Below are 133,766 nucleotides of genomic sequence, written 5' to 3'. Positions count from 1 at the left end.
AGGCCCTGAGATGAAGAGCTGAGGATGAGGAGTGGAGATGAAGGGGGGATCTTGACTATTAGTGTCACCTGGAGTAGGAGGAAGGTGGCCTCCCCCGCAGCTGGTCAATCTCCATCTGCATTCGCTCCATCTCAGCCAAGAGCTGCTCCTGTGGAGAGGGACAGAGCTCTCGGGTGAGACTGGGTGGCTCTGAGGCCACGCAATAGTTCCTCATCAATTTCTAGGCTCCCACCTTGTTCAGCAGCAGCTCATCTTGAAGCTTCTTCATGTTAGCGATCTCCTCGCTCAGCGAGTTCTGTGGGGACAGGGGTGAAATGGAAGGGCGAGACCAGGCTCGAGGGGGTGTGGCCTAGTAAAATCCTGCTCTTGGAATGTTCGAGCAAAACGGTGCCTTCAGTCTGTCACAGAGCAAAGTTTGTGGGTAGGGAGGTCTCAGCTGACAGATCTGAGGGAAATGGATGGGCCCCAGGATGGCATCTAGAGACATCCCTGGTTGCTAAAGTCCTGGGCCAGGGGTTGGGGGCGCACCTTCTCCTCCAGTGCCCCCATGCGTTCCTTGAGGTGAAGCTGTAACCGCTCGTTGGATTCGCTCAGCAGCTTGTCCACCGTCTCTGACAGTCGCTTATTGTGGTCATCGTTCATTTTCTCCCTCTGCCGGGCCTGAGCGAGGGGACACAGGGCAGAGGCTGACGGTGGGCCCTTCCCCTATCATTGCCCTTGCTCTGACACGCCCTTCACCGATGCCCTCCTCCTCTCGACTCCCACCTAGCCGGGCCCCATCTAAGGCCACCCCAACCCACCCTCACCCCAACCAAACCTGACTGACTCTTCATCTCAGCCCCGCCCACCATCCTGCACCTCCTTAGGCCTCACCCTTCATTTAAGTCTCACCCGGCCGTGGCCCCCATCTAAGTCCTCCCCAGAGGTACCAACCCCTGGAGCCCCATCTAAGCCCCATTTACCAACGCCAGCTCCTTCATCTAAGCTCCTGTCCTCATTCTCAGGCTCTCTCTCTCTCTCTCTCTCTCTCTCTCTCTCTCTCTCTCTCTCTCTCTCTCTCTCTCTCCCCTAAGCTCTGCTCTCATATAAGTCCCACCTAACCCAATCCCTCAGCTAAGTCCCACCCAGTCCCACCCCTCATGTAAGCCTCTACACTCTACCTAGCAGCATCTTGTAAGCTCCAGAAGCTCTGCCCTTCATCTAAGTCCTGCTATTCATGTAAGTCCCAACTAGCTCACCACCTCAGCTAAGCCTTGTCCCAGGCTCTGGCCCCTCTACCACACACACACACACACACACACACACACACACACACACACACACACACACACACACACACACACACACACGCTCCTCATGCAAACCCTCCCCTGATATAAGCCCTGGATTTCACCTAAGCCATATCCCTCAGGTAAGTCCTACCAGGCTGCACCCTCAGCTAAGCCCCGCCCCCACCTCACACCTTGCCCCGTTGGCTTCCTTAGCCCCCTCACCCGCTGAAGCTCCTGGTTCTTCTCCTCCAGCTGTGCCTCCAGCTGCCGAAGCCGCTCTTCAAAGTTCCCATGGCGCTCCTCAGCCTAGTGGACAGGACCGGTGGAGTCTGACTTGACTCCTACAAGATCCCTGGGAGTTCACCCTGGCCCCGCCCCCGCCCCGCCCCCGCACCCTGGCCCCGCCCCTGCACCCTGGCCCCGCCCCTGCACCCTGGCCCCGCCCCCTGCCAGGCTGTTACCTTGTTGAGGGCAGCCACTCGCTGTGCCAGCTGAGCCTCTATCTCAGGCAAGGTCTCAGCCTTCTGCAGGGTCTGCTGGAGCTTCTGCTTGGCGTCATCCAGCCACTCGGCCAGCTGACGGCTCTTCTCTTCACTCTGAGAGAGAAACAGGCAGAAGAGCCGAGGGGCTCAGTCCCCCCGCCACACTATCCTCCCATGGTCTCTTGCTAGGTGGGCTCCCACCTGTCGGTACAGCGACTCTTTGCTGGCCAGCTCGTTCTCCAGCTTGTCGTTGGCATCATGTAGAGACGTGGCCTCACGCTGGGCGCTCAGGTAGCGCTTCTCCAGCGTGGTGATGCGTTCTTCCATATCCTCCCGCTGAGCCAGGGCCTAAAGAGAGTGTAAGGAGCTGCGTGAGGCTGAGGACCCCTCCCCCCAGACAAGGCACCCCAACACTCCAAGGGTTTATGGAAAATAAGCCCCTGGCCCCATTGCGCACCACAGCTTTTAAAACAGTTCTGGCTTACACCTTCCCATAAAGATGATGGAAGGCTCAGGGCACGGTAGTGTCACCTGTGTGTAATCCCAGCAATTAGGAGGCAAGAGGACTTCGAGTTGGAGGCCAGCCAAGTTCAAGGCCTGCCTGGGATACATAGGGAGACCCTACCTGATAAATAAAAGACCAAAGACCTATGGGATGGGGTCTCCTCTCAAGCCACACTTCAGTGTGACACCGTCTTAGAATCATAGAGTACTTGCTAGTATCTCTCTGGACAAGCTTAGAAGCCCAGAAGAGATATACTAAGATCAGGTGGGAGATAGGCCTGCCTGGGGGCTTTGTGGGAAGACTTATGGCAGGGCAAACAGCCCCTACCACCTGCCAGGCTAATGAGAAATAAAAAAAAATTCATTTTCTCATCCACTGTCTTCATGTATCCAGACCAGCAGAGGCTAGTGCGCAGGACTCTGGGACAGAAGCCTATGATTCCACAGCCAAACTGGGCAAGTCACCCTGTCTCACAATAAAAAACAAAGCGGCTAAAGGGATTCAGCTTGGTTGCAGAGCCCCTGCCTAGAATCCCCCAGTGAGGGCTGGGGTGTGGCTCAGTGGTAGAGCCCCTGCCTAGAATCCCCCAGTGAGGGGCTGGGGTGTGGCTCAGTGGTAGAGCCCCTGCCTAGAATCCCCCAGTGAGGGGCTGGGGGTGTGGCTCAGTGGTAGAGCCCCTGCCTAGAATCCCCCAGTGAGGGGCTGGGGTGTGGCTCAGTGGTAGAGCCCCTGCCTAGAATCCCCCAGTGAGGGGCTGGGGGTGTGGCTCAGTGGTGGAGCCCCTGCCTAGAATCCCCCAGTGAGGGGCTGGGGTGTGGCTCAGTGGTAGAGCCCCTGCCTAGAATCCTTCAGTGAGGGGCTGGGGTGTGGGTCAGAAGTGAAGTGCCTGCCAATAAGAAGCTAGGACCATGACTGAGAAGTAGATAGACCATGTCCCAGGGTATGTGAGATCCTGGGTTCTATCACCATGGTAACAGAGTAAAAGGTGCTAAGGGCCATGCTGCCACGCAGAAACACTCAGAGCAGTCCCAAGTGAGGAAACTGAGAAATCCACAGATCTTAGAGACCGAGTCCGGGTCCTGCCATTCTTGGACTCAGCTACTCCTGAAGGGCTGGGGGAAGGCTGGGCTATGGGGGACAGAGAGCAGCTCTCCAGGGGCTCCCCCTCACCTCCTTGAGGTCTCGCTGCAGCTTGGAGTTCGCTTCCTCGGCCTTCCCCAGCTCGCGGTGAGCAGTGCCCAGCTCCTCCTCCAGCTGGCTCATTTGACGGCACAGCACCGCCAGGCGCTCCCGCAGCTGGCACACCTCTGCACGCTGCCGTTCCAGGGCCTCCTCCAGCTCTGCTGTGCGCCGGTTGGGTTCTCCAACAGGACCCAGGCCATTGGCAAGGGTCTGGAGAGAGAGAAGAAGGAACAGACCCCAAAGTGGGTTGATCAGCCACCCCAGGGGCAGGGTACAACGAGGGGAAACAAAAGCCCAAAGGTCTATCACTGAGGGTCACAGAAGTTATCTTAGGGGTCCAGAGGTCAGTGGGTCGAACATTAGGAAAGGAGAGAACAGCTCCTGAAGTTGTCCTATGACCTCCACATGAACACAGGCAACACCTCCCACGTTATCACAGATAAATGTAAGAAGCACTTTTAAAAATAGTAAAATTCTCATTACAAAGTCATGGTCATAGTGGTGTAGGCTTGTACTTTCAATGACTTGGGAGGCTGAGGTAGAAGGATCTTGAGCTGGAGGTCAACATGAGCTATAGAGCGAGACCCAGACTCACAAAAGGTAAGAAGTGGGCTAAGGATGTGGTTCAGAAGTAAAGCCCCTGCCTAGAATCCCGTAGTGATGGGCTGGGAACATTGCTCAGTCGGAGAGACCCTACCAGAATCCTCCAGTAAGGGGTCAGGGTGTGCTCAGTGGTAGAACACTTGCCCCTCAATATGAGGCCCTAGATTCCATCCTCAGCAAATCAATCAATCAATCAATCAATCAATCAGTCAATGTTGAGTGGAGGTCACAGGGAGGGGACTTAAACCTCTCACCTGTCCATCCCCGTCCTTGCCTGGCTCCTCCAGCCCTGACCGCCTTCTAGATAGCTGATCTCGAAGGTTCAGAGTCTAGAAGAGTCAAAACACCAGAGCACACTGAGTTCCTCCTTAGGGACTATGTGGCTTTCTTTCTGTGACCCAATCCCATTGGCTCTCTTCCATTGGAACACAACCAATCAGCTCCTGAGCCCTCCACCGAGACCCGGCCCTCCCCTTCTCGGCCACGCCCCCTACCTCCTGGTTGCTGAGCTCCAGCTCTTCCTCCAGCACTGCCACTCTCTCCAGCGCCATCCGCAGTCTCTCCCGGACCTGCGGACGGGTGTGAGATATGATACGGACCTGTATACAGGGCCTGGTGCTGCAGGTCTGCCGCCCCAGCTATTCTGGAGGCTGAGGCAGAAGGAACCCGAGTGCACGGGATACCTAGGCTACAGAGATAAGACCCGGCGTGGGTCTGGTGAACCTGTCCCTTAACACCACGCCGAAGGTCTGAAGCCAAGATAATGAGTGGGGAGTTCCAGCCAGGTATCAGGCAGGCTAGCCCCTGGTATCAACTACTGCAGTTTAATTTTTATTTTTTAGACAATATAGCCTTGTATGGCCTGGAACTCTCTGTGTAGTGCAGGAAAGCTTCAAATTCACGGAGATCTACCCGCCTCTGCCTTCTGAATGCTGGTATTAAATGGTTCATATTTCTTTTTAATCAAATCATGTTCCGATCCATGACAGTAACGTTTTCTCAAATGTGAACATCTCCAACTAATAATAGCCAGCTTTTCTCTTTCCCATTGAGTTCAGTTGAAGTCAACCACATGTTCTCTTCATTCTCTGATTCTCCTACCTTCTCATCCAGGGCCTTGTGGTGCTCAAAGAGGGATTTTAGAGCCTTGAGCACCTCCACCTCAGAGGAGACCCCTCCAGGGGACTGGGCCTGGCGTTTCACCACAGTCATTCTCAGAGAACGCTCGTGCCGGGACACCAGGCACTCAAGGTGTTCCAAAAGGAGCTGGAAGGAGAGGACACCGAGTCAAGGAAAATAAGCAAGGGAGAAAGGCAGGGTCAAGAAAAGGGGCGACCTGTTGGGGGTACACAAGGAAGAAGACATAGGACCACGCAGAGGTGAGGGAAAAAGAGGGACAACAGAGGCAGAGCTGACGAAGGCATGATGCAAGGGAGATCAGAGAAAAAAGGATGGGACCGCAGGAAGGAAACGATCCAGGAGACTGGGGGCAAGACAGAAAACTAGATGTTGGAAAAAGGTATGCTGGTTGGCACCACACTGCGCCCCATCCAGCTTAGACCCCATAGCCAACAGCCCTCACCCGGGTGTTGTTACGCTCCGCCTTCAGCTCTGCGATCTCTTCTTCTCTCTCCAGAAGCTGCTCCCGACATAAGTTAAGCTCCTTTGTCAGAGCCGCAAACTCCTGTCCAGGAGTGGGTAGAATCAGATGGCTGACTCAATTATTTCCTTATTTCTCTCTTGTGAGAATGTGAAGGCTCCGTCAGCCGCTCAAGATTGGCCCTTGCTAAGTCCTGCTCCCCTAGCAGCTTTTGAGTTGGCCCCTCTGGAGCGAACTCTCCTCCCTTTCGTTGCTCTGGATCTATTAGGTCCCACCTCTTGCTGCTCAGGTCTCTCCTCTCCTGCTAAGCCTCAACCTTCTTGCTTCTTAGACCCCGCCCTTCCATCTAAGCCACGCCCACCTCGATGATAAGGCCCGCCCACCAATGGTAAGCCAATTCTAACTCCTCCCTGCCAGAGATGTCTGGCGCCACCCCTCCTAGGCCACCCCCTTTTCCAAGATAAACCTTCGACAGGCCCTGTTTTCTTGGAAACCCTACTCTTCTTACTTCCCAGGCCCTGCCTCCTACTAAGCCCCACCGTTCTTGCCACCCATGCCCCGCCTCCTCAGCTGGCCTCGAGCCTCCAACCTCTCAGGCCCCGCCCCTCCGTTAACAGTCTCCGCCTCTCCCCAGCTACCTCTCCTTCAGGCTCCGCCTCTCTCGAGCTCTGCCCTCCCACCAAGCCATTTTGCCACTAAGGGCCTCAGCAAATCCTACTTCTCGGGCCCCGCCCTTTCCATATAAGCCCTGCCCATCTCGCCGCTAAGACCCGCCTATCAAGGGCAAGCCAATCCCATACTCCCTTCCTCGTGGCCCCGCCCACACAGGACAGCCCTTAGGCTCCGCCCCCTCAGGCCCCGCCCAACCTGAGGCAGAGCGATGCTGAGCTGCCGCTGCAGCGAGTCCTTCTCGTGGCCGAGCTCACGCAGCCGCAGCTGCGCCGTCGCCAGCCCGTCCTGCGCCTCTCGCAGCGTCTCCAGCAGGCGCTCGCGCTCCGTGAGCATCGTGACCATGAGGCGCTCCAGCTCGCCGCCCGCCTCGTCCGGGCCCAGCGCCGAGCCCCGCCGGCCATCCTCGCTGATGGTGGGCATCACCTCGCACATCATGGCGGCGGTGCCGGCCTGCGGGTGCACAGAAGGGGCAAACTAGCCTTGCCAGGGCTCAGGCAGAGAACCGAGGCGCAGCTAGTGTAGCACTTCCCGGGGCCCCAGTCCACGCATTGCACAGGGGGCAACTGAGGTCAGCCAAGCTGATCATGACACGGGGAAACTAAGGTACAGCCACATGGTGGAGAGGCAGGGGAACTAAGTGCTGGCCGCCAAGAGCGGGAAACCTGAGGCCTGTCCTTTGTAATCATGACGTAGATAAACTGGGAGTCCATTGCTCTTAGATACACAACGGGGGCCTCTTAGGTAAAAGCGGGACTCTTAAGGCCTAGCTCCGCCAGACTCTGGTAGCAAACCAAAGCCTGGCCACTCAGGAACTGAGTAAAGCTGGAGGACCAGTCACTGGCTGAGTGGGTTAAAACCAGCCACTATTGTGGCTCCGCTTGAATCCCCAGCCCACTCCATAGATGAGGAAACGGGGGCCCAAACGAGAACTACGCCTTGGAAAAGTCATGGGGCTTCGGGTACTGAGTTGGGTCGCTAGGCTGTGATTTGCCCATCTCTCTCTGTGATCTAAAGACCAACACTCCACTTGAAAGAATAAGAATAAAAAACCAGCAAGAGAGCTGGAGGTGTAGCTCAGTGGTAAAGCATATGCTTGGCACAATGTGAAGCTCTGGGTTGGATCCCCCAGAAAATAAAGTACCCATTTATTAAGCTAGGCAAGGTGGTGTATGCCTGTAATCCCAGTACTTGGGAAGTGGAATCAAAAGGATCAGGAGTTCAAAGTCATCCTCAGTTATTTTAGGGAATTCTGGCTCGGCCCGGGGTTACATTAGACCCTTTCTCAAAAAACAAAAACAAAACAAAAATGCATAACGGCAAGCAGGGCTGAGTCATCTCCCTCAAGTCACAGGTGTCTAGGGTCTCCACAGCCTGTCGCCCCCTACATCTAAGGGTCTGAGCCTCCAACAATGTCTTCGCGGACTCCTCTTTACTTATAGTGGCTCTAGATGGCCTGCAAGACCCATAAATCTAAGCCATTGGACCCTTCTGCCCGCCCACTCGGCATCTAGACATTTTAGGATGCTTCTCCAGCCCCGCCCTCATGAGGCGTTAACCAAGAGTATGGGAGAAGAAAGGGGCGGGGTTTATAGGGCCGGAAGGCGGGACTTGGCCCCCGCTGGCCAGGGGCGGGGCGGAGATGTAGAGAAGGCTAGGGAACCTCTCCCTGGGGCTCTTCAGGTCCAACAGGTCCATCTGGCCTGGCCGAAAGCAGGAGGGACTTTCATTCCCCCACACACACCCCAATCCATGCGGCGGCCTAACCGGTTTGAAATTGGATATTTCCCAACTCCACCCAAATGAGAACTGTGACCAAAGCCTAGAACTAGGTCCTTGGATTCCTGTGAGAAGAGGATGCAGGGCTCTGGAATACAGGAAAGAATGCAACTGGGTCCCTAGATCTCCTTTGTCTTTAAATTATAGGTCTGAAACTCTACACCTCCCAGAAACCGAGTTCAGGAAAACGTTTATGAGAGAGAAGGCCAGCTTTAGGCTGGACCCCAATATGGAAGCTCAACCCCACACTCGAGTCAGAACACACAGCCTAGGATGATTTAGGTCGCTGTAGACCTCGGATTCACTGAGAAGAAAGTGGGTTGTCGGGCTGGAGAAATGGCTCAGTGGTTGAGCCCTGTCTGCTCTTCCAGAGGACACACAAGGCAGCTCACCCCTGTCTGTAACTCCAGTTCCAGGGCTTCTGACGCCCTCACACAGACATACATGCAGGTAAAACACCAATGAATATAAAATATAAATAAATCATTAAAGGAAAGAAAGAAAGTGGACATTCAGTGTCACCAAGATGCTACGTAATGCAGAACAGACAAGAACTTCCACACTGAGCATGTGACTGAGGGCAAGAGCTGCTTGCTATGCTACAACTGAGGTCTGGAAGGTAAAGCCAACGCAAAGCAACCTGGTAATATAAACAGATGTCTGTGTCACCCAAGAGCCCAAAACACAGAGGTGAGCAAAATGACACCGAGGAACATCCCTAATGCAGAACATAGATCTGGTCAAAAGACAGAGTCTAGAACTCAGAGCTCGCTCAGCGTGAATGCATGGACACAAAATATAAGCCAAGCCCACAGCTGATCCCAGGTGAGGCAGGAGGATTGCAAGTTTAAAACTAGCCTTAGGAAATCCTCTTCCAAACACACACACACACACACACACACACACACACACACACACCAGGATCAGCAGGATGGCTCAGTGGGCAGAGGCACTTGTTACCAAAACTGGAGACCTGAGTTTGCGTCTCCGGGACCCATATGGTGTAAGTAGAGAACCTACTCCTGTGAGTTGTCGTTTGACCTGCACACACACACTGTGGCGTGTGTGCACATATACAAAAACAACAAAAGTGTAGTAAACACAGAGAGATACAAAGAGATTCTCTAATTGGGGTGCAGGGTGTCAGGAAACAAGAACGTTTTGAGGCTGAAGACTCTATAGAAGGAGTCAGCCTAGAACAGACTTAGAACGCCAAAACAGCAGATGGAGATTAAAGCCTATGTCCCCCGAGGGACAAGTCTGACACCAAAGCTAAGGCCACAGTAAGGAAAAGAAAGGAGTCGGGAATTGAGAAAACAGGAACCTAGAACCTGAGGCTTGAAAAGATAAGAAGGCTGCTCTGGAATCTTCCAGGTTTAATATTGTGCAAGCTACAGAGATTGGAGAGGTGGCTCAGCAGTTAACAGCACTGGCTGCTCTTCCAGAGGACCTGGGTTCAATTCCCAGCACCCACATAGAAGCTCACAACTGCTGTAACTCCAGTTCCAGGGGATCTGGCACTCTCACACAGACATACATGCAGAAAAAAAAAAAAAAAAAAAAAAAAGCCAGCAGTGGTGGCGCACACCTTTAATCCCAGCACTCGGGAGGCAGAGCCAGGCGGATCTCCATGAGTTCAAGACCAGCCTGTTCTACAGAGTGATTTCCAGGAAAGGTGCAAAGCTACACAGGGAAACTCTGTCTCAAAAAAAAAAAAAAAAAAAACAAAACAAAACAAACAAAAAAACCAATGCAAATAAAATAAATCATTTTTAAAAGATTGTGAAAATTAGAGTTGATAGCAAAAGTCCAAGGAATGTTAGACTATTTAATTGAAAACAACATATTCTGCAAGTTAGAATACCCATGGAATGAGAAGGAAGTCTGAAACAATGGCATACATGGCCAGAACATAAAACACATCCAAAATGAGAACTCAGGATAGATTACACAGAGATTATTCAAAGGGATGGGTGGGCCATATCTTTTTGTTATTGGTCTAGTGCTAGGAATCTTGTGCATGTGAGGCAATCGCTCTATCATGGAGCTATACACCCGGTCCCAGTATAGGACATGTCTGAGAGGAAGACTGAGAGCAGAAATTGGCATAGGGGTGTTATCTAGGTATTTGAAAAGACCAGAAGAGAAGGAGGGGGAGGAGGATGGGAGAGGAGGGGAAGGGGGAAGAGGAGGAGGAGGAGGGGGAAGAGGAGGAGGAGGAGGGGGAAGAGGAGGAGGAGGAGGGGGAAGAGGAGGAGGAGGGGGAAGAGGAGGAGGAGGGGGAAGAGGAGGAGGAGGGGGAAGAGGAGGAGGAGGGGAAAGAGGAGGAGGAGGGGAAGAGGAGGAGGAGAAGATGATGATGATGATGATGATGATGAAGAAGAAGAAGAAGAAGAAGAAGAAGAAGAAGAAGAAGAAGAAGAAGAAGAAATGTGCACAACATAGTGAGTTCTAAGCCAGTTTGGGCTACATGGCAAAACCCTGCATGTTGGGGATGGGGAGGAAGCAAGTGGAAAAAGACACGCCTAGAATTTTGCACGTGGTATAGAATGTAGATCACGCCTTGGTGGGGATGGAACAGATGTATCATCTGGAAATGTTCTGCATCTTGGAATCTTAAACATAACACAAGGAAAGGACTCATTAGAACGAGAAATGCAGGAAGATGGCTGGTAGGTTCCAGATCACCTCATGAACCCTGACCACAGAGCACACTTGGAGGATGGCTGTTTGGTACTTGGAGTATGAGATTTCAGACATCACCATATGGGTCTCTAGAGGCATTGAAATGCCAGAAATACATCAACCACTCAGCTTTAGTGGGAGAGGAGACGCTGGAAGTCTAGCACCTGAGATGACAGGCAGATGAGTTCAAGGCCATGGAAGATGTGAAGTTGACAGAATGGTGAAGCCACAAAGACCTAAAGATGGGAGTGCAATGGACAGCCAGGGGTCCAGACCTTTGCATCCACGTGGAGGTGTTAGAAACTTAGAGCCTGAATGTTTGATGGGAGTGTAGGGCTGGGCAGGTGGTCTGATGGACAGGACAGTTGCCGCAGTCTGAGACTCTGGGTCTCTGAGATGTGCTTGTTTGGATGGGGGTTACAAGATGGGGCGAGACACCTAGATCTCCAAGGAGGAAAGAGGACAGAAGCAGAGGAATTGCATTCCAGATTTCTGAAGGGAACTCATGGCGCCTGAGTCCCTAAGACAGCCAGCAGGTGCTGGTGAACCAGGAGGCTGGGCACATTTGTCTGACAAGGGGGTTGGGGGGCTGTTAAACTAGGTGCTAAGTGGAGGGGGGTGGGGGAAAGCTAGGAAACCCGATTCTCCAGGTGCTGAATAGGGTGATGGCGATTACTCAGGGCCAGCAGATGTATGGGCACCAACAGCCTTTCAGAACCAGGTAGGAGCTGGAGGCTGCATGCTAAGGTCTCTAAAGTGGTCTGGGCAGGGACATTCAAAAGCCCTGACTATAAGTGAAGCAGCTCGAGTCCCGGAAAGCTAGGGTGCCTAAACATGGGCCTGAGAACCCTGCGGCCCAGCTGGGAGGGGGGCGCCGGGATTCCCAGGTCAAAGGCGCGGCTGTGGGGGGATCCCCACGCCGCCTGCACCCCCTCCTTGGCGGCGGTGGCAGGAGATGGGGGAGGCGAGGCTGCCGAGAGAGCTGACCATGGACAGCTCCGGCGCGGGCCTGTTTCCAGGGCGAGCCAGCCCGGATCGAGGAACGTCGCCGGCTGTTCCAGCCAGAAGGTGGGGGGCGCGAATGGGGGAACGATTCGGACGCAAGAGAGGTAGCCCCACAGCGGTAGCCAGTGTCTGGAGCTCCCAGGACTGGGCCCGGAGGAGGGATCTAGACTGAGGGGTCCCCTGTGCTGAGCTGAGGGATTCAGGCTTCTGGGCCCTAAAGGAGGCAACCCTCCTGAGATAGACACCAGGGTTCGGCTGGGGACTCTGGGCTCCGGGAAGGGACACGCCTGGCTCTCCTGGGTTGGCTTGTGAAATCTGGACTCTGGGTTCCCTCGGGATGTAGATGGGAATGCAGGATTTCGGGCAAGCGAGTGGGGGAGGCTAGCCCAGGGGTCCCCGGGGTGGGCGCTGCCAGGCAGGCTGGGCCGGGCTCTTACCTACCTGGTCCGCGGCGACTGCGGGAGGAGCTGGGCTGCAGTAGGGATGCGGGGTGGGGTAGGGGCACCGGGCGGGGCCCCTGGCGGCGACCGGGGCCCGGATCTGGAGCTCTGGAGCCCTGTCTACGCCGCTAGCGCGGGCTCAGCGTCTCTTGCTCCGGCTCCGGCGCTGGGGACCCCCCTCCCCCTCACGGTCTCACAGCCTTATTCCCTAAAATAGCCCCCTGCCCTTGTCACCGTACAGCCTCCCCCCGCGAGGCCGCAGTCGCCAGATCCAGGGGTGCCCACCAGCGCCCCCCCCAAAATCCCACCTTCTCCCCCCCAAAAATTTCTCCTCCCTCCCCCTCCCCCCCACAGATCCCAGGCGGTCGTGGCCCCTTTAACAGAAGACTGACGGACGGCGCTGAGTGGCCAATGAGAATTAGCGTCCGTGCCGGCCGGCGACAAGGCCCCGCCTTCACATCAAGAGGGAGGGGCCGCGCGGGCGGAGAGCTGAGGGCGGGACTCATGGCACAGCAACCAATAAGCGTGCGGCGTGCGGCGGCCTGGATGGAGGCGGAGCCCGGCAGAGGATGATGTCACCTGAATCTAGTAGCGCGCGGCGTGGAAAGCGAGTCACGACCCCGCGTTCCCGCGGCAGTGCGCGTCTAACGGGACAGGAGGGCTGGGTGGCGGGATGGGAACTCAACACTCGAGGTGGGAATTATTTTTCTTTTTTTTTTTAAGGCAAGGGCGGCTCCCGGAAGGATGTGCTCGGTTGGAAGGTGAGGCTAGTAGCCGATGGGTAGCGAGTGCCTGGTACTCCGCACCCCTGCGCCCGCCTGGGGAACTGCACGCGGCCCGCCACCCCCGACTCCCACGCAGACGGTGGCACGGCCCACAGGGCTCCCCCAGCGAATGGTTCGCTCCGCCACGCCTACAGAGGCAGCGCTCAGGCTCCGGCTCCCGCGTCCGACCCGCGGCGGAAGACCCTGCCAGACCCTCTCCTTCCGAACCTCTTAAGTGTTGGGGACAGTGGTCTTCAGTGCTGCGCCCTGGCACTCACTTAGACGCAGCCTTGGGCCGGGCTAGTCTCTGGGAAGCCGGCCAGCCTCAGCCCTCGGAGCTGCTTCCCATACTGGAAAGAGCTTGGTTTTAACCTCAGCTTCACCCTCCTCCTCCACAGACACTATTCCAGGATGCGCGACAGACACACAAGACACTCGGTGAGGGTTAAAGATCTTTAAATAAGGTGCCAGCGACAATAAATAATACTGTACAGGGGAGGAGGATCCTGCTCTGTGATTTCAGCCTCGAGACTCCAAAGACCTGCAAGGATGTGGAGAGGGGAGGTTCAGGCACAGAGGAGGTTCAGTGGGGCACGGGATGTTTAAGGATGGGGTTCTGGAGACAACGGTTCAGAAAAGCAGGCACAGGAATTCTGATCTTGGGGAGCCAGAAGGTCCCAGGGCCTTGGCTACCATGGTACAGGTCAAGAGTCAGGAAGTCCCTGGGAGGAGCCCGGGATAAGGGATGAAGGCCGCTGGGCTCACTGGCCTGTTTGGGAGTCTGAGGCTGGGGAAGGCGGCAGGGGAGGGTGGTCACTGAAGGCTCACGAGTAGCTGTGGTGCTGCTGGCGCCGACGGGCTGACCGCATCTTCTCAAAGCGGGCTTCCATCTCCTCCAGCACCCGAGGGGTGTAGCGCACCACCAGTTTCACTGAGCCCTGGGCGGCCTTCAGGAGTTCCACCGCTTTTTCATGGTGTTCGCCCTCCACACTCTGCAGGGCAGGCCTCGCACAGACTGCCGGCCCAAACCGCTGCCCTTACCACCCTACCCAGGACATGGGACCAGTGGATAGTGAGATGGCTGCCAGGGTCGAGTCTCCAAGGCCTCATACCCCCACCCCGCGTGGATCACCAACTTTAGACTCAGCACCCACACCCTAAAACCTGCCATGGCAGTGCAGCTTAGTCCTTAGTGAATGAAGCAGGTCCCTGACCCTGTCCTTGTCCTCCCAGAGTCCGGAGAGGTCTCTACACCTCCGAAGCCCATTGCTCTCCTGTCCTCACAGCCCAGGAACAAAAGCCCAGCTTCTCTGGCCAGGCTACCTCCTCGGTGGTGCTTCCTTGGATTCTAACCACTGGGGTTTCAGGATGTCGGGTGGCCCAGACTTCTATTAGAGCTAACCTTTCTCCTCATGTCAGGGAGTGCAGTTACAGACCCTATCTGTTCTCAGCCAGAACCACCCTCCACCTCTTAGTCCGGAGAATTACCCATCCTTCAACATCCACCACCCCTGATGTTCCTCCTGCAAAAACTTCCCTCCCCTACACTGGACTAGAATCCCAGCTAGGCTCTCTGAAATCCTTGAGGGCCAGCAGTGCTCCCCACAGGGTGTCTACAGAGGCTACGCTCCACCCAGTGCTTCCATACAGACACTGCGCTACCGCACTCACCACACCATTCACAGACAGCAGCTGGTCTCCCCTCTTGAGGCCACCATGGCGATCAGCCACCCCTCCGGGGATTACTCGAGAGATGTAGATGGGTGAGTTCTGTTCTTTGCCGCCCATGATGTTGAAGCCCAGACCCTCATCCGTCTTGGGCAGTTCCACGACCCTGGGATGTGCATGACCCTCACTGGCTGTGAAGGCAGCCACTGTGGCCTGGAAGAGAGGAGGTGCCTTGCTGTGAGAGACCCTCCTTGAGGGAAGGGCACTGCAGCCAGGGAACAAAGGTCAAGTAGGGGAGTCCTGCCACAGCGCAACGGTAGGCCACCTTGTGGTGACCAGCACCTGTGAGACCACTTACATTCTTCCACAAGCCAGGTCTGTCCTCAGTACTCAGCACCTGCCAATCTTGCTTTCAGACAAATGGAAACTAGCCCCCACCCCAGGGCTGAGGTGGGTGAGTTGGGGACAGGACCGAGTCTGCAGGCAGTAACAAGAGTGTGGCACTGCAGTTTGGATAGGTGTCCCTGTTCACGACATCCAACTGGATTGTCGTTTAGGGTCATCTTCATGGCAGGCGAGTGAGGCCAGTTTCCACGCCTGTTGCTAAAGAGAATCTCATGTGCATTCAAGTTAAAAATGTGCAGTTATTTAAAGGGTATTATAAATAAATCTTCATAGGGTGGAAGAGACGAGCAAATGAGGAGGAAGGCATAGGGATAGCCAGCTTTGGGAGGGCACTGTGCCTGTGGTCACCCAGAGCTGCGGGGGCAGGCGCCTACCTTGGCTGTGGCGTGAGCCCGCACCTCGGCGCTGCCAGTGATGTCCAGCGTGTCATAGAGCTGCTCATACACCTGAGGGTGTGGGGGAGGCGGCAGCTTTAGGGAGATGCCAGTCCACAGCCCTGGACATGACTACCTGAGTCTGCTTGCCCGTCGCCGCCCCCGCCGCGCAGCGCAAGGAAACTACAACTCACATAGTACCAGGGTGCTCACCTCGCGGATGGCAGAACAGAAGCGACTCTGCAGGACCCGCTGCAGGGCCTGCAGCTTCTGCGGGGGCAGCTCTCCGCTGCGTTGCAGCCGCTCCAGCAGCTCCACGGCCCGGGACACGTCTGCAGAGCGCGGTGGGGACCGCGAATGCACGCGAGGGCAGCAGGAAGGGCGACCGAGGTCAGGCTGGAAGCGGTCGACGCGTCCCGCGGGTCCCCTGGACCCCAACCCCAGGCAGGGTGTTCTTGGGGCGCTCCGCCCCAGACCCTCCCACGCCCACAGACCGCAGGCCGCGCCCCGCCCACCCCGACTACGCCCGCCCCCGGCATTTGCCTGGCTGGCGCGGCCCACTGAGCCTAGAGGCCGGACCGGATCCCCCGGAGCGCTTACCCCGCTCCAGCCCCAGCGGCTCCACCAGCGCAGCCATGTCGCGGCCAACACTAACCACCCGCCCAGGCGCCAGCGAGGAGGGGGAGGTGCAGCGCGAGGCCCCGCCCACAAGTGCCGGCAAGGAGGTGGTGCAGCGTGAGACCCGGCCCACACGGCTACCCACAGTTCGAGGCCCTGCCCTCACCACGGACGGCAAGGCGGTGCTACGCAGGGGCCCCGCCCACTCCGGAACTCTGGCGAAACCCTAGTCCTGTGCGTGCCGCGTCCCGGTGCCACTACATCACTACCAGGTGCACGCGTTTGTTCTGCTTGCGATCTTCCTGTTGCACCTTCGGCGTGCTGCTTTGCTCCTTACAGCATGGCTGTGCCCTTCGGCACTTTCCCCTCATTTCCACACTCACAAGTCCAGAGGGGCGTGGTTTCACAGCACTCCAGGGGCCTAGCAAAGAGATCGCTGCGACTTGGAAGCCTGGGATACAGACCTAGAGCCTGTCTCCAGAAACCAGAAAAATGAAATCTGAAGCTGCAGATGTAACCCAGTCAGTAGAGTGCTAGCCTAGCATGCTCAAGACTCTGGGTCCCATCCCCAGCAGAGCATAAATCACAGGGTAGTGCTTGCCTGTAATCCCAACACTCAGAAGCTGGAGCAGGAAGATCAGAACTCTGTTCAAGGTCACCTTTGGTTACACACACACACACACACACACACACACAGAGAGAGAGAGAGAGAGAGAGAGAGAGAGAGAGAGAGAGAGAGAGAGAGAGAGAGAGCGAGCGCCTGGTGGCACACACCTTTAATCTCTACATAATCTCTACACTCCAGAGGCAGAGGCAGACAGATCTCTGAGTTTAAGGCCAGCATGATCTACATCCAGGCCAGCCAGGGCTACATAGTGAGACCCTGTCTAGAGACAGACAGAGACACAGAGACAGACCTGAGCAGGGACCTTCACAGTTCAGAGACTTTTGGAAGATAAAGTCAACGATCCATAAAGCCTAGGTCACCCAGAGTGCCCAAGAGGCTGGGCAGTCACGATGGCACGAGTGGACCTGTATTTTCATGTAAATCTCTAAGAGTGACATAGGATGGTCTAATGGGTATCTGAAGCTCTCCGGGGGTACCCTGGGAGTCTGGATTGCAGAAGAGGCAGGAAGGAGGATGTCCCATCAAGCTGAGGCCTAGGGGACTGGCAGACTAATGTGGAACTGCTTGAACAGTATCTATCTCGCTGGTACTTGTCTAGTAAGAAGGCCCTGGGTTCAGTCTCCAGCATTGCAAAACCCCATTGTGATGGTCACTATGGAGGCAGGAAGACCATCAGCTGGTGGTCAGCTTAGACGACAGATGCTTAAGCCCTGAACACTTGAGCCTGTGATGTCTGAACTGGAGGTCAGAAGATGCTGCTGACTGTTAAGCCCAGGGGACAGGAGTGCAGGAACAAGGGGGCTAGGAGGAAAGCGAGGTGGGGAGGCCCAAGAGGAGTGGTCGGTGACAGGGAATGCTGTTGATGGTTGTTGGGTTACAGGATTCTGGTTTAGCTGGGTGGGGATGTGGGGTCAGAAAAGGCTGTGTTCAGGGCAGAGGGGGAGCAGGCTTCTCTGGCTCTCCGCCCCAGTCCTCTCAACAGTAGCAGTGTCAATGATAAAACATCACTGTGGCAGGCGGCAGTGGCGCACACCTTTAATCCCAGCACCCGGGAGGCAGAGCCAGGCGGATCTCTGTGAGTTCAAGGCCAGCCTGGGCTACAGAGCGAGATCCAGGACAGGCACCAAAACTACACAGAGAAACCATCTCTCCAAAACAAAACAAACAAAAAACCCAACAACAACAAAACATCATTGTGCCTGTGCCTTTCCTAACGACCCATTTCATCAGATAGCCTAAGATGGCCTTGACCTCGGCCTCCTACCTCGGCCTTCCAAGAGCAGGGATTTAAGGCTTTCCCCCACCATGCCTGGCTTCAAAAGCAGCAACCTGAACCAAACAACCAGGGACCTGCTTCAGCTTTTATGGAGCTTAGTTTCTGCCTTCCTGTCTTTAGCTAAGGTACAGAGTATTGTCCTTAACCTTTAGAGCCACCTTGAGTGCCAGGGACAAGTAAAACCAAACTAAACAGACCACCCTTCAGCTAGGGAAATGATCCCTGATGGCAGGTTCCACTCTCAACCATGGAATGAACACATTATCAGGACACTTTGAAGGGCAGACTGGGGCCAAGACATTGAGTTTAGTATGAACTAGAATACACCTTGGCCAGGACTGCTTAACCACACATCTCTTAACAATAAACCTCATATCAGCACTACAAAAGACTGTTCCTCTTTCCAGTGAGCTGTGAAGAAATCCCTCTGCTCTTTACAAGGGGGTGGTGCCTAGCCTGTTGGGGCTGACAGTGCTGGGGCTTTTGCCTTAAAATCTCTGGTAACAGGGATGGAGGTTGACTACAGTGTTCTGCTCTTGCTATGAAACCTAGTTGGGTTCACATCAGGCGACTCACAATCACCTCTAACTCCAGATCTGGGGGATCTGACATCTCTGATCTCTCAGGGCACCTGCACTCATGTACACAGGAAAGAACACACATAATTAAAACTCTGACCAATGGAGCTAGGGATGTAGCTCAGTTGGTAGAGAGCCTGCCAAGAATGCACAAAGCCGTGGGTTCCAAAATCCCAAGCACCCCATGAACTGTGTCTGGTAGCACACATCTGTAATCTCAGAACTAGGGAGGTAGAGGCCAACCTGGACTATATATTAAGTTCCAAACCAAGCCGAAGTATACAATGAGACCCTATCTCAAAAAAGGTGGTCTGGGTATAAACAACACCCCTTTGGCTCCTCTGGAAGCAAGCCCCGATACTGCAAGTTGGTCCTGTATCAAACACTGCTTCTGTTTATTGGCCTAGATATTGGTATTACACATATTTGTTTACTACCTTCCCTCTTGTGAACTTAGATATACTTGCCTTTGTGTATGTGGCACAACACAGCACATATGGAGATCAATGCCCTCTTGGTAACAGCTTCTGTTTCATCTATGTGTTTATCTGATGTCTGCCTGTGACATCCTTACTGTGGGACTCAAGCTGGGTTTTGAGATGCTATTTCAGGTCCCTGCTTTGTTGGTTTTTACAAACTTCCATTCTTTCCCCTATATTCTCAACTTCTCTCCAAGTCTCAAATACAACAGCAATTGTATTGACTTTTACCCCCCAAGGCAGGACTTGCTTGTCCCAGCTGGCTTTGAACTCCTCATACAACTAGCTTTAATTTTTTAAAAAAGATTTATTATGTCTAGTGTTCTGCTTGCATGCATGCCTTCACACCAGAAGAGGGCGCCAGGCCTCATTACAGATGGTTGTGAGCCACCACGCGGTTGCTGGGAACTGAACTCAGGAAGGGCAGCCAGTGCTCTCACCCACTGTGCCATCTCTCCAGCCCCTAACTTTCTTTTTATAATTCCCAAAGTTGGAAATTTCAGTTTTCTTGCCAGTCTGGACCTACTGCTCTAGAAACTGCCATCCTGGGATGCCCCTCTACTTCCATTTGAACTGATTTTTTTAAACTCTTCACCAGTCAATTCCTAAGCCAAGAGGAATTTTCACTAAGTTTGTCCATCCTTCCTAGCATTGTGAGTGTTCATGACAAAAATTTGGGTGTTTTGGTATCTAAACTAATCCTAACCCATCTACTAAATTACCACTTCCCACCCCCAACAGGGTTTTTCTGTGTAGCCCTGGCTCTTAGACCTCACTGTAGAGCAGAGTGGCATCTAACTCAGAGATCTGCCTGCAGACCTCAGGGTTGAGGGTGGAGGCACCTGACTGTTTAGCTGGGAACTTCCACTTCCTCCCTCTCCAGGTTCCACCCTCAGAAAGCCAGCCAAGTAGTGGATCCTCCCCTGGAGCTGCTCAAAGATCGCACATACAGGGGTATTTAAGGCCCCCTCCTTGGGAACAGTGACACGACTTCCTCTTCCCACCCCTACACCCCCAGATCACCCAGGACTGCTTTGGTCGGATTAAACCTGGTCTTATTAAATTGGCTTACTGCATCGGCAGAGACCCACAACCAGGGATTCAAAATTTTTATCAATGACTTTAATTCCAGCACTCAGGTGGTAGAAGCCGAGGCAGGTAGATCTCTGTGAGGCCAGCCTGGTCTACATAATGAGTTCCACGACAGCAAGGGCTACAGAGCCTGCCATAAAAACAAAAACAAGCCGGGCAGTGGTGGCGCACGCCTTTAGTCCCAGCACTCGGGAGGCAGAGCCAGGCGGATCTCTGGGAGTTCCAGGCCAGCCTGGAATCCAAAGCGAGTTCCAGGAACGGCGCAAAACTGCACAGAGAAACCCTGTCTCGAAAAAACAAAAACAAAAACAATTTAAATTGTCAACCTCAGATTTGTTAATCTCTACTTTCCCTCGTCTGCTTTAGCTTCATCTCAATGGCCCTCATCTTCTACCTACTATCCTCCTTGGTATCCCCTAAGTCCTCTTTCTAGCAAGCCTAGGAAATTTCAAGTAGCTGTTGAATACTGATGGCCTAAATCCTTGATTTTGTATTTCTAGCCTGGTCTTTCCTCTAGTGGCCACCAGTCATGGGGTGAGGTAGGAGGCACTCCCATCAGAACAGCATGGTTGCTAAAATCTCACGCTTCAACATGATGAGATTCCAGGGGCTCGCATTACCATACTGAGCAGCTCAGGGGTGGACACAGGTTTCCTGGGCAAGTTACAGAAGCCTAACAGCCACTGCTGTGGATGTAGTGGCTGTGTCCCACCAGTAAGAATGATGATAAGCACCCATTTTGAAGGCAAACAACATGATGACCCACAAACACAATACAGTGATAGCTAGGAGGGAAGGGACACTCTTGACATCCCCCAAACAGGGATGTCACCACACCCCCAACCGAGAGTCAACAACTGCACAAAATCTTTGGGAAGGGCTTCTCACACGCCTCTAAGAAATCCCAATAAATCTATCACCAAGCAGAAACCCAGTTGCAGTTCTCATCTCCCCAGAAGGAAAAAATTTATATATTTTCCTAGCATTTGGCATAATCAACGTGAGGATGGACTCACGCTCCTCATTTACCATTTCAGTGGTCTAATCACTTGTTTCCACACACTTGGAAGAGCCACAGGCAGGTGTTCTCATCTCATGAAGACCAGGAAGCAGAGCACAACACCCCCCCCAAAGCCTATCCCCACTGATTTATTTCCTCTAACTGGGTCCTACCTCTGAAAACCCACAAAATCTCCCAAATCACACCAGCAGTTGGAGATAAATGAACCATGTGACATGAGCCTGTGAAGGCCATATTATACTCAAGCCTTATCAATTCCTTAAGAAAGGTGGCTCTGTCTCCCCTGGTCATCCTCCAGTGCCTTTCTCAAGTTTTCGCTGCCCTAAGCATTCTACAATGAGGCACTCTTAGCCAAACTTAAGCTTACCTACAACATGGGCAAAGTCCACAGGAATGTGAGTCAAGTTTCCTTTCAGGACAGCTATCTGGAGTCCTGTCAATCAGGTCTAAATGGGACTGCCTTCAGCCTTTCTTCAGGACTGTGCCAGGCCAGCCACTGCTTCCTCGGGGCTCACCAGACTCAAAGCTCGCCCACTTAGTCTTCCATCTAACTGCTGATGGTTATTTCCTTAGTCAACTGTCTGAGCAGGCATCTTCCTGACCACAGGTCTCTCCTCCTGCCTCTTGGCCTACTGCTCCCTCACTTGTTCAGAGGGCAGGGCTTCCCTCTCTTCCCTGCTGAGCAGCCCTGGCGGCCGGAGCACAGCCTTTACTTCAGGTCATAACATGTGCACCATCATCAGCACACCAAGTGGGGCTGGACAATATAAAGTGACAACCTTTTGGGAAGGGAACAAGTGCAGTAAGACACCAGGGGCCCACCATCAACAGGAAATTAATTTTATTTTTAAATCCAAGGGACCAGAACAAAAAAACAAAACAAAACAAAACCAACCCTCTACCCTCGGAGGACAAGCCATGGTGGAAAGGCTAAGAAGGCAGACAGCAAAGTAGGAGCATGTCCACAACACAGGAGGCCTCTTCATTCGGGAGCTGCCTCCATCAGATATCCATTCTCTGGGGCCATGTACCCATCACCACCCTCTGCCTCCATGTACATGTCTCGACCATCACTACCTAGACCTTCCAGCCCATTGTCCTGACCACTGCCACCCCCACCCCGAGCCTCATCCCTGCCCCGCTCACTGCCCCGCTCCCCCCGTTTGTGCTCTCGATCCCGATCCCGGTCTCGATCCCTTCGACGTTCCCTCTCACTCCGGTGGCTCCTACGGCGCTCCCGGTCTCGATCCCGGCCCTTCTCCTCTGGGCCATCAGGGCCATCAGGGCCAAGCTCTCCAGGAGGCCCATCATCAGGAACTGCATCACCAGCTTCAGAGGGTTCAGCCATGTCGCCGCCACCGCCACCACCACCGCCACCACCACCGCCACCTCCACCACCTCGAAGCTCCTCTTTTCGTTCCCGCTCCCGGCGTGCTCGCTCCCGGCTGCGACTGCTCCGTCGCTTTCGGTCTCGGTCCTTGTCTTTGCTTCTCTCTCTGGAACGACGCCGCTCGTCCTTGTCTCGACTCCGGGAGCGTCTCCTCCGGTCCCGAGAGCGGGAGCGTCTCCGTTCTCTCTCCTTGTCTCTCTCTCGGCTTCTTTCTCTGCGCTCCCGCTCGCGGTCCCGGTCCCGGTCCCTGTGTGGAAGTGGGGAGGGGCCCGGCCTACATGAGATTAGCAGCGTGTGGCAGGACCCCATGACCGCCTTGTCCCAAGAAACCAGGAGCCCAACCTTACCTCTCATCATATCGGGAAGTGTCATCACGGCCTGAATGCCTGATGTTCACATCTGCCCCACCTCTTCTGGTCCCACCAAGGCCACCTCCTATGGGTCAAGCAAAGGCACACAGGGTCAGTGGGAACGCTGACAAAAAACAAATCCCTCTACTGGCCGCTATGGTGCACAATCCCATGCCAATCACCCCCATGTTCCCTTGTCACGGAAGAGCCTGTTTTTCATGCAAGGCTTTAACAAGGTGCTAGAGTCAGGGACACCCTAAGAAGAAACTTCACGTTTCCCAAGCTAGCCAACCTCATCTGAGACCTGAGACTCTAGGCTAGCACACCAGCAACTTGTATTTTTGCGCACAAAGTCCAAAGTGTAAACCCACAGAAAAGCTGAAAGATGCTAGGCATGGTGTTACATCCCTTTAATCCCATACTTGGGAAGGAAGACAGGGGCAGGTAGAGCTCATGATTGTGAGGCCACTCTGGTCTATGCAATGAACTTGAGGCCAGCCAAAGCTATACACTGGGACCTTGTTCTCAGAATAGAAAAGCTAGAACACCTGACACGCCCAGCTTCCCAGGGGACCCTTTATTTCCAGCCTTTCAACTACCCCCTTACTTCCCATAACAGCCATGCACTTTACATGTATCCTCCTGGAGTAAGCCTGCTTTCCTTATCTCTGTACCTTCTGCTTCCCTGTCAGCCTCAAATCACCAACTCAGAACCTGCCCTGCTCAACACACAACGCCACTCCCCTGAATTGTCAGAGGCTCCCAGTACCTATTAGGCAGGTTTCAAGCTCACTAACTGTGCAAGGAAACCATGACTATACCCCTTCAGATCCTGGTATGCAACAAAAAGAGGGACTCTGCTGAACCTGCAGATTTAACACCAGGTCTAGAAAGGTGGTGTGTACCTGACCAATAGCACTAAGGAGCAGGTGGCAATCTTATTTTTCTTTTTCTTTTTTAAAGATTTATTTATTTGCTTATTTATTATGTATACAGTATTCTGCTTGCATGTGTCACTACTACAGGCCAGAAGACGGCACCAGATCTCATTACAGATGGTTGTGAGCCACCATGTAGTTGCTGGGAATTGAACTCAGGTCATCTGGAAGAGCAGTTGGTGCTCTTAACCTCTGAGCCATCTCTCCAGCCCCGGAAATCTTATTTTTCAAATGGGGACCCACTAATGAGCCACTTGCTCCCAATGACTTGGCAAGGAAGACTCATGGCTGGGAATCCCATGTGCCTGTGGTTTCCTGCACCACCCATCTAAAGAGGGTCCCGAGAAGTGAGGTTGAGATTCACACTGAGGACAAGACAAAGTAGAAGCCAGTCACACGCTAGGCTGAGTCTAGGCATAGGTAACAGGCTGGACTACTACAACACAGGACACAGACTCCCAGCTGCTGGGTCACAACTTAACAACGGGCTATGCCATCAACACAAGAAATACACTTGCTCCCTGCGCACACGAGGTAAATAAACAGCACTCTTCATATGTGACTCGCCACAAGTCCAAAAGCAACAGAGATAGTTAGACCATGTACTGAAACCTCAGAAACTGCGTTCAACAAATATCCCATTCTTAAAAAAAAAAAAAAGCTGGGCGGTGGTGGCGCAAGCCTTTAATCCCAGCACTCGGGAGGCAGAGCCAGGCGGAACTCTGTGAGTTCGAGGCCAGCCTGGGCTACCAAGTGAGTTCCAGGAAAGGCGCAAAGCTACACAGAGAAACCCTGTCTCAAAAAACCAATAAATAAATAAATAAATAAATAAATAAATAAATAAATAAATAAATAAATAAATAAATAAAAAAGCTAGGTGGGGCTGGAGAGATGGCTCAGAGGTTAAGAGCACTGGCTGCTCTTCCAGAGGTCCTGAGTTCAATTCCCATCAACAACATGATGGCTCACAACCATCTATAATGAGATCTGGTGCCCTCTTCTGGCCTGCAGGCACACATGCAGACAGAACATACATAATAAATAAATAATAAAAATAAAAAGCCAGGTATGTAATTTCAACACTCAAAAGATTGAGACAGGAGGATCACATGAGCCTGAGGCCACCCTGAGCTTCACTGTTGAGACCCTGTCTCAGAACTACATCCGAGTTAAAAAAAAACACTTCTATGTACTGCATGTGGAAACCAGCTGTACAAACTCGTGTGTGTGTGAAGAACCCACACTATCACATCAGCAGCACATCTGCACACCAGGACAAATGGCTTGTTTCTGAGATTTCAGGAGTCTCCCAGCACAGAAAGAACTCCTGGGGGTTGGGGTGCTAGGTCAACTCAGCACTGATGCTCAGGTGAAGGCAAAGCCAGGTAATGCTGCTGCCCGAGACAGAGTGACACCTGGCACACAAGACCTGCAATCAAGGTGGAGCCTAATACTGAGCCATTAGATGGACAAACAGCAGGGACTGACACTTGTCCACAGAGACAGCAGCACAATCTCTCAAGATCCTCTTGGTGAGAATCCATTGATATCACAGGCCTGGGACTGAGACAAGAGACCTGCATCCGTTGGCCCCTCCTTTCCTGCATACACGCAGGCAGGACAGACACTCTATACATCCAGCAAAGACCAGGGTCTGCTTGGGCACCAGCAGGTGTAGGTGTCTGTGTGCACCAGTGTCTAAAGCCATGAAGATGAGAGAAGACAGCTGGAAATGGAGGGGAACAAGCAGTATGCGGGCTGGGGAGACTGAAGGCAGAATCATCGACACACAGACCAGCACCTAGAGGGCAGAATGGACTCACCTAGACGCCGGGGCCTCCATCCCTTCACAGTCCGGCCCCTCTCCACATCCACAAGGACCCTCCTGCCATCAATCTTCTTGCCATCTGCGTGCTTGTAAGCGGCTGCAACAGATGTGGGGGAGGGGGGTCCCCAGAAGATGCTCTAGTCAGACAAGGATCCATGCCACAGCATCCCTGCCCCTCAAACCCCATCTGCACACATACACTCACACTCCCCCCAGTCAGCCAGGCAACCAACAGCCAGACAGCCCTCTTCCCACCCTGAAGGGCCTGCTCCATCCAATCCCTGATTCCTTTTTGGCACCCCCAATTATCATTGGGGGGCAAAACATTCACCCTGGCCACCCCCAGCTCCCACATGATGGAGCAGCCCCCTCCTGCCAGGGCGGCCAAAGTTGCTGCAAAGAAACTGGAGGTTAGCTGAATGCTGGCCTCTGCTGTGGGGAGGGCCCCTCCACACCCAGGCATGCACCCTAGACACCATGCTGGGCAGGAGGCCGGCTAGGCCCCTCCACACCCAGGCATGCACCCTAGACACCATGCTGGGCAGGAGGCCGGCTAGGCCCCTCCACACCCAGGCATGCACCCTAGACACCATGCTGGGCAGGAGGCCGGCTAGGCCCCTCCACACCCAGGCCACACCAGTTTTTTTTTTTTTTTTTTTCCGTTTTTTTTTTTTTTCTGTGTTTTCATAGGGAGGTCAGTGCGAGGTAAGACATCAGAACAGAAATGAACAGGAGTGGAGACCTTAAGGAACTGGCAGGGATAGAGGTGGGTGCTGAGCTCCCCAGGGGCCTCCAAGGACCCTGGCTGGGCCCAGAGGTACATGTGCTGTGCTACTCAAAGTCCCTGCCTTACCTGAGCAGACTGACCCTGCCACCACCTAGCCTGGCCAGCTCTGTCCTCCAGGCCAAGCTCAATGACCAGTAGGGCATGCAGCCCAGCCTGAGCTCAGGGAAGCTGAGGAGCATAGGACAGAGTGGGGAGGCCCCAGAGCCCAGGCCTCTGATCAGGCAGGGCTGTTAAGAAGGCCAACAAGTCCCTGTCCAGGTCCCAGCCCTGGCCTAAGGGACTATGCTCACCAACCACAATACCCTGCCCAACCCCTGCCCGCTCCCCCCCAATAACAACCAGAGGAAGAGAAAAAGGTGCCATTTACCGATGCCGGCCTTGCGGGTGTCCAAACCGAGCGGGATGGGGGGGGCTCGGCAACTCCTGGGGGCCTGGCGAGGAGGCGGGCTTCCCGGGGGTGGGGTGGGGTTGGGACATGGGACTGCTTACCTGGAGACCCCAAGCTTACCTGAGCACTCACACAGACCCCACACCCACCACCATTGGGGTAACTAAAGCTACAGGAAGGTAGCCCTGAGAGAGAGACTACATTTCCTACATCACCTAGAGACAGGGGATGAAGGAAGTCAAGGGGCATCAGAGCCTCACAGAGGAACGACTTGAGCCTGGGCTGGAAGCCCTTGGTCTATCCTGTTTCATCTTAAACATCAGGCCTCAAGGCCTCCAAGCGCCTACCACCTCACCACTCCCTGAAACAGTCACGCTCCACTAGGCACAGGCCCAACTCTCAGTACTGGGACCAGGCTCTTCCCCTCCAATTCCACATGCCCTCCCGTCTAGTGGCAGCAGCTGAGGCTGGCACACAGGGTAACACCTGGGATCTGGGAAACAGGATGCTTCTCATGCTCCAGGAGGGGCCAATTGGCCCCTAACCCCAGAGCAGAGTGAGAGGGGAGGGAACTTGAGAACTGAGGTCAGTCAAGTACAGGAACCCGGCTCAGGTTCCCCATCCCAAACCCCAGGAGAGGCCCAACCCACAGAACAGCAAGAAGACCATGTAATTGTGTCAGTCTAGGCTTCTCTCTCTTTCCCTCTCTTCCGCCTCAGTACAGGTTTAGTAAAAACTACCACACCTTCAGTTGTTTGAAACCTGTTCCAGCCCTCCCATACTCTGAACCCCAACCCATGCATTTTGGGGAGCTCAGGCACTGGGCATTACAGTTGCCTTCTCAGGAGGCTCCCACCATGCCAAGGAAGATAGAAGGGATAGAGAACCCCAAACTAGAAACCAGAGTCTCCAAGACCACTATGGTGACAACCCCACAGAAGTCATAGGGTAGGGAGGGTCAGGCTAAAGGGCTCCACACAGAGCCCTGGCCCCAGAACACCCAACTTTAGGACTGCCAACTTGGCCCCAGGTGTCAGGGGCTGGGTGGAGCCCGACTATGGACGGAGGTCAGTGCCTCTCCCACCGAGGTCCACCCTTCCCCTTGGGATCAGTGAGATTACCAGAGAGCATGTGGGTGGGAGCAAGAGGGGTAGAGGGCACCCAAATGAGGAAAGGGCTGTGGGTGAAGGGAGACTGAAGGGTAACTAGGGTGGGAAGGGAAGCCTCACTGTTCCTAAGCTGCCTGGCTAAGCTGGGCTGGTGTGCGGTGCTGTGATCTTACCCATGATACAAACCCTTATACCAACCATACACTGAGGTGTTGTAAGGGGAGCGTAAGCATCAGCTGCAAGCCAGCTGCGTGGTGGCTGCAGTGACAATAAGAACAGTCAATTAATACGGCGGCCCCTGGACACGCCGCAGCCCTGCCCACCCCCACCCACCCAGCCCTGCCCAAGTGGACGCCGCGCAGCCTCAATGGGGCTTTGTAGCTGTGTGGGTGGGTGCTAAACATGCCCACCAGAGCACTGCTTGATGAGAACTAGGTGGGGGCTGGGGTTGGGGAGGTGGAGGGTCGGGTGGCCCAGCACAGTTCTACTGGGGGAGAGGACTGGTTCAAAGGCCAGCTCTCACTGCAACCTGGCAGCCCCCAACTCCAGTGGGGGCCTAATGGGGAGAAGCTCCCCAAATCCGACACCTCCCCCCACCTCCAGGTGGCCCCATACCTCACCCAGTGCCCTCCTGGCCCGAGGTTCAACGTGTGACACTTACCTCCCTGGGCTCACACACACGTTGTGGGGGATTTGGTTTTTGATTTTTAAAAAACACGTGTATATATATAAAAAAAAAAGATATATCAGAAACAGAGGGAGAAGAGACAATGCTAAAGTCAGGTATGGTAGGGGAGGGAGCAGACGACGGGGAGAGGCCGGGAAGCAGAGGTGAGAGGGTCAGAAGGCAAGGCAAAGGCACAGGTACTCACAGTGCATGTCTCGTTCATGTTCATACTCAATGAAGGCATAACCACGGGGTTTTCCAGAGCGCTTACTGTATACCATGTGGATCTGCAGGGCAGGCAGAAGGCAGTGAGCTCCACAAGTTACGGGGCCTCCCCACCCACCCACAACACAACTTATTCCACAGGCTTTGGGCTGGGGAACACACCAGGAACAGATTTGTCCTTCAAGCGTCCCAAGGGACTCTCACTCCAGTGAGAGCCCGAGTAAAGCGGAAACCAAAGGGCACAGAAGCAGCATGTGTGAGGCAGAGGGTCCCACAAAGCAGGCTGGAGAAAGCGGTGGCTACAGCTCTATGGAAACTGGACATTCTGATGGTGATCCTCAGATGAGGCCAAAGGCAAACGGGCATTGAGCCAAGTGTGAGAAATAAACAATGTGCTGAGCATAAAAAAGGGTCACCGTGGATAACCCATGTAGAAGTGGATTATCTGGAGGAGTCTGCCTGCAACCATGGCAAGAGGCTTATGCAGACAGAGCCGAACATATGGGAAGGTGAGGAGGCTAGAGGATCCAGAGCACTTAAGAGGCCTCTGCAGGACAGAACAGGGATAAGGGAGCACATGGCCACACTGTGAAGGCCATGAAAAGTCAGGCAAAGCTTATGGGCTCTCTCTCCACATGCCAGTGACACAGGAGGCTTGAGTACAGAGAACCAGCATCCAGATAAGAATGCTTGGAGATATGGGGGTGGGGCAAAACAGGTAAGACTTCTGGGAAATAACAGGATTTGAGCAGGTTCCCAGGGATGACTGGTCCTCCATTCACATTACTACCTGCCCACACATGGATGGATACGGTCCTAAGCTTGCTCAGGAATACTAAAACTTTAACTCTACAACCTGCAATCTTCAAAAGTCAACTGAGATTCCAAGCTGACATGGTTCCATCAGGCCTCAAGGGGGGTAGGGCTGAGGGAGAGAACCAGTTCCTGAGACCCAGGAATCAGGGACAGGCCACAGGGCCCATCCTGGGCTAAGCAGCTTGTGTCCATCATGAGCGCCAGGTCTTACTTTGTCTCCCAGCAGAAGAAAATAAGGCACAAAGCAGTTAAGTGAGTTTTGGTATAAAAACTTAGCACAGCACCCATCTTTCTTGTTTTTTAGTACAGACCTCACTCTGTAGCCCAGGCTAATCTTAACCTTAAGACAACTTTACTGACTCAGTCTCCCTAGGGCTGGGATTACAGTTATGAGCCACCATACATGTTTCCTTTCTTTTTCTTCTGTCCAATACTTTTCTATTTACATAATTTTTTGAGACTGATCCCCTTATGACTGTGAGCCACCATGTGTTTTCCGGGAACTGAGCACAGGCCCTCTGAAGGGTAGTCAGTATTCTTAACCACTGAGCCATTTCTCTAGCCCTTACGGCCTATTGTTAATTGCGGACACATATATAGATTTGTTTGTGTATCTCTAAATATAACCTGCTCAGTCCATATATACCTGCATGTATGTTTTCAGGGCTGACCAATTGGTACTAGATAAGCAATTAGTTCCCTTCTGACTATGTCTCCTGCATGCATGCTCTCTTTTTTGAAGACAGGCTTCACTAACCTTGGCTAGCCTGAACTTGGTAGGTAGATCAAGCTGTCCTAGAACTCAAGACACACATCAGCGGAGATGTGCACACACACACACCCAAGTGCTGGAATTAAAGGTGTGTGACACTACATCTGGCAGCATATTTCCAGAAAAGGGTCAGGCAGCAGACACCCCAGATTGAGGGCCATGTAACACAACCTGTAATAAGTACCTAACTGCCTTGTAGCAGTAACATCTGCAAACTATATGGAAATTAACAAGTCTCCCTTAGCTACACAGCAAGTTCAAGGCCAGTTTAGACAATATAGCAAGACATTTCAAAATAAAACAGAAGCTGGGACGGGCTGGATAAATGGCTCCTCAGTGGTTTAGAGCATTTGCTGTTCTTGCTGAAACCCAGGTTTCATTCCCAGTACTCACAGAACAACTAACAATAATTTCTAACTCCAATTCCAGAGCAAAGGTACTGTGTACACTTAATATACACATATGTAGGCAAAATACGTATAAGTAAATCTAAAAACTAGTAATGATAAGGCCTGTTTGTGATAGAAAGAGACCCTGTCTTTCCTGTTTGTTTTTGAGACAGGGTTTCTCTGTATAACAGAGCCCTGGCTGTCCTTGAAGTCAGAGATCCACCTGCCTCTGCCTAACCCACTGCTGGGATTAGAAGCATGTGCCACCATATCCAGTGAGACACTAAACAACTAAATAAACAAATCTGAAGGGTCTGGTGATGCAGCTTAGTTGGTAGACTACGATGCATGAAACATTGTGTTCAATCCCTAGCATGGCCAAAAAAAAAAAAAAAAAAAAAAAAGTGGCGGTACACACCTGTAATACCAGTACTTTGGAGGCAGACAGGAGAACCAAAATTTAAAGTCATTCTCTATCTGCATAATGAACTCATCAGTGCCAAGCCTGGACTATGTGGGACAATCTTAAACATTAAGAGCCAGTAAGTGAGCTGGCTGAGTTTGATCTCCAGGAGAAAATGGATCTTATAAGTTGTTCTTTGATCTCCACACATACCAGCCCTTTCTCCACTAGGTAATAATGTAATGCCGAGGACCCAAGTTCAGTTCCTAACCATTACACGGCAGCTCACAGCCATGAAACTCCAAATCCAGGAGATCCAATGTCCTTCTGGCCTCCAAGGGCACTGCACTCATGTGAATATACGTGGTGGCGGTGGTGGTGCACACCTTTACTCCCAGCATTCGGGAGGCAGAGACAGGTGATCTCTGTGAGTTTGAGGCCAGCCTGGTCCACAGAGTGAGTTCCAGGACAGCTAGAGCAACACAGAAAAACCTTGTCTTGAAAAAACAAAACAAAACAAAAAAAGTAATACCAGAAATGGCTCAATGGTTAACCAGGGCACTTGCTGCTCTTGCAGAGAACCTGGATTTGGTTCCCAGAACTCAGATGGTAGCTTATAACTCTGTGTAACACTTGTCCTGGGGGATCTAGGAACGAGGTACCAACATAGTATATTTATATACAAGCAAACAAAGAACACTTGTGTTTATAAAATAATTTTAAAAATAAATACACAGAGCATCAATTATACAAGGGCTGGGGATATAGTTTCAGGTACAATGCTTGTTCAGCATGTATACTGCTGCCCGGAGAGTAAGCTCTAGTCCTGGGGGCAGAAAAGAAATACCTAATGAAGGTCTTGGACAGCCAAGACAAGAGGACTGGAAGTTCAAGAACATCCAAAGCTTTATAATAAGTTTGAGGCCAGCTTTGGATTCATGAAACTGCCTCAAAAACAAATCAGAAAACAAACAAACCAAACACCCGTCTACCTAGACTCAACCTATAACCTAAGTGGGCCTGCCTCCTCACCCATATACCAACTTGCAGCAAGGTGAAGTTTGCCAATCTGTGTTATAAATCCACGAGGACTCACCACTTCCAATGTTACCCTTTTTTTGGGGGAGAGGGGGGAAGGGTTCCAAGACAAGGTTTCCTGGGTAGCCCTGGCTGTCCTAGAACTAGTTCTGTAGACCTGGCTGTCCTAGAATTCAGAAATCCATCAGACTCTGCTTCCAGAGTGCTAGGATTAAAGGTGTGTGCCACCACCACCCTGGCCCAATGCTACTTCTGACATTAAAGCTACACTAAAGGAAATAAACCCAGGCCCTGAAAAGATGTGAATCATTCCCAGGCTGGGAACCCAGCATTCTTCCTCACTTCAGACTACTGCTCCCTCTTCCAAAAACCCTCAACTCAGCCCTCCACCCCAACCTACTTACTCTTTTGATGGGTCCATACACCTCAAACTCTCTCCGAAGCTTAGACTCTGTTGTGTCATAATTCTACAAGAGACAAATCTAAGTTAAACAGGAGAAGCACGCAGTTCCAAAGTCCTTAAACAGCCCAGGTCTAGACCCAGGTTCTCAGCAGCCTAGGGTTCCCAGGCCAGGAGCTGGGTACTTACCACTCTAGCTACGAACAGAGTCTTGAAGGCATCACCTTGAGCATTGGGATCATTGTGAGGGTCCCCTGTACAAGGAAGAGAAAATCTTTTAAGTAGACAGAGCCCACAGTCTTGGGTAGAAGAACAATAGACAGAAGCTAAGGACAGGAAGATTGGAATCTAAGTAGGCCCCCTTCTACAAGAAAAGCTCAGTGACTTTAGCAAGCTTGATTACATGCCCTCTTTCAGGTTTGGTCTCCCTAAAGCCTTTTCTAAAGTAATGAGAGATGAGGACAACAGGCTGCTAGGGTGAAAATCACATTAGATAGATAGGATGTGGCACACCAAAATGGCATTTCAGAACTATGGACTTTGGCCAGCCATTCCCAGTACAAAGTGAGCTGAGCAGTAACTGAATCCATGGGACCTCTCTGGAGGGAGACTCAGCTATCTTGTTCCGTAATATATACAGTCAGTCCTGCCACTCACTGGACAGAATTCAACACAGCCAGGGAAAAGCATGATACCAAATAGTCTCAGATCTAAGACTAGGCAATCAGAGTCCAGGATAAAGTGGGTGTGGTGGCCCATGAGTAAATCCCAGCACTGAGGGGGCAGAAGCAAACAGAACTCAGCCTGGTCTTCATAATGAGTTCCAGGCCAGGCAGGCTACACAGTGAGACTGTCTCAAAAAGAAAGTAAGACAGTTCAGGATAGGTTTTTCTCCTCCATATCCTACAACCTTTGGCAGAGACCCTGGGCTAGTGCTGAAGAAAATCACAAGGATCAAGTGGCAAAAATAGGTAACTACTTCCCATTTGGCCTCCAAGGATTAAGTCTTCAGAAAAAGATCAAGAATCTATTAACCACTTGCTGGGTGGTGATACATGCCTTTTTGTTTGTTTGTTTTGTTTTGTTTTTCAAGACAGGCTTTCTCTGTGTAGTTTTGGTGCCTGTCCTGGATCTCACTCTGTAGACCAGGCTGGCCTCAAACTCAGAGATCCACCTTTCTCTGCCTCCCAAGTGCTAGGATCAAAAATATGTGCGCATGGACGGGCAGCAGTGGCACACGCCTTTAATCCCAGCACTGGGGAGGCAGGTGGATCTCTGTGAGTTTGAGGCCAGTCTGATCTACAAAGGGAGTTCTGGGACAGCCAGGGCTGTTACACAGAGAAACCCTGTCTCAAAAAACAAAACAAACAAACAAACAAATGGGATTAGAGAGATGGCTCAGAGGTTAAGAGCACTGGCTGCTCTTCTAGAGGTCCTGAATTCAATTCCCAGAAACCACAAGGTGGTTCACAACCATCTATAATGAGATCTGGTGCCCTCTTCTGGCCTGCAGGCACACATGCAGGCAGAACACGGTATATATAATAAGTAAATCTAAAAAACAAAAAACTATTAACTAAGGGGGCTGGAGAGATGGCTCAGAGGTTAAGAGCACTGGCTGCTCTTCCAGAGGTCCTGAGTTCAATTCCCAGCACCCACATGGTGGCTCACAATCATCTGTAACGAGATCTGGCACCCTCTTCTGTATACATAATAAATAAATAAATAAATCTTAAAAAAAAAAACAAAAAACACTATTAACTAACTCCAATGAGTGAATTAGTGTTGGGGGTGCTGGGAGCTAAACATCTGTGCTGAACTTTCTGTGTTCATACTCTCCTTAAGCTGCAGCACAGTAAGGAAAGAGATCACAGAAGAGATAGGAACAGAGTTTAAGAGGGGAAAAAGTGATTGCTGAGATTTGAGGCCAGCCTGGGCAATTTGGAAGAACACCTGGCATGCATAAGACCTTTCAGCAAGAAAGCAGGGATACTTCTGTCTTCCACTGGTGGCCTACAAGTATGCTTAACCAGTCCAAACTGACTGTCCTTGTTTCAGATTGTATTTATTCTTGACAGGTCACAGGCATTGATACTTCGCAAGTCTCTTTCAGTTATCAGTTATGACCTTCCCACCAACACGAAATATAAATCCAAAGAATCAGCCATGGTGGCGGTCCTTTTGATCCTAAGGGCATGGCTGTTAATATGGTGACAGAAGAGGACTCAAGCCATTAAGGCTTTCAACTACATCTCCACTTAAGAGATGGCCCTCAAAGTTGCAACTTCATCCTAGGAGCTGCCCTGCTACCTGGTCTTAGCCAGGGATCAATCCTAGGGTGCTAAGAATCTGGAGGAGCGAGGCGTGAAGAGAAAGGAGTCAATGGACAGATATCATTATCTCACTTTCTTTCTCTTTAAATGTCACTTTTTGAGGCAAAAGGAACCAAGAAAAACAAAGGGGCTGGACTAGTTATGCACTGACAGCAAATCCTCTTAACCCCAGCATTCAAGGCAGTTGGATCTCTGTGAACTCAAGGCCAGCCTGGTCTACAGAGTTATAGAACAGCCAGGCTATACAGAGAAACCCTGTCTCAGAAGGAAAATAAGTAAATAAATAGATAGATAAATGGGGGGCACCTCTCATGGGTATATAGATCAGAAGAATAAAGTTAGGAGACTACATGCACAAAGCCTTGGGTTCAGTGAAGCATAGCACCCCATAAACAGGCTGCTGAGACAACATGCTCAAAGGTGCCAAGGTAAAAGTGGGCAGATGCCGGGCGGTGGTGGTGCACGCCTTTAATCCCAGCACTCGGGAGGCAGAGGCAGGCAGATCTCTGTGAGTTCGAGGCCAGCCTGGGCTACCAAGTGAGTCCCAGGAAAGGCGCAAAGCTACACAGAGAAACCCTGTCTCAAAAAACCAACAAAAAAAAAAAAAAAAAAAAAAAGTGGGCAGCCATCTCCCAAACACTAGGTGTAGGGTGCATGAGTATTACCTGTCCAGTGCTGCCGCAGGGTAGATGGAAGCCAACTGAGAGTTAAACTTGCCTGAAGGGCAGCTAGAAGTACTCAGCACACAAGAGGGAAACATCTCTACTCGAGATGCCTACAGCTCTTGCTTACCATAAGGCTGATGAGGGACTAAAGGCAGAAACCTATGCCACCACCACCAATATTCCTTTCTGAAGGAATACATTACCTGAGAAACAAAGTAATAGCCAGTGCCTACTACTAAGTGTGCACATGTGGCATGCTGGTCTGTATACTCAGCTGCACCTCTCTGCACTCACTGGTCAGGACCCTGCCCGAGAGGAAAGGGCCCAACAAGAAGCCTGAAAGCTAGAAAACTTCACTAGGCTTTCAGGTTGTTGACGTGAAACCTCCAAACTCCCCCTTGACAAGCCACTCCTTTTTCATCTTTAAAATGGGAAAAACCTGCCTGGCGGTGGTGGTGCATGACTTTAATCCCAGCACTCGGGAGGCAGAGCCAGGCGGATCTCTGTGAGTTCGAGGCCAGCCTGGTACAAAGAGCAAGCTCCAGGACAGGCACCAAACTACACAGAGAAACCCTGTCTCGAAAAACCAAAATAATAATAATAATAATAATAATAATAATAATAATAATAATAATAAATAAAACGGAAATAACCATTCCTGCTGCACACAGACATCACCAGGAGTCCATAACGTGAAGGAATACAAGTGCTCAGCCGAGAGACAGTCTCCTTGATTTTGACAAAGCAAAGCAAGCTTCTACAATTAGTGAGGACAAGCAGAGACCCTACTCTGCCTGATCAATCCTGTCTGTTCTATTTTGGACAGTACAATGTGCATCCTTGAACTTGCTTCAATTACCAACATGGGGCCTAACTTGATTAACCTCTACATTCCCCTACACCAATTTGAGAATTTCAGTCACACCTCAGCTTGCTATGCTGGTCTTCAGTACTTTTTAAATAAACTGTAACCACAGTACCATTATTAACATTACCAATTTCTAAACTCATCTACAATCCCTCATTTAAAATCCTTCATCTGGGGCTGTTTCAGAATGACATTTGGTATTTACAACACATTTACACTGTGTTCAACCAAGTTCCAAGTCTTGCTTGGTTGATGAGTCTTTTGACCTCTTACTTCACGGTCTCCCTACGGACTGCGTCCAACCTTTCCTTGTCAGTTTTTGTTGTTGTTGTTTTGTTTGTTTTTTAGGAAACCAGGTCACAAGTCTGTTCTGCACTCTCTCACATTGTCCACCTGGTGCAAAGCATACCTAGATAGGCAGGAAAAGAACTGGGCTTTGTGCTGAGGGCAGCAGGAGAGAGATGAGTGCTTGTCTTTACAAAGCCCCATAGAGGATCTTAGCTAGGGGAGACAAGTAAACAAGACACTGTTACAGAACTGTCCAAGCCAAGCAGGACCTGAGTGCTATTGGTGGACACGGAACATCTGGTTTTGTTTCAAGTTTAAAGACAGATCTTGGTGACAAGCTGGGGAAGTTGTATTGGTGCTGTTCTAGTTAATCTTAATTCTAAACTTTATCACATCTGGAACCAACCAAGACTCAAGTAGTTGGGCATGGCCATAGGGATTTCTGGATTGAATCATTTGAGATGAGAAGATTCAACTTAAATCTGGGCCACACGTCTGTTGGCAGCCAACAGAAGACCTGAATGAAGCTCTGCCTGCCTGTCCTCACTCCCTGCCAAGTTCACCCATCCTGCCGCTGAGCCATTCCTTCACTGGTAGTAGAACCTACTTCCTCAGAATTCCAACCTAAAATAAAAACCAGCTAAGATATCAGCTTTTTTTTTTTTTCTTTCTTTTTTTCCGTTTTTCGAGACAGGGTTTCTCTGTGTAGCTTTGTGCCTTTCCTGGAACTCACTCTGTAGCCCAGGCTGGCCTCGAACTCACAGAGATCCGCCTGCCTCTGCCTTCTGAGTGTTGGGATTAAAGGCGTGCGCCACCACTGCCCAGCGACATCCAGCTTTGTGGACTGAACAATTAGCAGACTCTTAGCCTTTCTGTTGAGAGACAGCCACTCCAATCAATCAATCAATCATCAATCTCTCTCACACATCCACATAAACACACACACACACACACACACACACAGAAAGTTCCCCCTATTTTATCAATTCTGTTCCTTTAGAGAACCCTAACACAGGTGCTAAAAACAAACTGAGCACCAACATCTGGAAGCCATGTCTCGGGGAAAGCAGAATCCCACAAGAATTGGGACGAGGCGATTCTGTGGCTTGAACATGGAGTATGACATATTTAAGAAAGAGCATCTAGCTAGGTATAATATGAGAACCAGAGCTCCATGCACTAGCTTAGTTGTGTGCACTTGAGAAAATCCACAAGTTCTAGAATACGGTTTAGAAAGAAATGATTCACGAAGGCTGCAGAAAATAGATGGGAGATAAACCTCATTCTCTGATGGGTCTTTACCTATTAAACCCTGAGATCTGACCATTTTGTGAGTCTGGTTACCAAGCACTGATGGTGAAGCACTTCCATTCCCAGGTTCCGGAAACTAGGGATAGAGCCGAGACCAACTGGCCAGATTGCCTTATGCCTTATCCTGGAGAATGTGGTCCCTTACAGGGAAGGGCAAGTAACTGGGGTATCCCTACCTATTAAAAGACTAAACCAACGGGAGCTGGAGAGATGGCTCAGTGATTAAGTAAGAGCACTGATTGCTCTTCCAGGGGCTGGTGTTTGATTCCTAGCACCCACACAGCAGCTCCTAACTGTCCAACTCCAGTTCCAAGGAATCCTATGCCCTCTTCTAGTGTCCTACATGCAGATAGGCAAAACACTCATACATATGAAACAATTAATAAAACATACTAGAACTTTAAAAAAAAAAGCCTAATCCAAGTCCTGTGCTTGGCAAGTGGTTGCTAGGAAAGTGAACCAATTCTGCTTTCTCAGACTCCCAAGAGAATAGTGGCCCAGCTGTGACCTGGGAAGAGGAACAAAATGAGACTGGAAGGGAAGACTGCTAGGAGAGAGGAGAAGCTTACACATTTTCAGCTCTGTCTCCACTTCCTGTTGTCGCCGTTCAATCTTTTCCCGTCTCTGCAATTAAAAAGAAGTAGAGTAAGTGCAAGCAGAGGTACTTGGATGGCAAAGACCATCTGTAAAAAAAGTAGCTAATAATGCATTAAGACTAAGGGGTGCTAGGTGATGGTGGTGAACACCTTTAATCCTAGCACTCAGGAGACAGAAGCAAGAGGATCTCTGTGAGTTTGAGGCCAGCCTGGTCTACAGATCAAGTTCTAGGACAACCAGGGCTATAAAGAGACCCTGTCTCAAAAAAGCAAGACTTAGAGGTAAAACAACATACCTTTCTTTCCATGCGTTCCTCTCGGGTTTCTGCCCTTGTTGGAGGAGGCGCATCTCGAGGGTCCTAGAACAAGAGAGGTAATGGAAAATATCAAGGCACACCACCAAGGAAAAGACTCTCAGTTTACTTCCATACACAAGGCCAATAGTTCCGTATTAATACAAGACCCAGGGTGAATGTGGTCCAATGAGTTATGCTCCATGGACCAGTGCTGACCAGACTACTCCAAGTCTGTGGTAGGACAATGTAAAAATCTCCACTGGCTGGTGGTGGTGGTGTAAGCCTTTAATCCCAGCACTGGTTCAAAGCCAGCCTAGTCTACAAAGTCAGCTCCAAGAGAGCCCAAGTAACTTTATGTCTACTAGGCGTAACTAAAAGAAAAAAAGAAGTCTCATTTTTGAAGGTCCTTTTAAAACGAAACACAGAAACAATTCCCTTATATTAGCAAAAGCATCAATCATGGGGGTGAGAGCGGGGTGTGGAGGGGTGCATGGGTGGATCTCTGTGAGTTCAAGGCCAGCCTGGTCTACACAGTGAGTTCCAGGACAGCTAAGGCTACAGAGAAACCATGCCTCAAAAAATAAAACAAAACAAAAAAGCATATACACTGACAAATGACTTGCAGACATTTGTTTTCCATCAGATGGACGTAGGTGGAACAGCTGTAAAGCACAGTACCAAAGTTATACGGCTTCCAACGCCAGGGACTCCGCAACTTCCCACAGAATGCCAGTGATAGAATATAGGCCTGAAACAACAGTGGACAGGGCAAACCTCCAAAGCAAGACAACCTGTGATGTCACAGACCTGGAAATCCTTACCAGCCTCTCATTAACTACAAATTGGCACATGACCTGCAGAAAGAACACCACTGAACCGAACCCATTAAACTCAGTTTATTGGCTAGTAACATTCCCCAAGTGCAGGCTGACCACGACAGGCAGGCAGAATCACCTGTTATCTATTATATTCTGGCTTTCTTACTCAATGGCAGAATGTTTCTCCTAATACTTCTGGTTACTGGGCAGCATTTCTTAGGTCTGCTCCAATGGTGGGCATAACAAATTTTCTGAATAAAAGAAATGACACCCAAAAGCTCAAATGATTCAGATTTAGTCACATACCTAGCAAGTACAGAGCCCAAACCCCAAGCTGCCAGCCTTAAGCACTGCAGGACACACTGCTCAGCCTTAGCAAACACTGTCCTCTTTCCAAAACTCTACATTACCTTTATTTATTCAGATGAAGATGTAGAGGAAAGGCTAGAGTGCAGCCTCTCCTTCCACACTGTGGACCCCGGGAACAGAACTCAGGTTCCTGGTAGCGAGCACACTGACCCCTAAGTCATCTCCCCGTGCAACACTGTCCCCTGACTGTCATAAAAACACTAACTACAGCGACAAATCTGACATTTACTAGCTGCCTTATGTCCTTCAACACAAACTGTGACTCAGCTCTCCACTAGTCTCATCTTACAGCCACCTCTTGCTAAAGGATAACCTAACCAATGCATTAATATGCTTCTGGGTTGGTGGCACATGCCTGTTATTGGGGCACTCAGAGTACGAAGCAGAGGACTATGAGTTCAAGGCCAGCCTTAGTGACAAAGGGAACTCAAGACCAGCCAGGACTCCATGAAAAACTGTCTCCAAACAACCCAGACACAAGTCTTTAGTTCCTGTACCTGAGAGCACAGAGCAAAGCAGACGTATCTCCACAAGCTTAAAATAAAAACAGGCCAGGTGGTGGCGGCGGCGGCAGCGCACACCTTTAATCCCAGCACTTGGGAGGCAGAGGCAGGTAGATCTCTGTGAGTTCGAGGCCAGCCTGGTCTACAAAGTGAGTTCCAGGAAAGGCGCAAAGCTACATAGAGAAACCCTGTCTCGAAAAAAACAAACAAACAAACAAACAAAAAACCCCACAAAAGACACATTTGCCAATCTAACAAATATGATCGATCACACGGATGAAGGACCACCAGAGCCCTACAAAAGACATTCTTTTTTTCCCCCTTGAGACAGGGTTTCTCTATGTTGTTTTGGTGCATGTCCTGGAACTCTCGGTAGCCCAGGCTGTCCTCTAACACAGAGAGATCCACCTGGCTCTGCCTCCCGAGTGCTGGGACTAAAGGCATGCACCACCACGGCCCAACCAAAAGATATTCTTAACCCTACTTAAAACAAATGACATAGAGGAATGGCTCAGCAGTTAAAAGCACTGGCTGATCCTCCAGAGGGCCTGGGTTGAATTCCCAACACCTACATGGCAACTCACAACTATCTGTACCTCCAATTCCAAGGGAATCATGCCACCAAGCAAGCAGCATGCATGTGGTACATGCAGGCAAAATACCCATACATATACAACTTTTAAAAATTTTTGTACGTATATGTATTTCTTTTCACTAATTTTACATCCAAAATAAATCTTCAAAAAACAAAACAAAACAAGGAAATTAGCCGGTCCTGGACGTGCACACCATTAATTGCAGCATTTGGGAACCTAAGTAGGACTGCCACAATATCAAGGCCACTCTGGGCTACACAGCCAAACCCTGTCTCAAAACTCACAAAAAGGGGCTAGCACAATGGTTCTGCAGGTTAAGGCACTTGCCACCAAACCTAACAAACTCAGCTTGAGCTCCTGGACCCCCAAGGTGGAAAGAGAGGCTTGGAAGTTGTCCACGATGTTCACAGGTTTGCACATCCACACATATACACACACATACAACATACAAGTGCAATTAAAAACTTTAAGCAGAAAACAAGATCAAGAAAAGCAAAAGTCAAAAACACCCACACAACTAAAAATGCTTACAAGATGAACTTGGAAGTGCGCCTGCACCCATCCAGAACCCAAGTACCCCTAGCGTGCCCCATGTCTGAGTACTCACCTCAAACTCTCGGATGTATGGTGCAATGCCACAATAAGGTTGGTTATGATGTTTTTCATGTGGCAGCTTTTCCAGGGGTGGCAGGTACGGGATGGGGTCTCGAGGGGCAAAGAGGGCCAGAAGGTTGGGAGGCAGAAACTGCGTCATCTTGCCAAGCCTGAGACCAGAAACCTTACATTAGGGTACAGGTTCCCTCCACGACCCCTTCACCCAAAACCAATCAAACAGGAGAGCGCTCTTGAGGATGCAGCCATCCCGGGTGAGCGGGTGGGAGACATCTGCATGAAAAAGGAAGGCCTTGGCAGGAGCTGAGAAACAAGACTGAAAACACAGGAACAAAGAGGAGAAGGAGCAGGTGTGGACCCAGGGACCTGCAGCACCACGTCTGGTGGCTGCTGGCTTCATACCTTGGGGAAGATTATGAGGTGGGGGTCTCAAGCCAGGGGATCTGCGTAAAATATCTAGGCTCCCAGAGGCGAAAGGAATTATGGGTAGAGGTCCAGGATGAGACCAAAAAAAAAAAAAAAAAAAAAGCGAGGAAAAGAGGCAACATACAAAAACGCAAGGGCCTGTGGGTAGGGGGCCGCGAGGGGTGGGGGGCGCTGAGGGCAGGAGGGCTGGGGCGCCCAGGGGCCTCTGGGAAGGGCTGTGGGGGAGCTGGGTCGCCGACTCGGGAAGCGGGCCTCGGGCGCGGGGAGAGGGTTCGGGGATCCCGCGGTGGCTTGTGGGTAGCGGCCCCGAACCCCGCTAAGGCCCCTCATTCACTCACTCACCGCGCGGCGCCCTCCTCGGCCTGACGTTAGTCTCAGGCCTCGCGGCCGCCGTTCACCGACGAAAACTCCCGCTCCGGCTTCCACTTCGGCGGCGTCCGCGTCAGCTGTCTCCAGAGGTCCGCGCCGCGCGCGCTAACCGGGACGGCCCTCACCACCCGCGCGGCCTCAGCTCGCGAGCAGAACGGGCAGCGGGCCCGGCCTCGAATCCCTCCGCCGGCCGCACTGCGCATGTGCTGCACAAATCAAAAGACACCCGTAGTGCGGCCCGGGCCCTGCCGCGGCTACTGCGCACGCGCAGCGCCGGGACTCCGCCGTCAGAATCCTTAAGTGCCCAAGCGGCCGTGACCTGGCAACCGTACTGCGCATGCGTGCTCAGGCCCGAGGTCGGCCTCCTCCTCGCGCTCTATCCAACCGCCTGTGCCCGCGAGACACTCACCGATGCTCCACCCCTTTTTCCTTACACTTCCCGGACCTTGTACGCATGCGTCAACGTAAGCTTAGAAGGGTATCCTTCCGCAGCCTGTTAAAAAGTGCCTGCCTGAACAGGCTCCTTGTGTTTATATTCTACTTAATGTATAGTTCTTTCCCAAGTTTCTTCTATGTTCTAGCCACGGTTTGGACTCTAAGGACACAGCACGTGACAAAATAGTCTTCTCCTTCTTGGAGGTCACATTGTTTGGAGAGATGATATATTTGTTTAGTGGATATTTCCGATATTTCTTTTTGTGTGTTCTTTTTCTTATTTTTTTTTTCAGACAAGGTTTACTATGTAGCCCAAAATGACCTTGCATTTTGTATGTATATATAGGTGTATAAACATTGTGTGTGTGTGTGTCTGTCTGTCTGTCTGTCCTGGAACTCACTCTAGACCAGGCTGGCCTACAACTCCCAAGGATCCTCCTGCTCTGCTCCCTAGTGCTGGGATTAAAGGCATGCACCACCACACCTGGCTTTTTCTTCTCTCTTCTCTCTTCCTCTTCTCTTCTTTTCTCTTCTCTTCTCCTCTCTTTTCCTCCCCTCCCCCCCTCTCTCTGAGAGACAGTGGCCCATATAGTAGCTCAGGCTAATCCTCTAGCTTTCACTCCCATATTTGCTGGGGTTACAGGCACCCTGCACCCAGATTGTTTGGTGCTTGGATCGAAGAGATTATTTGGTGCTTGGATCGAAGAGATTATTTGGTGCTTGGGATCAAACCCAGGGCTTCCTTCATGGTAGGCTACTCTACAAACAAGTCCTCTCCACCCTGACCTTCAACTCTTGGCAATGCCCCCCGACACAGTTTCTGAGTGCTGGAATTACAGAATTTTGTCACTACCCAGGGTTTGTAGTTTAAATCCTAGCCTGGGCTACAGAGAGGCCTGTCTTGGGGAGATGGCTCATGTAGGAGGCTGCTGAACAAGCATGAGAATCTGAGTTCCATCCCCTGCACCCAGTAGAAAGGCTCAGCATTAGGAGCTGTAATCCCACAGCTCTGGGGCTCAGTTGCCAACCAGTCAAATCCCAGGTGCAGTCAAAGCTACTGTCGGGATAATTAAGGTGGACAGTGACTGAGGCAAAACAACAAAATTGGTGTGTGTTGACCTCCGGCCTCCACCCCAACATTTGGTGCATGGTTGTACACAGCTTTAATCCCAGCACTTCAGAGGCAGTTGGATCTCGGGGATTTCGAGGCCAGCCTGGTCTACAGAGTAAGTTCTAGGGCAGCCAGAGTTACCCTAGAACCCTATGATAGAGTGACCCTGCCCCCTCAAAAAAAAAAAGGTAGCCCAGGAACCCAGATAAGGTAACCCAGGAACCCAAGATGGCATTGAACACTGTAAGTAGTGAAGGATGACCTTGAACTTCTGGTCCTCCTAATTCCATCCTCCCAAGCACTGAGGCTACAGATATGTATTGTTATTCCCAGTCCATACAAGTGATAGGGATTGAACTCAGGACTTTCTGTGTGTTTGTTTTTGTTTTTTTGAGACAGGGTTTCTCTATGTAGCCCTGGCTGTCCTGGCTCACTCTGTAGACCAGGCTGGCCTAAAACTCACTAAGATCCTCCTGCCTCTGCCTCCTGAGAGCTGTGATTAAAGGGGTGTGCCACCATGCCCAGCAGGGTTTTGTTATTTTAATCGTGTGTGTGTGTGTGTGTGTGTGTGTGTGTGTGTGTCTGTCTGTCTGTCTGTCTGTCTGTAGTGGGGTGTACACATGGGTACAGGTGCCCCTAGAGGTTAAAAGAAGATGTAACCACCAGGTGGTGGTGGCGTACGCCTTTAATCCCAGCACTTGGGAGGCAGAGCCAGGCAGATCTCTGTGAGTTTGAGGCCAGCCTGGGGCTACCAAGTGAGTTCCAGGACAGGCACAAAGCTACACAGAGAAACCCTGTCTCGAAAAACAAAAAACAAAAAACAAAAAACAAAAAAAAAAAAAAAAAAGGTGTAACCTTGGGTGCTGGCAATTTGGCAATTGAGGTCAGGTCCTCTGGGAAAGTGACGCATTTCTAAATCCCTGAGCCCAGGGCTTCTTGCACACTGGGTAATCTAACCACTCTGCCAAGTCAGGTCTTGCTGGAGTGAAGGCCGGTCTCCAACTCACTGCTCCTGCCTGAGCCCCCAGAGTCCTGGAGTTACAAGCATTCACCGTCACACCAGGTTGAATGTTTTTTTAAAGATTTGTTTTTATTTGTCTATGTCTGTGTGTACGCAAGTGCCAAAGGAGGCCGGAAGAAAGCATTGGGTCTTCCGGAACTACAGTTACAGACATTGTTAGTTACCTGATTCCGGTGCTGAGAACCAAACTCAGGTCAGCTTCAAGAGCAGCAGCTAATTTTACTACTGATACATCTCTCCAGCCTGACATGAACTTCTTCTTGACTATCTGAGAGTGAATTGCAGTAGTACTTCAGCCTTCAATACTGTACACAGATCATCCAAGAAGCAAGGACACTCTCCAACAGAACCACAGCCTGTCACCGCTAAGAAGAGCGTGTTCCGTGGCGGCTACTCCTATAATCTAGAATTTGGGAAGTGGAGGTAGGATGATTAGCTTGAGCTATACGAGACTCGTTCTCAGGACTGGAGTGATGAGTGGCTCAGACTGTGTACTGTTCTTGCAGAAGTCAAGAGTTCTGGTTCCCAGCACCCTTAGCGGGTGGCTCACAAACACCCATAAGTCCAGCAGAAGATCTGCTGCCCTTTTCTGGTTTCCACCAGCACCTGCACTCAGGTGCTTCCCATACTCACCAATATACATATTTTTTTTAAAAAGACCCTATCTCAAAACAATAAAAATTGAAAAAAGGGCCTTGGTGGCACACATCTTTAATCCAGTACTGGAGAGGCAGAGGCCGGCAAGTCTGTGAATTCAAGGCCAGCCTGGTCTCCATAGGGAGTTGCTAGACGGCTAGCTACATGGTGAGACCCTGTCTAAACAAATAAATAGAAAGTGGGTGGAAAAAAGAATTTTATGGAGCTCTTAATCATATTTTGACAAGTGATCCAGGAATGTTTTTATTTTAATGTAAAATATGATCCGATCAAACAAGTTTGTAAGACCTTACCTCAAAACAAAAGGCAGCAGAGAATCGGGCGGCGGCGGCGGCGGCGGCGGCGGCGGCGGCGGCGGCGCACGCCTTTAATTCCTGCTCTCTGGGGGCAGAGGCAGGAGGATCTCTGTGAGTTCAAGGCCAGCCTGGTTTACAGAGTGAGTTCCAGGACAGCCAGGACTATACAGAGAAACCCTGTCTCGAAAAACAATCAAACAAACAAACAAGTCAGTGAGGAGAGAAGAGGAGACAGCAGGCAGGGTGTGGAGCAGGAGCGGAGCATTTGCCCCTCGTGCTGGAAGTCCTGGGTTCCATCCCCAATACCCGAGTCTTTTTGTTGTTGTTGTTGTTGTTTTTTCAAGACGGGGTCTCTGTGTAACAGAGTCCTGGCTGTCCTGAAACTTGCTTTGTAGACAGGCTGGCTTCCAACTCATAGCGATCCTCCTGCCTCTGCCTCCTGCGTGCTGGGATTACAATACACGAGTCTTAAAAAGCTCTTAAATTGGGCACAGTGTCCCACACATGTATTCCTCGTAATAGGGACACTGAGGATGGAGAGTTCAATTCCATCCTGATCTACCCTGTCTTAAAAACAAAACAAAAAATCCTCCAAAAACAGAAGAAGGGGCTGAAGAGATGGTTCAATAGTGAAGAGCTCTGGCTACTCTTACAGAGGACCCGAGTTTGATTCCCAGCACTCACGTGAGGGCTCACACCTGTCTGTAACACCAGTCCCAGGGAATCCCAGTGCCCTCCTCTGGTATCCGGGAGTCCAGGCATGCACATTGTACACAGACATACATGCAAACACAACACCCACACACATGAAATAACAAAATAATTTTTAATTAAAAACTATTCCAAAATAAGTTTAAATATTTTTAAATGTAGCTCACCTTCCCTCTATAATAAGCATATTATATATCATAAGTAGGAACTTTTGCATCTGAAAAATGACAGAGCCCTTGATGTGGACAGGGAGAAGTTGGAGAAAGGGGCTGTTGGAATGGGTTCTAGATTTCAAAACGTTAGGACATCTGTTAAACTGGCTCTGTGGTGCATGCCCGTAATCCTAGGGCTGGCAAGATGGAGGACGGACTATTAAGTTTGCCATCAGCCTCAGCTACATACTTCAAGGTCGGCCTAGACAACCCCTATGAGCCTTTGCTTCAGTAGATAAAATGGTTCAGTGTTAAAGTATCTCCACCAAACAACATCAGAACTGAGTCCTGATCCCCAACAACCATGTGAAAAGCTGGACAGAGCAGACCTTGTTTGTAATCCCAGCCGTGCGGGTAGCGGGAGAAGCGACAGGCAGGCTCCTGGACACAGACAGCAGCGTGGAACAGCCAGCCGGCTGCAGTGCGCTGGTGTGAGTCCTGCTTTCCATTTAAGCAAAGCACAAAGAAGTAGGAGCATTTTTGGAACTGAATGAAGGGTGTTCAAGAACTGGGCTTTTGTGGTACTAGAGAGATGGCTCAGTGGTTAAGAATACTAACTGCAGGCCGGGTGGTGGCACACACCTTTAATCCCAGCACTCCGGAGGCAGAGCCAGGCGGATCTCTGTGAGTTTGAGGACAGCCTGGTCTATAGAGTGAGTTCCAGGACAGACACCAAAGCTACACAGAAAAACCCTGTCTCAAATCCCCCTCCCCCCCCAAAAAAAGAGCACTAGCTGCTCTTCAAGAGGATCAGAGTTCAATTCCGAGCTCAGCAACCACAGGTGGCTCAAGGCCACCTATAATGGGATCTGAAAGCCTCTTCTGGCATAAGGACGTACATACAGACACTCATACAGGTTTACTGTGTGTGTGTGTGTGTGTGTGTGTGTGTGTGTGTGTGTGTGTGTGTATTGGTGGATATATGCATGTAACCATGGCTGCTGGAAGAGGCCAGAAGAGAGTGTGAATCCGCTGGAACTGCTGTTATGGTGAACCAGCCATAGTGAGTGCTGGGAACAGAACTCGAGACCTCTGGGACGGCAGCAGGTGAACCACCCCTCCCGCAAGCCATCCCTCTGGCCCCCATTTCAGCCTTTTGAAACAGGATCTCTCTATATACTCTGGCTGACCTCATACCTTTAATTCTCCTGCCTTTTTCCTGACAGTTTATTGGTATGCATTCCACCTGGCTCCTAAAATATTTTAAATATTTATTTATTTGTTTATTTTATGTATATGAATGCTTTGTTTTCATCCATACCAGAAAAGGAGGACATCAGATCCCACTACAGATGGTTGTGTGTCACCACATGGTTGTTGGGGCTTGAACCTAGAACCTTTGGAAGAGCAGCCAGTATTCTTAACCGCTGAGCCATCTCTCCAGCCCCTTAATATAATTTTTAATTTTATCTATTTACTATTTATTTTGGGCACTGGAGATGGAACCTAAGGCCTTGTAAATGCTAAACAACATTGTAAATAATCATGCCACCAGCCCCTCACCGGGGATTCTAGTCAAATGCTTGGCCATCAAGCCACATGCATATCCAGCCACATACATTCTGCTGTTTTCTTGTAAATATCAATAACCAGATAACCTGTCCTGGGTCTCACTCTGTAGTGATTGCCTGCCTCTGCCCCCAAGTGCTGGGATTAAAGGTGTGCACCACCAATGCCCAGCTCCCTTGGGCCTTTCCTAGTCTGTTTGCCATATGGAATAACAGTCTAAGGTTCCAGTGATTAGAGTGTGGACATCTGCTTCCACACTGTAGACACAGAACAAGGAGCAAGGATTCCAGCTGGCTTAGCCAGTGTTCTATTGCTGTGAAGAGACACCATGACCATGGCAACTCATAAAATAAAACACTTAATTGGGGTGGCTCACAGTTCAGAGGTTTAATTCATTATCGTCATGGCAGGAAGCATGGCAGCATGTAGGCAGACATGGTGCTGGAGAGGTAGCTGAGAGGTCTACATCTGGAGTCTCAGGTAACAGGAAGAGATAATGAGTCACTAGTCTGGCTCAAGCTTCTGAAACCTCAAAGCCCACCCCCAACCCCCCAGTGACATACTTCTTCCAACAAGTAGGCCACACCTACTTCAACAGGCCACTCCTCCTAATAGTGACATTCCCTATGAGCCTATGGGGCCATTTTCATCCACATCACCACCCTGAGCTGTGCATGGGTGCTACAGGCAGGTGGGAGGGAGCGTGCTGGGCAGGACCATAGTCCTAGTCTGTGCAGGACAAGTGACCTCCTCTAGCCTTCGAGAAAAGAAAAACCTCGTGTCAAATGGGAACACGGACTTCACGCTGATGAAGTGTTTTAATGTCGTTTGAGGGTCGGGTTTGACACACGGCTAAAGACACACAGGGAAGGAGCCTCTTGAGAGGCTAGCCATTATCCCAGCTGCTCTTCAGGCTGAGGCCAGAGGATTGCCAAGTCAAAGCCCACCTGGGCTACAGAATGAGTTCAAAATCAGCCTGGGCAACTCAGCAAGACTTTGTCTCAAAATAAAAATGAAAAACAAGGAAGGACTGGAGAAGTAGCTCAATGGCAGGGCTCTCTCTCCTCTCGTCACATAGACTTTGGATGTCCTCCTCCAACACTCTCAACATTATTATTTGGAGACATTATCTCTCACTGAACTGGAACCCCCACTCAGCTAAACTGGTTGGCCAGTAAGTCCAGGGATCCTGCCATCTCTGTCTCCCCAGGGCTGCCCTGAGCAGATTTTTTAATACACTGTCTCACTCTGTGGGCCAGGAACTTTGGGTGTGGATCAGGCTGGCCTCAAACCCAGAGGTCTGCTTACCTCTGCCTCATGAGTGCTAGTATTAAAGGCGTGCCGAAGCACACATAGTTTCATAACTGACTTTTTTTGGAGGTGGGGGCAGAGGCAGGATGATATCTGTGAGTCCCAGAAGGACATAAAGCTGGGAAGGGAAATGGCCAAGTTTAGCTGGGAATTACATCTTTTGGGCCAGGTCTCCATTCCGCCAGCAGAGGGCGTGAGGGATACCTTTCCCCAATAGTGACTAGGTATCAATGCCCTTTACTACCTCCCACCCTACCCCATCAGATGGGACTATTTTTTACCCAGTGTCATTAGACACCGGCGGCTGGAAACCCATCCTCTGTCTGCCCTTCGGCTCCTGATAGTGACCCTGTGCATCTCCCCAGACAACTCCAGACCCTTCCCGGCAAGCCCCGCCTCCTTGCCTCCTTTGCCGCAGTTCTTGGCTTCAGCCCAGACCTTCCATATTAATCTCAAAGCACTTACAGAAAGAAATTCTAAGTTCAAACTCTGGTGCTTTCAGTAGCTAGGGATCCGGCTCACATACACAACACAGTTGCGAAAGAGGCCCCCAGAATTCGGCAAGCACCAGGACTTGTGCAGAGCTCCTTAGGAGTGATGGTCAGAAACGCAGAGGAATAAACACAACACTCCAGACACACTCATTGAGAAATACTAGGAAAGAAAGAAAGCCAGCAACGAAACCAGGCGTGGTGGTACACATCTGTCATTCCAGCTGTTGGGAGGCAGAGGCAAGAGGATTGCAAAACTGAGGCCAGTCTGAGCTACATACCCAAATCCACTGTCAGTAAAAAATAAAATAATAAAAGGCAGAGAGATTCAGAGGCTCCCTAGCCAGAAAAACAGATGTGAGCGGCGACTGGGAAAGCGGATACATTCTCCGCCAAGATGGTAACCTGGGAGGACAGACTAGAGACAGAGGTGGGAACTGGAAGAGGGAAACATGATGCAGATAGACGCCATGGCTCACGACTGTCATCCCAGCAATCCGAAGGACGAGGCAGGAGGATTGCCACGATTTCGCGGTCAGCTTAAGTTACAAGCTGAGAAGATTGTCTAGCAACAAACACATAAATAAATAGCCGTGATGGCATACACCTGTAATCCCAGTATTTGGGAGGTAGAGGCAGGAGAATCATAAATTCAAGGTCATTTCAGCTACACAGTTCTAGGCCACTTTGGGCTACATAAGATCCTGTGTCACGAAACCAAAAGCCAAACAAATAAAATAGATGACTACAAGGGAATGCTCCTGAGACCCACGGAAACGCGGGTGGCGGTGGGGAGGGTCAGGTGTGGCAACAGCAGAGGGCGCCGTGCGCCCCGCGGGGTCACGCCGCCCCCTCCCCCGCGCCCTGGCCGGACTTTCCATGCTATTTTTACGCGCGGACACCGGACACCCGGCTGGGCCGGCTGCGGCACCGGGGCCGGGCGTCGGAGCCACAGGTCCGTCCGCCGGTCGTCCGAGCTGCGCGCGCTATGGAGCCGGGGTGCCCGCCGCCCTGCAGCTGCTGCGAGCGGCTGGTGCTCAACGTGGCCGGGTTGCGCTTCGAGACCCGCGCGCGCACGCTCGGTCGCTTCCCGGACACGCTGCTGGGGGATCCGGTGCGCCGCAGCCGCTTCTACGACGGCGCACGCCGCGAGTACTTCTTCGACCGACACCGGCCAAGCTTCGACGCGGTTCTCTACTACTATCAGTCGGGCGGACGGCTGAGACGGCCGGCGCACGTGCCGCTCGACGTCTTCCTGGAGGAGGTGTCCTTCTACGGGCTGGGCGCGGCGGCGCTGGCACGGCTGCGCGAGGACGAAGGCTGCGCGGTGCCACCCGAGCGGCCGCTGCCGCGCCACGCCTTTGCGCGCCAGCTCTGGCTGCTCTTTGAGTTCCCCGAGAGCTCGCAGGCTGCGCGAGTGCTCGCCGTGGTCTCTGTGCTCGTCATCCTGGTCTCCATCGTGGTCTTTTGCCTCGAGACGCTGCCAGACTTCCGCGACGACCGCGACGACCCGGGGCTCGCGCCGGTGGCGGCTGCTACTGGCCCGGTGAGGGGCGGGGATTTCGGGAGGGCCAGGGCGGGACCTTGGAAGACCTGGCCAGCCAGAAGGTGCGGCAAAGGGCAGGAGGATGGAAGCACTAAAAAAAAAAATCCTCGAAACAACCCAATAGTGACTGAGGATGTGCCTCAGAGGTAGACAACTTGCCCAGAATTCCTCAGCGTGGGACTGGGATGTGGCTTAGCGGTAGATCTTCTGTATACAATCACAAAGTGAAGGCTGGGGTTTGTGTGACCCTGTGGTAGAGCTGCAGCCTCCCCCTACACTGTGAGGGACCTGGAGAGATGGCTCAGCTGTTAAGATCACTGACTGTGGACCTAGATTCAATTCCCAGCACCACCCACATGATGGCTCACAACCATCTGTGACTCCAGTTCCTTGGCATCTGATGCCCTCTTCTGGCCTCCTAGAACACCAAGGCACACACGTGGCACACAGACATGCATGCAGGCAAACCACCCATTCACATTAAATAAATAATTTTAAAAAGAGTCCCCCAGTGAGGGGCGCGGCTCAGAGATGAGCCCCTGCCTAGATTCCCCAACTGAGAAGCTTGGGGCAATGCCTCGGTGGTAGAGCTCCTGCCTAAAGTCCACCAGTGAAGGGCTGGGGGCATGGCTCAGTGGAGGACAGCTTGCCAAGCATGTGCAAGGCCCTGGGTTCGGTCCCTAGCAGTGTGAAATGAGCATGTGGAGTCAAAGAGGCTGGAAGACTGCAGTGCCTGTGCGTCTGGCAGAGAGACGGGCAAGATGGACGGTCAGGCCAGGGTCTACTGCTGGGGCATGGTAGGTTGAGGTTTAGGACTGAGACCTGAAGTAGCAGGAGTTTGCACAGAATCGGGTTGGGGTGTGGAGCTGAGGGCCATACAGCAAAATCTATAACCGTTCTGAACCATTCTAGTCTGGGCTGGGTTGAAGGTGACGGAAAGGCTAGGCACACAGAAGGCAGAACCAGAGCAGGGTCCTGCCCTTGGAGATTCAGTGAGTGAGTGTGTGTGTGTGTGTGTGTGTGTGTGTGTGTGTGTGTGTGTGTGCAAACATACTGGAAGGAAAGATTCTCCCTGATCAACCATGAAATCAGGGTTCCCAGCAGTGAAAGAGCAGGGACTGTATTTTGGTTTAATTATTTAAAAAATTGGGGCTGGGGAGATGGCTCAGTAGCTAAAAGCACTGACTTCTCTTCCAGAGGACCTGGGTTCAATTCCCAGCCCCTGTATGGCAGCTCACAACTGTCTGTAACTCCAGGATCCAGCACCCTCACAGAAACATACATATAGGCAGAACACCAATAAAATAAAAATTTAAAAAAATTATAGACATGGGAAAAATAAGTTATAAACAGGGTCTCATTATGTAGCCCGGGGTGGCCTGGAACTTGCTATATAGACCAAGAATGGACTTAAACTCGCAAAGATCCAGCTGTTTCTGCCTTCTGAGTGCTGGGGTTGAAGCTGTGTGCTATGGCCATTGGCCCTGTTTTAATTTTTGATGTTCTGTGGTGGAACCCAGGACACTGGGCAGGCACTCTACCGCTGATCCAAGCCCCCAGCCCCTCACTGGGTGATGCTAGACAGGGGCTCTACCACTGAACCACACCACTAGCACCTTACTGGGGGATTCTAGGCAGGGGCTCTACCATTGAACCACACCCCCAGCCCCTCACTGGGGGATTCTAGTCAGGAACACTATTACTATCAAGCCACACCCCTCAATCCGCACAGAGGAATTCTAAGCAGGGGCTGTATCAATGACTGCATACATCCCCAACCATCTCCCCCTTTTTATTTTATCTTTAAAGATTTATTTACTTTATGTGCATGGGAGTTTTGCCTGAATGTGTGCACGTATGCACCACGTGCCTGTCTAGTGCAGAGGGTCTCCAGGCTGGAGGTGCAGACAGCTGGGAGCTGCCATGTAGGTGCTGGGAACTGAGCCCAGGTCCTCTAGAGGAGCAGCCAGTGCGCTTTACTGCTGAGCCATCTCTCCAGCCTCTCACTTTTTATTTTGAAACAGAATCTCACTAAGTTACCAGATCTGCCTTGAATTTACTTCTGCTGCTTTAGTCTACTGGGGATGACCGGCTTGTACCACCAGGCCCTTGAGACACGATCTTTTTGCCCATAGGTCTGAAGAACAGAACGTCAGCCATCCAAAGGGAGTCCCTAGGGTCCTGGGTTGTATAGGACAGTCAGATCCCTGGGGGACCTTGGGAACATGGCTACTCTACTAAAGGTGTTGGCCTCTCTCCCTAACTCTTTCTGTCCCTCTGCAGTTCCTCACTCGGCTGAACGGCTCCAGCCCCATGCCAGGAGCTCCTTCCCGTCTGCCCTTCAGTGATCCGTTTTTTGTGGTGGAGACCCTCTGTATCTGCTGGTTCTCCTTTGAGCTGCTGGTGCGTCTGGTGGCCTGCCCAAGCAAAGCCGTATTTTTCAAGAATGTGATGAACCTTATCGACTTCGTGGCCATCCTGCCTTACTTTGTGGCGCTGGGCACCGAGCTAGCCCGGCAGCGGGGTGTGGGCCAGCCGGCCATGTCCCTGGCCATCCTAAGGGTCATCCGATTGGTGCGTGTCTTCCGTATCTTCAAGCTGTCCAGGCATTCGAAGGGCCTACAGATCCTGGGTCAGACGCTGCGGGCCTCCATGCGTGAACTAGGTCTCCTCATCTTCTTCCTCTTCATTGGTGTGGTCCTCTTTTCCAGTGCGGTCTACTTTGCTGAAGTGGACCGGGTGGATACCCATTTCACCAGCATCCCAGAATCCTTCTGGTGGGCAGTGGTCACCATGACCACAGTTGGCTATGGAGACATGGCACCCGTCACTGTGGGTGGCAAGATCGTGGGCTCTCTGTGTGCCATTGCCGGTGTGCTCACCATCTCTCTGCCTGTACCCGTCATCGTCTCCAACTTCAGCTACTTTTACCACCGGGAGACAGAGGGTGAAGAGGCAGGGATGTACAGCCATGTGGACACACAGCCCTGCGTCACACTGGAGGGCAAGGCTAATGGGGGACTGGTGGACGCTGAGGCCCCTGAACTCCTACCACCACTCTGGCCTCCCGCTGGGAAACACATGGTGACCGAGGTGTGAGGGACAGCAGTGGGGGTCTTCAGGAAGCAGTGGGCGGGCGGGAGGAGGGGCAGCAGGGCAGGTGCTGGTTAAGGAGCAGGGACTGAATGTGGAGTTATGTCATGTGGTAGCTCCTCGGGGGGCTTAAGTAGACACGGATGGCCAGGATTTGCATCGAGTCCAGGGGTTCCCCATTGGTTGTGCAAATCTCCGGGGGACCTGTGAGTGGCACTAAAAGAGGCTTGTCATAAGTTGTGGGTTTCCTGGGTCTATGTGGGGTCTCCTTCACGTATGCCATGAGCAGTTGTGTGGCTTTGAGTCCCCGAGGGCTCCACAAGTTGGCCCCACTGTTAACTGTGATCATGTGGCTGCACAGTCATGCGCAGAAGATGCACAGAAGAGTGTATGGATTTGTGCTTCTTCTAGGAGCCGCGTTAGTTTAGGTTCTGTGAGCTCTGGAGCCTTGCAGACAGAATGGGATCACCCTGGGTCCTGATGGGAACAACTGGGTTCGAGTATAAGAGAGAGGAGGAGGCGGAGACCCAGAGAGTGAGGGGCAGAGACCCCCAAGCGATAGTCTCTGCATTGTATAACGTTAGCGGGCTGGAACCTGGTGAGGGCCACTCGAAGCTGAGACGTGTGTGGCAGTGGGAGTCTTCCAAGGGCCGTGCAGTTGAGTCTGATGACGTTGGTCTCATGGGACGGACCATGCTGACGCCTGTCACTGGGAATCCTGTGGGAGTGTATGTGAGGGCCATACAGCCATAGGACCAGGTGGAGTCGTAGCATCAGGACCCAAGAGTCACAGCACAGATAAAATAACTGCAAGGGAGCAAGCATGGGCACATGGGGGGTGGCCCACTGAGCAAGCGTGCTCAGGGCTGTGCACTCTAGCTGGCAGTTCCTGTCTCCCTGGGTCCCCCTGCCCCATCCATCTGGAGAGGCTCTGGGGGAACTAGTAGTCAGCTTGTCTTGCTCATTTGGGACCCAGGCTATGCTGCCCCGAGCTGTAGCACAGAGATTCAAAGACTGGAGCTACAAGGGAAGAAAAACACAGCGGAGAAGGAGTAGGACCAGGGAGACAGAGATCTAGAGGAGAGAGAGGAGAGGAAGGAAGGGGGTGAGAGAGAGGAAGGAGGAGAGGGAGAGGGAGGGAGGAAGGGAGAGAGACCCAGAGAGAGGAAACCAAGAATGAGTGGTGGATGTCAGACACGCAGAAAGAGGGAGAGATGTACTAAAGAGAAGAGAGAGAGAGAGAGAGCGGAAACCATGTAGCCTTGAGCCCAAGGGTCAACCTTTCTGTTCTCTGAGTCATAACAGACTCTAAGCCATGGCGTCAGCATCCCTCACAGCCAAGGAAGGTCACCACACTCCTGGAGGTGCTCTGTGTTTCCTAGGGCAGAAACCCAAGGCTGTAAAACGCTGTGGCTTCCCCCAAGGTCACACAGAGCGTCAGAGGGCCAGGCCTGGCACCGGCCTGCCTGTTCACCCCCACGGCTTCTGGTGTGCAGGTATTACCAGAGGCCACGGGTCCTGTGTCTTTTTGTTTCGCTTTGTCTTTTGAGACAGGGTCCTTCTGTGTAGCCCCTGGAACTCACTTTGTAGACCAGGCTAGCTTTGAACTCACAGAGATCCTCCTGCCTCTGCCTCTCAAGTGCTGGAATTAAAGGTTTGGGCCACCACCGCCTGGCAAGGCCCTGCCTGCATCTCATAGAGGAGGAAGCTGATATTGGAGGGAGCAGTATTGTCCTGGGCTACAGAGAGAAACGTTTTTGGAGTCTTCTGGGACTGAGAGACAGTTTAGGGAAGAGGAGAGGTTACAATTACTAACAGAGATCAAGGTGTTTGACTGGCATTAACTTATTAAAGCCTGTTCACTGGTGCCGAGTGTTGAGTTATTTTTGATAGCGATATCACCTGCTTCAGTCACATGCAACTCTTGCTTAAGACCAGAGGGTAAAGCATCTCAGGGGGGCTGCCGGGAGGAGCTGCCTCCTTTGAGACATCAGACATCAGGGAAGGGATGTGAGAAGAAGAGGCCCTGCTCACCGCCAGCCACCTTGCTATACAAGCGAAAGGAGGGATGGCGGAGGATGTGATGGTGCTGGGCATGACGGAAGCTCAGGGTGGTCGCTTCTCTGTTACATAGACTCACATCCAGTCGTAGATATGGAGACTGACCTGCACCCAGGCGCCAAGGACAGATGGAGGGCACGGACTCGATCACAGGAGACGTGGAGGAGATGATGGGTGCAGACAGATGCCAGGCAGAAGAGAAGCCGGGTTCAGAGAGCAAGGAGATGGGGGAGGGGGAGGAAGAGGAAAAGAGACCAAGAAAAGAGACAGAATTTCCCCGTTCTTCACAGACTTCTCCCTTGAGACTGGAGTTGGAGCCCCTTGGTAGGGATGTCAGGAAAGAGAGGTCAGAGGGGTGACCCAAGTGGACACCCAGGCTAGGAAGTGTCCCTTCCCACCTCCAATAAACAACTGGAGTGGGCTCTGAGTCACCCTGGCTGGGATGGCAACTTGTGGGGAAAACCCTAATCTGGGGACACCCTTCCTGCCACTTTGCCATGCTATATTTAGGTTGAGGGGATGGGTGCTGGGTGACCCCCCCAAGGCAAGTGTCAGCTTTCCTCCTAAATATAGCTGGGGCTAGGGGAGCCAGAGTCTCACAGAGGGCCATGGGAGAGCAAAGGGCCACCCAAGGGACCGTCCAGCTGCAGTGATGCCGGCCCTGCTTGAGGTCTCCTGCCTTTCGCTCCGAGGTCCACTTCTTGGACTACTTCCCTCCCTCCGGGGCTCGGGCTCTTCTGGCCGAGTTCTCCTCCCCTCGGTCTTCTTTCTCTTCACGATGGGTCACAGTTCCTCAAGCCCACCATGTTCTCCTCGCTCTAACTACCTTGAAGTTTTCTTATCCGCCCTGAGGCTCCCTGGTCCCCAGCCAGGAAATTCCAGGATAGACGACTATGTGGGGGAGCTCCCCAGTCACTGTCTCCGGCCTTATCACTGCACAAGCCCAGCTGGCTAATGTCTGGCAGGGAGATCCAGGAGGGGAGACAGGAGCAGAGGGTGGGAACCTGTCCTAGACACCATAGCAATTCCAGGCCTGAACCGGGGACTGGAGGAAAAGCCTGGGGCCTGGACCGCCGCGTCTGAGGGAGGAGGGCTGGGGCCTGCACTCCTGGGTCTGAGGGAGGAGGGCTGGGTTCTGAACACGGGTCTGAACCCCTGTGTCTGAAGAGGGAGGGCTGGAGCCCGCACCCCTAGGTCTGAGGGAGGAGGGGCGGGGTCTGGACCCCAGTGTCTGATGGAGGAGACTCTGGAACTGAAGTTGCCCAGGCCCGGCTTCCGAGGTGCCGGCTCGCGCGTGCTAGGCGGGATCCCCCGCCCCTCCTCCGCCGTCGGGCGCCGCCCCGCCTCCTCCCCGACCCAGGCCCTCCCAAGCGCGAACGGCGAGTAGCCGGCTAGCAGCGGGTGTCCGAGCCGCCAGCGAGCCGGAGGAGGAGCCGCGGCGGCGCCAAGGGCAGCCAGGGAGCGGAGAAGGGCGCCCCAGGTAAGCGCTCCGCGCCTCCTCCGGCAGATTCCGCCTTCCAGGTCGCCCAGCCCCCGGGTAGGGAGGGACGGGGGCGGGGCCGACGGGGGCGGGGCTTGGCGGAGGAAACTGAGGCAGGACGGAAGTGTCCAAATGGTAGACCCGATCTCCTCCAAGCGACTCAGGAGTAGGGATCCCCAGTCCAGTTTTCCTGGATGGAGAAGCAGGGCGTCCCCATTTATAAGCACCTTGGAGGAGCGGCCGCAACCCCAGAACCTGTGGGTCTGAGGGAGGAGGCGGCTGGAGTCCAAGAAACCTAGTCTGCAGGGGGAGGCATGTGGGGAACCAGAACATCCTCGCTGAGGGCGGATGGGTCTGGGGCCTGGGACCCATGGGTCTGAGGAAGGAGGCAGCTGTGAACCTGGACACCTAGTCTGAGGGAGGAGGCAGCGGTACCCGCACTCCGCGTGCTGGTGTGGTCAGCCTCTGCCCCTGCTCACACTCCGAACTTCCCACTCCCCCCCTCGGAGCCTGGCCAGACAGACACTCCAGGTATGCGCAGTCGGAGTCTTGGGCGGGCCCTGGCCTGTCCTGCGAGGAGCGAACATTCCAGGAAGCAGCCTCAGGGACCCGGGGCCCTGAGCGTGGGCCGGCAGGGACCCGGGTGTCCAGGCCAGCCCCACCCCCGCCGCGTCCGGTGCAGGGGCGGGAGGAGGGGATGTAATCTCTTCCAGTTGCCTCACCTGCCCCTCCTTTCTGCACCCCACCCCCATCTGCTTCCCATCCCTCCAGAGCTGTCACCTGCACCGGGAAGGGGCCTCCGGAGTGGGCGGGGCCTCCACTCCAGGGTACCCTAGGCTTTCAGAGACTCCGGAAAGGGTGGCTTTTTTGGGGGGTTGGGGGGCGTGCCCTTCCCCCGTCTGCCCATGTAACCGGTTTCCTTCCTCCCACAGGTGGTTGCCCCCTCCCTCTCCTGAGATGTCAGGGAGGAGACTACCTGTATCCTACACAGGGGCCCCACAGAGCTCGGGGGCCCCCATCCCCAGAGTGAGGAGGTGGAGGTGCTGCTGACAGGTCTGGTATTCATTCATCTGCTGCTTTCCAGTCCTGGGCCAGCTTCTAGAATGTTCTAGCCTCTCCATCTCCCTCCCAGCATCTCCCAGCACCTGGGTCAGTCTCGCACTCAGGGGTTTCTCTGGGTTATAGGACACGAGGGCCAGATGGCATTGCCCAGAATCCAGTCCACGCCACTTGCCGGCTGTGTGACCCGGCAGAAATCATTTCTCCTTCTGTTTGACTGTACAGCCCTGGCTGGCCTGGAACTCACTGTGGAAACAGGGCTGGCTGGCCTCAAACATGTGGCCATCTTCCCGCTCTGCCTCCTGGGTGCTGAGTTGACAGGTGTCCATCACCACTCCCAGCTTTGGCTATTCATTCACACCAGCTGAATAGTTAGTAGTAATCTAAAAGTTAAGCATTCTCCAAGTTCTAGAACGCAGGGTGCCCCTAAGGTCCTCCCACAGTCTGCCAGGCTGACAGCCGTGGGGGGGGGCGCAGGGGGGACCCTGACTTCTATTACCCAGGCGTCTTCCTTCTTCTCCATTTTCAGGTGTGCAAGCCATGCTCCCTCACCACCCCCGCTCCTTCTTCCTTTTCCTTTTCCTCCTCCCCAGCGTCCCCATGGAGCCCCAACCCCCGTCCTCCACCTTGCCCCCATTTCTGGCCCCTGAGTGGGACCTGCTGTCGCCCCGTGTGGCCCTGTCAAGGGGCGCCCCTGCTGGGCCCCCTCTCCTCTTCCTGCTGGAGGCCGGAGCCTATGGGGAGCCGGCGGCGACCCCAGCCAACCGCAGCCGGCGTGGGGTGAGTGAGACTGCGCCCGCGAGCCGCCGGGGTGAGCTGGCGGTGTGCGACGCAGTGAGTGGCTGGGTGACGGACCGGCGGACGGCAGTGGACTTGCGTGGGCGCGAGGTGCAGGTGCTGGGCGAGGTGCCTGCAGCAGGTGGCGGTCCCCTGCGTCAGTACTTCTTCGAGACGCGCTGCAAGGCCGAAAGCGCTGGGGAAGGCGGCCCGGGTGTGGGCGGAGGGGGTTGTCGCGGCGTGGATCGGAGGCACTGGCTCTCAGAATGCAAGGCCAAGCAGTCCTATGTGCGGGCGTTGACTGCAGACTCCCAGGGCCGCGTGGGCTGGCGTTGGATTCGGATCGATACAGCTTGCGTCTGCACGCTGCTCAGCCGAACAGGCCGGGCCTGAGGACTCCAGCCTGGGAACTGCTCAGGTTGAGGAAAGAAAAGAGCTGGATGCTAAAGGACCTCAGAGGCGACCTGGCTGCTCTACTGTGCCTTCTGATTGAGAACTGGAAAAAAAAAAAATCAAACCTCTCATTTTTGAGAGCTCAATCCGTGTGGAATGTTGGATGAAACCAAGCAGAGTTTGAAGGGATGAATAGGAGTTCTCCTGCAGGAACTTGACAGTAATAATCATAGCCAATGATTGCTATCTACTGTTTATTAGACCTAATACTTAACTCTGCTGACCATTCCAACATCAGAGGATCCTGGCTCACCCTGAGAAGAGGGACCAGGAAGGAACGTGTGAAAAAGGGATGTGAGCAGGGACTGTTTGCCTAGCATGTATCAAGTCCTGGGCTCTATCCTGAGGACCACATCATAAACCATGTACAGTGGTGGAAATCTGCAATGCCAGCACTTGGGAGGTAAAAGCAGGCAGATCAGGAGTTCAAAGTCATTCTTAGCTACATAGGGAGTTCGAGGCTAGCCTTGTCTACATGAGAACTTATCTAAAAAAAAAAAGAAAAGAAAAAAATAAAAAGGAGTGGGCCTTGTTGTGATACATGCCTGTAATCCTAATCCTCGAGAGGCTGCAGACAGGATTGCCTCTAGTTCCAGGACAGCCTGGGTTGCATAGACTGGCAGGGGCGCAGGGGGTTGGGGGGATGGGTCGTGGGAACACGATGAAAGCAACTGGCCCTAGAACCTTGAGGATGTGGTCAGTGGAGACCATCATGGTGGAACTGGGGTTGAAATGTGTTGGAATACAGCGCTCTGCTTTGAGTGGTGAGCATCCAGAGAAGTACAAGCAGGCTTGGATGCCTCATGCCCAGAACAGACCTAGTCTTTTTTGTTTAGTTTTGATTTTGGAGACAGGGTCTCATGCAGCTCAGGCTGGCTTTGAACTCACTATTGAACTCCTTATCTCCTGCTCCCCCTCCCAAATGCTGACATTACAACTTATGAAGTGCAGGGGTTGGAACCTGGGCCTCCTGCATGCCGGGCAAGCATGCCATCGCCTGGACCCCGAGACACACACACACACACACACACACACACACACACACACCTTTTTTTTTTTTTAAGATTTATTTTATTTATTATATAAAGTGTTCTTTCTGCAAGTTTGCCTGTACACCAGAAGAGGGAATCAGATCTCGTTACAGATGGTTGTGAGCCACCATGTGGTTGCTGGGAATTGAACTCAGGACCTCTGGAAGAACAGTCAGTGCTCTTAACCTCTGAGCCATCTCTCCAGGCCCAACACATCTCGTTTTAAAAATGTCTTGGGACAGGTTCTCATGCAGCTCAGGCTGGCCTAGAACTGGAGTATGTTGCTGAGGATGACCTTACATTTTTTAAAGAGTTCTTTAATTTTATGTGTATTCAGTGTTTTGCCTTCATGTATGATGTGCATCATGATGGTGTCTGCAGTGGCCAGAACAGAATATTGGATCCCCTGGAACTGGAGTTACAGATGTTTGTGAGGCACCATGTGGGTGCTGGGAACTGAACCCTAGTCCTCTGCAAGAGCAGCCAGTGCTCTTAACTGCTGATCCATCTCTCCCGACCCACCTTCCTCTCAAGTGCTTGGACCACAGGTGTGTGCATCCACACCTGGGAGACAGGGAGGGCCTCTCTACAGTAGACCAGGCTGGACTGGACAGCCTTGTGTTGGACCAACAGCCTATGGCGCCGCAGGAGGGTGTCTAAACATATTCTTCGGAGGCCAGCTTCCCCCACCCTGAGTGAGCCTGGACCACTAGCCAGGCAGAACCTGCCCCCGATGCTCTGACGGTGGCCTTATTCCCACCCTCTAACCACCTCCCTCTGTCTCTCTGACTTCCTGTCTCTTTTCTGTGGGTGAGGAGCCCCTTTTTTTGTTTCCTGGTGTATTTCCCACCCCCACCCCCGCCCCCCAGCCTCCATACCCAGGTGGAAGTTTTCAGCCAACTGAAAGGCAGGCAGCCGTGGGGAGGCTCGCCCTTCAGCCTTCATGGAAAAGAGCTGTCTGGAAACTGTTACCCCGAGGTAGGGAGGTAGGCAGGCCTGGCAGAAGAGGAGGCAGCCCCAGGGCCAGGGGCCCTGCAGGAAAGGGGCGTTTAGTTCTCCACCCCCTGAATCAGCCTGTCTCCGTGTGTGCTGTCCCCCCCCGCCCCGACCTCCCGCCTCCTTTCTCCTCCTCTCTTGGGAGTCTCCACCCTTCCCCACATATCTGTGTCTCTGTACCGGTCTTAGGGTCTCCTCCATCCTCCTCTTCCAAAATCTTCGTCTGAGTTCCCTGAATTCTCCCCACGCCATTGGCTGGGCTGAGGGTGGGCGGGTTCTGTTACGAGGGGCAACGGCCACACCACAACAAGCCACTTCTTGACTTCCGAGAGTGTGAGAACTATGGCAGGCCGGACACTAGCTCTGCGATATGGGCCCCCTTGTTCCCCCATTTCTGAAACTGAGGTTCCTGGAACTTGGCCCAGCTGGCATCTCACCAGCAGCGGGGTCGCCCACCACAGGATCCCACCGGCACCCTTTCCTCCGCCCATTCTACAGGTGAGAGGACCCAGGGCCCAGGGCGCGACAGGAAAAGGGTGCTGTTACAAACCCGTGTGCTGGGAGGAAAGAGGACTCAAGGGTTAGGCTCTGGGTTTGAACGGGGCGGGGCCGGGAGCCTGCCTGCAGGCCAGGACCTGGAGGAAGGAAAGGGGAAGCCTCCTTGGGTCTTTGGGCTGAACTATGCGCCTTCTCCCCAGCCTACGGTCCTGGCACCCCTGCCCGCAGCCGTGAGGCACGACCCGCGCATCTGGGCCTTTGACGAAGTCATCAACAGATGGGAAACCACCTCAGGCTCGGCACACAGGCTCAAGACACACGGTGGTCCCTGTGCTCAGCCCAAGGCAGCAGAGCATGAGGACCCTGGGCGGGTACTTGGGATCAAGTCTTTGGCAGAGAAGGTAGGGGTCTGGAATCCTGCAGCCTGGTGGATGGAGAGCTGGACACTGAAGGCCCTGCTTGCTCACCTTGAGTCTTTGGACCACCTTCTTGTAGCTAAGAAGACACGAGGGTTGGGGTGTCCCCCTGGACACAAAATACCAGATCAGCGAGACGAAGGCAGAGTACACGGGCTGCCCAGGTCTGGACCAGAGCGCCCCGCTCTTTGTGGAGCCCCAACCCCCGGAGCTCGCTGACCACCACCGTGGGGGCCCTTCCCAGGTAGAGCAGGCGAGCTTGGACACCGTGGGAAGGAGCCTGGGCTGTCCAGAGGTTAGGGATCAGACTCAATTGCTGGGCTGGAGGAAGCTTGCACTCGAGGGTGTAGCTAAAAGGTATTGGATTAGGGTCAGGATACTGACACGACCTCTGGAGGAGGCTCAACGTTGCTTCTGAGGCTGTGGGGTGCTGGTGCAATGAACGAAGGTAAGCAGTCGCTCCTCAGACCTGGACTAGAATATTCTGATCAGGGCCAGGTTAGCAGATGGAAGTTGGGTTTACAGGCAAGGAAACAGTTAGGTGGGATTGTTATCCAAGATGCACTTAATGTCCAGTGTCTGGGTAACTGTTTGGACTGGGAGGGAACTGGAAAGGGGGTGTGGCTGCAGCTGGAGTTTGGGTTGTTGGCCAGTGTTTAAGATGGAGTGCATAAGCCGGGCGGTGGTGGCGCACGCCTTTAGTCCCAGCACTCGGGAGGCAGAGGCAGGCGGATCTCTGTGAGTTCGAGGCCAGCCTGGTCTCCAAAGCGAGTTCCAGGAAAGGCGCAAAGCTACACAGAGAAACCCTGTCTCGAAAAACCAAAAAAAAAAAAAAAAAAAGATGGAGTGCATGGCTCCCAAGGACCCTGATTTGAGGCACAAAGCCTGAGACTAGTGGGAGGGCTTTGATAGGGTACAACCAATATCCTTCTTGTCCACTTCCTTTCCCGATGCTCCTCAGGCCCTAGTCCCCTGGACGAGAAACCCAGAGCTGGCTGGCCAGCCCTTTACGGTGGGGAAGACGGGTGTCCTGGGCCGCCTCCAGCCCTACCTGACCACCTCTTTACGAGACTTCTCCAGGTGAGCCCTCTCCCCTCTCCCCTGCAGCTCCAACTGCAGACACAGGAAGCGCAGTACTGACCCAAGCTCCACTCTGGAGTTCAGAACCCAGAGCTCCCTCCAAGGCAGCAAGAGCCCATTTCCAGGAGCCGAACTCTGCTGCTCTTGGTCCTATTCTCCTGCTGTTCCACCCACAGGAAGGAGCTGCCTGGACACCCTGGCCAGGACAGAGTGGCGAAGTCACAGCCCCCCCGCCACGTTAAGCTGCACCTGCCAAGGGAGCGCCTAGCTCGGGCACGCCCAGTGCCGCCAGCTGTGCCCTACCTAGGGGCCCTGCCTCTGACCCAGGAGTCTTACGGGCCCTCGGTGCACCCGCTCCGCAAGCTGGACCGCTTTTGCCCACTAGAGGCCCCCTGGGGAGGCCCCCACCTGAAGCCAGTGCCTGGCATCTACAGCGTGCCCAAGGCCTACTGCACTGAGAACTCCCGCTACGGGAGTGCCAGGGCAGAGCTGGTGTGAGCATGTGAGCCCTGCCCACCAGGCAGACACTCCAGCCTCGGATTTGTGGGTTGTGGGCAGGTCAACCCAGGCATACCCCGCGCTTGCAGAGGAACCTCCTCCAGGCGGAGCTTACTGATCAAGGCGTTTAATAGCTGAAACCACACCCATTTCTGGACCCATGCATCCTGATTAGGGAGTTGGGTGAGGGGCGGTTGCTCCACCTCTGGTCGAAGGTGTCTGGGTCTAGTTGGAGGCCCACTTGGCATGGGGGACCTAAGGCCGTAGCTGTACCTTCCATAAGGTTGCACGGAGGCATGAGAATGAGCTAGCCTCCAGCACCTTAGGGGCCCGGCCAGCAGCCTACAGGATACTCTCCCCTTTCCCCTCCCGTGACGGGGGGAAGGATCCAAGGGTCCTTCCTGCACCCCCAACGTCCGCTGGGCTCCCACCTGGGCTGAGTATGAGGCCAGTCACCATGACACTGGAGCTGGTTCCTCACTTCCCTGACCTTGTCTGTCTCTCGCCCCCAAAGAGATTAGTGTCCAGGTTACCCAAGCCTACAGCCGCTGCTTGGTGGCCTTGCCACCCCCACACCCTGCAGGTATAAAGTCAGGTGGCCAAGGTAGGGAAGGCATCAAGAATGGAGAGACTCCAGGTAAGAGTGGAGGCCCGGGACGTCTCCCAACTCCACCAGACCCTGGCTGAACAGATGGACAGCCCTGTGACCTGTGGGGGGGTGTCCTAGCTGGTGGGCTCCCAGCAGGACAGATCTGGATCTGATGGCAGGGGATGGGCCCTGAAGGCCAGGATCTATATTATACCGAGTGGGACCAGAGCCCGGGATGAAAATCCAGGGCTAGACTGAGACACTGGCTATGTCCCAGGGGCTGCTACTGTGGCTGTTGCTGAGCCCAAGTGTGGTAGGGGCCTCCAGGGGCCCCCTGCGGCCACTGTGCCGGCCTGTCAACGCGACCCTGGCTGCAGAGAACGAGGCCTGCCCAGTCTGTATCACCTTCACCACCAGCGTCTGTGCCGGCTACTGCCCCAGCACGGTGAGCTTACCAAGTGGGCCGGGGCCTCGGCCAGACCCACGACAGGCGGCGGTGGCACCCGGGCAGGGTCATAGCTACTGCGGGGGTTGGGAGGATCGGGCGGGTATTCAGCGCAGAGCCAGGGTGCGGGACCATTCAGCACTGTTTTTCTCCCTGGGCCCCAGGTTCGAGTACTGCCGGCTGCCTTGCCGCCTGTGCCCCAGCCTGTGTGCACCTACCGTGAGCTGCGCTTCGCGTCTGTGCGCCTCCCTGGCTGCCCCCCTGGTGTGGACCCCATGGTCTCCTTCCCCGTGGCCCTCAGCTGCCGCTGCGGGCCCTGCCGTCTCAGCAGCTCTGACTGCGGGGGTCCCAGGGCTCAACCGCTGGCCTGCGACCTCCCCCACCTCCCCGGCCTCCTCTTCCTCTGAGGAGCTGGCAGGTCTTCCAACTGCCCCTCCCAATAAAGGCTAATTTACAACTGCACTGGGGTGTCCTGTGGGCCGAGGAACACAGCAGGGCTCCAGTTTCCAACCATTTTATACAAAGTCACAGTGTCAGAACTTGTAGACAACAAGGGGGGAGGGCTGAGTGGAGGTCAGCTCAGGAGGTGTCCATTGTGTCGCCTTCTGTGGAGAGGGGAGCCAGGCGTGAGTGAGGTCCAGGGCGCTCCCATGGAGCCCTCTCCCACAGTGGCAGCAGCCTGGGTGGCTGGGATACTCACTGAGCTCATTGAAGAGGAAGGCATCTTGGTATTCCTTCATGTACTGTGTGGAGCGGGACTCGTCCAGGAAGAGGGAGTATACACGTTTGATGTCGTCCACCTGCACCTCTGTGCCCTAGGGACAGGTGGGACTCAGCTCGTGTCAGCACGAGGTCACGGGTCCGACCCCCCCACCCCCAGTTTTCTCCTCTAAGATCACTGTGGTTCTCGGTTCCCACTGAATGCCCATGTGCCGTCCCTTCGGCCCTCCAGGCTAACTTGATGACTCACCTTTCGTTTCCGGCACACCAGGCTGGCCGCTGTGATAAGCTGGATGGCGTAGCGCAGGGAGGTCTCCAGGCCAATGCGGGTCAGCACTGTGTAGGCATCCTCACTCATCTCCACATCCTCCTCCTCACAGCTGTGGGAGGCAGGCCTCAGCCAGGCAGAACGGCACAGCAGCCCACCCATCCCCACATCGCGTACACACACACAGACACAGACACACACAGACACACACACACACACACACATCGCAGAACCACAGATGAGGAGGTTAAAAAGCTCTGCAGGCCCAGGGGGGGGTCTCCCGCCCCCGCCCCCCAGCTCTCCCCATGGGTAGGATGCCACACTGGTCTTCCCAGATACAGAAGTCTGGGGGAATCCCTCCCATCCAATCTCCGTGTCCCCCATAAAGGGCCGGGGTGGCCCACCGGATGCGCAGAATCTGCTTGGTGTCCTTCTCACTGTAGGGGGATGTCGACACAATGAGCAGGCGGTCCAGCAGGTCAATGGGGATGCCATGGGGGCTCTGGTAGCTGGTGCCTCGGATCCTGGGGGTCAGGAAGGACTGTTAATGGATGTTCCGGGAAACCGTGCTGGCCATCACACCCACCCGAGAGCTAAGTAACTAACTGCATGAGCACTCTTATCACCTGTAGGCACAGGCCTCCCCAGCAGGCTAGCGGCTGCCCTGTTCCCTGCTGCACAGGGAATTCTTGGTGGGCAGTGGGACCCACAGCAATCTGCTCCAGTCACAGGCAGTTTAGCCACAGCTAGGATGCTGATCTCCAGCTGCCAGACTCCAACCTCCCACTCACGCACTCTCCGGGCCCGGGGAGAGCTGGCACACTGACTGGGGACGGCAGGGGACATCAGAGGACAAAGCGATTGGGAGCAGGACCTCGCTCAGCCGCTGCGGACCTCACAACTGGGTGCCCTCGGTGCCCTGGTCTAAAGCTGCCCCTCCTGCACCCTGCCACCGTAAACCTATGGCCTTGGGCAAGTCGCCGACTTTGCTGCCTACTGTGAAGTGGGGGACGGAGTGGGGTGAAGAGCAGAGCCGGTGAGGTTGCCGGGCCACAGCCTGCTAGTGCTGTCGGCCCTCTGCACCCTCACAGCCACCTCTAACCCCAGTGCCAGGGGATATGACGCACTCTTGTGGCATCGTGGGTACCACATGCCTGTGAGCGTATACACAGACACACACATAAACGTAAATCAGAAAAGGGGTTGAGGAGATGGTTAAGAACACACACTGCTCTTGCAGAAGCCCAGGTGGGCTCCCAGTACCCACACTGGGTAGCTCATAACCGCTTATAAGTCCAGCTGCAGGGAATCTGACCTACTGTTATGGACTGGGCACACTCCTCAATTCACACTTGCACACACGCCCTGCCACATAATGGGGGAGGGGATGCCATGGTAAAAACATGAGACAGGCTGATGTGCTTGATGAAGCTCATGAGCCACCACCAGAGGGAGACTGGCCGCGGAGCCCTGTCCCTCCTGGCTCCCCAAACCCAGGTCCTCTGCAAGAGCACTACGTACTCTTAACCTGGGAACCATTGCTTCAGACCTGTTTTCTTTGAGAAAAGGGTCTCATGTAGCCCATGCCCAGCCTCCACAGTGCTAGGACTGCTGCTGGAGTGGGCGCGCCACAGCATCTTGAGGTCAAAGTATCTGGGTCTGAGTGACCTGACTGACCACAGCAGTTTGTAACATGTCTAATAGACGCTCCTGTACTCAGCCTCTTTGGGTGCCTTGACCAACAGTTCTGAACTGCATGTGGGACAGATTTTCTATCTGCCCAGGACTGTGGGGACAACGGCGAAGGCAACCTCGGAGAGGAGGTGCTAGGGTACCATCCATGGCACTCAGCAGACAGTCTATTTACCCACAGGCTACCATCAACCCCTGGTCCAGAGTCCCTCTTCACCCAGAAACCTCGACAGCTCCTCACCGGGTGATGCCTCGGTTGGTGGCCATGATGAGGACAGGGGCCATGTCACTCTCCAGGGCCCGGTTGAGGAAAGAGAAACTCTCAATGTCCAGCATGTGGACCTCGTCGATGAACAGCACCTAGAAGCCGTCGGGGCACAGATCAAGTTCACCTGCACCCCTTTCTTTCCCCAGGTCATAGCTGCCCCCCTCAGTTCTAGGCACTCACCCCAGGGATGATCTCCGCCTTGCCCTCCTCCCTCCACTCAGCCACCTTGGCATTGATCTGTTCTCGGACTTCGGACTTGATCTCCCCTGTGTCTCCTGCGGGAGACGGGGGGCATCAGTGGACTAGAGACTGTGTCCAGGACCAGGGGTGGGCAAAGACAGAGGAAGACAAATGCCACGGAGCAGGGCTGCAGTGCAGCAGGCCCAGGACCCTGGAATGCCCCACACAAGACAGAGGCAGGGACCTGAGGAGGGACTCAGGGCAGCGCAGGGAATGATAAACCCAAATGGAGCACAGAGGGCAAACAGGAGGTCTGGGAAGAAAGACCGAGGAGGTGTGTGCCGGGAGAGGAGAAAGCTGACCTGAGAAAAGGGCCAGAAAGCCCTGAGTCCGAGAGTTGATGACGTCAATCTCGTGGAGGGACACGGTGTGCACCACCTCCTTGCGTTTCTGCAGCTCCCCGTCTGGGCACTGCACGAACTTGGTCTAGAGGGCCGAGGGCAGGGGTGAGGGCAGCAGGGCACAGGCCCCGGGGCCCCACACCGGGAGATTCCATAGCATCCAGACCCCTGATGTGACAAGATATAGAGACGTCCCAGTGCCAGGTGAGGGGTCAGCCAGTACCTGGGAGCCCATGGCGTCATAGTCACGTGCTCGTGTGAAAGAGCGGCCCAGCTTGGAAATCTTGCCGGTGGCCTTGTCAATAGTGATCACATCCCTGCAGGAGCAATAGCAAAGAGTGAGAGGCCCAGGCGGCGGGGGCGCACGCCTTCAATCCCAGCACTCGGGAGGCAGAGGCTGAGGCAGGTGGATCTCTGTGAGTTCGAGACCAGCCTGGTCTACGAGGGGAATTCCAGGACAGCCAGGGCTACACAGAGAAACCCTGTCTTGGAAAACAAAACAGAGAAGAAGACTCTCTCACTGCCCCAGCCATCTTCATGGCCCCAGTGGCTCACCCAGCCTGGACCTTGTCCTTGGTCAGAGACTCGATCATCTTGGTGCCCAGATCGTAGATGGTCTCCATCTCTGTGGTCTTGAGGGTCAGTTTGCCCACCTTGGACCCCTGAGGGGACACACCAGGAAATGCTTAGAGAACCTCATCCCTTTGTGGCCACAGCTTCAAAATTGCCATGGCACAGGAAGCTCGTGGAGGGGATAGCCTTGGAAGGTGGCTACCTGGGTGCCAAACTGTACCCCCAATGTGTGCTGCTGCATCACTGTGAGCCCTCAAGAGTGGGGGGAAGTGCCAAGTGCTGGCATGGCTCTCCGTGCCCAGCATGAAGGGCACTAAGCCCTGGCCCTAGACCCCTCTACTACTGAGCTGCGCATCCTCAGCCCTATTCTTATGTTTCTGAGACAAAGTATCACAAGACCTCCTGCCTCAGCCTCCCGAGCATTTAACCACAGCAGAAAACAAGCATTTTTGTTGATTACAAAGTGAAGACAACTGAAACAGGGCCAGCACACGGCTCGGTGGGCAGGGCTTTAAACCAATCTTAATGACCTTGGAACCCGCATGGTAGAAGAACTACTCCCACAATTTATCCTCTGACCTCTACACACACTAAATAAATGCAAAACCAAAAGAAAACAAAAAACCTTTTATAAAAGGTTAATTAAAAAAAAATCCTGCTGGAAGGTGGCACACCCCTTTAATCTCAGCACTCAGAGGCAGAGGCAGGCAGATCTCTGAGTTCGAGGCCAGCCTGGTCTACAGAGTGAGTTCCAGGACAGCCAGGGCTACACAGAGAAACCCTGTCTTGAAAAATTAACCAAACAAACAACCCACACATTCTCCTCGGGACATAAGCATGCTTTATACTACTCAGGCCTGGTTCAGGGAATCAACTACCTGTTTCTGGCCCCTGTAGAGTAGGAGGCACCGTTAAAGGCGGACTAAGGGGAACCTGGGTTTATCTGTACACAAATATTTTAACGTTTGATTCTCTTTAATTGCAAGCATATGTGTGTCTATATGTGGATTTGTGCACGTGAGTGCAGGGCCCAAAAGCCAGAAGAGGGCACTGGGTCTCTAGAACTGCTGTCGCAGGTGGCTGGGGGTGCTGGGAACTGAACTTGGGTCCCAGATTAGCAATACATGTTCTTACCCACTGAGTCATGAAAGAGAAAAAAATCATAGCTATATATGCACAAAACCCTGAGGTCCTTCCCCGGCACCACACAACCCAGGCACGGTGAGGCCTAGGAGCCTGGCTCTCAAAGGTGGGGCATCAGAAACTCAAAGTCACCTTTAGTTATATAACAAGTTCAAGGCAAGTCTAGGCTACATGAGACCCTGCATCTTAAAAAAAAAAAAATCGGGTAGAGGGCTGGAGAGATGGCTCAGCAGATAAGAGCATTTGGATCCCAGTACCCATGCTAATAAATAAACAAATAAAATATAATATGATAATAATAAATCAGGCATGGCCACATGCAGGCCAGTGCTGCTGGGGATGAAAAAAGGGTCACAGGAGCTTTCTGGCTGCCAGCCTAGTTCTAAGTCAGAAAGAGACCTTGTCTCAAAGAAAGAAAGCAGCATGACAAAGCAGGACACCTGACATCATCCTCTAGTCTCTGCATGTGTGAACAAGTGTGCACACACACAAGTACACGCAGGGCTGGGTATGGGGTGCACATCTTTAATCCCAGCACTCGAGGCAGGAGGGTCTGAGGGTTCAAGGGCAGCCTGGTTTATATTGAGATCCTTTCTCAAAAACAACACACACACACACACACACACACACACACACACACACACACACACACACACACAGAACGAAAAAAAGGAGGGTCCTACGACACACAAGTGGAAAGTGACCACGGTGAGGTCAGTGGGCTGGAGCACTTCTTTCCTCAGGCATCCAATAGAAACTGAAACGTCACATGAAGAACCAGCAGCAAGCGTTTGTTTATTTATCAAAATAGAGTTTCTTTCCATAGCCCTGGCTGTTCTGGATCTCGCTCTGTAGCCCAGGCTGGCCTCACACTCACAGAGATCTACCTGCCTCTGCCTCCCGAGTGCTGGGATTAAGGTGTGCGCCACCACGCTCAGCTGCAACACAGCATTTCAAAGCCAGGAGATCACCCACTGCCCTACACTCCTACTGATACAAAGTATCCAGAACCCGCAGGTCCAGAGGCAGGAAGAGATCACGTGGCTGGGGTAGGAGGAAGTCAGGGCTGTTGGCAGACATGTGTATGTTCTCATGGGGTAATAGAAAATTCTAGAACGAGACAGAGGTGGTGATGGCTGCATGACCCCGAGTGCACTGCCACCAAGCCACTAGCTCTGAAACGGCGGGTTTCTACTGAGCGGGGCTGTGGAAGGGCCCACACGGCCCGGACCGGAGGCTCCACCCTAGCAACTCCTGCAACGGAAGTTCCAAGAGCCTCTAGACTCGATGCATCAGCCCTGTGCAATCTCACCTCAGTCCTTAGAGACGAGATTTCAGACCAACTGCAAAACAGGACGAAGGAGAACCTATTAGACTGTTGACTCTCTAAATTAAAACAGTGCATTAACTTTAAAGGCAGGAAATAAGACAGCTGGGCAGCTGCCGAGGGCACACGGGGCCTTAGGTTTGACCCAGCACAGAAAACCCCAGAAACTCCCTATAACCAGGCAGAACAAAGCCAACTGCCAGACAGACAGACAGAGAGACAGACGCATCTGGGAAGCAGGAAGTGTGCGGAGGTAGGTCACCTGGGTGGGCCTCAGAGCAAAAGAGCTCTGCAGGAAGAGAAACATCTGGTTCATGGTCCCCACAGTAACTCATCAGCTCACACACTCACTTGGCTAGCTTCTCATTTTACAAGAAAGTCTACCTCGGCCCTGGGACACCCTGCCCTTTGGCTGGAGGTGGCCTGGCCATGAATATGGGTGATGTAGGAAGTGTTGAGACTGAGACTCACCGTGCCTGTGGCTGGCCGGTCAATCTGGATCTCCACTACCTCTCCTTCAATGATCTCTGTCTCCTCCCTGGGACAGACAACAGAGCCTGGGTCAGACTGGCCCGACACCGATTCCCTGAGCAGGATTTTGGGCAAGCAGAGTGGATATCTCACAGGATACTCACTTGATACGGACACCAATGGAACGGCGGAAGGCTTGAGTCAGAGCCTCTGTCTTGCTCATCTCCAGAGAAAAGATCTCACTGCCTGCGATGGCTGTGAACGGTGTGTCGGGACCCAGTGCCTGGGCCATGCCTGGGGAGCAGCGGTCAGTGAGTTGTGGCTGCTGGCCCCGGGTCCCCGACACGGTGGTGGGCCATGCTCTTCCTGACTCCTCAAAACCACCTGTGCTCTGCTCCCTGCCCGCCCACCAGCCCGTTTAGTTTCCACATTCTGCAGTCTTCCACCTTAGCACACATCGCCTTGCAGGGCACGGTGACATGGCCACTTCTTTGGGTGACTGCTATTTCTGAACCGATTCTGGATGGAGCCTTGACTCTGTGCCTGGCCCCACAGTCTTAGCAGAGGTGGGAGTGAGAGATAGCTGGGTCGGGAGAGCCTCAGAGGCAGAGATGCCCGAGGAGGATTCTGAAGGATGGACAGAGTTCCACAAGGAAGAGAGGCAGCTGGGATCCTCAATCACTAGTGGACTCAGTACAGAGAAGGCTGTCTGTCTGTCCAGTGTTCACCCTCTTCCTTATCCCCAGAACCCCCACTTTATGAAGACAGCAATGATCAAAATTAAAAATTACAAAACAATGCTGGCGTGGTGGCAGCCACCTTCACCCTGCACCCTGGAGGCAGAGGCAGGCGGGTCGGCAGGCAGGTCTCCAGGACAGCCAAGCCTAAGACAGCTAGAGCTGCAGCCTGCTCTACAGCACTGTGAGCTAGAACCACAAATGCAGAGGCACACGCTTCCCCACGGGGCGGCTACACCTGAGGCCTGGACTAGAGCGGGGAAGGCTGGAGCGTCAGCAGCCTTCTTGGAATACAAGGTCACCCTAACATAGCAACAGAGAAGTAGAAAATGTTGAGGCTAGAAGTCAGGGGACCCCGTATAACTGCTCAGTGGCCCCAGACAACTTCCTGATGCTTCTATGATTGTCTGTTAAACAGTTAACCTGTCCCTAACTCCCGAGGAGAATGTCTGCCCCATGAGGCCGCTTACCCATGGCGATGGCTGTCTTCCCAGTGCCTGGCTGGCCAGCAATGAGGACGGCCCGCCCTGCGATTTTCCCTTCTCGGATCATCTCCAGCACCACGCCAGCTGCACGCCGGGCAGCTAGCTGCCCCACCATGCCCTGGGAAGCCTGTAGAGTGGAAGGTGAGAGGACATGGAAAGTGACTGACGGCCTCCAGAGCCACCGCTGTGTTCCCACCCCACCTTGCCTGCTGGAAAAACAAGGTTTTCTTTTTCTTTCTTTTTTTGATACAGGGTCTCACTCTGTAGACCAGGCTGGCCTTGAACTCACAGACATCTGCCTGCCTCTGCCTCCTAGCACCAGGATTGCAGGTGTGCATTACTGTGGCTGAACTGCTTTAGTGTAGACTCGAGAGTTCTGAAGACAGGAATAGCCCTGCTCAACTTGGCAGGAACATCCCACGTACCCAGCCCCATAGCTCTACCTGTCTTGGTTCCAAGGCATCATCCAGTCCTAGACCCCGGATGTGGGAGTGAGCGCCTGTGTGGGAGGAAGGGAATAATCACTGGCTGGTTACAGGCCACGCTGTGTGGACTCAGAGTCAGGGGCTTCCCTCAGAGCTCAGGCTGCCCTCTCGGTCAAATGAAGCCAGGAAGAGGCCTGAGCACGTACAGTTAAGTGTTCAGCATCCAAGAGCTGAATGATGCTACCAAGGTCCCAGGTACTGGGTCCAAGAACTAACGGTGAGGGCCAGAGTGGGAAGACACTGGTACTCGGTTCCCCGGGCTCTTATTCCACATCACCCTGACAAGCCAGAGCATGTCACCATCATTCCTGGGCCCACCCACAGGGATGGGGTGAGAGCACAGACAGCTTAAGGCCCCAGTCCAGACCCCATCCAGGAAGAGGTGAGGACAGGAGCCCCTGTGCACCAGATGGCTCCGTAATAAGCCCAAAGAACACAGGTGCCAGACCCAGGCACAACCCATCTCTACGCCACCACACCCTGAAAGTGAGTTCTGGTGGAGATGGGATTCGGCAAGCCCTGGAACTGTGTGAATCCTTGGGTCCTACTCAAGCATTGGGAATGGGAGGGTGTTTCATTTCAATAAAGTAGAACTCATCAGCCAGGCATGGCAGTACACATCTGTGACCCCAACACTCAGGAGGTAGAGACAGGAGGTCAGATGTTCAAAGTCACCCTCAGCTACACAGTAGGTTCAGGGCCAGCCTGGTCTACATGAGACTGCCTCAAGAAGAAAAACAAGGCCAGGCGTGGTGGTGCACACTTTGAATCCTAGCACTCTGGAGGCAGAGGCAGGCGGATCTCTGTGAGTTCAAGGCCAGCCTGGTCTACAGAGTGAGTTCCAGGACAGTCAGAGCTACACAGAGAGTAAGTAGAAAGATCCTGCCTCAAAAAAACAAGGCCGGGCGGTGGCGGCGCACGCCTGTAATCCCAGCACTCAGGAGGCAGAGGCAGGCGGATCTCTGTGAGTTCGAGGCCAGCCCGGGCTACAGAGTGAGATCCAGAACAGGCGCAAAGCTACACAGAGAAACCCTGTCTCTAAAAACAAACAAACAAACAAAAACATACAAAGAAGAACACTTAAAGGATGCAGCAGCTCAGGGGTAGAGAGCTTGCCTAACATGGACGAAGCCTCAACAGAGAGCATCCAAGGGCAGTCGTCACCCGCGCAGCTGGTCTCTACCAGGTCTTCAGCTGGGACAGGTCCCTGCCCTTTAAACAGGGAAGCATCGATGGCCCATGCTTAAACCACTGTCTTAAGTTTTAGAGACAGGGTCTCACAAAGTTGCCCAGGCCGTCCTGGAACCCATGCCCGTCTGCCTCAGCCACCACATCTGCCCACAGTCTCTCAGTGACTCTTAACATTCACAAGGGGCAATTGTCTTCGCTCCACTTTGCAGGTCAGAAAACCGAGGTGCTCAGAGTCCACCATGAGCCGGCACTCGGAGCCCACAGCCCTCTGCTATGTCTTAGAGGTGATGAGTGACCTCTGAACAAGTAGACCAGCAGGACTCCCCGGAGACCCCTGCCAGCCTGCACCCCAGGCTTGCTGCAGGTGGTGAGCTGTGTCTGAGCTGCTCTGAGATTTGGTGACCTCAATAGGGATGGCCATCTGTTGGGTGCTCTGCAGGCAGGGGCCTGAACCCACCAGGAACGAGGCAGGCCCAGGCCAGCCTCAGGAAGCATCTGACCACAGGCACTCTGTGTGCAGGGACGTGGTTCAGATGCTCCTCAAACTTCCAGAAACCTCATGGAAGCATCCGGCCTATGGCAGCCAGCATCGCCTGGGATGAGGGCCCCACCACGTCCTTCCTGTCTGCCTGTCCGGACACTCAGCAGCAGTGGTCTCCCCGGTCCTGACCCCGCTCACTTACCAATCCTCTCGATTCTTGTCACATCCCGGATCTCAGGGACTTTGGTGGTGGCTGCCTGCAGGTAAGGAGGATGGATGTGTGAGATTCCCAGGAGCTCCCTTACATTCCTTCCCTCACAGGCAGGCAACAGTCCAGGCGCAGACCCCCACCCCACCCCACCCCTGTGCTGTCACTAATGGCAGTGATGAGCCCCACTACAGAGAGGCCCAGGAGACTCTCAGACCAGTGCTCTGGTTCCTGTTAGGTCCATGTCCCACGAAGAGCACAGTCCACACCTCTCTGGCTTAACTTGGACTCCATGTTCGCAGTTGAACATGCTAGAGTGCTGTCCACCAAACACCTACCAGGTAGGGAGGGCCTCCTGTGCATCTGTGCTCTGGAAGCAGCAGCTAACACCATCCCCTCTCAGAGGAGAGACATGAGGAAAGACCTCCTAGAATGGCTGAGCCCTTGGAATTCTCCACAAAGCAAGCACACCGATGTTCACAACAGCCAAAGCCACACACACATCCATATGCTCGGTGACCGGAGAGTGAGAAGCAGGATATGTTCTATTCATTTATGAAATATTATTCAGCCATAAAAAGGAGGAGTGATGCTCTGATACCAGATATGCCTGGGAAGAACACTGAATGGCTGAGTGGGCTCTTCCATGTTGGATCAGCAATTAAGAGTACTCCCTGGCTGCTCTTCCGGGGACCAACATTAAGTCCTCTGTACACATGTGGCGTCTCACAATTGTGTATAACTCTAGTTCCAGGAGATCCAATATTTTCTGCTGACCTCTGCAGGCACAGACTTACATGGGGACAAAACAGCCATACACATAAAAGAAAACATGATTTTAAAGACCTGCATGTTGAGTGACTCTTATATGTAGTATCCAAAAGAGATAAGTCCAGAAATAGAAAGTAGAGTAATGGCTGCCAAAGGCTCAGGGAGGGAGGTGTGGGAACACTGGGGGTGTCTGATAAGAGCCTGAGTCAGGAGGAATGCTCTAAATCTGGGGCTAGCCCAAGCTACAGAGTGAAACGAGACAGAGAAATCCAGATGGTAGACCTTTGCACATTCCGAAATATTGTGATGCCTCTAGGAAACCACAATGCTCGGCATGCCTCCTCCCTGAACAGACCTCCAGGATGCTCTGCAAATGTTCACAGCTTGCCTCTTGCTGTTCAGTCCTTCCAACTGACTGTCTCTGTAGGAGGCTGGGGGGCTCCAGGAGCACAAGACCCCAAAGGACTACTCCACAGGCCCTTCATAAGGCAAGCAAGCAAAGGCCACACCCAAGAACCCCAACTCTCCGGACAGATATTCCTGAGAAGTTTGTCTTCAAAGTCAATTCTGTCCACTGCTGAACAAACACCTTTTAAAATTCAAGACCCAGCAAAGTATAGGCCAGGGGTAGAACTCCTCCATGCTGTGTGAGGGACTGTGTTCCACCCTGTGATATTTCATCTTTTTTTTTTTCCCTGTGGGGTTTCCTCTTGATGGAGTTTATAATTACCATGGAAACAAACTTCTGGGCATATCTGTGAGGGAGTTTCTAGACTGGGCTAAATGGGAAGACCCACCCTAACCGTATCGTTTTGCTTCGTGACTGAGGATGCAACGTGACCCGCTGCCTCGGGCTCCCTCTGTCACAGGGACTGTATCCCTTCCAACTGCGAGCCAGGAAACAAACCCTTCTATGATGGTCAGTTTTACTTTTATGTCAATTTGACACAAGCTCGAGTCCTTAGGGAAGAATAATCTTAACTAGGAAACTGCCTCCCTGGGGCCAGGCGGTGGTGGTGCACCTGGGAAGCAGAGGCAGGTGGATCTCTGTGAGTCTGAGGCCAGCCTGGGCTACAGAGCGAGCTCCAGGACAGTTGGGGTTGTTTCACAGAGAAAGCCTGGGAAGGAGGGAAAGGACAGTGCCTCCACAAGACTTGCCTGCAGGCAAGCCTGAGGGCGTTTTCTGGATGGATAACTGAGTGAGTCCGGGCTGAGGACGCAGCAACAGCTGTATCGCTGTGGACAGCAGGTACACTCCCGCCTTCAGACACACAGTCAAGAGGAGCCCGCGGAAATCCCTGGCTGACACGATGGTGCCGACTGTGCTCATGCTGGCTCCACCCTCGGGGCTCAGGAAGAAATGTCTAGGCCCACATACACATAACCCCCAAAATGTGAAGGCTGTGGATCTGTCACCAGGCTTCAGGGGTTGTCCAAGGGGTTCCTGGCAATCTTGGAGCACCTTCAAACTGTTGAGGCCATGGGTCATGGGATGGAGCCAGGTCAAAGGTCAGAAGCACCGCAGGAGCCAGAGTCAGAGTGACAATGAAGCCTCCAAGGCTTCACTGTGCTGGCGGGGGGTGGGGGGGTGGGTGGTGGGGTGCGGGGAGCTCTGAGGGAACCAGCAGGTAAAGGTGCCTGCCTCCAAACCCCACCACTGGAATCCCATTTCTGGGACCCACGTGGTGGACTGAGAGAAACCACTTCTGCAAGTGTACATGAGTCCTGGTGAGCGGTCACCTACACAAATACACATGCCCACAAAATCAATAAAAATATATAATTTAGACTAGATGGTGGTGGCGGCAGTGCACACCTTTAATCCCAGATTTCGGGAGGCAGAGGCAGGCAAATCTCTGTGAGTTTGAGGCCAGCCTGGGCTACAGAGTGAGTTCCAGGAAAGGCACAAAGACACAGAGAAACCCTGTCTCGAAAAACCAAATAGGGGCTGGAGAGATGGCTCAGGGCTTACGTGTGTTCATTCACTCCTCTTGAAGAGGACCCGGGTTCAGTTTCCAGCTATAATATGGGGCTGAAGAAATAGCTTAGTGGTTATGAGCAGGGCTGCTCTTCCAGAGGGTCCAGGAAGGTTCATTCCCAGCGCCCACATGGCAGTACCCATCCATCTGTGGCTCCAATCCCTCCTCTGTCCTTCGTGGGCACCAGGCACACACACAGGAAACTACCCATACAAAGAAAAATGAAAGTAGGGGCTGGAGAGGCGGCTCAGTGGTTAAGAGCACTGGCTGCTCTTGCAGAGGACCCAGGTTTGGTTCCAACATGGTGGCTCATATCCATAGTTCCAGTTCCAGGAGAGCCAATACCCTTTGCTGGCCTTCTACAGGCACTGAAAGTGCATGATGCACATACAAACTCCTATACATAAAATACACACAATAGTAAACCTAAGATATATATTAAAAAGTAACAAAAAACTTGAAGTGACTGCCAGGAACCCCTTCGGGAACTCTGACCTGAGTCTAAATACAGCTGAAGTCTTGCATCCGTGCCATATGGGAACGGGGAATTAAAAAACAACACACACTGGGACAGCCCAATGCAAGGACAGAACTTCAGATGTTTCTCCCACCTCCCTCATCTCCTTCCTCCTTCTCCTCACCATGGCAACACCAACATTCTCCACTGCGCTTCCTACAACTTGACTGGGCTCGACACCGGAACTGAGGCCACCAGACGGCCACAGTAGTTCTTCACCTGGAGTCTGGGGAACTGAAGCCAGGCCCAGGATGTCTGGTCTCACTTCCTGGGGTTTACTCACTCATTTTAACATCCAAATAATTGTGTGTTCACACAGACATGTGCCCTGTACGAGGTTCTGGAAAATGCAAATACTCTCTGGACGAAACGGCAAGCTCTGACCCCACACTTTGTTTCTCTTCCTCTCGCACACACTCTTGGTTCCTGACACATCTTCCCGTCCATGGGACACATGCTCTCAAGTCCACAGCACAGGTTAATACTGGCTACTCTCTCCAGGGCTCAGGGTGCCAGCCTCACCATCTTCATAGACACTGGGACAAAAGACTGCAGAACTGGCCACAGACTGCATCAAGAGGAAGAGGAATGGAGTTTCTGTAACATGATGTGCGGAGGAGCCAAGATTCTGCCACCCCAGGCTCTTGTTTATTTACTCATTCACATAGAAACCTGAGTATCGTGTGTGTGTGTGTGTGTGTGTGTGTGTGTGTGTGTGTGTGTGTAAAAAGAAAAAGAGAAATCCTGAGTGTGTGTGTGTGTGTGTATAAAAAGAAAAAGAGAAATCCCGAGTATCCACATGACTCCCCCAACACACTTAGGATTCTTTCCCTGCCCCGCAGACAAGGTTTCTCTGTGTATCCCTGGCTGTCCTCGAACTTGCTCTGTAGATCACCAGGCTGTCCTCTAACTCAGAGATCTGTCTGCCTCTGCCTCCTGAGTGCTGGGACTAACAGTGTAGGCCTGGCAGACCTAGGATTCTTTTTTGTTGTATTTCAAGACAGGGTTTCTCTGCGTAGCCATGACTGTCTTGGAACTGTCTCTGTAGAACAGGCTGGCCTGGAACTCAACTCAGAGAAATCCACCAGCCCCCGCCTCCCAAGAGCTGGGATTACGGCGTGCGCCACCACGGCCTGGTGTAATAGAGTTGCCTTCTCCATCAGATTTTAAGGCCACACGACTAGCTTTCTCCTTCCGCAGAGGTCAAGACGCCAGCTTCTTCCTTCAGATCCAGGTCAGCCCTCCTCCGTCCAGGCATCCTCCGGCCCTCCTCCCTCAGACCCAGATGCCCTCCCCGTCCCCCTCTAGACCAGGCCTCACTCACAGTCCTCCCTCGGACCCAGGATTCAGGCTCCAGCCCTCCTCCCTTGGTATAATCTCCTCCAACACTGCCCATGTGTCCTCCCGAGCCTCCCTGAGGACCACGCGACCTCCTCAGCCCTCTCCCTTCAGACTCGTGCACCCACCTCTGCTCTCCTCCCTTAGATACCTGAGTCCTCCTCTTTATCTCTTGCTCAGACCCAGGATCCTCCTCAGCATCCTCCCTCGTGAGTCCTCCCCACCCTTCCTCCCTCAAAGCCAGGCATCCTCCTTATCACTCTCCCTTCAGACCCAAGAGTCCTCTCCAGCCGCCTCCTTCGGACTCCATAACGAAGGTTATTCTTAGTTCTCCACATGCAACCAACACTTACCACAGTTGCCATGATGCACACCAACCGCCAATGCCCCAGCGGAAACGGAAATAGGCTAGGAGCTGCCTTTGTTCTCTCTAGGCTCCCCGGTCATCCAGGCATCTCTATGGTTTATAAACTATGTAAATCTCCGGGGGGCGTACACTAGGCCGCGCCCACCCCAGAGGCTACATCGGAAGGCGGGTGTCTGGGTCCTGGGCGGGTTCCTGACGTCTCCTGCTCCTCCTTCTTGTACCCAGCCTCCCCGCCCCCCAACCGCTAAGACCGATTGCAAAATTCTGAACACTTTTTGTAGCAACCACACGTCTTCCACGATCCCTTTCGTCTCTATCCGCCCTTCCTCCCCAAATTGGGGCCCCAGCTGAGACTGACAGTTCTGTTCGCCAATTGCTTCCATGCTGCGCGGCAGCAAGCCCCGCCCCCTGCAGATCCCGGGAGGGTCTGGCCAGAGAAACTGGATCCCATCCGCCAATAGGAAGACGCCGCAGCCCCCGTCCCCCTGATGCGGACCAATCGCGCTAGACCAGCAGGGCGGGCAGCGCCTCCTGGCGGCCGCAAGGCGCCACTGCAGCTGTCCGCCCCACTCAGAGTCGCCGCGCTGCCTACCTGAGTCGGAGCGCTCCGCGGCGGGGGTGCGGTCGTGCAATAGGAAGCGGAGTGCTTTGCAAGCTTCCCGTGGGACACCCGCTAACCCGGCCGGACACCAAGTCCGGTGCATCTCCAGCCGGTCTCTCTGGTTTCCATTTTTGGTGCGCGAAGTGCCCCGCTCGCAGCAGCCATGCCTCTCAGCCGCAGTCTCTCGATGTCCTCGCTCCCAGGACTGGAAGACTGGGAAGATGAGTTCGACCCGGAGAACACAGTGCTTTTCGAGGTGGCCTGGGAGGTGGCCAACAAGGGTGAGAACGCTAGCCTCGGTCCCTTGACCGAGAAGGGCAGGCGAGGATGGGGCCCCAAAACTCTGATTCATACGGACACAGAGCTACCGTGGGGGGACGCTTGGGTCCTGTGAAAAGCGCCTGTGACTTCTGTGTCCTTCTGTGAGTAGGCGTCCTAGGCCCTGGGGGGAAGGGACAAGAGACTACTCTTAAGATGGAAGGAGGCTTCAGGTCCTGCGATCTAGGGGAGAAGGCACTCAGAGAAAGATTCCTGGGTCTTGGAGGGAGGTTTTCGAGGGCCGAGAGAGAGACCTGGGATCTAAAAGGGGAAGAGCTGATGCATGTAACCCTGGGGGGCATTGGAGCTTTCGGGTCTACGGTCCAGAGGATGTGACTGTGGACTAGAAAGAGCTGCTCCTAAAAGTTGGGATTCATGAATTCTTCAGGGAGCATGGCGGACCTGACCACTGTAGAGTAAAGATGGGGGAGGGGGAGGCTAGAATTCTAAGGCCAAGGTAGGAAAGAGTTGGGAACTTGAATGCCGGGCTGTGAAGGAGCCCAGGGCCTGAGCCATGGCTTCCTAAGAGGAGAGGTGTCTCCCTAGGGCCCAGCTCACTTGCATGCTGGGATGGGAGGAACCCACAGTCCCCAGTTGTGTGTATGGGGTCCAGGACCACTACCTGCTTGCTGGTCACAGGAGGGGCAGGGCCCAGCCCTGAGTGAGCCTAGTCAAGGCCCCTGGAGGTGAGGAATGTTAATTCCAGGTTCCTTTAGGTAACTGTGAGAAGCTAAATGGGGCCATGTACCATTCTTCCCAGTGCATCTGAAAGTTGGGAGTTTAGAACCTGGGTCTTAGCAGGGCAGAGGTGGCGCACGCCTTTAATCCCAGCACTCAGGAGGCAGAGCCATGCAGATCTCTGTGAGTTTGAGGCCAGCATGGTCTACAGAGAGAGATCCAGGACAGGCACCAAAACTACAAGAGAAGCCCTGTCTTGAAAAAACAAATTAAAACAAACAAACAAACAAACAAAGAAACAAACAAAAAGAACAGAGAGTGAACATGGGTCTCTGATCCTTGTTCTCCCAGCTCCTAATTCCCTCAGACTAGGAGCCCTTCCTGTCCCAGGACCATGATTCTAACTGGAGCCTGCTCCTCCCTCGACATCCTGTCTCCACTAGACCCAGGAGGGCTGCCCTCCGGTCCGGTCCGCTGTCCATGACCCAAGCAAGCCCCAGCCCCTACCTCCTGATTCCCAAGCGTGGGCTCCTGCTGGTCTTCTGTCCCGTCACCCCGCAGGCAGCTCTCAGAGCTATGGACCAATGGTGGGGTTGTCTGTCCTTTGCACTTTGGCCCACAGTGGGCGGCATCTACACTGTGCTGCAGACGAAGGCGAAGGTGACAGGGGATGAATGGGGTGACAACTACTACCTTGTGGGACCATACACGGAGCAGGGTGTGAGGACCCAGGTGGAGCTACTGGAGCCCCCAACGCCTGAGCTGAAGAGGACTCTGGACTCCATGAACAGCAAGGGCTGTAAGGTGGGACACAGCCTACGGGAGTGGGGGGGGGGACACGGGGGCTGGGGCGGACGGAATGGACCAACATGACCTGCCAGCAGGGGCCTAGCAACAGAGAGTAGAATGGAAACCGGAAGGCATGGATACAGTGGGTAGCGCTTTCCCAGCAGACCTAGGGAAGAAAAGTGATGGACAGGTATGGGATCTGGTGAAGAAGGCCAGTGGGCACCAGATGTCTGTGAAAAGATGGATGCAGGTGGATTTTAGCTGCTCAGACCCACAGGGTAGAAACAAGCTGGAGCTAGACATCAGGATAGCCAGAGCCAGGTGTTAGGTGTGACCCCAGCACTCTGGACCATAACAAGATACTGTCTCGAAATAAATGAACAAAATAAAGAACAACAGCCAGACGGGCAAAAAGATGGACTATTGATGAAGAGAGGGAGGGATAGAGTCTGAGAGAGCCCATCCGGGAACTAGTGATAGGAGGCAAGGGGTGTGACTCAGTGATAGATTCCCCTGCCTAGAACCCCCCATGAGGGACTAGGGGTGTGGCTCAGTGGTAGAGCCCCTGCCCAGCAGGTCCCTGTGTTCACTCTTTTTTTTTTTTTTTTGGTTTTTTGAGACAGGGTTTCTCTGTGTAGCTTTGCGCCTTTCCTGGAACTCACTTGGTAGTCCAGGCTGGCCTCGAACTCACAGAGATCCGCCTGGCTCTGCCTCCCGAGTGCTGGGATTAAAGGCGTGTGCCCCCACCGCCCGGCCCCTGTTTTCACTCTTTTTTTTTTTTTTTTTTTTTTGGATTTTCGAGACAGGGTTTCTCTGTGTAGCTTTGTGCCTTTCCTGGAACTCATTTGGTAGCCCAGGCTGGCCTCGAACTCACAAAGATCCGCCTGCCTCTGCCTCCCGAGTGCTGGGATTAAAGGCGTGCGCCACCACCGCCCGGCCTGTTTTCACTCTTAAGAGAAGCACTCAGGAGGATCTCTGTGAGTTCGAGGCCAGCCTGGTCTACAGGGAGAGTTCCAGGACAGGCTCCAAAGCTACACAGAGAAACCCTGTCCTGAAAAACAAAAAGGAAAGAAAGATGAGGGCCGTAAAGAGAAAAACAAGGGCGGCAGTGGCGCACACCTTTAATCCCAGCACTCGGGAGGCAGAGGCAGGCGGATCTTTGTGAGTTCGAGGCCAGCCTGGGCTACAGAGCGAGATCCAGGAAAGGCGCAAAGCTGCACAGAGAAACCCTGTCCTGAAAAATCGAGAGAGAGAGAGAGAGAGAGAGAGAGAGAGAGAGAAAGGGAGGGCAGGTGAGAAGGAGAAAGCCTAAAGAGGTGTGTCTGTCCTCGGGGGAGAGGCCATGAGAGGCGGAAGTCACATGGAATTAGGGACTGGAAGACAGACAGGTGCAGGGCGGGGTGGGCTCCAGCAGCCAGTCAGGCCACACCATGTCCCCACGGGACCCCAGAGCGGCCACATCCCTCCCCCAGGGCAGCTGTTCCTAATAATAGACCCCTCCCAGCAAAAGGGCAGACAACAGCTGGGGGGGGGAGGGGTACCCCAGTGAGACTGGCAGGACCAAGCCGGGTTGGGACAGAGGGACATCGAGTTTTAGGAACGTGGCAATGGGTAGGAAAGTTGTCAGACGTGTGACTACAGATTACAAAGCAGGAGAACGAGGAGAAAGTGGCGGGCTGCAATTATGTCGGGTACCAGTGAGGCGAGGGAGCGTGAGCTGGCTGAGCTCGGGGACCAGACTCGGGAATAAGGTGGTGGGTGAGACCTAAGGCTGGCTTGTCGGAACCTCCCTCTGCCTCTCTCCCAGGTGTACTTTGGGCGTTGGCTGATCGAGGGGGGGCCCCTAGTGGTGCTCCTGGATGTGGGGGCCTCAGCCTGGGCCCTGGAGCGCTGGAAGGGTGAGCTTTGGGACACCTGCAACATCGGGGTGCCCTGGTACGACCGTGAGGCCAATGACGCTGTCCTGTTTGGCTTCCTCACCACCTGGTTCCTGGGTGAGGTAGGCCCTGCTACAGACCCCACCTCCCCGGTGTTCTCTACCCAGACTTCAAACTCTCATCCTTCCCTCTTAGGCCAGAGGGTGGGCCTCCCCTGGGCATTCTTGGAATTGTGGGTTTGTAATCCAAGGGTCGACTCTGGTTTGGGGGACATGAGTGCCCAGGAGTCTAGCTTCTTTCTCAGAGACCAGAAGAGCCAACCTCAGCTTCATTTTCTCTGATCTTCCGGGTATAAACACACCAAGCCTCCAGGGAGTCCTGTCAGTACAGGCTGGTTCACAGGAATTCTGGGAGTTGCTCTCTAGTTGATATGGAGTGCATCTGAGCACTTGGAGGGGACTCTTGATGCTTACGGATCTTGAGTTGGTTTCAGAACCAGGAATCTGGGCTGCTCCACCACTCCCCTATCCTAGGGTTTTTAAAAGTTTTAGGAAACTAGCCGGGGCGGTGGTGGTGCACGCCTTTAGTGCCAGCACTTGAGGGCAGAGGCAGGTGGATCTCTGCAAGTTCGAGGCCAGCCTGGTCTACAGAGCGAGATCCAGGACAGCCAGGGCTACACAGAGAAACCCTGTCTTGAAACGCCCTCATAAAAAAAAAAAAAAAAAAAAAAAAGAACTTTTAGGAAACTTAGCTACAATGCCCTAGGACAAACAGGAGCTACTTGATTCAAAGACTTCTGGACGTTTTGCTCCTGTTTTTTACCCATAAAATTTTACTACCCCTGATTAAAATACCAAGAGTCCTGGAATTGTGAGCAGGACTTAGGGACACAGACATGTTGGTCCTTCCAGTTCCACCTTGCCAGGATTCAGACATTGGTAAACAAACAAACAGCTTCTGGGGATGAGGTCAGCCGGGTGACCTAACTTGAGTTAATCCCTTGTCTCTGTAAATGCTGCCTGCTCTGAGCATAGTCTCAGCGGTCACCTCTGCCCTGATTCCTCCTCCGTCCCTCCGTGCTGGGGATTGCTGGTTCCTCGGTGCCATGTGGAAACACAGTGACCCTGTCCCTCTTTCCCCATAGTTCCTGGCCCAGAGCGAAGAGAAGCCGTACGTGGTTGCCCACTTCCATGAATGGTTGGCAGGCGTCGGCCTGTGTCTGTGCCGTGCCCGGCGATTGCCAGTGGCGACCATCTTCACCACCCATGCCACACTGCTGGGCCGCTATCTGTGTGCTGGTGCCGTGGACTTCTACAACAACCTGGAGAATGTGAGCTGGAAGCATGCGAGACACAAGGATTGCATGACAGCCCAAAGCTCTGGCAGTCACGCTCCATAGAGCCCAGGCTCCAGCCCTCCCGCCATCAGACACAGGGCAGACCCTGGCCCCCGCCCGCCCTCACACCCTAGTCTCAGAGTCCAGCTGCCAGTCCCTGTCTCCCTCAGGACGTTAGTGCAGTCCTGAGGCTCACCCAGTCCTCTACCCTGACTTCCCTCCCTTCCTGCCCAGTTCAATGTGGACAAAGAAGCAGGCGAGAGGCAGATCTATCACCGCTACTGCATGGAGCGCGCGGCCGCCCACTGTGCTCATGTCTTCACCACTGTGTCCCAGATCACCGCCATTGAGGCTCAGCACCTCCTCAAGAGGAAGCCAGGTAGGGTCTGCGCTGTGGTCCCTCCACGGGGATGAGGTAGGGGAACACGCCAAGCCACAGAGAATAGAACATCAACTCTCCTAAGTCCCGGGGTGAGATGGCAACTTGTAAACGAAGCTGGCTGGCTCTGGGTCCTGAAGGATGATAGGAGCTATCATTTCTTTTTCTCTCATTTCACAAGTGGCCAGTATGTACCGATCTTCTGAGAGAAGTGCAAATACTGTGGGCTTTATTTTTGAATGAAGTAAGGTTGGGACCAGGTTTGCTCCTCCTGCCCCGCGGGCTCCAAACTTTGCCCTAGGTCCTGATGTGGCTTGTGTGTGTGCATGTGTGTGTGCACGGAGCGTAGAAGAGGACTTGGGTCCTGACCTTCAGATGGAGTTACAGGCTCTGTTAACCATCCTGTAGCTGCTACAGGAGCTGTAAGCTGGCTTGGCCTCTGAGCCCTTCCTCCCCACAGCTTTAATAAGGCGGGGTCTCTCATTGAACCTGGAGTTTCCCGTTTTGCTGGGGCTATTTAAGCTCCCGGGATCGACCTATCTTCCCCCGTCCCCAGTGCCGGGGTTACGGGCATACTGAACCGTGCCCAGCTTTCACTGAGTGCTGTGGGTTTGATTTAGGACCTCTTTTTTATAAAATGTTAGGTTAGTATTTTCATAAGCATAACTGTCAGTACCTCAGCCCCTACAGATGGATGACCACGTGGGGATCTGGTGTACTCAGGGACTCTGGGAGGTGTGGCTTTTCATCTATCTGTCCTTTTCCCACTCTGAAACAGGATCTAAAAATACCACCGGTCCACTTCTCCCAAGATATACCTTCTCTTTCTCTTATATTTTCTTTCTTCAGCCAAGGTCTCACTTATGTACTCTAGGGTAGTCTTTTTTTTTTTTTCTTTTTTGGTTTTTCAAGACAGGGTTTCTCTCCTGGAACTTGCTTTGTAGCCCAGGCTGGCCTCTAACTCACAGAGATCCACCTGCCTCTGCCTCCAAGTGCTGGGATTAAAGGCGTGTACCACCACTGCCCGGCTCTCTGGGGTAGTCTTAAACTGCGGGTTTAGTTACTGAAGTGCCTCAGTTTCCACAGTGTTGGGATTATTAGCACACTCCCTCACGCTTGGCCACAATACACTGTCTATCTTCATGCTTCCTTTAGGGGCTCAGCCATTTCCTCCCTGCATAGAGTTTTTAAAAACATTTTTTTTTTATTCAATTGTGTGTCTGTGTCTGTGTGCATGTGTGCGTGCCCCCAAGTATATGGACACTGGTTACTCATCTGGAGGACCCAGGTTCAATCCCCAGCACCCACATGGTGGCTTACAACCGTCTGTAATTCCACTTCCAGATCTGACACCCTCTTCTGGCCTTAGTAGGCAACAGACACATGTGGTGCACAGCTGTACAAGCAGGCAAAATACCAATACACACAAAATAAAAGGAATAAATCCAAAAAATAAAATAAAAAGTGAAGAAGGGTCAAGTGTCAGAGCTGAATCAGTCCCACGGAGCTGAGCTCACAAAGGGGCGTGGGAACGGGAAGTCGCTCTCGCTTCCCGTAGGCATCAATGACTTTGATCAGAATGAAGAATGAAACATGGCCCTTCTCCCCGAATCCTAGATATTGTGACCCCTAATGGGTTGAACGTGAAGAAGTTCTCTGCTATGCACGAATTCCAGAACCTTCATGCTCAGAGCAAAGCCCGGATCCAGGAGTTTGTGCGTGGCCATTTTTATGGGTATGTGAGCCAGGTGGCTAAGAGAGGAGACCAGGGGTTGAGACTCCTGGATCTGATGGAGGAGGGCCGGACTCGGGACCCTAGCTCTGAGGAAAGGAGACTCCCATATCTCAGGGAGAGGGTGAAGGTTTGAATTCCTTGGTCCTTCAGTCCTGGGACAGCTATGTTCTCCATTACATTCTTGATATCTAGAGCTATGAGATGGGTATTAAATAAATACCCATCTAAGGAGAAACTCCTACGACTTGCATGTATCCCTCTGTTACCTGCGCATTGTAAGAAATGCTTTAGCCCCGTGGCTTCTGGGGTTTGTAGTTTTCAGAGCAGGGTTGGGAGCTCACTCTTCCTGTGGCTGATTTTTAGGCACCTGGACTTCAACTTAGATAAGACTTTGTATTTCTTTATTGCTGGCCGCTACGAGTTCTCCAACAAGGGAGCTGATGTGTTCCTGGAAGCCTTGGCCCGGCTCAACTATCTGCTCAGAGTAAGGCCTGGTCCATGGAGGGGGAGCTAGAGGAGAAAAATGTGTGCCTAGCCAGGGAGCTGGGGAGAGTAGAGACCTACCAGGTGATTATGGAGACCCTTGGGTAGGAGCAGAGCATAGGAACCAGAAAGATCAGAAGTCAGGTCTGGTGGCACATGCCTATTATCTTAGTACCTGGGATGGGGGGGATGGGGCGGCGAGGGGGGCCTGAAGCAGAAGGATCAAAAATTCAAGGTCAGCTCTTTTTTACAGAATGAGTTCAAGATCAACCTGGGCAGTTTTGAGACCCTGTATCAAAATAAAAACAAGGCTGGGAGTGTGGCTCAGTGGTGGAGACCCTGCCTAGAATCCCCCAGTGAGGGGCTGGGGTGTGGCTCAGTGGTAGAGCCCCTGCCTAGAATCCCCCAGTGAGGGGCTGGGGGTGTGGCTCAGTGGTAGAGCCCCTGCCTAGAATCCCCCAGTGAGGGGCTGGGGGCGTGGCTCAGTGGTAGAGCCCCTGCCTAGAATCCCCCAGTCAGGGGCTGGGGGCGTGGCTCAGTGGTAGAGCCCCTGCCTAGAATCCCCCAGTGAGGGGCTGGGGTGTGACTCAGTGGTAGAGCCCCTGCCTAGAATCCCCCAGTGAGGGGCTGGGGTGTGGCTCAGTGGTAGAGCCCCTGCCTAGAATCCCCCAGTGAGGGGCTGGGGATGTGGCTCAGTGGTAGAGCCCCTGCCTATGCAGGAAAGTTTGATTTTAATCTCCTATATTGTTATAAAAAAAAAAAAAAAAGAAATCCGAAGTCCCATAATTCCTAGCAGCGATGGCATGGTTGAGTCCAGCATCCTGACATCCCTCTGCTCCTTGTCCCAGGTGAATGGCAGTGAGCAAACCGTCGTTGCCTTCTTCATCATGCCGGCCCGGACCAACAACTTCAACGTGGAAACCCTGAAGGGCCAAGCCGTGCGCAAACAGCTGTGGTGAGCCGTCCTTGGCCAGACCCTGTGGGTCCATACCTACTGTGTCCCTGGGCTTATCTCTTTGTGGTTATCTCTGACACGATCAGGATGCCACACCCATTCAGCGCTGAAAGCATGTGGCCCGGCTGGACAGGTGTGAGCCCATGACGGGGCAGATCGTCCACAGTAAAGTTTCTGCCCTGCCCCCAGCTGTGGCCCTCCTTGTTATTCAGCCGAGCCCCTGCGTGCTCACTGAGCCCGTTTCCTGCCCTCTGGAAGCCGTCATTCATTGTCCACCAGTCTCCGAATATCTTCTCGTGGTGGGCACTGTTCTAAGCATGTTTGAGAAGCGAGGAAGAGGTAGGAATGCAGCTCAGTTAGCAGAGTACCGGCTGTGGGGCTCCGTGTCCCTAATCCCAACACTTGGGAAGGAAGGGCAGGCAGGAGGGTCAGAGGGCCAAGGTCATACTGAGCGCCAGGCTTCCAGGGGAGAGGAAAGAGGGGAACGAGGAGAGGGGTCCAGGGTGGCGGGGTCCGCGTGTCCCGTGAGGACGTGGGCTGCAGCCCTGGGAGGGGTGTAAGTCACGAGAGAGTAGGGTGATAGTCTTTTCCGAGCGTGTGTGCCAAGATGTTCCTCTCTCAGAATATTATTCCTCTTGTTTATAAAACAGGGCCTAGTGTCACTGTCCAAGATTCATGCGAATCCTAATAATAGCTGACATTCTGGAAGGCTCCGTGGCTGGGCTTTCTCTTGACCTCTCAGGCTCTCTGCAACTCCTGAGGTTGATGCTATTTTTACACTCATCTCAGAGATGAGTCACTGAAGCCAGAGAGGAAAGGCCACCTGTCCTCGGTGACACATCTCAAGGAACTCAAGCATTCTCCAGGCCCCTTCCTCCAATTTGAAGTCCCCCCAGGGCATGGCCTCTCTACCCAGACCTCAGTTTCTCTGTTGCTCCAAAGCCTGACAGTCAATAGTAGCTGGTGTGTACGTGGTATTTTTTCTCTCTCCCCTCCAGGGACACGGCCAATACAGTTAAGGAGAAATTCGGGAGGAAGCTCTATGAATCCTTACTGGTGTGAGTGCCCAGCCCTGGCTCTCTTCCCATTATTGGTAACCTAACCTGTTCCATCACTTTACTCAAATGTGTCCCCGTCCCCTTGCAGGGGGAACCTCCCAGACATGAACAAGATGCTGGACAAGGAGGACTTCACTATGATGAAGAGAGCCATCTTTGCCACTCAGGTATGGTCAGCACCCCTGAGAAGAGTGCTGGCCCTTCCCAGCATTTCCTGGGGCCTCTTGCCTCAAAGGTTTCTGGGAGTTCTGTTTTTTTGGGTGGCCCTTTATAAAGGGTCCGGTTCTGAGGTCAACAGAAATGTCCGTGTTGAAGCACAAACCTCCACATCAAAGGGAACGAGGGTGTTTGTTCTGGCCCAGTGGTGGTGGTGCACACCTTTAATCCCAGCACTCGGGAGGTAGAGGCAGGTTGGTCTACAGAGTAAGTTCCAGGACAGCTAGAGAAAACCCTGTCTCAAAAAACCAAAAAAGAGAGAGACAGACAAAATTTATCCTGGAGCCAAGCATGACCATGGACCAGGAACACAGACTCGGGTCACTTGGAACACCATGTACCAGCATAGTAACAATTTTTTGACTTTTTATGATAACAAAACAAAGGAAGTAATAATGAAAGGTATTTTTTTTTAATGCATTGGTGGAGACACCAGGTTAAGAGGGGTGCAGCTAAGTGGACATCGTAGACCTAAGGTGCTGTCAGTGACATTTCTTATTAGCTCAGAGACACACGGCAAGGAAGGGCTCTTTGGTAGGCTAAAGTAGCCCAAGATAAACTTTTGTTGGTGGTATTGGTGGTGGATTTTGTTTTGTTTTTGAAGAGTAGTTTTCTCTGCTTAGCCCTGGGCTATCCTGGATCTCTCTGTATAGACCAGGCTGGCCCCAAACTCAGAGATCTGCCTGTTTCTACCTTTGGAGTGCTAGTATTAAAGGCATGCATCACCATGTGGCTGTGTCTTATTTCCCACAGAACCCTCTGATTCCTCGGGTTGGAATTAAATGGATGGGAAACATTAGGAAGATGTGGCCCACAAAATGAGAACTTCATTTTGCACTGTATTGACTGACTTCCTTTGCTCCCGAGCCTTCTGGGAGTTAGAGTTCTTTCATTTCCAGGGGTCAAGGGACTTTGGTGAGGCTGAGTTTGGGGATCTAGGCAGCTAACATGCACTACTGAGGTAGGATGCACTTTTGGATAAAATGTTTCTGAAGTGAGGCAGCTGCTTCATACATGAATACCGCTAACATGGGCTGCTTGGAGTTGGAGTGTGTGGCCCTCATTCACCACCCATGTGTATGCCCTTTAATGAGATGATGTAACAGTTGCAAAGAACTCTTCAGGGTAGAAAGGTCTTGGGTTTCCTGTCAATCTATCTTTGTGACTCCTGAGGGTGGGGAATGAATTTTCATAAGAAAACTACAACTCCCAGCTGCCTTACACCTTGCTCTCAAATGGACACAATGGTCCACTTGACTGCCTCACTGGATCTTAGCCAAGAGACCGAGAAGTGATCCACTTGACTGCTTGACTGGGAGCATCTAAATTTCCTTGGCCTTTCCTTTTTTTTGGGGGGAAAGGGTAGGGCCAGCATTCTGCTGCCATCCTGGTTTTTATGTTACATGGTCACATCAACCAAGATGGTGTTAAAGTCACGTGGTTGCATCCATCTTATCAAGGTTCCTTGGGGTTCCTTTTTTTTTTGGGTTTTTTGGGACAGGGTTTCTGTGTAGCTTCGCACCTTTCCTGGAACTCGCTTTGGAGACCAGGTTGGCCTCGAACTCACAGAGATCCGCCTGCCTCTGCCTCCCGAGTGCTGGGATTAAAGGTGTGCGCCATCACTGCCCAGCGCCTTGGGGTTCCTTTAAGGAGAGACAAAGGTATATAACAGAATACAGACACTTCCTCATAATCTGCGGAGTGCCTTAACACCAGCTCTGTCTCGGTTTAGCTGGACTTTTTGTCATTTTGTTTTTGCTCAAAATATTTACAAGGAAAAAGCTGGGTTCTAGTCTGGAATTTGTTGACCTCTGTTGGTAGCGTCTTCAGATCCCTGGTGTCGTCATGGCCCAGGAGCAAGTAGCAAATGGCCTGTCTCTCCCTTGACCCCCCCCCCCCCCACACACACACACACTTGTGATTTCTACAGCGGCAGTCTTTCCCCCCGGTGTGCACCCACAACATGCTCGATGACTCCTCGGACCCCATCCTGACCACCATTCGCCGAATTGGCCTTTTCAACAGCAGTGCTGACCGGGTGAAGGTGAGGCCCGGCCCATGCTTGCGTCGGGTGGTGGGTGGGGTGCCAGGGGAAGGGTTATTCCTTGGGCATCGTGCTTCTTATCTCTGTACTTCATCAATTGTGCTGTGAAGAGACACCATAACCACAGGAACTCTTATGAAGGAGAACATTTAATTGGGCTGGCTTACAGTTCAGGGGTTTAGTCCGTTATCATCACAGTGGGAATCATAGAGCCAGGCAGGCAGACATGGTGCTGGAGAGGTAGATGAGAGTTCTACATCTGGATCCACAGACAGCAGGAAGAGACAGTGAGCCACTAGCCTGGCTTGACCTGAGATCTCAAAGCCCGCCCCCAGTGACACACTTCCTCCAACAAGGCCACACCCACTCCAACAAGGCCACACCTCCTAATAGTGCCACTCCCTATGAGCTATGGGGGCCATTTTCATACCACCGTGTGCACTATTTAGAAAGAACCTTGACTTCTGAGGCCAACTGAATTAAGGTGAAGTCTTTGGCTTGTTGTCCACTTTGCTGTGTGTGTTTAGAGTAGTTCCCCTCTCTGGGTGTTTAGGAAGTAGCTAAGCCCTTTTCTTCCATTGCCAGGTGATTTTTCACCCAGAGTTCCTCTCTTCCACAAGCCCTCTCCTCCCAGTGGACTATGAAGAGTTTGTCCGTGGCTGTCACCTTGGGGTCTTCCCCTCCTACTATGAGCCCTGGGGCTACACGCCCGGTGAGTACAGACGTGAGGGGTGGCAGAACGATGGCGTCTTGTTTCGTTCTGGAATGATCCTGCAACGTGGCCCCACCTCAGTTGAGGGTCGATGGTGACAGCCCATGCTGTCCCCATGTGCACTGTTGAGACACAGAAGTCGACGGGCTCAGGCCTAGACGACTGGTGTTCACTGGTTGTCACTAATAACCTCGTCTCCGTTTGGGGGTGTGTAATCCCTCAGCTCCACGAGCTGCGGATGAGCAAGCCTGTTCCCAGTGCTCGCAGCCTTGCTGTGCGGCCCAGGCTGGTCCTGAACTCCTGATCGACTTGCTTCCACTTCCAGAGTGCTGGGATTACCAGCCTGCACCACTGCGGCCTGTTTTTGCAGTGGTGGCTGTCAGAACTAGGGCTTTGTGCTTGCCAGGCAAGCATTCTACCAGCTGGACTTCCTGCCCTGGTCCCCAACGCCTTTTAACTTCCTCTCCACACCTCTCAGGGCCCTGAGCTCTGAGTTGGGATTGCTTGTGTATAGTTATCCCTCATTGGGGAAGACTATGGGGTTTTCTTGTTTATTTTTTGGTTTGGTTTGGTTTGGTTTTTTCGAGACAGGGTTTCTCTGTGTAGCCGTGGCTGTCCTGGAACTCACTCTGTAGACCAGGCTGGCCTCAAACTCACAGAGATCCACCTGTCTCTGCCTCCTGCGTGCTGGGATTAAAGGCATGTGCCACCACCGCCCAGCTTATTTTTGTTTTTTAGGCAGGGTTTTGTGAAACCCAAGCTGGCCTCAAGCTCACATGTATCTGAGGATGGCCTTGAACTCTTGACCTCCCTACCTCTATCTTTTTAGTGTATTATAGGCATGTTCATCAAATCTGCGTGCGTGCGTGCGTGCATGTGTGTGTGTATGTGTGTGTGTGTTTCTGTGGCTGTCTGTGTCTGTGTATCTATCTCTCTCACACGTACACAGTGAATTATTATTTCTCTTCCTCACAGAGCTTGGGTGAGGGTTACCCAAAGGTGTGTGGGCAGCTCTAAAGCAGGTATATCCCAGAGTAAGTCTCACCCATCTCCAGGACTGCAGAGATGGAGGCCCATCTCCATGCTGCAGGACCTCCTAAGACCACAAGACCGAGGAAAGCTGGGGCAGGATTCCATAGATCTGGGAGGAGATGTTGGCAGGAGTGGCTAGAATCTCCAGAGGGGTGTAATGCCCCACCCCCTCCTTCTGTGGGGGTGCATCAGCCGGCCCGGGTCTTGAAAGTCATCACATTGCCCTAGTGAAGATAATAATGGTTGTTATGCCTGGAGAGCATTGTTCTATCATGGGATCTCTGTTGCCTAGGCTTGAACTCATGGCAGTCCTTGCCTTAGCTCCTGAGCCTTGGGATCACTGACTGCCATTATATCTCACTCTGAGATCTTTTCTTACCTCTAGTGGAAACAGACTGTGAGCTGGTGTGGTAGCACACTGGGGAAGCTGAGGCAGGAGAGTCATCATTTCAAGGCCTGCCTGGGCTCCACAGTAAGACCCTCAAAAGCAAACCACTAACCAGCAGCTACCATGTATACCTGTAATGCTAACTAATGGGATGCAGAGGCAGGAGGATTAGGAGTTCAAGGTCATCCTTGGCTACCTAGTGAGATCAGGGCCATCCTGGGCTACATGAGACCCTGTCTCAAACAATAGGGCCTGGAGAGATGGCTCATCAATTAAGAACACTGACCAAGGGGCTGAAGAGATGGCTCAGAGGTTAAGAGCACTGGCTGCTCTTCCAGAGGTCCTGAGTTCAATTCTCAGCAACCACATGGTGGCTCACAACCATCTGTAGTGAGATCTGGTACCCTCATCTGGCCTGCAGGAATACATGCAGGCAGAACACTGTATATGTAATAAATAAATCTTTAAAAAAAAAAAAAAAGAACACTGACCAAGCCAGGAAGTAGTGATGTATGTAATCCCAGCACTCGGGGGCAGAAGCAGGCATATCTCTGTGAGTTTGAGGACAGCCTGGTCTACATAGTGAGTTCCTGTCTTGAGAAAACCAAAAATAAAATAAAATTGAGGACTTAGATTCAATTCCTAGCACCCACATGGCTGCTAACTCTAGTTCCAGGGGATCCAACATTTTCTTTTGGCCTCTGCAGGCACTGCATACATGTGGGCAAAACACCTATACACATAAAAATAAAAAATAAATTCAAAACAACTACCAGCCTGACTATGACCATGTTTGTGATGATCCAAAGCTTATACTCTGGCACACACGCGCGCGCGCACACACACACACACACACACACACACACACTGTATCTTTTTTTTTTTTGGTTTTTCGAGACAGGGTTTCTCTGTGTAGTTTTGCGCCTTTTCTGGAGCTCACTTGGTAGCCCAGGCTGGCCTCGAACTCACAGAGATCCGCCTGGCTCTGCCTCCCGAGTGCTGGGATTAAAGGTGTGCGCCACCTCACCCAGCTAACACACACTGTATCTTAATGTCGTTGTGGTTAAGTAAAGTCCTATCATCTGTCTATCTATCTATCTATCTATCTATCTATCTATCTATCTATCTATCTATCTCATCTATCTATTTTGAGACAGGGTTTCTCTGTGTAACAGTCCGAGCTGCCCTGGAACTCTCCCTGTAGGCCAGGCCTGCCTCTGCCTCCCGAGTGCTGGGATTAAAGGCGTGCGCCACCACTGCCCCGCGGTTAAGTAACGTTCTTTATGTGAGCCCGGCACTAGTGTTCCATAAATAAATATCCTCTTCATCACGGACTTTATCGCAGATTCACTTTTCTGAGTCTCTTAGCTTCTCTTGTAGAAATGTGGGAGGCCCTCAGCACCCTGGGGGCGCAGTGGGAATACACTTGGCTCAGTTGCCAGCAGGTGGCAGTGTAGAGGCATCTCTTGCGGGGCAGGCTGGAGAGACCCGTTGAGTTTGCATTTCCCATTCTTGGCCCTACAGCCGAGTGCACCGTCATGGGCATCCCCAGCATCTCCACCAACCTCTCTGGCTTTGGCTGCTTTATGGAGGAACACATCGCAGATCCCTCCGCTTATGGTCAGTGCAAACGGAAGACAGCATGGGGGCCTGGCCCACAATTCAGACCTTTTTTTTTTTTTTTTAACAAAGCCTGCTCTCTGCCTCTGTAGGCATATACATTCTGGATCGGAGGTTCCGCAGCCTGGACGATTCCTGCTCGCAGCTCACCTCCTTCCTCTACAGCTTCTGTCAGCAGAGCCGGCGACAGCGCATCATCCAGCGGAACCGCACAGAGCGGCTGTCAGACCTGTTGGATTGGAAGTACCTAGGCCGGGTATGACCCACGTCCCTTTCCTTAGTCTCTGGTTCTGTAGCCTTAAGAGGCTAGAGATGGGCAGGCGTGGTGGCACACGCCTTTAATCAATCCCAGCACTCAGGAGGCAGAGGCAGGTGGATCTCCGTGAGTTCGAGGACAGCCTGGTCTACAGAGCGAGATCCAGGATAGGCACCAAAACGACACAGAGAAACCCTGTCTGGAGAAGTGGCTGGGATTTATCTGCCACTCGCTTGAGTGTAACCTGTCCTTGACACGTTTTGCCCGTCTTTCTGCCCAGTACTACATGTCTGCACGCCACATGGCTCTGGCCAAGGCCTTTCCAGATCATTTCACCTATGAGCCCCATGAGGTAGATGCGGTAAGTGAAGCGGGAACCAATGCTGGGCAGGGACGGGCTGATTTGGGACTGGCGGTTGGTTGGTGGACACCTCTAGGGACTTAGGTGGCATCCATGCCCTCTGTTTTGTGCCCGCTCCGGGGCATGCAGACCCAGGGGTACCGTTACCCACGGCCAGCCTCCGTGCCGCCATCGCCCTCGCTGTCCCGACACTCCAGCCCACACCAGAGTGAGGATGAGGAAGAGCCCCGGGATGGACCCCTGGGGGAAGACGGTGAGCGCTATGATGAGGAAGAAGAGGCTGCCAAGGACCGCCGCAACATCCGAGCCCCAGAGTGGCCACGCCGGGCCTCCTGTTCATCCTCCACTGGCGGAAGCAAGAGAAGCAATTCAGTGGACACTGGACCCTCCAGCTCACTCAGCACGCCCTCCGAGCCCCTGAGTCCGACCAGTTCCGTGGGTGAGGAGCGCAACTAAGCCTCTCTCCCCGGCTCCCTGCCTGTCCTGTGTCCCTCCTGGGGGCCTGTACAGATGGGAGGATGCCCGAGCACCACTCCAGACCAGTGGGACCCCTGCCAGTGTGGTCCATAGCCCAGGTCAGACACTCCAGCCCTTCGGCTCCGATCTTGGAGTCCCCACACTCCACTCCGCTGTGCCTTTCTCGAATTGCAGAACACATTCTTTATGCTCTGGCCTGGAGTCTCCAGGCTTAGATTGGCTCCCAGAGGCCAGGAATCTGCCTTTGTTCTTCAATGCCAGAGGTTTTAGGACAGCTGGTGTATTGTTTTCCAGGCTGCGGCTTTGTTCGATCCTACAGCCATACAGAGGATGCCATCACAGGCCTGCCCTGAGAACCACCTCCTGTTAGAATCTGTGTGGCCTCCCTGCAACTGGGACAGCCACGTTCAGAGTTAGGACACCTCAGGGATTAACATAGTTGTGTATGGGGCCGGAAAGGTAGCTCAGTCGTCAGTGCTTGCCTAGCATGCCGGAAGCCCTGGGATTTAGCTCCAGCACCCCTAAACCTGGTGTGGTGGTGCACATCTGTAATTCCAGCACTCAGTAGGTAGAGGTATAATGGCCAGGAGTTTCAGGTCATCTGCTACATAGGGAGTTAGTTCATGGCTAGGTTGGGCAACGTGAAAGGCTGTCTCAAAATCCAGCAAAGCAAAGGTGAGAATGTTTATGGTCCTCCATTTCAAGCCACAGCAACCCGGACAGGCTGCAAGGCTGGTCTCCCTGGATGTCATGTTCAGAGTTGTCATGTTCAGAGGTTATTCTTCCCCTTGGTCCGGTGTCCCCTCCAGGAAATGCCTCTGTTGAGGACAGAATGGCTGTCGACCCCTCAACTGCCCAGCCTACTGTGAAACAGCTGGGCTCTGACTCCCAGTGGCCAAATCAGGAGTCTTGTCACTGTGCTGCACCCCAGTCCCCTTTCCTGATCTAGAAATAAGGAGCCAACTGGCTGCTTGAAGCCCCACAGGTACCTCGAGGCCTTTCTGCCTGCAAGCTTGTCCTGCCCCGCGTCTGTGAATGGGCGGGCCCCTCACGTGGGTGTCTGGCCTGAGGCCTTTCTTGGTTTGCGTCTGGAGGGGGAGGGCAGAAGGTGTGTGATTGGAGTGTGTCTAGAGATGAAAAAAATATACCTGTATTTAAGTTGCAAGTGTAACTGCACACGGACTCTTGATTGGCGGGTCTCCCCCCTTCCCCACCCAGTTCTCTATTTTTAGGTTTAATTTTTACGGATAGGCTCTTGGCACATACCCCAGGGTGGCTCGGATTCACAGCAGTCCTGCCTTCAGCCTCTCAAGAGCTGGCACTACAATACCAGGAGTCCCAGCTTCCTCTTGGCTTAGTGTGTTCTTGCCTGCCCCCCAGTCTTCTGTGGAAAGCTTTGGGTTACTGTCCTGAGATTCCAGTGCTGCTCCTCAGGAAACAGGAACAGATTAGATTAGATTAGAGATGCCAGTGGAAGATGCTTCGGTGACCTGAGGTGGGAAGCGGTGACATGGAAGTCACTGGTGTACACAGCGGAGGATCTGAGTGCAAAGCCTCCCTGACTGTAGAGTGAATGAATTCCTAGTGCCAGCTTGGGCAGTTTGGCAAGACTCAGGCTCCCCAAGTGAGAAGCGGCCTAGGGGTGTGGCTAAGCAGGATGTCAGAGAACCTAGGTTCCGCTCCCAGGACTTCGGCCATAGCTCCCAGTTTCAGCTTCGTTGCCCTTTGCATGGCTGAGTCCTCTGATCTCTACTGAGGGTGAGGTGACCAGATCACAAAACTGTAGTTGTGTTGGGGTCCCTTTCCTGTTCACGTGACTGCTTACCTCAAAATCCTGAGTCTACCACAGTGCAATGATGTGGTGGTTTGTTAAAGGGTCTGAGCTGACACAGCAGTGTTGTCCCGTGCTTCCCATGTTTGGGCAGCGTACCAAGTTTCACATCCTTTTTTGGTTTTGAAACAGGGTTTTTCTGTGTAGCTTTGGCACCTTTCATGGAACTCACTCTGTAGCCCAGGCTGGCCTCGAGATCCACATGACTCCCACGTGCTGCCAGGCCTTCACCGCCCCAACCTCTAGGTCAGCAGTCGTGGACACCCTGTGACCCTAGCTGCCCCACCCTCCAGCATGCCTTGCAGGGACACTTCCCAGAAGCCAGGCAACTTGTATTAGCTTGGGTTTGTTGTAGTCTTTGCCAGCTCGGATTTGTGCTGTTAGGAGTGTAGCTCCTTGAGGGTTAGTAACAAAAGGAACCAAGGACTGCAGCAGACTCCCAGGACCTGCCACCAGGACCTTCACCTTGTGGGAGAAGATTCCACCAACACAAGTGGGTTCCCACAGGAAACAAGACCAGGGCCAACCTTTTCTTTCCCTGTGACACCCTCACAGAAACAGAAAAATCACCAGCTGCTATTTCAAAATGCTTTATTTTCACTTGGTCCCGAGACTTGGGAGGGGCTCCAGAGCGGTTAACAAAGCTGCCTAGAGGTTGGGGTGAAGGTCCTGAGACTGGCTGGTGCAGAGCAGAGGAGGGAGCCCCATGGAAGGTGTCGCCTCCTAGTCATGCTTGAGAGTGAGCCTCTCGAAGAGGTACTCGCCCAGAGATGGCGGGGGCACCCCAGTCTGTGCTGCTGGCACAGCGGTCTGTCCCGGCTGCAGCCCAGCCACCCTGCGGAGGTTGGTCAGGTGGTTGCCCATCTTCTTGATGAGCTTCACCTCCTCATCCAGGAAGTGGTTTTCCAGGAAGTCACAGAGCTGCAAAGGAAGGAGGGACATCAGACACCCAGTCGTCACAGGCGGGTGGAGTGTTACTGGGAGTTCACAGCCACCCAGCAGCAGCGGTCTTCTCAAAGAAGGGAAAAAGGACTGACAAGGCACTTACGTGAGGATCTGTGCGAGCGGAAGCCAGGGCATGAAGATCCAAGAGGGCCTGGTTCAGGCTCTTCTCCAGGACCAAGGCAACTTCCATGGCCTCCAGGGATTTACCCCACTCATCTTGAGAAGGCTTCTGCACAGCAGAATACAATCACAATGTCTCAGAATCTGCCTTCCACACTCCACCAAGGACAAAACTGAGTGCACAGGGAAGGGTAGGTCCAGTGGGGAAACATTACGGCCCACGCCTTTAATCCCACCGGGGGTTTGGGAGGCAGGACAGGCAGATCTCCAACCTGGTCTACACCCCCAGTTCCAGGCCAATCAGGCAGGGCTACAAACTAAGAGCCTGCCTCCCCCAGGTCGCAGCAGTCCTGTGTTCTAAACTTTTCCTGCATTTCCCGTATTTGGTTGCCTCTACCCACATGCCCCAGGCGCCCACGTGGTGACCTGGCTTGTGACACCCTGTCGTCCCCCAACGTTCCGCCAATCAATCCCCACCTCCCCAACACACACCCCTCAAGAACGGAGGGCAACCTCCCGGCCGCCCGGCCCCCATGCATTTGATCCCATGCGCGGCAGGCTCGCTGGAGTGCAAAGTCCGCCGCTGCCCTCACCTGCACGTCCTGGAAGAGCGCGCGGCCTCCGCGTTCGTTCTGCATCTTGAGCAGCCGCTCGGCGGCCTCGCGCTTCTTCTCGGCCAGTTCGCGGAAGAAGTGGCCGACACCCTCCAGAGCCAGGTCATCCCGGTCAAAATAGTAGCCCTGCGGGGAGGAATATCACAGCCGCGTTAACGGGACGCGGCGGCACGCGCCTGTAACACGCAGGGGCGGGGCGGGGCGGGGCGGTCTGCGATTCCGAAGGCAGCAGCCTGGCCTGCACGGCGCGTTCCAGGCACGGTGCACACGGTGTGACGCCGTCTGAAAACACGGGCTGCGAGGGGCGAGGCCGGAGCGCGAGGTCTCCGCCCTCGGTGGAACAAAGGAGGCCGCGCATGCGCCGCGGCGCGGGTGAGGGCCGGCTCGGAGGGAGGGCAAGCCCGGGCTACTCACCAGAGAGAGGTAGGTGTAGGAGGCCCGCAGGTGCAAGTTGACCAGGCGGTTCACGGCGGCCTCCACTTCGGTGGAGTAGTTCTGGCGGACCTGGGAGCTCATGGCTGATGCGCAGGATGGAGCTGACCGCGGAGAGACGGTGCTGGCGGGTCCTGGGGGCCGACGGCGGCGCGGAGATGGTCCCGGAGGCTGCGGCTGGAGACACTGGGAGGCGGCCGGGCGCTAACAAAGGGAGGCCCCGGGTCTGCTCCGTCCAAACACTGTTGAAGCAAGACACAGACTCGGGATCTCCGGGCGCTGCCCGGCCCTGGCGCGCGCGGCTCCTTTTATAGGCTGTGGACCCCCGGGGGGCGGGGCGGCCGGGACCAGGGATCAGCCAATCGGCGGCCGTGGGAGGCGGAGCTGGCGCGCGGCACCTGACCAATCCTGAGCCGGGGAGACCCTCGGCCCCACCCTCCCCCCGTGAGGGGAAGTCACGCGCCCGGAGCGCGAGGCCCTTGCGAAATGGAGGCTGGGGGAGGGGCGGGGCGGGGGTCGCGGTCACTTTGGGGTCCTTCGGGGGTCTCACACAAACCAAGCCTGGGGACGGGCCGGGGTGGGCGGGGTGCCTGTACCGCGACGCCGAGCACTGCCCCGCCACGAAGGGCCTCACGGGGATGCTGCGTATGGAGGGGCACCCGGAGTTCTAGGGCTCGCGATGGGAACGTCGCCGTTTTGTTTTTTCTAGAACCTTCTGGGGGAGTCTGGAACCCTCTAGGTAGTTTGCAGGGCCGAGAGCGTGATTAGACCTTAGGTGCACGGACCACGGGAGCCCCGGCCAGCCTGGCCGCCTGGGTCACGTGGTGCTCTATGGGGGCGGGGGGCTGCCTTTCTAGAAACTGAGGTGCGATGGGGGGTTCCTGGGCGGCCTCTCCCGGTCCCAGCCCTGCTTGCAGCCTCTCCCGGTCCCGGGGCGTGCTTGCAGCTCGTTCTTTTGGCTCTGGAGAAATCCCGAGAACAGGACCTGCAGACCCAGGACAGATTGTCTGCAAACACTTGATGCTCGCCAGGTCCCTAGCACAGGCCAGGTCAGCCAGGGTCCAGGGAGGGACGCCACAAGGTGAGAAGCCCCGTCCGGAAGGCGAGCTATGCGATCAACTGCAAAGCGTGGTCACCGAGCCCTACCCGGGGCCGGGGCCTCAGCGGAGGGGTGGGGTGGGGTGGGCAAAGCTGCTGAGTCACGCTGAGCTCAGCCCGGCGGGACGTGGGCGCGGCCCGCCTCACCCTGGCGGGCAGACTGGGGGGGTGGTGGTGGTGGTGGCTGTGGCCTGTTTTTCTGCGCTCGCTCCTTTCTTTCTCTGCCTGTGGTCAGGCAGTTTTACCCCGGGGTGGCCTGACGTCTGCGGTGCCCTGCTGATTTGGGGCAGTTACTCATTAACCACGGCTCTGCAGAGCCCGGCCTTTGGCCTCCAACGCGACGGGCCTGGACAGGGCTGCACAGGCAGAGCAAGACAAACCCCCAGGAAAGAAGGACGGGGAGGGGGGTGCGCGAGCCTGAGGGCGCAGCAGGTGGGGACTGCAGCCTCAGAGCTGGGTGGAGGGCAAGGACCAAGCCCCCTTTAAATGTCCACCTCTCCTCTTCACTCGGTCATCCAGCACCTAGGAGTTCGCTCCAATTCCTGTGGCCTCCTCTCCCTCCATTCGGGACCTCTGGCCTCTTTACAGGCCCGGGCCCAGGGCTAAGGAAGCCGCAGCTGCTCCTTAGGCTTTAGGGAGCAGCGGTGTGTTCCTGTTTGGCTGCCTCGGGCCACCAGCCGGCCTGGTGCCTGTGCTTGTCATACCAGATGGGTGGACACTTGACCATACAATCCAAAGTGGACCTGAGGTTTATTGTCCCCTCCCCCAGGCCACCATGCCCACCCCTCCCAATAATTACAAAAGTAAGAAAAACGCCTGTCCCCGTCCCCATTCAGCCCCCCCCCCCAATGCCATAATTTATGAAGAAAAAACACAGTCCAAGGCGGTGGGCGGCCTCAGCCCATCTTCTTCCAGATCGTGAGAGAGGCAGTGAGGATTCCAGCCACAAAGATAGTCACTGTCTGCCACGTGGGCGTCCCGAAGTACGAGAGGAGGCCGTCCTGGGAACAGAGGCATATGTGTTACTGTCCTACCAAACTGCAGGGGGAAGGGTGGAGTGGGGGGCAGAGGTCACGTGACGGGATGCTAGGGGATCCCAGGCCTATAATCCCAGCACCCAACACTCAGGAACCTGAAGCAGGAGGGTTACAAAGTTGAATGTCAACCTGGGAAATTTGTTGAGATCCTCACTCAAAAACTAAGTTCAAGGTCAGCATATTGTACAAAGGGAGTCCAGGGCAGCCTGTCTCAAAAAAACAACTAGGCCAGGTGGTGGTAGCGCACGCCTTAAATCCCAGCACTCGAGAGACGGAGACAGGCAGATAGATCTCTGAGTTCGAGGCCAGCCTGGTCTACAGAGTGAGATCCAGGACAGGCACCAAAACGACACAAAGAAACCCTGTCTCGAAAAAACAAAAAACAAAACAAACAAACAAAAAACGAGACCAAAAACCCAGCTATCAGAGGACCGGTAGTTGCTCCTGTGGGAAGGCGCCTGCTGCCTGGCCTTTCTCCATATACACTCCATCTCCAGAGCCGACGGGAGAGCAGAGGACTGCAAACTAGTCTGACTTCCACACACATGCCCACAAGCACACAGGCATGCAAAATAAATAAATTTAAGAAGTAAATATGGCCGGGCGGTGGTGGCGCACGCCTGTAATCCCAGTACTCGGGAGGCAGAGGCAGACGGATCTCTGTGAGTTCTAGGCCAGCCTGGGTTACAGAGCCAGATCCAGGACAGACTCCAAAGCTACAGACAGAGAAACCCTGTCTCAAAAAAACAAAACAAAACAAAAAAAAAAGGAAATAAAGGGCTGGAGAGATGGCTCAGCAGTTAAGGGTGCTGGCTGGTCTTCCTGAGGACTCGTGTTCAAGTCCCAGCACCCACATGGCAGCTCACAACCGTCACAACTCCAAGATCTGACACCATCACACATACATGCAGGCCAAACACCACTGCACATAAAATGAAAATAAATTATTAAAAAAAATTAAAAGTACCCCCCCCACACACACACACACCCAATCCCCAAATGGAAAAAGAAAAACATGATTATAATCTGGAAGTGGTGGCCCACACCAGTAATCCCAGCACGAGAGGATGGACTGGAGGGTCACGTCTGGACTAGTGTGGGCACACAGCATGAACCTGTCTCACAAGAACGAGGACAGATGTGGCTGCTCAGCTGGCAGAGGGCACACGGCCTGGGTTCTACCCCAACGCCTCACAAACTGGCATGATGAAAGCAGGACGATCAGAAGTTCAAGGGCTATAATTCCAAATTACAGAGTTATCTGAACCTGGAAAATATTTTCTCTGTAGAAAATAATAAAAATGGTAACATTTCCCAATAAACCCTTTTAAGCCAAATAATAGCTGAATTATATATAAATATTGATTAGATTCTGGGATACAGAAGAATTATAACCTGTTTTTATGTTAAAAAAAACATTTAAGTGGAAAATGCTAAAGGACTACTGAACTGATGTTGCATTTACATATGTATATCTGTATAAAATAATGATTACAAATGTTTGTTTAAAAAGGTGAATTGTATACTCTGGTTACTCTTCAGATCATATAAATCTTTCACCTTTTACTAAAAATGTGAAATGGCCAGGCATGGTGGCCCACACCTTTAATCCCAGCACTAGGGAGGCTGAGGTAGGTGCATCTCTGTGAGTTCGAGACCAGCCTGGTTCCAGGATAGTCAGAGCTACACAGTGAGACCCTGTCTCAAAAAAAAGTGGGGGGGGTGGGGGCTGAGAGATGGCTCAGCGGTTAAGAGCACTGGCTGCTCTTCCAGAGGTCCTGAGTTCAATTTCCCACAACCACATGGTGGCTCACAACCATCTGTAATGAGATCTGGTGCCCTCTTCTGGCTTGCAGTCATACATGCAGGCAGAACATGATAAACATAATAAGTCTTTTTAAAAATAAAATAAAAATGTGAAGTGCAAATGTGAATTTAACAAGAAGCTGTAGATTTTCAACACTGTCCACAAACTCCTTTGTTACAAATAAATATTTATGCTTCTAAAAAAACAGTTCAAGAGCATCTTCAGCTACAGAAAAATTTTGAGGCCAGCCTGGGATACATGAGACCATCTCAAAAATAAAGAAATAGCAAGCTGGGGTCAAAGGGTCACCAGTGCACTTGAGAGATTCTGGAAGGAAAGGCATCTATCTGCTGGTACAAATCAAGTCAGGTCACAGAAGTCAGTAGGTACTAGACGCACCAGGATGGTATATGTAAGAACAGATCATGTCTGATGGCCTGGTGCACCTCTGTGATGGCCCTTGGTTCTACTTAAGTGGCTCTCAATATGTGGGTTGTGACCCCCATCCATATCAGATATCCTACATATCAGATATTTACACTATGATTTGTAAAAGTAGCAATGAAATAATTATGGTTGGGGTCACCTCAACATGAGCAACTGAAGAAAGGGTCGTAGCATTAGGAAGGTTGAGAACTACTCATCTAAAGTGTGGCAAGGACTAAAGGGTCTCACCCAGCCACCCTGGTCTTGGATCCAGACAAGCAGCCGCTCTCGGAGGAAGTCCAGTGTCCAGCCCATGATGGTTCTGATTAGCTCTGGCACTTTGGTGCAGAGGGCCTGCGGGAGTAGGAAGGTTACTCTGGGGACTGAGTCCTGTGCCCATTCCTGGAGGTGGCCTCAAGCCTTGGCTTCCAATCCTCTGCCTCTACTGAGCACCCTCCTCCCCCCCCCCCCCCAGTTTGAGTCAGCTCCATTAAATAGAAAACTCCACTGATTTGCTCAGGATCCCTCGATGATTCCTCAGTGCCCTCTAGATGGAAGGCAGGGCAGAGGTAAGGCTCAATGGTAGAGCCCTCGCCCAGCATGTGTGCACCCCTGGTTCCATCCCCAGCACCACAAACACGGGAAGAAGAGAGCTACAATTGTGTGCGAGCTGACTTTCCGGACCCAGACACTGAGGCTTGATTTCTTTGAGACAGGTTTCCTCTATGTAGCCCTGGGTGTCCTCAACTCTCTGTAGACCAGGCTGGCTTAGAACTCTAGAGATCCAACTGCCTCTGCTCTCTGAATGCTGAGACTAAAGATGCATACCACCCTCCTGGCCCAGACACCTAGTCCCTTTGGAAGGACAAGAATATGGAGGCCCCTAAGGGGACTGAGGCGTCCTTCTGGATCGCCCAGAAGGGTGGCGGTCTGGAGAAGACCGAGTGCCCACATGGCCCACGTGAAGACCTGCACCCAGTTTTGTTGTTTTGAGCTGGAGTTTCCCAACAGTGCCCAAGCCAATCTTGAACTTCTGGACTAAAGTGAGTCTCTTGCCACAGTGTGACTGGGATGATATGCACACCCTCCGCAGGCAATCCACCTCTTCATATCAACCACTCTCTGATGCAGGCTGACTCTGACTGAACAAGTCTTAATTCAGCAATGCTCACCCCTCAAAGCTTGGGTCCTAAGCCATCTTCTAGGTTTTCTAGACCAGGTTAAGACCACCTCCTGGCAGACTCAGGACTTGCTCTCTTGATTGGAACAATGCTCTCTTCCCAGCCTGCATTTGGGGTCCCAAGGGGGACTACTGCACTATCCTTCTGCCTCCAATACTGAAGTCCCGTCATCTCAGGCAGGAGACCATGTCAAGAAGATGGAAGGTGGCATGGACGATGGTCAGAGTTCTTACTCTGTGTAAGAGTAAGAGAAAAAAAAAAAGGAAAAAAAGACAAAAGAAAAATAGAAATAAAAGGGAAAAAAAGAAGAGTGTACCGAACATGTGACAGTACCATTAAAAATAACAAAATATGGCCAGAAATAGCTCTGCCCCAGTCTCCCTGCGCCTGCCCTAACATACCTACCCGAGTCTGGTCTCCATATCTAAATGTTCTCCATATCTAAAGATGACCTTGAACTCCTCCTGCCTCCAACTTCCCACGTCCTGGACCTGCAGACACACCCCAACCACACCTGGTTGTGTGATAGTGAACCCAGGGCTAGTGTATACGATAGGCGAGCACTCTTGTTCAACGGAGCCGCAGTCCGGCCCTCTGTTTATGTTTGTGTACTGTGATGGGAGACAGAACCTAAGGCTTCACACACGCTACGCTGAGGACCCACTATTCAGCTCCATGCCCGCAGATTCTGTCACGCCCATTTCTGGGGTTTGTTTTGTTTTTTTAAACTAGGTTTTAGGTAGTCCAGGATAGCCTGAAACTCAGTATTTAGCTACAGTTAACCTTCAACTTTGATATTCCTACTTCAGCCTCATGAGTCCTAGAATTATAGGCTTAAGCCACCACATCCGCTTTAAGGCCACCTATCCGGAGAAAGCTTTCTAGACTTGTCTGAGCTACCTCAATATTCTACCTTACCTCAACTTCACACCTGACAACCAACCAGAGCTCCATCAAGGAAGGGCTAGCTTGTTTTGTTCTGGGCAGAGGCCAGGTACTGGGGTCAGGCCATCAGACGTTTGGCCCAAAACATTTCTTGAATAAGTAAATACACAGCCAGCTTTCTCCACTCCCTGACCTGACCTCTGCCAGGTAATCACAGACCTGAGGGTACACCTCTGGGCCCACGACCCTGGAGCTGCCCACCTTGAGCACCAGTTTGCTAGCAAAGTAGAAAAGGGCAACCACCCGGCCCCAGTTGAAGTTGCCATCAGCAAACATCTCCGATGCCACACGGAAGAAGACCTCTCGGGGGGAGTCTGTGTCCACGTCGGCAATCATCCTACAGGAGAGAGAACAACAGCTGGCTGCTGCTGGGCAAGATGGGCAGACTCAGCGCAGGAGTTCCCACGGCTTCCCCAGACTAGAGAAAAGCAAAGGCCAGAGCCAAGCTGCAACAGAGGATAACAAGCTGGGAAGGAGACGAGACCCCTGAGAAAGCAAAGAAAAGGAATAGGATCTCAAATTAGTTTCAAGGTCCTGGGGAGGAAGTGACTAGGCCTGGACTCAGCAGGAGCATGTTCTCCTAGCATCTACACTGGAGAGCAGTACAACCTGCCTTGAAGTGTGACTTGGCTAAGCACCTGCCTCCGGTTATCAGTGAGGTGTCAGAGGCACGGCTCGGTGGTAGAGCACCTGCAAGCATCTTCCAGTGAGGGCCTGGAGCCATGGCTTTCTGGTAGACTATTTATGTAGCATCCTCTAGTAAGAGGCTAAAAGTAGAGCCTGCCTAGCATCCAGCAATGAGGGGCCGTGGGCGTGGCTCACAGTAGACTTGCCTAGAACCCACTATGACTAGGAAAAGACTTGCCTCACACACACCAAGCCAGGGGCTGGGGGTGAGCTCAAGGGTAAAGGGCTGGTCTACCATGTAAAAAGACCCTGGAGTCTGTCCCCAGCAAGGAAGAGCTGAGCTGACTGGTGGGACACCTGGTTCCTGGGGAGGACAAGAGTGCACAGCGCCTGAGTTCTTGAGGCGGCAGGAAATCCCTGGACGGACCCCACGTTCCAGGAACCACACCTCTGCAGCTCCATGTTGCTGTCCAGCTCATCTCCAATTCGCCTGAGACACTCGCTCAGCTTCTTGGTGGATGCGTCCTGGGGTGGCTGCTCCAAGGTCAGCTCGGGTGTCTCCCCTGCCATCCTCCCAGCTCGATCCTGGATGAAACTAGATGTGAATGGAAGTGGGGGAGGGAAGCGCAGAGTGAGAACCGTGTCGCTCCTGAAGCCCACCCCCCCCACCACAGGGCCTCACACTCACCCCTGCAGCAAAAAGGCTCCTGTCTTCATGATCTGCTCAGAGCTGGTGGGCCCTGGTGGAGAGAGGAGGAAAGGGGTGCCTGGACTCCTAGGTCCCGGGAAGTCAGGGGGCTGGGGAGGCTCATAATCCCGAGGGCAGACAGAGCTGGGTACCCTAGTAGTGACAGGTAACATGCAAGGCCGGGCGACTGCTTCTGATGGACAGGGGGCGGGACCCGGCCTGCACTCCGGCTCCTGCGAAGACCGAGCCAGGGCACCAAAGCCAACAGACGCCCGGCCGAGGGGCGGCGGTGGGACCCGGCCCAGCCCAGGCCACCAGCAGGAAGTGGCGCTAGACAAGCCCGGGCCTGCCCGGGGGCGCGCACGCGGATGTCCGCCCTCGGGGTGCGGATGCGCCCGGCGGGATGGATCCGTGCGCCCCAGCCTGCTCCCGCCCGAGCCCAGAGCCGACGGGGTCCCCGGGTCCCTCGACCCGGCCTCGCCCTCCACCTCCCGCCTCACCGCCGCCTCCGAGCTGCTCCCCCGACCCGTCCATCACGGCCGCTGCCTCTCGCCGGGTGCGCCCCGGGCGGCTGCGGCGCGTCCCGGTCACGTGACCGCTCGCGGACGTGCGCCCTTCACGTGGGTGCCCCGCAACATGGCCACCGCCCCGCAGTGCGGGTCACGTGACTTCCGCGTCTGACGGGGCGGGGCCGCGGGGGCAAGAGTGCGCGTGCGCGGTTCCACCTGAAGCCGCACTGGAGTTCTTTTCTTCCAGTACTCCTTTTTCTAGGGAGACTGAAGCAGAAGCATTACCTCGAGTTCAAAGCCTGCCTAGGATAGGCAACAAAGCCTGGTCTCAAAAACAAAACAAAGCAAAAAACAGACCAGGCATTTTCTCATCCTAGCACACTGGGAGGCAGAGCCAGGCGGATCTCTGTGAGTTCGAGGCCAGCCTGGTCTACAGAGCGAGATCCAGGACAGGTTCCAAAGCTACACAGAGAAACCCTGTCTCGAAAAAAAAAAAAATAAAAAAAAAAAATAAAAAAAAAAAAACAGAGAACCTACCTCAAAAATAAAGAACAGAAGAACAGGCAGTATGTGAGACCCTCACTCGAAACAAAAAAAAAAAAAAAAAAAACAGAGAGAGGAAGGGGATGGGGGAAACCCTGGTATTGTGGCCCAATTGTCAAGGAAAACAAGTGAATGAGAGGAAGAACCTTCAGAGTATGGAGTAGCAACAGGCAAGGCCAACTCGAGTGTAGTAGTAGGAATTTATCAGTCTTCTGAGGGTTGGCAGGGACCCTGGTGGAGACAGTCATCTGGATGGCAGAAAGCCTCTTGGCTTGAGTCCTCTGTTTTTGGTTTTTTGTTTTGTTTTGTTCTGTTTTGGGGGGTTTTTTTTTGTTTGGTTGGTTGGTTTTTGTTTGTTTGTTTTCAAGACAGGGTTTCTCTGTGTAGTTTTGGTGCCTGTTCTGGATCTCACTCACAGAGATCTGTCTGTCTCTGCCTCCTGAGTGCTGGGATTAAAGGCGTGCTCTACCAATATGCGGTACCAAGTTGTTTGTTTTTCTTTTTAAAAACTTTTTATTGATTCTTTGTGGATTTCACAATATGCACCTTGATCCTACTCCTCTCCCTGTCCTCAAATCCACCCTCTGCCCTTTCCACCTCTCCCCTAACAAAACAAAACAAAATTCAAAAGAACAAACAAAAAATGAATAAAAAAAATTCTTGGTGCGGAACCTTTACCAACCCCACATCTGACAGAGTACTGATCTCCAAAGTATATAAAGAACTCAAGAAACTAGACATCAAAATACTGAACAATCCAATTTAAAAATGGGCTACAGAGCAAAACAGAGAATTCTTAAAAGAAGAATCTCAAATGACTGAAAGACATTTAAGGAATTGCTCAACATCCTTAATCATCAGAGAAATGCAAATCAAAACGACTCTGAGATACCACCTTACACCTGTCAGAATGGCTATGATTAAAAATACTAATGACAATGTTGGAGAGGATGTGGAGCAAAGGGAACACTCCTCCACTGTTGGTGGGAGTGCAAAGGGAACACTCCTCCACTATTGGTAGGAATGCAAACTTGTACAACTATTGTGGAAATCAGCATGGCGGTTTCTCAGAAAATTGGGAATCAATCTACCTCAAGACCCTGCCATAGCATTCTTGGTCACATACCCAAGGAATGCTCAATCATACCACAAAGATACATGCTCAACTATGTTCATAGTAGCACTATTTGTAATAGCCAGAACCTGGAAACAACCTAGAAGCCTGTCAACCAAAGAATGGATTAAGAAAATGTGGTACATATACACAATGGAGTACTACTCAGCAGAGAAAAACAATGACAGCATGAATTTTGCAGGCAAATGGATGGAACTAGAAAATATCATCCTGAATGAGGTAACCCAAACCCAGAAGGACAAACATGGTATGTATCCACTCATAAGTGGATTCTAGATATAAAGCAAAGAACAATCAGACTGCAACCCACAGAACCAGGGACGCTATATGGCAGGGGGGACCCTGGGATGACTGTGGCTTACAATAAATTTTGGTTTTACTCAATAAATAAACAAACAAACAAAATAAAACAAAAAATGTATATCTAAAAAAAATTCTCGGTGTAGTGTGGTCCAGTGAGTCATACAGTGTACCCTTTAGCCCATACATCTTTACTTGAAAGTGTTCATTGATATGAGTCATTGGTGTTTGTTTGTTTTTTCTCTGTGTAGCCCTTACTATCCTGGAACTCTCTGTAGAACAGGCTGGCCTCGAACTCAGAGATCTGCCTATGTCTGCTTCTGCACTGGGATTGATTAAAGGCATATGTAACGTAGGCACCTTTTTTTTTTTTTCCCATTGGGTTTAATAATGCTTCACATCTTCACATCACTGTAATTAATTATGTATGCAATGTTTTAGTTAATTGAGAAGCTACCTCGATATCCCAAAAGGGCTGTATTCATTTGTTGTTAACTCCTTAGGATCTAGCACACCTCTTGACTCACGGTTGTCTCCAAATGGATCATTTAATGTCTGGCTAAATATCAGGAGTATACAGGAGACCCTGGCTGCCTCTGAGACTCAAGACCATATCTGTCCCTGGGCCGTGAGAAATGAGTTTCCCATGAAAACTGAGGTAGAAAGAAATGTTGTGATTTGTTTTCCCATGGTTTCATATACTAGAGAAGATAGGTAGATCCTCCGTGTCATGTGAAGAGGTCGTGGGACCTTTAAGAGGAATTACCTAATGGGAGGACATTGGGACACTGCCTTGGAAGGAACTAGAGTAGATCTCATGAAGTCCTGTTGGGTTTTGTGCCTCTGGAGTGCTGGGATTAAAGGCATGCCCAGCAATGGGGGCTTTTTTTTTTTTTTTAAGATTTATTCATTTTATTTTATGTGTATGAGTGTTTTGCTTGTGTGCTTATATGTTCACCACATGTGTGCTTGGTGCCCATGGAAGTCAGAAGAGGGTGTTGGATCTAGAAGTGGAGTTACAGATGGCTGTGAGCCACCATGTGGGTGCTGGGAATTGAAGCCAGGTCCTCTGCAAAAGCAACAAGTGTTCATAACCTCTGAGCCATCTCTCTAGCCCCTTGTTTTATTTATTTTAAGAGAGCAGGTTGTTGGGCTATAGATGTACTCCATTGGCAGAGTGTCTACCATGCATAATACCCTGGTCTGCAAAGCCAGGACAGCCAGAAATTTGGTGGTTTTTCAAGACAGGGTTTCCCCATGTAATAGCTCTGGCTGTCCCAGAACTGGCTTTGTAGACCAGGCTGGCCTCAAACTCAGAGAAATCGACTCAGAGAGATCGACCTACCTCTGCCTCCTGAGTGCTGGGAGTAAAGATGTATGCCACCACCACCTGGCTAATTTTTTTTAGATGCATTTATTTTATTTTATATGTATGAGTGTTTTAAAAGCCTGTGAATGAAAATAAATAAATAGGGCTGGAGAGATGGCTCAGAGGTTAAGGGCACTGACTGCTCTTCCAGAGGTTCTGAGTTCAATTCCCAGCAACCACATGGTGGCTCACAACCATCTATAACGAGATCTGGTGCCCTCTTCTGGACTGCAGTCATACATGCTGTATACATAATAAATAAATAAATCTTTTTAAAAAAAAGAAAATAAATAAATAAATAAGAAAGGACATGACAGCTGCTAGGTATAGTGGAGGAGAAGATTTATTGTAGATAAAAGGGAGAATGTACGCAGAGGCAGGGACGTCTGGAAAAGTCCAGAGTGGACATGACTAGACTAACCTAGGTCATGTGGGGAGAGGGGGAGGGGAAGAGGAAGAGGGAGAGAGGAACCAGGTGCAGCAGCCAAGAAGGCCAGGTGCAAAAGGGGGCGGGTAACCAGAATGTCTGGATTATATAGGGAAGAGCCTCTGGGGAAGGGCAGCCAAGCCCCTGGGCTGGGGAGTTCAGGGTAGAGGACCAAGGGATGCTGGGAGAACCAGGCGGCCAGGTCGGCTTTGAAATGTTAAATAGGCACCTCAGGTGTTTGTCGCAGGGTTTGAGAATTAACCCTGCATGTTTGTAGTGTACCCTGGGAATGCCTGGTACCCACAGAGATCAGGAGAAGGCATCGGGATTCTCTGGAACTGGAGTTAAAGACAGTTGTGAACCACTTTGTAAATTCAATCTTCATCTTTTTTTCTTTTTTGATTTTTCAAGAAAGGGTTTCTCTGTGTCACCCTGGCTGTCCTGGATCTTGCTCTGTAGCCCAGGCTGGCCTCGAACTCACAGAGATCCACCTGGCTCTGCCTCCTGAGTGCTGGGATTAAAGGCATGCGCCACCACCTCCCAGCCAAATCTTCATCTTCTTTAAGACCAACAAGTACTATTTACTGAGTCATCTGTCCAGCCCCAGTGTCTCTGTCTGTCCTCCCCACCCCACCCCAAGTCCTCACCGCCAACCCCAAGTCCTCACCGCCCACATTCCCGCTCTAGGGTCTCACCTTGTAACTGGCTGGCCTGAAATTTGCTATGTAGACCAGGCTGGTCTTGAACTCATAGTTACCTGCCTGCTTTTGCCTCTGAGTGCTGGGATTAAAAGCATGCACCATTACACCCGGCTGCCACACCCACTCTTAATTAGTCCCTAACGGGGAAACCAATCTCAGGGAAAGGGAGAGGGACAGAGAAAGTCACTGAGTATCCCACATTCCCTCAAGGCCATTTTGGGTTTCTCACTGTAGAGTAACAGGCCAGTGGAAAGTCACCCTGTCCCTGGACTGTCCCCAAACCTGGGACTTGGAAATCCTCACCCCCATGACCCAGGATTAATGGCCTAGTAATACTTCTGACTGCTCTTTACGTTTCTACTAGCTCGATGTGCACGCTTCAAAGATCATATAAAGCCTGCTCCTCTGCCCGCCCACTGCTCTCTCTGTCCTGGCCAGAGGTAGCTGCCATTCTGGGCTTCTTCCCAATGAATCTCTTGTGTGAAGATTGTTGCATGGTGTGACATGGTATTCCTCGGCTCCAGATCGCCAAGATACCCTCGGACCAGAAAACCCTTCACTCCCGCTTCCCAGGGCAGCATCCTGGTGAATGTGAGGGCCGGTGATGAGAGAATGTACGGTAAGAACAAAAGCAAGGTGACTTTCAGGAGCCCAGAAAGGGAGTGGTTCCCAACATGAGAACTTGAGCTGTTGTGCAAAAATAACTCCAAAGCAAAGAGGGTCAAGCTAGGATCCTCAAGTAGGAAAAAATATTGCTTGCCATGTCCATCATCATTTATCCTGGGGGAAGACGACTCCAATAGCCTTCCTCACCTCCTCAAGGATTTCAGCCAAGAGCTCACTCTCTGCCAGAGGAATTACAGGACTTTCCTTAAGACCTAGGAGGAGAGAACACAGGAAGACTCATCCAAAACCCACACACCAACACCAAGAAGAATACAATTCCCAGAAGGACCCAGGGAATAGGCGGGGTGGCTTGAGAGGGTGAATGTTCCTCCGCATCCTGGGAAATGTAGTTCTCAATAGCTGTTTGCACTTGAGGGTAGGCAGGAGAAGCACTTTCTGCTTAGACTGACACCAGGCTGCAATCCTCCACTCCTTACCTTTACGCAGGCACTCACGGACGTGGTTGGCTTCATAACTCATGCACGATCCATTTAAAAAATTGTACCCTTTCCCAAGGACAGGCGGAGGGAACTCTTTATGCTGGTCATTCACCACCAGCTCTGTTGGGCACCATATTTTGCCAATCTGGAGAAAGATAACAATGAATACTACTCAACCCGTACCAACAATGCTTCGAGGGTTTTACTCCTAACAGCAGGGATGAGCTCTGGCACCCGAGAGCTAAGGGTTCACCCCCATTCGATCTGTGAGGTTCAAGCCTGCCTCTTGCCTGAATTGGGTTTGAAGAGTGTCCTGTCATACTAAGACCCTGTTGTCTCCTTGGAATCAAAGCTACCTTAGACTTGAGGACCAGCTCCTCCTTCAGCCAACTATTAAAGACTCACTGCCACATTGTAGGGCTGGCACCATCACTCTTGGCTCCCATCATTTTTTTTTTTTGAGACAGTGGTAGGTGTGGGGGTGTGTATGTGTGGGGGTGTCTCGTGTAGCCCAGGCTGGATTCCAACTCCCAGTGAAACTGAGATTGACCTTGGACTTCTGATTCTTCTGCCTGATATTACAAGCGTGTGCAGCCATACCTGGTTTCCATACAACACCTTCTTTAGCAAGAGATCCCACAGAGACATTGCATCTGGCTTAACTCCAGAGTGCTAGTACCCAGGCTTTGAGCTACCTTTTGTTATTGTTTGATTCTTTTTTTTTTTTTTTTTTTTTTTAAATGTGACTCAGGACAGACTCTGGTTTTTATTTGGAGACAGGAGAATAGTCTATGTTCCCATCTCACTCTTGCCCTGATTTCAGGTTCTGCTTCTGGGTAGAATTTAGAGACTTGGTGTTGGGCAAAGGGACACCCTGAAGATACAGAAGCACATTTCATAGACATAATAAACTAACGGGGAAATTGTGGAACCAAGACAGTCGCCATGAGGTTTGACACACTAAATGCCTATTGTCCAAGGATCCTTCTGTGAAGAAGATGAGGCAACCTCACAGATCATTTCTTGGACTGGACATCAGCTGTAGCTGAGTGGTCAGACTCTCCACATTCTGCTTCTCCAGTCTCTTGGTGAAGAGTGTTTTGGTGGATGGTGGAGGCCCCCATACCCTCAGTGCACTGTGACAGCCTAAAGATGCCCTTCAGGCAGAGAATGGGCACCAGGTGAGGCTTCCTCTTCTTTAGTGAAGAGAGCAGGTCCTGGAAGTCATCTTGCTCCTGAGGAGGGTACACTGGAGCAGCAGCTACTTCTCGGTGCCTCCACACCTTTAATCAAGCTGCTGCCGCTCACCTGGGCTCAGAGCTCCCATTGCCTCAAATCTTGGCCTCCACAGTGGTCCTGACCTGGGCCGTGCTCGGCTGCTGCTGGGCTAGCAGCTCCTGGTGTTGAATGTTTGATTCTTATCTGAGTGCTTCCTGAAGGATTCAGAGCTTTTGCAAAACTAGTAACTAGAGGACTTGGTAAACCAAGAGGTCTCATGGCTGAGAAATGCTTAGGTAAATGCTTCCTTCACACAACTGCAGATAAGAGGTTTTGGTAAGTGGAAGTTGCTTGCTTAAAGGTATAAAGCCTGCCAGGCGGTGGTGGCGCATGCCTTTAATCCCAGCACTTGGGAGGCAGAGGCAGGCGAATCTCTGTGAGTTTGAGGCCAGCCTGGTCTACAAAGTAAGTTCCAGGAAAGGTGCAAAACTACTACAGAGAAACCCTGTCTCCAAAAAAATAAATAAATAAAAAATAAAAAAGGGTATAAATCCTGCTGGGCAGTGGTGACACAGGCCTTTAATTCCAGCACTTGGGAGGCAGAAGCAGGCAATCTCTATGCATTCAAGGCCAACCTGATCTACAAAGCGAGTTCAAGGACAGCCAGAGCTGTGTAACACAGAGAAACCCTGTCTCCAAAAACAAAAAGAAAAGGGTGTAAATCCTGAAACAATAAAAAAAGCTTTTTGCAGAGCAATGGGCAGTCAGTTCACCAGAAGCTGATTCCCCTGCTTTTGCTAAGCCCAAATTCATCCTAGAGTGGCCCTTTTTCTTCCAAGGGCCCACACAAAACAAGACTGACAGCCTTCCTTCTTAGCTGGTAGAAGATCTGGAAGCAGTAGCCCTCTGCCCACTTGTAGGACAGAATGCAGACACTGAGAAGTCAGGAGGGACATGAGGGAAGAATGGGAGAAGTCCTTCAAAATGCAGGAAAAGGCTCAAATTATTCCACAGCTTGACTTGCTGTAGATAGGATTTCTTTCTCTCTCTTCAGATTTTTTTCACTGAAGTGTTGGGGATCAAACACACTCTCAGCTGTGCACTAAAAGGTGCTCTAGGACTGAGCCGTGCACACAGCCCCTCACTGGAGGATTCTAGGCAGGGGCTAGATCTCTGTCTCCAGATTCTCTTTCCGCCTTTTGTTTTTGAAGGTGTTGCTAAGTAGTCCAGACTGTCCTTGAAATCCCTCTGCAGCCCAGAATGGCCTGGACCTATGGTTCCCCCTGCACCTTTGGGCCCAGCAGGACCTCCTTTCTTTGGCAGCCGGGTAGCAAATGCAGGGTACCATACATGCGAGCCACGTCTTCCAGTGAGCCAAGCTTTCACACCCAAAATAGGAGTTCTTTCTAGCAACGGCATTCCAGGATTCCAGGAAAATCTGACCTTTGGTGATATACAGACTGTGTCTGGGAACAACTGGAAAGTCCTAAGCATGGCTAGCATTATGTTTAGAACATAAACTGCTCACAGCAGAGGTGCGTGGCTGGAGTGTGGGCCTGGGAGGTTATAGCCACTCTTGGTGCTCACCTGAGTTCTTGGCTTCCTAGCTGTCGTGGTATCAACAAAGTGTGTGGAAAGCTTCCGTTGCCACAGACCAAATTGGTTCAGTCTCCTTGCCTTCCTACCAGGATGTACTGACAGGACTTGAACCCTGAGCCAAAGTGAGCCTTTCCCTCAGGTACATTACTTCTGTTAGATAATGGTCACAGGAACAGGAAGTTATATATATAGCAAATATAACTGGACAGAACGCAGGACTAGAGCGTACCTTGGTGGCAGAGCACCTGTTTAGCAGTCGGGAAGGCCAGGCTTCCATTCCCAGCACCAAAGAGCAAACATCCAAAGAGCTGGTTTGTCCTAAGGCCTCGGAATGTGGGACTGTGGTCTCGAGGCTGAAACCCCATCCCTTGGCTTGGTTGTTAAGGAGTCTGAATGTCTCAGAAGCAGGGTAAAAAAATGGTTACTTCGGCTCTAGAATCCCGCTCTAAGGTTGCTGTGCAGGTTCCCAGCCCTCAGCATGGGATGTCTCACCTGGGCCTTGCCCTTGGTGCCAGCCACATATGCTATGTTGGTGAGGTTGGAGCTGATGCTACAGGTGAGGCTGCCATGGACCCCTCCTGGGTACTGAAGAAGCACACTGACGGTGTCATCCACCCCTGTAACGGAAGCACAGGGCAGCACAGGGCAGCACAGGGCAGCACAGGGCAGGGGCACAGGGCAGGGGCACCTGGGGAGTCCTGGGACAGACTGAAACAGGCCTCCAACCTTGGCCCAAACACTTGGCCTGGGTTTTCTTGGTGGTGTTTTGTCTCATCTCGGGTTTTTTGTTTGTCTGTTTTGTTTTTGCAGGGTTTTTGTTTATTTGTTTGAGACAGAATCTTCTGGAGCTTGGGCTCATGCCAAACTTCTTAGGGATTAGACAATTATTTACAGATCCTCTTGCCTCCACTTCCTAAGAGTTGGGATTACAGACAGACACCACCATGCTTGGCTGAATAGTTTTTTTGTTTTCAAGACAGGGTTTCTCTGTGTAGCTTTGGAGCCTGTCCTGGAACTCACTTTGAAGACCAGGCTTGCCCTTGAACTCACAGAGATCCACCTGCCTCTGCCTCCCAAGGGCTGGGATTAAAGGCATGCGCCGCCACCGCCGCCCCCCGGCTTGTTTGTTTTTCAAGACAGGGTTTTCCTATGTAGCCCGAGCTGTCCTGGAACACTCTATGTCAACCAGGCTGGCCTGGAATTCACAGAGATCTGTCTGCCTCTGCCTCTTGAGTGCCAGGATTAAAAGCATGCTACTGCACAGCCCCAAAACTCAACTTTTTAAAGGTATTACTTTCTGAATGAGTAAATGACTAAATGAACCTACCCTTTCGAAAACATGCATTGTATTTTTATTTGTGTGTGTGTGTGTGTGTGTGTGTGTTGGGGAGTGCCTGTGGAGACCTGAGGAGGGTTTTGGACCTCCTGTATCTGGAGTTACAGGTAATTGTGAATGGGTGCTGCAAACTGAACTGAGGTTGTCTGTAAAAACAGTAAGCATTTAATCACAGAACCACCCTGAACAACCCTTTCCTGTCAAGAACCTACTTTGTAACGTTGTTACAATCATTCCATTAGTCTAGGTAAAAAAACCAAAATAACTTACAAAGTTACATAGAGCACAGATAAGCCATTTGTGTTACTTTGAAATAAAATCAAGACCTGAGCATGTAGGTGGGTTGTAGAGTGATTGCCTGATGAGGGGAAGGAAGGTGGAATCGGCATGGCAGAACAGACCTGCAATCTCAGCACCTGGAAGGCTGAGGCAGGAGCACCAGGAGCTCATGGTCTCCTTGAGCTACAGTTTGAGTTCAAGGCCAGCTTGTGCTACTTGAGACACTGTGGCAAGAAAATTTAAAACAACAGTAATAACTAAAAGCAATATAAAACAAACAAACAAAAAAAAAAAGAGGAGGCTGGAGAGATTGTTCAGTGGTTAAAAGCACAACTGCTCTTCCGGAGACTCTGAAGAGGCCTAACAACCTTAGTGCAGCCATGACAGGCTGCAGACTAACAGTGCTGGGACCAGGCCTCACCATTACCGTAACCAGGAAAAGCCACAGACTGTGCCCTGCAGGGGACCATTCAGAAGTGAGACAAACAAGTATTAAAGGCTCTAGAACATAAAGGATAGCTTACAGAATCTGTATATAAGTTGCCAATTTCCTTGCAAGGCTTCTGTTACTTCACTCCTGACCAATAGGAGTTCAACCCCCATCTGAATCTGGATTCCCCTACCCTCCCAATCCTTTACTCCTTAAAAACCCTGCCTCAACTGAGCTCAGGGCTCTCCTTGATCCAATCACTATGTCAGACCGGGTTTCTCTGTGTAACAACCCTGGCTGTCCTGGATCTCGCTCTGTAGACCAGGCTGGCCTTGAACTCACAGAGATCCGCCTGGCTCTGCCTCCCAAGTGCTGGGATTAAAGGCGTGTGCCACCACCTCCCAGCTATTTCTTTTTCTTTCTTCCATTTTTGTTTTTTTTCGAGACAGGCTTTCTCTGTATGGCCCTGGCTGTCCTGTAACTTGCTTGGTAGACCAGTTTGGCCCCTGAATTCAGAGATCCACCTGCTTCTGCCTCCTGAGTGCTGGGATTAAAGGCGTGCGCCACCACCGCCCGGCTGCTAACCATTTATCTTAATAGTTACTTCAGTTCATCGACTCCCACGACACCCCTATTATTAACATTTGACCAGTCAAGTAATTAAGACCCAGCCATGCAGTTTCTGATCATGTGGTAGAGTGACATGCATGCCCAGTGGAGAGCTGACCTGTGTGAAAGAGCAAAGACGTGCAGGGTGGAGTTGGGAGTCAGGTTCTTAAGAAGACATTGGGTCCTGCCTACCTTTCCGAGGATGCCCTAGTTCTTTGAACTACATTTCCCAGAAAGCCATGGGGTAGCCCCCTGCCTAAAGCATATATACATGTGCCTCTGGCGATTCTGGGAATGGTAGTTCTTTGTGTGTCTAGTGCGTAGCTAGAGAGGCGTCCCTCAAGGAAGTCCCTCTAGTGGTCTAACTTGATTTCTCTGGTGGTGGGGAGAAGGAGCAGGGGAATTGAGGGAGAACGCCTCCTACCGCCATCTAGCTGAGAAAACGCAGTACCTGTTTCATGGATCCTTCCCACCGCCGAAATCTTCTCTGGCTTCTGCGCACCAAAGACCATGGAGAGAAACTGGACGCAGTAGACGCCCAGATCCAGCAGGCCGCCGCCGGCCTGGCTCCAGTCTCTGGACCGGGGAAAATGGCTTAAATCTAGCCCCATTTCTGCCCGGGCCACTCGTAGGTCCCCAACAGTTCCTTGGACCAAAACTTCCCGCAGAGCCTCCATGGCAGGAAAAAACCGACTCCACAAGGCCTGCAAAGCGGAGTGGGGAGCCCAAGGCAATAGAGCCATCAGTATTCAGAAGGTGATCAACCACACCTCCCTTAGGATCCTAGTCTCAAGGGATAGCCACTGCTTCCCCTACCCAAAACACACCTCTAGCCTTCCACTTTCCAGCTGGGACCACCACCCCGGTTTTCCTTATCCAACTGTCTCTGCCCCAACCACGTTTTTGTTCCTTTATTTTTGATTTTTTTTAGATAGGGTATTATGTAGCCCAGGCTGGCTTCAAACTCATCATGTAACAGAAGTGAGTCTTAATCGAGGAACTACCTAGATCAGATTGGCCTGTGGGGGGAGTGTCTTGATTTTAAACGATGTAGGAGGGCCCAGTTCAGCACAGGCTTCCCTATTCCTTGGGCAGGTGGGCCTGAACCCAGAGCCTTGGGTTAGGGACGCGCTCTAGCCTCTTCCCTAAAGATGAGATAGCATCTCTAGCCCCTAAAAAACTTGAGATTTGTGGGCACGGCGGCACACACCTTTACTCCCTGCACTGGGGATGCAGAAGCAGGTAGAGTTTGAGGCCAGCCTTGTCTACATAGTGAGTTCCAGGATAGCCAGGATTATCTCACAAAAAAAAAAAAAAAAGGCCTTTGCCTGAAAAGGATTCTTCTCTGTGTGTGTCTCTCTCCAAATACCCTCTCTTCTCTCCCCCCTAAATCTGACATGGAGAATGTTCCACACATTCTGAGGTAGTTCTGTCCCATTTGCTAAGGATTATGACTCCATCATACTTGAATAAGCCCTATGGCTGCACTTTCTGAGAAAGGGTCTCATGTAGTTCAGGCTGGCTTCAATCTCTCTATGTAGCTGAAGATAACCTTGCACTTTTTAATAAAGTTTATTGTGTTTGTGAGTCTGAATGTGCACATGTGCATGCAGATGCCCCCAAAGGCCAGAAGAGGGCAGCAAATCCCCTGAAACTGGAGGTACAGGTGGCTGGGAACAAGCCAATGTGTGGGCTGAGACCTGAACTCTGGTTCTCTGGAAGAACAGCCAGTGTTCTTAACTTCTAAGGCATCTCTCCAGTTCTAAGTGTAAAACCACCATCCCTTCCTTCCTCTCTCCTTCTTTCTTTCTTTCTTTTTTTGAGACACAATCTTGCAACCCTGCCTGCCTTGGAACTCACAAAGATCCCAGTGCTAAGACTGAAAGTTTCTACCACCATGCTGGGCAGCCTTGAACTTTTAATCCTCCTGCCTCTGCCTCCTTTCCAGTACTGAGATGTCAGAAGTGAAGCATCACATTGGTTCATGTGCTGTGGATGGAACCCAGGGCTTCCTCCATGCCAGGCAAACACTGTCCACAGGGCTCCATGGCCAGCATCTCTTCAGCAGCACTTGCTTGGCTTCTTCTTCTTCTTCTTCTTTTTTTTTTTTTTTTTTTGAGACAAGGTCTCACTGTGTAGCTCTAGCTGGCTGGAAATTTGCTAGGTAGACCAGGCTGGACTCGAACTCACAGAGATCCTCCTGCCTCTGCCTCCTGAGTGCTGGAATTAAAGCCGTGGGCCACCACTGCCCAGCTAAATCACTAATTTTGCAAGTCACACAGTTTGGTGGCAAATTTTTAGTCTCCCATTAGCTTTGCCGTAGATGACATCTCTGACTGGAGCTATGTAATGGGTTGAAAACTGCACTGCCTTGAAGGTGACCTCCCCTGTGCTGGGGGTGGAGCTCTGGAAACATCTGCAGAGAAAGAAGCTGTTCGTGTACCAGTATTTCATTTTTCCCGGAAGAAGCCACTGTGCTTTCCTCGGGTTCACAGAGCAAGCAGTAACCGGAAGACAACCGCAGCGTGTGCCTCTGGAAAGCTGAAGTCCTGCGTGCTGTGGGACTCTCCTGAGCCTCTGGTCTGCCCGACACTTCCCCAGAACTCCCTAGGGAAGTCCTGCACCAGCAACCCCAAAACAAAATGGCCTCTGTCTTTTTTGGTTTTCTTGCTTTCCAAATAAATACTTGTTCTAATCTGACCTTAGTCACTGGCCTCTCCAAGTGGGGAACAGTGGACTTGGGTTTGTGCTTCCAAAAGATGCTTGATTCAGTTACACCCGGGCCTCACCGAGATTCTGATCTTTGGCATTTCAACTGTGGGCAAGCTTGGGCACTGTGTTTAGTCCTGGCAGCTGGTGCTATATGAGGTCAGAAGGGCCCTCCAGGCTTACCTCCATCAGGAAGAGGCCCCGCGAACGGGCCTCTGCGGCCATCTCCTGAACTTCTGCTGCGTTCACACCCATGGGCTTCTCGCAAAGGACAGCCTTGCCCGCCGCCAGGCAGAGGATCACGGCCGACTTGTGCTGGGGGTGCTGGGTGGCGACGTAGGCCACCTCTGGAGTAGAGGAAAGGAGACAGTCAGCAGCAGCGCTCACAAGGAGAGGCCTGTCGCCAACGGGCATGGACAGAGTGGTGGATCCAATCCTAATTGTCTCATTGAGAAGAGACTACCAGGCTTTGTGGAGGCTGAGGCAGGAGGATAACCAAATTGAGACCAGACTGGGCTGTGTCAAATATCCAAGGGGCCAGGCATGGTAGCCCAGGTTTTTTTGTTTTGTTTTGTTTTTTGTTTTTTTGTTTTTTATTTTTGGAGCTGAGGATCGAACCCAGGGCCTTGTGCTTGCTAGGCAAGTGCTCTACCACTGAACTAAATCCCCAACCCCTAGCCCAGGCCTTTAATCCCAGCACTTAGAAACTGGAAACCAAAGCAGGCAGAGCTCTGTGAGTTTGAGGCCAGCCTGGTCTACATAGTGAGTTCCAGGTCAGCCAGGGCTACACAGTGAAACCCTCTCTCAAAATAAAACAAAGTGTTGGTATACAGCTCTGTGGAGCCTAAATTGTGAGGGTCAATCCCCAATGCTGCAAAATAAACAAAGAAACAAATTCTTAACAGATTCCTTAGCATCCTGAGAAATTTAAAACTTAACACTTGGCCTTAGCTACAGCGGCCTGGCATCCAAGCACAGTTTAATATTGTTAACCCAGCCTCTGGCCAAGTCATCCATTCCTTTTAACTCTGCTTCCTACCCTAGCCTTTCAAAAGCCCCCTGCCAGTCAGCTGCACCTGCTTTTTTTTGGGGGGGGAGGAGGGTGTCTTGGAACTCCCTCTGTAGATCACAGATCCGTCTGCCTCTGCCTCCTGAGTGCTGGGATTAAAGACGTGCACCACCACCGCCGGCGTCAGGTGCACTTGCACCACACATTCACCACAGCGCAGGCAGGACGCTGTGCCTAGCTCCGGCCCCACCTCCGTCATCCAGGCCACTCACCCACGTCTGGGTCCTTTGCTAGCTCCTCGTAGGAGCCGTATGCCTTGGGGATGTTGTATTTCTGGGCAAACACCTTCGCCCTGTTCAGGTCCCTCGCAGCCACTGCTACCACCTGGTGTCAGAGTCAAAGGCTTGAGGTGGGACCATTGTAGAGATAAAGGAGGTGGGAGGCAAGCATGGGAAGAGCTGAAACAGGGAGGCTAGAGCCTCCTCCACGATGGCTAGGGAAGAGATTCCTGTCTGGAAGGAGGAGCAGGTGGATGGTAGAAAAGCCAGACGTATGCTGTGCCCGGGCTCAGGCCAGCCTCGGCTTCAGAAGAGTCCAAGACCATCCTGGGTACCTAGCAAGACTGTCTGAATAAGACGGGAAGGGAGGGCGCAGTCCCTGACTGCGCAATAGCGTCTCCTCCCTGCAGCTAAGATCCACCTCTGCAGACCTCGCGCACCTCAGGTTAAGAGACTGGGGTGAAGAGGAGCGAGCTGAAAACAAGTCCCTTCTGCTCTCAGAGTCGCCTGCCACCTGCCTCTGACCTAGGGACTCGCCACCCTCAGACTCTCATCCCTCGGACCAGGCTAAGAGCCACCCCCCCACCTCCCTTAGACCTGGGGTCCCGCACCTGGTGCTCCGAGGGAGGCAGTGAGCTCAGCATGGTGGTAAAGTCGCTGGCGATTAGGCCAGCTGACACGATGCCCCAGCGCAGCGCCATGCTCACCCCTGCCTGGATGTCTTCCGCCTGTGAGGAGCGCCCCGAGGCTATTAAAGACAGCGCGCTCTGCCGGGCTGGAGGCGGGGCCCACGGAGCCCTGCGCTGCCAGGCTGGACTTTCAGGGGGGGCAGGACCTCACCTTTGGTGTGTTTTGAGACTTTGACCTTTAGGGACACAACTGAAGAGTTGTCAGAGAGAGGAGCAGTCATTTCTCTAGTGCTGGGCTCTGCTTCTCTCTCCGACAGTGCCTTACTCTGTTGCCCAGGCTGGCCTGGAATTCACAATATAGCCCAGGCTGCTGACCACAACTCAAGGCAACCCTCCTGCCTCAGCTTCCTGAGTGCAGAGATTACAGACGTACACCACCATGCTTGTTTTTCAAGTGTCCTATCATTTTTATTTTATTTTGAGACAGGGTCTTGATATTGCTAGAAATTGGTCTGGAGTCTCAAGAGAATGACCACAGGATCCAAAGTATTTTTGGTGAGGAGAAATCTGTTGACTGGGGCACAGCTGTGCCAAAGCAAGCAGCAAACACTCCCAGCAGGGACCCACTGGGTTTGTTTTTGTTGTTTAAATGTGTGTGTGTGTGTGTGTGTGTGTGTGTGTGTGTGTGTGTGTGTGTGTGTGTGTTTCCCCTGTGTGTATGTATGTGTACCATGTGCATGCCTGGTGCTCTCAGAGGTCAGAAGAGAGTGTTTCAGTGGCTAGAGAGATGACCCAGCAGTTAAGAGCACTGGCTGCTCTCCCAGAGGGCCCAAGTTCAGTTCCCCATGGCAACTCAGGACCATCTTTAATTCCAGTTCTAGGAGATCCAATGCCTTCTGTCCTTTATGCACACCACACGTGTACATGGTACACATAAATGCAAACAGGCAAACCCTCAGAAACATAAAATAAATAGAAGAAGAAGAAGAAGAAACAAAACAGAAGAAGGTATTGGATCCCCTAGAACTGGAGTGATAGATGCTGTGACCCATTCCTCATGTGGGTGCTGGGAACCTAACCTGGGTCCTCTGTGAGAACAGTAAGTTCTCTTACTCGGATTACGTCTTTACAAGTTTCTTTGTTGATGGAACTTTATTTATCTCATTTAACTTTTGGAAAGAAAAGAAAGTACATTTTATTTACACCCTCTAGTTCCTCCTCTCTTACAGCACAATTTCATTCTGCCTTTTCTTCAAATTCACTTAACATTGTTTGCCCGTGCCTAGGTGTTCATAAGTCAGTATGAAGAGAAAGGAATCTCTTCGGTTGTCATAGTTGAGTTAATCATTGAACTAACTGGTTTTGCAACATCTGACTGGAATGGTGATGCACAGGTGTTCTACCACAGGTGTTCCCGCTTCTTATGACCCCCAGAGCTAGGGACAGAATCCTCTCCCCTGTCCCTCTGTGCTTCTTCCTGGCTCAGGTCACATTTTTGTTCTGGAAAACTGAATTACCCACAGTTTCTATTTAGAGGAAATTCTTAAGAGTGAAAGACCCTAACCCTTCACGGTTACACCCCCGAAGCCCCAGGAGAATAAGGAGCTAAAAAGAAAACTAGTTCCAAGGGCAAGCTGACTCAATCATTATTCAACCACCCCTGTAACAATGTGACAATGTAAAAAGATTTCTGTTAAGAGATGTGCTCAACTGTGACTGGGATAGTTGCAGGTGTTCCAGGAAGGACCACTGTGACCTGTGTGTAAACTCCACTCCCGCCCTGATACCCCCCTTGAGGTTTCAGGAAGAATGTACATGCGGACGTGACTGTACCCACTCTGTGATCAGACCATGATCTTGTGAAACGAAGTTGTATGGGAATTGTAACCTTATGGCTTTTGTGGGTTTTTCCTTTAAAAGCCCCCATGGAGCTGCAGTTAGCCCGACTGTACAGCCGCATTAATAAACACCTCTTGCTGTTGCATCAACTGGACTGGAGTCTGGGTTCTTGGGGCGCCCACTTGAGACCCTAGATTTTTGGGGTCTAACAAGAGAATTAACTGAGTTCTGTGGACTACTATGTAAAATATAAAACCGTATTTTCAACTGGTTGGCCAAGTCCACCTTCAGCAAGACGATATCCAGTTTCCCTTGCCTTGTAGACATTTATTTCAGACCTGGGTAGCTGGGGGCTGGAGAGAAGGCTCAGTAGTTTAGAGCGTGTGCTGCTCTTGTGGAGGACCCGAGTTTGGTTCCCAGCACCCACATTGGGCAGCTCACAATCACCTGTAACTCCAGCTCCTCTCCGAATTCTGTGGGCACCTGTATTCCTGTGGTATACGCACACAGACACATACACACGGGGAACTAAAAATAATTTTTTTTAAAGGTGGGACTTGGTGGCACACACCTTTAGTCCCAGCACTTGGGATGCAGAGGCAGATGGATCTCTGTGGGAAGTGGTCTAGAAATTTCCAAGCAAGCCATAGCTGCGTAGTGACAGCCTGTCTCAAAAACAAACAAACAAAGCCGGGTGGCGGCGGCGGCGGCGGCGGCGGCGGCGGCGGCGGCGGCGGCGGCGGCGGCGCACGCCTTTAATCCCCGCACTGGGGAGGCAGAGGCAGGCGGATCTCTGTGAGTTCGAGGCCAGCCTGGGCTACCAAGTGAGTTCCAGGAAAGGCGCAAAGCTACACAGAGAAACCCTGTCTCGAAAAACCAAAAAAAAAAACCAAACAAACAAAAGCAAAACAAATAAACAAAAGAGGCCTTGGTGTGGGAGGGGCCCCCAAGGCCCCGCCCCTCCGAGGATCTCTAGGCAGTGAAGGTTGCCAAGGGAAGGAGAAGTGCATTTTTTCAGCAGTGAAGCTACCGTGCTGTATGCTGTGTGTTTTTTCTCTCTGAATCATTATGTGGTACCATCTTGGAGAACAATGCCTTCGGCCAGAAGCCGCGGTCTGTGGTAATGGAACTACCTGCACCCCCTGGTAGACAGAAGAGGCGCCAGTCACCAGACTGGTTCCTACGATTCCGCCATTACCCCTTCCTGCGCAACCCCAACTGCAGGTGATCTTGAGAGGTGCTAAAGAATACGGACAGTGGAAGCTTAGGTGAGATGCTCTACGATGTGGTTCCTGGGAGGCCGTCGTCTGCGTGTGATATGGTGAGACTCGGCGGTGCAGCTGTTGTGTGGGGAGGGGGGTGGGGTGCCCTTACATAAGTGATGACCCTTTCCATACACTCATTCATCAAAGAATGTCCCCATTCCAGAGGAGGACAAAGCACCACAGGTGGCCACCATCATGGTGTTCTCATGACCAACAGGAGTGGAAAGCTGTATGGGAATGGGCTTTGGGGAGCAGATTCTCCCACTGACAAAATCCAGACTGGATGTTGGTGCAGATGTGTGTGGTATCTGGAGCTGTCACAGCTATGTGTGACCATGAAGGGAGTATGGTGTCCCAGTAACTGACAGTGCACGTGGGAGGCTGGAAAACTCCCTCATAATCCTGAAGCTCGTGTGCCTTAGCCATTTGTGTGTGTGTGTATGTGTGTGTGTGTGTGTGTGTGTGTGTGTGTGTGTGTGTGTGTGTGTAGGCCAGAGAGCCATGTTGGATATGTTCAACATGCTTCAGTTTTATTGAGAGTCTCTCTAGGCTTAGAGGTTGCAGAATTGGCTAGGATGTGGACCAGTGTGGGAGCCCACAACTGACTCAGTTTCCCAGTTTGAATCAGAAGTCTATTCTGACTCAATAGAATTCAAGCTTGCTTGCTCCAGGGCTGTGAGAAAGTCCTGATTAGCCCAGAGTCTCCTTGAAGGGCTGTGAGAAAGTCCTGATTAGCCCAGAGTCTCCTTGAAGGGCCGTGAGAAAGTCCTGATTAGCCCACAGGAAGAACACACTATCTAGCTAGATGCAGGCTGCTGATGCCAGCTGGAGGTACATTGAGACAGAAAATGAAACTGCCTGCTCCTTGACTCAAGGACGGGATAGATAGTGGCTGAATGCCTGTGCTGGGCATTGTTCTACCTCTGTCCTTCAAGACTCTATATAAGTCGGGCGGTGGTGGCTCATGCCTTTAATCCCAGCACTCAGGAGGCAGAGGTAGGCGGATCTTTGTGAGTTTGAGGCCAACCTGGTCTACAGAGCAAGATCTAGGAAAAGTGCAAAGCTACACAGAGAGACCCTGTCTGGAAAAACAAAACAAAACAAAACAAAAAACCAAAACAACAACAACAAAAAGATTCTATATAAGCCGACTCTGAAATATACTCAGGACTGTCCGGTATTGACTGGCAGACCTTTCGACTCTTTTCTGTCTTCTTCATTGTCTCTACAACCTGCACATTCTCACCCAGATACTCAGCTGACTCTCGGCAGGTTCCAACAGACCAGCAACCCAAAGGGACCCACCTGTCTCTGCCTCCCCATTGCTGGAGTACAGATTTTTGTTTTGTTTTGTTTTGTTTTTCAAGACAGGGTTTCTCTGTGTAGCTTTGCGCCTTTCCTGGGACTCACTTGGTAGTCCAGGCTGGCCTCGAACTCACAGAGATCCGCCTGGCTCTGCCTCCCGAGTGCTGGGATTAAAGGTATGTGCCACCGCCGCCGCCGCCGCCGCCGCCACCACACGGCGAGTACAGATGTTTTATCCACGGCTCCTCAGGCTTGCAGAAACACCTTTCCAACTGAGCCGTTTCTGTGCATCCCTCTCCCTTCTCAGACAGGATCTCGCTGTGGACTCTTGGCTGCCTGAACGCAGGGATCTGCCTGCCTCTCTCTGCTGCCCAGTGCCGAGAGTAAACGGGTACACAACCTGCCTGACCCCCCCTCCCCCCCCCCCCCCCCCCCCCCCCCCCCCCCGCCTTTGGACACAGGGCTTCATATAGCCCAGGCTGGCCTTCAACTTGTTGTACAGTTTAGGATGACACTGAACTCCTGATCCTCCTGCCTCCACCTCCCAAGGGCTAGGATTACAGGCATTCACTCGGATTCCCCATTTAAGCGGCCTGTGAGACACAGGGCCCCATACATGCTAAGCAAGCATGTATAACTGATCCACAGCCCGTTAATAATGTATTTTTAAAATTGTTTAAGCTATTGAATTCTTTTCCCAAGCCCAGGTTTGGGTTTTCTGTCCCCAAGGCAGAATGAAGCAACGTTGAGGCAAGGATGCCATGAGCATCCCACCAAACCTCTCAGAAGTGAGGCTTAAAGTGCCCATAGGTGCCGGGCGGTGGTGGCGCACGCCTTTAATCCTAGCACTTTGGAGGCAGAGGCAGGTGGATCTCTGTGAGTTCGAGGCCAGCCTGGTCTACAGAGTGAGATCCAGGAAAGGCGCAAAGCTACACAGAGAAACCCTGTCTCGAAAAACCAAAAAAAAAAAAAAAGTGCCCATAGGTTGGTTACCTTGGAGTCAAGGTGTCAGCATGTAGGTGGGACTTCCAAGAGGGCAGTATGTACACACAGACACGCTAATGTTTATTTGTGCCAGGCTATATTTGAATGGAACTGGAGCATAGAGCAGGATATCGTAGTGTGGCATGAAGCCAGGGTGTACCAATTTTCAGGAGCGCCCAATGGGGGCTGAGGGCGGTTGAATCTCAGCTAGGTGTGCAGCCGTACCTGGGTACCTTCTGGGGGCATGGGTTGGGCCCAGGAGGTCAGGGTACGGCTGGTGAGGTGGCGATGGAAGCCAGGGGCCCAGGCAGAGCTGACAGTTACTTGAAGGACACCCCATGTCCCAAGCCTCCAGCCACTGAAAGGAACTGAGATCTCTGGCCCCACAGAAGACAGAGTAAAAGGGACCAAGCCAAGCTCCTGGGACCCTGTGACACTAGGCACAGGATGCAAAGTGGCTAAGCCTGGAACAGCCAAGAGCAAACCAGGAAGGCATGCCTGGAGCATGTACTCCAGGTACGTGAGGGTCTCTCTCAGCTCCAGCTCCTGCAGTGAGTCCCTGACAGAGTAAAGAAGCCAGGAGACAGAGGAAGGGCCGGGACCTGGAGGCTGGGAGAGCTGAGGGGGCAGACACAGGCGCCTCTAAGGAACAGGGAGCCCCGTCCTCCTCCCCAGGAGGCCATGCAGGCTCAGGCCTCCAGAGAGGCCGCAAGGACACTTCATCCAGCTGTCTGTAGGAACTTGGAGGCGTGGGGGGGGGGGCGGTCACTGAGAGATTGTAAGTGCTGGGAGTCCAGCTGGGGCAGCTCAGGGGTTGTTCTGGGGCCTTCTTTTCAGAAGCAGCCACATCTTTCTGGTCACCTGCTGGAGCTGGGACAGGAGCATCATCTGCAGAGGAAATAGGAGAACGACATTAGACAAGGAACTTCCTAAACACAGAAAACAGGATTCCCAGGCCTGCTCCTTCAACACACGGCCCAGGTCCATCTCTCCTCCCTAGACTCAGGATCATAGTCACCAATCCTCGGGACTCTGATTTAGGGGCCTGGGTCCTGGTTTCCTCCTTCAG

At 52.5% G+C, this 133,766-nt stretch overlaps 13 protein-coding genes across 22 annotated transcripts in view; 6 read left to right on the top strand and 7 right to left on the bottom strand.

Annotated features, from left to right (window-relative positions):
• The window catches only part of Ppfia3 (PPFI scaffold protein A3), a 27,880-nt gene extending 15,342 nt beyond the window's left edge, over positions 1–12,538 (bottom strand). The window contains exons 1-13 of one of the 2 annotated variants that reach the window (XM_006986270.3): positions 12,223–12,538; positions 6,511–6,765; positions 5,626–5,727; positions 5,145–5,309; positions 4,538–4,612; positions 4,298–4,372; positions 3,429–3,650; positions 1,955–2,101; positions 1,733–1,867; positions 1,494–1,577; positions 529–660; positions 233–295; positions 69–148 (exon numbers count right to left, since the gene is read on the bottom strand). In XM_006986270.3, the coding sequence (XP_006986332.1) occupies positions 69–148; positions 233–295; positions 529–660; positions 1,494–1,577; positions 1,733–1,867; positions 1,955–2,101; positions 3,429–3,650; positions 4,298–4,372; positions 4,538–4,612; positions 5,145–5,309; positions 5,626–5,727; positions 6,511–6,750 (1,520 nt within the window). In that variant the 5' untranslated portion in view covers positions 6,751–6,765; positions 12,223–12,538. The remainder of the gene's footprint in view (positions 1–68; positions 149–232; positions 296–528; positions 661–1,493; positions 1,578–1,732; positions 1,868–1,954; positions 2,102–3,428; positions 3,651–4,297; positions 4,373–4,537; positions 4,613–5,144; positions 5,310–5,625; positions 5,728–6,510; positions 6,766–12,222) is intronic. The other variant, XM_042274865.2, reaches the window with a different exon arrangement.
• On the top strand, positions 11,596–13,084 carry LOC102912278 (uncharacterized). Its single transcript, XM_076575317.1, has 3 exons — positions 11,596–11,844; positions 12,576–12,857; positions 12,945–13,084. The coding sequence occupies exons 1-2, from the start codon at positions 11,611–11,613 to the stop codon at positions 12,792–12,794; spliced, it is 453 nt and encodes a 150-aa protein (XP_076431432.1). The 5' UTR covers positions 11,596–11,610; the 3' UTR covers positions 12,795–12,857; positions 12,945–13,084.
• Positions 13,085–13,424: 340 nt separating this feature from the next.
• On the bottom strand, positions 13,425–16,182 carry Lin7b (lin-7 cell polarity scaffold B). Of its 2 annotated transcripts, none has more exons than XR_001579511.3 (6): positions 16,033–16,182; positions 15,646–15,764; positions 15,433–15,504; positions 14,657–14,866; positions 13,814–14,030; positions 13,425–13,526 (listed from the first exon to the last, which is right to left on the bottom strand). XR_001579511.3 is itself a non-coding variant. In XM_006986271.4 (6 exons), the coding sequence occupies exons 1-6, from the start codon at positions 16,067–16,069 to the stop codon at positions 13,505–13,507; spliced, it is 624 nt and encodes a 207-aa protein (XP_006986333.1). In that variant the 5' UTR covers positions 16,070–16,182; the 3' UTR covers positions 13,425–13,504. The 2 variants fall into 2 exon arrangements, 1 of the variants encoding a protein (XP_006986333.1); XM_006986271.4 differs by having other exon boundaries at positions 13,814–13,977.
• A 5,766-nt stretch (positions 16,183–21,948) lies between these two features.
• On the bottom strand, positions 21,949–42,788 carry Snrnp70 (small nuclear ribonucleoprotein U1 subunit 70). Of its 2 annotated transcripts, none has more exons than XM_006986272.4 (10): positions 42,648–42,788; positions 41,875–42,031; positions 38,982–39,044; positions 38,659–38,713; positions 32,814–32,878; positions 32,629–32,691; positions 28,787–28,868; positions 25,626–25,727; positions 22,862–22,949; positions 21,949–22,788 (listed from the first exon to the last, which is right to left on the bottom strand). In XM_006986272.4, the coding sequence occupies exons 2-10, from the start codon at positions 42,019–42,021 to the stop codon at positions 22,107–22,109; spliced, it is 1,347 nt and encodes a 448-aa protein (XP_006986334.1). In that variant the 5' UTR covers positions 42,022–42,031; positions 42,648–42,788; the 3' UTR covers positions 21,949–22,106. The 2 variants fall into 2 exon arrangements, with proteins under 2 accessions (XP_006986334.1, XP_042130865.1); XM_042274931.2 differs by lacking the exon at positions 42,648–42,788 and adding an exon at positions 42,282–42,571.
• An 8,519-nt stretch (positions 42,789–51,307) lies between these two features.
• Positions 51,308–56,934, top strand: Kcna7 (potassium voltage-gated channel subfamily A member 7). Its single transcript, XM_006986274.4, is given in 3 exon segments — positions 51,308–51,376; positions 51,378–51,974; positions 54,258–56,934. Coding segments are annotated over 3 exon segments (1,482 nt in total). The 3' UTR covers positions 55,074–56,934.
• Positions 56,935–58,474: 1,540 nt separating this feature from the next.
• On the top strand, positions 58,475–61,416 carry Ntf4 (neurotrophin 4). 3 transcript variants are annotated; one of them, XM_016004879.3, is made up of 3 exons: positions 58,475–58,608; positions 59,541–59,661; positions 60,197–61,416. In XM_016004879.3, exon 3 carries the CDS (start codon positions 60,208–60,210, stop codon positions 60,835–60,837), a length of 630 nt encoding a protein of 209 aa, XP_015860365.1. In that variant the 5' UTR covers positions 58,475–58,608; positions 59,541–59,661; positions 60,197–60,207; the 3' UTR covers positions 60,838–61,416. The 3 variants fall into 3 exon arrangements, with proteins under 3 accessions (XP_015860365.1, XP_006986337.1, XP_076431378.1); XM_006986275.4 differs by lacking the exon at positions 58,475–58,608 and adding an exon at positions 58,677–59,139; XM_076575263.1 differs by lacking the exon at positions 58,475–58,608 and adding an exon at positions 59,170–59,435.
• Positions 61,417–61,964: 548 nt separating this feature from the next.
• On the top strand, positions 61,965–65,561 carry Saxo3 (stabilizer of axonemal microtubules 3). The gene is made up of 5 exons (XM_006986318.4): positions 61,965–63,422; positions 63,623–63,823; positions 63,918–64,082; positions 64,800–64,918; positions 65,095–65,561. Exons 1-5 carry the CDS (start codon positions 63,267–63,269, stop codon positions 65,414–65,416), a joined length of 963 nt encoding a protein of 320 aa, XP_006986380.1. The 5' UTR covers positions 61,965–63,266; the 3' UTR covers positions 65,417–65,561.
• A 137-nt stretch (positions 65,562–65,698) lies between these two features.
• On the top strand, positions 65,699–66,912 carry LOC102924256 (lutropin subunit beta). The gene is made up of 3 exons (XM_016004881.3): positions 65,699–66,053; positions 66,283–66,450; positions 66,615–66,912. The coding sequence occupies exons 1-3, from the start codon at positions 66,039–66,041 to the stop codon at positions 66,855–66,857; spliced, it is 426 nt and encodes a 141-aa protein (XP_015860367.2). The 5' UTR covers positions 65,699–66,038; the 3' UTR covers positions 66,858–66,912.
• A 36-nt stretch (positions 66,913–66,948) lies between these two features.
• Ruvbl2 (RuvB like AAA ATPase 2) lies at positions 66,949–82,434 on the bottom strand. 3 transcript variants are annotated; one of them, XM_006986277.4, is made up of 15 exons: positions 82,039–82,434; positions 77,075–77,129; positions 75,159–75,214; positions 74,701–74,842; positions 73,658–73,787; positions 73,494–73,560; positions 70,535–70,641; positions 70,203–70,296; positions 69,941–70,064; positions 69,579–69,673; positions 69,372–69,490; positions 67,843–67,962; positions 67,421–67,550; positions 67,151–67,265; positions 66,949–67,055 (listed from the first exon to the last, which is right to left on the bottom strand). In XM_006986277.4, exons 1-15 carry the CDS (start codon positions 82,048–82,050, stop codon positions 67,030–67,032), a joined length of 1,392 nt encoding a protein of 463 aa, XP_006986339.1. In that variant the 5' UTR covers positions 82,051–82,434; the 3' UTR covers positions 66,949–67,029. The 3 variants fall into 3 exon arrangements, with proteins under 3 accessions (XP_006986339.1, XP_015860364.1, XP_076431337.1); XM_016004878.3 differs by having other exon boundaries at positions 66,949–67,052; positions 82,039–82,384; XM_076575222.1 differs by lacking the exon at positions 75,159–75,214 and having other exon boundaries at positions 82,039–82,383.
• On the top strand, positions 82,398–100,538 carry Gys1 (glycogen synthase 1). Its single transcript, XM_006986278.3, has 16 exons — positions 82,398–82,934; positions 84,272–84,453; positions 86,246–86,437; positions 87,460–87,645; positions 87,886–88,030; positions 89,648–89,765; positions 90,129–90,249; positions 91,097–91,203; positions 92,202–92,261; positions 92,350–92,428; positions 94,408–94,521; positions 95,107–95,233; positions 98,178–98,273; positions 98,366–98,529; positions 98,810–98,890; positions 99,020–100,538. Exons 1-16 carry the CDS (start codon positions 82,817–82,819, stop codon positions 99,344–99,346), a joined length of 2,217 nt encoding a protein of 738 aa, XP_006986340.1. The 5' UTR covers positions 82,398–82,816; the 3' UTR covers positions 99,347–100,538.
• A 1,234-nt stretch (positions 100,539–101,772) lies between these two features.
• Ftl (ferritin light chain) lies at positions 101,773–103,607 on the bottom strand. The gene is made up of 4 exons (XM_006986279.4): positions 103,292–103,607; positions 102,857–103,003; positions 102,247–102,372; positions 101,773–102,119 (listed from the first exon to the last, which is right to left on the bottom strand). Exons 1-4 carry the CDS (start codon positions 103,391–103,393, stop codon positions 101,922–101,924), a joined length of 573 nt encoding a protein of 190 aa, XP_006986341.1. The 5' UTR covers positions 103,394–103,607; the 3' UTR covers positions 101,773–101,921.
• A 1,533-nt stretch (positions 103,608–105,140) lies between these two features.
• On the bottom strand, positions 105,141–111,764 carry Bax (BCL2 associated X, apoptosis regulator). Of its 3 annotated transcripts, none has more exons than XM_076575247.1 (6): positions 111,619–111,764; positions 111,119–111,170; positions 110,879–111,025; positions 110,005–110,140; positions 107,914–108,031; positions 105,141–105,432 (listed from the first exon to the last, which is right to left on the bottom strand). In XM_076575247.1, the coding sequence occupies exons 1-6, from the start codon at positions 111,650–111,652 to the stop codon at positions 105,266–105,268; spliced, it is 654 nt and encodes a 217-aa protein (XP_076431362.1). In that variant the 5' UTR covers positions 111,653–111,764; the 3' UTR covers positions 105,141–105,265. The 3 variants fall into 3 exon arrangements, with proteins under 3 accessions (XP_076431362.1, XP_076431357.1, XP_015860368.1); XM_076575242.1 differs by having other exon boundaries at positions 105,141–105,408; positions 107,927–108,031; XM_016004882.3 differs by lacking the exon at positions 111,619–111,764 and having other exon boundaries at positions 105,141–105,408; positions 107,927–108,031; positions 111,119–111,533.
• A 3,535-nt stretch (positions 111,765–115,299) lies between these two features.
• On the bottom strand, positions 115,300–127,447 carry Dhdh (dihydrodiol dehydrogenase). Its single transcript, XM_006986281.4, has 7 exons — positions 127,287–127,447; positions 126,670–126,781; positions 125,572–125,735; positions 123,131–123,383; positions 120,518–120,642; positions 117,206–117,353; positions 115,300–116,980 (listed from the first exon to the last, which is right to left on the bottom strand). The coding sequence occupies exons 1-7, from the start codon at positions 127,374–127,376 to the stop codon at positions 116,874–116,876; spliced, it is 999 nt and encodes a 332-aa protein (XP_006986343.3). The 5' UTR covers positions 127,377–127,447; the 3' UTR covers positions 115,300–116,873.
• Between the last annotated feature and the right edge of the window lie 6,319 nt (positions 127,448–133,766).

The sequence above is a fragment of the Peromyscus maniculatus genome, chromosome 1 (assembly GCF_049852395.1).
Source record: "Peromyscus maniculatus bairdii isolate BWxNUB_F1_BW_parent chromosome 1, HU_Pman_BW_mat_3.1, whole genome shotgun sequence".
NCBI lineage: Eukaryota > Metazoa > Chordata > Mammalia > Rodentia > Cricetidae > Peromyscus > Peromyscus maniculatus.
This window is presented reverse-complemented; position numbering and strand designations above follow the sequence as displayed.

Excerpts from the sequence above, each read along its gene's own strand:
- LOC102924256 (XM_016004881.3), top strand. Across the intron at positions 66,451-66,614 it reads CCGGCTACTGCCCCAGCACG|GTTCGAGTACTGCCGGCTGC; the intron begins GTGAGCTTACCA and ends CCTGGGCCCCAG.
- Lin7b (XM_006986271.4), bottom strand. The coding sequence starts at position 16,069 with ATGGCTGCGCTGGTGGAGCCGCTGGGGCTGGAGCGGG. Across the intron at positions 15,505-15,645 it reads TCTGTTCTGCCATCCGCGAG|GTGTATGAGCAGCTCTATGA; the intron begins GTGAGCACCCTG and ends CCACACCCTCAG. Across the intron at positions 13,978-14,656 it reads TGCTGTCTGTGAATGGTGTG|AGTGTGGAGGGCGAACACCA; the intron begins GTGAGTGCGGTA and ends CCTGCCCTGCAG.
- Ftl (XM_006986279.4), bottom strand. The coding sequence starts at position 103,393 with ATGAGCTCCCAGGTCCGCCAGAACTACTCCACCGAAGTGGAGGCCGCC. Across the intron at positions 102,373-102,856 it reads CGCTCTTCCAGGACGTGCAG|AAGCCTTCTCAAGATGAGTG; the intron begins GTGAGGGCAGCG and ends TCTGCTGTGCAG. Across the intron at positions 102,120-102,246 it reads CCGCTCGCACAGATCCTCAC|CTCTGTGACTTCCTGGAAAA; the intron begins GTAAGTGCCTTG and ends CTTCCTTTGCAG.
- Ruvbl2 (XM_006986277.4), bottom strand. Across the intron at positions 73,788-74,700 it reads GAAGACAGCCATCGCCATGG|GCATGGCCCAGGCACTGGGT; the intron begins GTAAGCGGCCTC and ends GCTGCTCCCCAG. Across the intron at positions 69,491-69,578 it reads AGGCGGAGATCATCCCTGGG|GTGCTGTTCATCGACGAGGT; the intron begins GTGAGTGCCTAG and ends GACGGCTTCTAG.
- Gys1 (XM_006986278.3), top strand. The coding sequence starts at position 82,817 with ATGCCTCTCAGCCGCAGTCTCTCGATGTCCTCGCTCCCAGGACTGGAA. Across the intron at positions 84,454-86,245 it reads TGAACAGCAAGGGCTGTAAG|GTGTACTTTGGGCGTTGGCT; the intron begins GTGGGACACAGC and ends CCTCTCTCCCAG. Across the intron at positions 91,204-92,201 it reads GCCGTGCGCAAACAGCTGTG|GGACACGGCCAATACAGTTA; the intron begins GTGAGCCGTCCT and ends TCTCCCCTCCAG.
- LOC102912278 (XM_076575317.1), top strand. The coding sequence starts at position 11,611 with ATGGGCCTGAGAACCCTGCGGCCCAGCTGGGAGGGGGGCGCCGGGATT. Across the intron at positions 11,845-12,575 it reads CCGGCTGTTCCAGCCAGAAG|ATCCCAGGCGGTCGTGGCCC; the intron begins GTGGGGGGCGCG and ends TCCCCCCCACAG.
- Bax (XM_016004882.3), bottom strand. The coding sequence starts at position 111,291 with ATGTTACCTGTCACTACTAGGGTACCCAGCTCTGTCTGCCCTCGGGAT. Across the intron at positions 110,141-110,878 it reads AGCAACATGGAGCTGCAGAG|GATGATTGCCGACGTGGACA; the intron begins GTGTGGTTCCTG and ends TCTCTCCTGTAG. Across the intron at positions 105,409-107,926 it reads TCCAAGACCAGGGTGGCTGG|GACGGCCTCCTCTCGTACTT; the intron begins GTGAGACCCTTT and ends CTCTGTTCCCAG.
- Ntf4 (XM_016004879.3), top strand. The coding sequence starts at position 60,208 with ATGCTCCCTCACCACCCCCGCTCCTTCTTCCTTTTCCTTTTCCTCCTC.
- Snrnp70 (XM_006986272.4), bottom strand. The coding sequence starts at position 42,021 with ATGACGCAGTTTCTGCCTCCCAACCTTCTGGCCCTCTTTGCCCCTCGA. Across the intron at positions 38,714-38,981 it reads AGGAACGCATGGAAAGAAAG|AGACGGGAAAAGATTGAACG; the intron begins GTATGTTGTTTT and ends TTTTAATTGCAG. Across the intron at positions 32,879-38,658 it reads GGAGACAGAGCTGAAAATGT|GGGACCCTCACAATGATCCC; the intron begins GTAAGCTTCTCC and ends TTCCTTGTACAG.
- Saxo3 (XM_006986318.4), top strand. The coding sequence starts at position 63,267 with ATGGCAGGCCGGACACTAGCTCTGCGATATGGGCCCCCTTGTTCCCCC. Across the intron at positions 63,423-63,622 it reads TTCCTCCGCCCATTCTACAG|CCTACGGTCCTGGCACCCCT; the intron begins GTGAGAGGACCC and ends CCTTCTCCCCAG. Across the intron at positions 64,919-65,094 it reads TCTTTACGAGACTTCTCCAG|GAAGGAGCTGCCTGGACACC; the intron begins GTGAGCCCTCTC and ends TTCCACCCACAG.
- Dhdh (XM_006986281.4), bottom strand. The coding sequence starts at position 127,376 with ATGGCGCTGCGCTGGGGCATCGTGTCAGCTGGCCTAATCGCCAGCGAC. Across the intron at positions 123,384-125,571 it reads GGGGCCTCTTCCTGATGGAG|GCCTTGTGGAGTCGGTTTTT; the intron begins GTAAGCCTGGAG and ends TCCGCTTTGCAG. Across the intron at positions 120,643-123,130 it reads GGGAAGGATCCATGAAACAG|GGGTGGATGACACCGTCAGT; the intron begins GTACTGCGTTTT and ends CTTCCGTTACAG.